General features: G+C 45.7%; 1 protein-coding gene and 1 long non-coding RNA gene across 3 annotated transcripts; both read right to left on the bottom strand.

Moving 5' to 3' along the window:
• Nucleotides 1–26,832: 26,832 nt before the first annotated feature.
• LOC129387710 (uncharacterized) lies at nucleotides 26,833–34,254 on the bottom strand. Its single transcript, XR_008614891.2, has 3 exons — nucleotides 34,102–34,254; nucleotides 27,757–27,801; nucleotides 26,833–26,886 (listed from the first exon to the last, which is right to left on the bottom strand). It is a non-coding gene; the product is annotated as an uncharacterized lncRNA (long non-coding RNA).
• A 13,889-nt stretch (nucleotides 34,255–48,143) lies between these two features.
• LOC126545049 (cytochrome P450 3A41-like) lies at nucleotides 48,144–135,371 on the bottom strand. 2 transcript variants are annotated; one of them, XM_072287213.1, is made up of 16 exons: nucleotides 135,150–135,371; nucleotides 85,971–86,068; nucleotides 83,947–84,082; nucleotides 82,434–82,530; nucleotides 81,843–81,895; nucleotides 81,259–81,355; nucleotides 79,185–79,304; nucleotides 78,981–79,069; nucleotides 77,310–77,455; nucleotides 76,484–76,599; nucleotides 71,837–71,912; nucleotides 70,386–70,534; nucleotides 69,340–69,428; nucleotides 68,066–68,203; nucleotides 55,850–56,012; nucleotides 48,144–50,249 (listed from the first exon to the last, which is right to left on the bottom strand). In XM_072287213.1, exons 3-16 carry the CDS (start codon nucleotides 83,997–83,999, stop codon nucleotides 50,163–50,165), a joined length of 1,473 nt encoding a protein of 490 aa, XP_072143314.1. In that variant the 5' UTR covers nucleotides 84,000–84,082; nucleotides 85,971–86,068; nucleotides 135,150–135,371; the 3' UTR covers nucleotides 48,144–50,162. The 2 variants fall into 2 exon arrangements, with proteins under 2 accessions (XP_072143314.1, XP_072143313.1); XM_072287212.1 differs by lacking the exon at nucleotides 135,150–135,371 and having other exon boundaries at nucleotides 85,971–86,597.
• Between the last annotated feature and the right edge of the window lie 8,808 nt (nucleotides 135,372–144,179).

The raw sequence follows: 144,179 nt of genomic DNA, 5'->3' as shown, positions 1-144,179 counted from the left end.
GATGCTAACATTGTAGTAGGGCACTACCAGAAGGCTGTGAATTGGTCAACGCATGCAGAGTCCTCTTTGCCCAGCCCTCCATAAAAATGGTTCGTTTTGCACGCCGCTGTGTGCACTTCAGCTCTCCAAGCACGACGAAGCCACGTCTCCTGATGCCTATCACAAAACTGTGTCTAAAAAAATCCGTCAAAGAAGACAGTAGATAAGATACAAGTAAACATTAGCTACAACTACCAAGTGACGATGAAGAGCACACTGCGTTGCTCTGGCATACGGTATAAATTGTGACTTTAAGCAGGACGTTATCAACGGTAAAGTGTTTGTGAATGCGTCATTGTATCGGTCATTGCACCGGGTCATGAAGGGGGTAGATTAGGACAAGTTCTGTCGTTGGTACGACATTTCGTCTAACTTTGTGCCCTTGTTGCAAAACATAGAACGAGTAATTAGGTAGGGTTCAGCGTATCCTTAAGCTTCTAGGCCTCGCTGTCGACTAGGTTTCGCACTTTTAGGCAGTACCGAACTGTGGTTTGGCGTTAAATAAAGTTGTTCTTTATATATAAAGTGGAACACATATAACTCTGTCCCAGGCGCTTTTAGAGTAAAGCTGTTTATCGTTGGGTTCTGGCGGATCTCGTCTTCGTGGGCATAGACCAACAATCTTTCATACAGGGACCGATCCCGAAGATAATGCTATGCCGAGCCGACACGCGTTTGAGGTGAAGAAGGCGTTATATAATCGCCATACGTGGACCGATCCCGAAGGTAGTGAAATACCGGTCCGACACGCGGCGTTGGTGCAGTTCGCCATTAAGGGGCCCACGTTCACAGCTTCGCTTGTCACCCTACTTCACAAAGTGAACGGGCACTGATATTTTGTATGTACTTCGCTTTTTGCAGGGCAAAAAGCACCATTTGAAGGATGAAGACATTTGTCAGTCTTTAAACCATAACCGTAGACAAGGAAGCTTCAAGCGTATAAGATCGAACTGCATGTAATTTAACAGGTACTTAAAACGAATAACACGAGGGGCTAAGTCATCCCTTCGGACCACGAAGGATGTGAGTAGTATTTCCGCAGTGAGTTGTTTATGTCAATCTTCAATGATGGATGTAGCTAGGTGTGCGCGGGGCGCATCCGTGGATTCACCAAAGCAACTCTTCGGTAGCTCTGCCACTCGTTTCAGCCCTTCGCAACGACTAATTGCTGCCTGTGCTCGAACTACGCTCGTGACGTCATGGACCGAAGCAGGCTTTAAATATTTTCACAGGCGCTGGGTAAGATTCAGCAGCAGAAGCATTTCTTACGAAAATTGTTGACTGACACACTTTGCGGAAGCGTCGGACTTCAAATTCCTCTTGGGAATCTGAAGCTATCCACAGTGCGCACGATAATGTTTTCGCATCCTGTGAAAATATTGTCCAACGGATTCAATGTCAACAATGAACTTTTTATTGTAATCTTTGGCATCAAGGAATACCCTTCATTAAGCAGGACAGTAAGCCGCATGGCAGGACCTTAAGTTAGACGCAAATGTCGCTGTGAACCTATTGGCTTAAAATGCAGTTCTCATAGTACCTACAGTCGCTCGAAGCATAAGCACGGCAAGCAGGACCGCAATAACTAAAGTACTTGTTGGCATGGAGGCACAATGCATGCTTTTGCTAAGCCTACACCGTGCAGGCAGCATGCCTTTAAAAAAAAATTAAATTATGGGGTTTTACGTGCCAAAACCACTTTCTGATTATGAGGCACGCCGTAGTGGAGGACTCCGTAAATTTCGACCACCTGGGGTTCTTTAACGTGCAGCTAAATCTAAGTACACGGGTGTTTTCGCATTTCGCCCCCATCGAAATGCGGCCGCCGCGGCCGGGATTCGATCCCGCGACCTCGTGCTCAGCAGCCTAACACCATAGCCACTGAGCAACCACGGCGGGTCAGCATGCCTTTGCTATAGCTTGAGTATTTAGCCATGATGCATATGATACTGCCTAGTATATAAAGTAGTTTAAGACTAAGAAAATATTTATCTCTCATGGGCCTTATGTGCTCCTCCGCCAGTCATGCCTTCGATCCATCAGGCAAGCGCTGACAAGCGACATCAGTGGCGCTTTACAAGCGACAAGTAGAAGGTACGCAACCACTCCTTAGGATACTTGAAGATAATTTTTCGCTTGCACCTGTTTCCTTAGAACTGCTGTTGTACACAACTTACGTCTGCCCCCAATTAGAATATGCCTCATCCGTTTGGTATCCTGATCAGATCACATTAATTAACGAAATCGAATCAGTACAATATCTCTGTTCGTTTCATCCTAGCTAATTACAATCCCACTGCTAGTGTTACATTAATGAAGAGTACTTCCAATGCCATTCTTCAAATGCCATTATTATCTCTTCGCAGAAAGGAATCACGCATTTCCCTTTTTCATAAAATCTACTACCACAACGCATCTCTTCGCCCCTTTTGGAACGATCCTGCGCCTTATTATTCAGCTTGTCGTGATCACATACATAAGTTAACGTACCCCGTCGTAATACCGTCGCGTGCTCACAACCCTTCCTTCCTAGGACTTCAATCGACTGGAATACTGTACCTACATTATTAGTAAGCATCAGCCACCCCACTCTTTTTAAGAATGCATTAACCAACATGAAATAATGTATGGTGGCAAATGGCATAATTTCGTACTTATTCGTGAACATTGTCTGCTTGGTAAAGCGTATGCTTTCCCTATTTTCATATTCTGAAAGTGTCTTTTTTGGTTGTTGTGAATACATTACTAGATTTTCATATCTTTTTTGTTCCCTGTACTGTGAATTCATTGAACTAATCTTGTATTTTTCAAGTTTGGAATGTATTCTCGCCCCTCCCCTCTGCAGTGTACAACCATGTACCTTGAGGGTCTCACAAATAAATAAATAAATAAATATATAAACAAACAAGCAAACAAATAAATAAATAAATAAATAAATAGTGCAGTCCCGAGAAAGTGTACACAATACCCGTATGGTATCGTTCTTTAAATGGCCACTAACGGAATAAAAGCCAGGGAGCCGCTTCCCAGAACAGTGGTAATGACTCTATAATGACAACCAAAAGCTAGGGCACAAGCATTACCTGACTGTCCATATAAGAATCCTAGCCAAAATAGGTATGGGAGCAGCATCTGCGCGGTGTCCTGAAAAAATTTCACAGTGATAAGAGAGAGAAAGAGGGATGTAGGTAAGGCCGGGATGTTAACCAGTCAGGAGTCTTGTTGGCTTCCCTACGTTGGGGGAAGGGAGAAGTGGAAGATAGAGAAGGTAGAGAGAGAGGGCATAGATACGTGCACAGACAATCATCGAGTTCAAGCCACTCGTGCAAGCCAGACCTTCTCAGAAAGCACAAAAGTGCCTTCGCTGCCTTCTGACCCGATGATCGGTGGGGACGGTGCTCTAGTACTGTCTGTTCCCTCAGAGGACGGATATCTAGTTTCCTCAATGCGCTGGACAAAGATTGTCTTTGGCTTGAAATTGAGGACAGTGGCACAATAAGTGGTCAGTGTCCTCCTCGCATCCGCAAACATCACATGCAGGGCTATAAGCCATTCCAATTAGTGCTGAGTAAGCTTTCGTGAAGGCAACTCCCAGCCACAACCGACACAGAAGAGACGCTTCGCGTCGGTGAAGTCTGGCCGGACGTCTGAGTGGCAGTGAAGGGTGTAATCTGTGCAGTCTAGTGCGCCCTGTATGTGCGATATTCCACTCTGCTAAGGAGATTATGTGTGCCTGATTGCGAAGTTGTCTCACAGCGTCGGTCCTGAGAGAGAAATAGGGACGCAACGGTCTTCTTTGTTTGACGTCCGAGCTGCCTTATCTGCGTCAACACTTCCCATGATACCGCAATGACCTGATATCCATTGAAATAAGATATCATGGCCTTTTTCTCTCAATAGTTGGACAACGTCCACGATTTCACACGTGAGCTGATCGCGAATTCCATGTCGGAGAAACGACTGCACACATTGCAAGGCCGGCATTGAATTGCAGAAGACTGCACAGTTTCGAGGACTTTCAGCGTTTATCACATGAAGCGCGTCGCGGAGAGCAGCGAGCTCTGCAGCTGTAGACGTAGGGATATGGGAAGCCTTGAACTGCTGGGGTATTCCCCATGTTGTTATAACGCAATGATAAGGTACTCAACACATTGAAACCCAGCGATGCTTTATGTAAAGCTGCGCACAAAATTTGTATGGGAAAACATGTTTTTCATAATAGCTACGACGCTGTACAGATTTTCTTGTATTCGTGTGCTGACAAGTATAGCTTGTAAAATGCGTCAGTGCTATCACTGACACGGTACTCATGTTCAGCAAAAGCCCATTCTTTAGTAATTACTTCTGAGTCAAAAACATGGCATCGAAACAAATATAGCTTAAAGTAACACACAATTAGTCACGGAAGTCGTTAATAGTCAGGCTGTCCTCCGTGGTTGTGGTCGAGTCAGTAACACGGTTCTGAGAACGCAGTGGCGTCTCGGAAGTTGTCGGCAATGAAGTCAGCGATAACTTTAGCGATGACTTGAGCACTGGCTCGGTCGACGGTGTGGACAGTGATGTGGGCGCTGGCGGGGGCGTAGACGTTAGCGTGGGTGAGGGCGAAGACGATGGCGTAAGCAAAGGCTCCGGCGACTGTGTTTGCGATGTCCTGTTGTGTTCGGTCGTCTCATCCAGCGTTCTGGGTTTTATGGACCAGGCCTTAAGAGTGCGCTTTGATGATACCGCTGAAGCCAGGGGCGGTGTAGACGGGTTGTTTGTGCTGGAGCGAGGCCCCAGCGTCCCTTTAGTGAGAGCAGAGGTCGAGCTATCTGTAGTGACAGTTCCTTTGTCGTCGTCGTTCTGGGGTACCACACGCCGCACCCACGCAGTCGTCGTTGTCGTGCGGCTGGCTTTTGTGACAGTTGACAACATTTCTTCCTCGGACGGTGTCGCGGTACTTTCGCATTTTGTTTCGGTTCTCGTAATGACAGCGGTCACCGAGGTATTGGTAGTGGTCATCATCGTGGTAGTGGGAACATTGGCAGTGCTTGTCGTAGTACGATTGCGTTTATTACTGGCCTTCGGAGTTGGCTTTCCCTTCGTTCTTTTCTCTTTCTTGGCCGCGTGAGTCGGGCGCCGTCTAGTAGTAATAGTCGCCGTCCTCGCTTCAGACGACTCCTCGCCCTTGTTTTCCACCGAACGCCTGGCGCTGGCCAACTCCGGCGGAGCCTCTGTCTCCGCAGGCCCATTTGCCGTCACGACTGCAATGACAAGAGCAATGGCGAACACTGCCTTTATATGGACAGTAATACAATGCAATATAGCTCAATATGTAAGACAAGAGTTATTTTTTCCCTTTCATGCGGTCAACTGAACCACCAAGTGGCTAGGATATGCAAAAATACCAGCCCCTCAATATAGGGAAGGCGGATAGGGTGCAGACACATGTATACATATAGGGGCGTGTTTCTTTAGGGGAGCCAAAAGTGAAACACGTTGAAAATGCCCGACAGTGCAGAAGGCTTGGCACCCTTTATAGTTATGCTCGTTTGCTCTGTCCTTGATGTCAAATGCACTCATTCGCCAATGCGCGTTCATGGCGCCCTTCGGCGCACCACACCGTGGTCCTATTTGAACGTTTTAGCATATCATGCCACGATATGCTAAAAACGCTGTACCTTTGTCAATGACTAATGCTCACGCCCTAATTGGTATATATTTCCTTTGTTCCGAGGTTCCAAGCGTCTGGTAGCGTGTAATGTTCGCAACCACACTCTAATCATTCAAATAAGCCTATTCCGAAAGTGCTTCCATCCACGTCATCATCAACCTATTTTATGTCCACTGCAGTACGAAGGCCTCTCCCTGCGATCTCCAATTACCCCTATCCTGCGCCAACCGATTCCAACTAGCGCCTGTGAATTTCTTATGGTCATCACCCCACCTAGTCTTCTCCCGTCCTCTAATGCGCTTCCCTTCGCTTGGCATTCATTCTGAAACCGTAATCGTAGACCAGTTATCTAACCTACGCGTTGCATGGAGTGCCCAGCTCCATTTTTCCTCTTAATGTCAATTAGACTATCAGCTATCCCCGTTTGCTCTCTGATCCACACCGCTCTCTTCCTGTCCCTGAACGTTACACCTAACATTCTTCGTTCCATCGCTCTTTGTGTGGTCCTGAACTCGTTTCTAGGTTCTTTGTCAATCTACAAGTTTCAGACCCATATTTTAGCCCCTGTAGAATGCACTGATGTGTACCTTTTTTTATGATAATGCTAAGCTTCCAGTCGGGTTCCGACAATGTCTGCCGTGTGCGCTCCAACCCACTTTCATTCTTCTGTAGATTTCCTTCTCATGATCGGGATCCCCTGTGAGTAAATTCACCTATGTAAACTTACTCTTTCAAAGACTCTAGAGGCTGACTGGCGGTCCTGAACTCTTGTTCCCTTGCCCTGCTATTGATAACCATCTTTGTCTTCTGCACCCCCCCCCCCCTCTATTGCACTGTTACACTTCTTACGCAATCTTACACTCTATCTGTTAAGGGTTTTAATCATATATTGTAACTCGTCCCCTGTGTTACTGAGCAGGAATATGCCGCTTGTAAATCGAAGGTTGCTGAGATATGCTCCGTTGACTCTCCCTCCTACGCCTTCTCAGTTTAATAGCTTGAATACTTCTTCCAAGCACGCAGTGAATAGCATTGAAGAGATTGTGTCTCCTCGTCTGACCCCTTTCTTTATAGGTATCTTCCTACTTTTCTTCTGGAGAATTAATGTAGCTGTAGAATCTCTGTAGATATTTTCCAAGCTATTTACATAAGTAGCCTGTACTCCTTGATTACGCAATGCCTCTGCGACTGCTGGTATCTCTACTGAATCAAATACCGTTTCGTTTTCCATGAAACCAATATAGAAAGGCTGATTGTACTCTGCGGATTTCTCGATTACCTGATTGATGGCATGAATGTGCTTCATTGTAATTTATTCCTTCCTAAAGCCAGCCTGTACCCTTGGTTAACGGAAGTCCAGTGCTACCTTTATTCTATTGGAGATTATCTTTGCCAGGTCCAGTTTTTTGTTCCTACACTTATTGAAGAAGGTGTTCATTATTCGCAGATTATACCTATCCACGAATTATACATACATCTCTTCTAGCGTGTTCCTAGAATCGACGCCGTATAGTTGCCAGTTGCTTTTTCACCAGCCTGCGTTTTCTCTACTTTTGCATTTAATTCGCCCATTACTACAGTATACAGAGTTAGCACTTTTCTCATTGGTAATTGAATATCTTCTTAAAACTTATCTATTTCATCATCATCATGACTGGAGGTTGGAGAGTAGGTTTGTACTGCCTTAATCTATACCTCCGATTAAGTTTCATTAAGGCTACTGTTGCCCTCTCATTAATGATGTGGAATTCGTCAATGTGGCCCGCTATGTGCTTATGGATTACGAATCCTACTCCGTACTGTTTCTTATCTGATAGTCCTCTATAGCAGAGGACCTAGCCATTAGGGAGCACTGCATAAGCCTCACCAGTTCTTCTAACCTCAATAAGGCCAATGATATCTCAAGCAATACTTGATAGTGCCTGGAAGGGTCCTGCTTGGCTAGCTTTACTCGAGAGAGTTCAGGTGTTAAATGTTGCCAGGGTCAGTTTTCATTGACGGCGGAAAGTGCTCTGTTGCAGACTACTTCGTTCGTACAGAACAGGTAACTTATGGTATAACTTCAATAAGAAGGGCCGAAAGAGAGATACAGAAAAGTAATTGCGCTCGTTGGTATAATTTGCGCAGTACAATGCTTGTGCTATTACATTACTTCGTTGGCTGTGAATGACGTCATTCGGTCACAAGCCTTGGAATAGAAGTGTGGTGCGCATTTGAATACCCACGTTGCAGAAGTTGTTAACAGCATACCTGTGTATATTTTCGTTGATGTTAGACAAGGAGTACCGACACCATTTCCAGGCACTTGGACTTTCCTAAACAGCCTCATCCAGTAGACCGAATAAATTTAAGTAGCCGGCGCTTGACATTGAAATTTTACAGAGCGCCCCCTTTAACCCGCTCTCCTACTCTATTAATCTCATATGAAATGCGACCTTTAAGATAGCTGTTATAGAAGGCAGCTACAGGTACAAAAAAGAGATTGTGACAGCGCTCTCACACAAAAGACAGTCTATGCGATGGGAATGTACAGTCAGTATCTACCAAAATTAAGAACTCCTATTATATACAGTAATATACGCAACCTTAAGGTTAACTGTGCGTGAACAGCAAGGAGACACAATCTGTGCAGTGCTTTTCACTGCATGCTTAGAAGGCGTATTTAAGTTATTAGATTGGGGAGGTTAGGAATGAGGTGCAATGGCGAATATCTTAGCAACTATCGGTTTGCGGATCACATGTCCTGTTCAGCAACACTTGGGACGAATAACGAAGAATGTTTGAGGGCCTTAGCCAAGTAAGTGCAAGAGTGGGCTTGAAGATTAATACACAGAAGACAAAGATAATGTTCAATAGCCCGGCAAGGGAACAAGAATTAAGGGTTGCCAGTCAGCCCCTCAAATCATTGCAGGAGTGCATCTACCCACTGTAGGGCGATTTCTCACATGGGACCCTCATCAGAAGAAGAAAATTTACAGAAGAATAAAATGGGTTCTAGTGCATACGGCAGGCATTACTAAATAATGACGGCATACTACCACTGTCGTTTAAATAAAAAGTGTACAATCATTGCATTTTAACGGTACTAACATATGAAGCAGAGACTCTGAGGTTGAAAAAGCTCAAGAACAACTTAAAGACCACGCACAAAGCGAGAGAACGAAATAAAGTCACAATTTTGCCCGAAAGGCGAAGCATCTACTGCGATAGCAAATTAGTAGACATCTGTACGAAGTAAGGATAGTAGCTTTATCGGCCGTACAGACTCGTAAACATTCGCTTACTAACTGAATTATCAAGCTCGGTGTCACGCGCGCACAAGCAAACATGAACACATCGCAATCGATGACCGCGTGCACTCGTTGTCAAAACGATGGATGAGAAAGCGCGGCAGCAGCAGCGAGCGAATTCACCTTCGTGCTGCCTGTCGCTTCGACGCGAACTAAGTGGCGAAACCACAGCGCATACGAAGCTATCAGCTCTCGGCACACTCTGTCCTCATGGCAGTTCACTTTCAAGATAGGGCGTGCGCGGCCGCGCCATGCGCAGCCGCCGCCGGAGTAGAACGCTTCCGTCTGCCTCATCTCCCCCCGGTGCCTTGCGCGCGACGCAAGAAGGTGCGCTTCGTCCCCGCTTTCCTCCCTTGCGTGCGCGAGATTGAGCCGCCATCGTCGGGAAACCTTCGCACGTTTTCACTTGCACATACAGCATACGGTAGACGGTGACGATGTTATCGCCCTTAAACTTCACAGGGAACACTACGGCGACGACGACAGCAACGACGATGGCAGAAATGCGCCTTGAGTGTCCATATAAATTCTATCGCAATAAAATGTTAGGCTTAACTTTAAGAGACAAGAGAGCGGTGTGTATAAGAGAGCAAACGGGGACAGCCGATAGTGTAGTTGACATTAAAGGGGCCTTGAAGCAGTTTTCATCAAAGTGGAGGAATGCATTTATATGTAAAACAGGCTATTTCAGAAATATTTGGCGCCAAAAGCACTTATAATCGTTCAGCAGAAGCGGAATTATTGGCAATAAAACACGCCCTTTGCGGTGCTTCCGCTCCTTCTTCGGTGCCTTGAACTGCAAAGGCTACGACGGAGAGGGGCGTGCCCACAATACTCCGCCTACTGAAAGTCAATGTGGAACGCAGTTCAAATTTGCTTTTGGATGCTAACGTAAATGCCACTACTTCAGATTTCGGCGTCTACAACGCGCTAAACGCAAGGCAACTGTGGTTGTCCTCGGCGAGCCGTGGTTCACTTAGCCAGTCGCTACGTAGCAGACCCGAACTACATGCAACTGTAGTACGTATGCGGTGTGTTTGTGCATGACAGGTCTTGAGTGCGTGCTCGCGCTCAAGTTATCCAGTCTGACCGTGCTACGTGGTGTGGACTGGCTTTCTTCTTCATCAGCTCGACCCACGGATAGTAGTTACATCCAGCTTGCGCATTTGGAAGCGCTATCAATAAGTCTACCACCGCGTCCAACCAGGCGCTGCCAGGAGTCAGCGCGTGCTGGCAAGCGTGCGTGTGGTTTGGCCTTAAGTTTAGGGCATTCGAGGCTAATTGAGCGTTCAGAACTAGCCGAAATCAATGAGACCCAACGGCTAGGACACCGGTAAGCAAGGTGGCCAAAGCTTAATTTCTTCGCGGGCGGACGCGGTCGAGCGTGAGCAGACGATAATGGACTTCTTTCGGAAGTACGTAATTATTATCGAAATTAGAAAGCAGATTTTCGCTTACCTCAGCTTGTTTATTAACCTTCGTCTAAAAATATACACAGTAACAGTGGGAAGAAGCGCACTGATCCAAGCACCCTTCTGGATTGACGTCAGCTGTTGGCCAATAGCAGCCGCATATGCCAATCGCCTATATTACGAAACAAAGCGTCCAGAAAAGAGTGAGTAGCTGGCTTCTGTTTAAGAGAGAGCGTTTGAAAGAATGGTGATTCTGCGCTCCGCTTGCGAGCTCCGCGAGCAGCGCACGACTGGGAAACTTGGCTGAGATGTTCACAGCAGCGTAAGCTATCGCCGGTCTATGTCTTGTCACCAAGCCCGAGGAGTGGTTCAGGCCCGGTATAAGAGAACAAAAAAATAATAAAAAATAATAAAAAAATTAAGACCCACGCACTTTGCGAATCGACGTAAGCGAAGCTTTCTGTGCTGTTTGCGTTGATTGACGGTATTCGGCGGTGATATTTACGGCACACGACAGTCGGGATGTCATGTGAAATGTTAACTTCCCTGCACCACTTTTTGTCAAAGTAGTACATAGGATACAGAGAGACGTGTCATTCGTTCGCTCATTCTTTTACTGAAGAGAGCCTGGAGGAGCAATGCTTCCTGATGACGCATTTTCTTTCTTGCGTTTCATGTTAGGTGAACTGCCACGCGGGCAGAGGAGTAAGTTTATTTAGCCGTTTCATGACTGCGTCTGTACTGGATCAGGTTGTAATTATCCCCTGCCTCCTCTGTTTCTAATCCCTCTCTAACATTCTAACATTATCCCTGTCTCCCCCATGGGCCGTCGGGGCTGTTGCGCAGGAGAACGGCAGCAAGCGCGGCAGATCTTGCCATACTTTTGCGGGGGTGTGACGCCTCGCTCTACTTAGACGTCGTTGACGTCGCCGATCTCGACTCTCGCTTCTATCTACATACCCTTTGGACTCGCACGTTAGTCGATAGGTAAGCGCTGCAGTTTGTCCGATGCTTTTACGGGGGGTCAAGCATAATTACAGCGGTCAAGACGCTAATGTGGCGTCACCCAGGAATCTTCAAAGGGCACTGTGCACATTCCGCGCCATGGAAAGGTCCAAACATGGTTTTCGCGTCGACTTTCCTCTCTGTCACGCTCCTGCCACTTACATACTCGCTCTCAGCGATCCCCCAACGTGACGGGCAAGGCGGGGGGGGGGGGGGGGGAGCAGCATATGCAGCGCAAAAGTCGAAGGTACAGACAGAAAGCTTCGCTTTAAATGGAGCTGGGCAGGCTACGTAATGCGTATCGCGGATAACCTGAGGACCATTGGAATTACAGAATTCGTGTCAAGAGAAGGAAAGCGCAGTCGAGGGCGGCAGAAAACTAGGCGGGTGGAGGAAATTCCGGAAAAATGAGGAAATTTTCGGGTGCAAGTTGCAGTCAGCTAGCGCAAGGCAAGGGTAATTGGAGATCGCAGGGAGGCCTTCGTCCTGCAGTGAACATAAAGATATGTTGTTGTTGTTATTATTGTTATTATTATTATTATTATTATTATTATTATTATTATTATTATTATTGTTATTATTATTATTATTATGTTGGCAGTGGTGGTGAACTGAAGTGAAGGCAGTTGATAAGAGCCAAAAACTCTATCTGGCGCACTTTATGAGAGCCTTACTTTAGACAGCCTTCTTGCCCAATGACGGCCTGCAAAAAATTAACATTTTAGACTTGCTGTACTTCCCAGCTGCCGCTTAAAGTAAATGATTTTATTTGTGCAAACTATCCATACGGCACTTCTAACCTATATTTAGCCATTAAAAATGAACCTCAGATATCCTTGACACATTTAGTAGACATAGCTCACTAAATTGTGAGCGCACACGTAATATTACGTTTGCGTTTATTCATATGCGTGACCGGATTCGTGAATTCCGTCCGCAGGTGTTGAACTGTGCTGATATGTAGGAATAGGCCCATTTCTTTTTCCGCAGCGAACTTGCGTACTTGAATAGATAAGCAATGCGACAATATGTAACATAAGTTATTAAACTGCTTTCAGTTAATTTCGTTTCATGCCATGAAGCACGAATTTTCTTTCTCCCCGATATATTCAAAAAGAGATGGAGTCTGGCTACCATGACTTCTATTCGCATTGTAGAATATTTCAACCACTTTTTCTGATATCAGATCGTTATTAATATTCTCACTTCAATTTCGGCAAAGAACACATGACATGAGCAATACCATTGTGATGAAGAAGAGATGGGCGAAGATGCACCATTTACTTTGGCCACGTATAATAAGAAGCGAGCAGAAGGCATTCCGGTTGTCTTTCGCCCAACAAGTGAAGGTACTACTTTTTGGTAAGTAAATCCAAACCGAGTTTCTGCCGAAAGAGTTTCCGCTGCCAAAGGAAAAGTACAGTCTTCAGGACGAACAGAGATGTTAGTTTCAGTGTCAGCGTTGCTTCTTTAGCATCCGCAAAACGTCTTTTCATGCTCTCAAGTGTAGGCGACCTGGAAGTCAAGCCCTTCACCCCAGAGTCATACACACGAAACGTTGGGAAAGTAAGACATGTGCCTCTGCAGTATACAGACGAACAACTCCTAGACTTCTTGAAAGACGCAGGAGTTATATCGGCACGCAGACAGATAAGGTATTCCCGCCAAGAAGATGAGCGACACCAATTGATTACTAACATTGTGCCTTTATTCGCATTTGCCGCAGATGTGTCGCCTGTTTTTAAAGCTTTGTTGAAGTTATCTGGGACGCTGAGGCTATCCCGTGTTATGAACCCGCTCCTCAAAAATTGCAGTGGGCAGCAAGCGTAGGTTGGCTTTTTGTGCTTTGTCATTGTGATTATAAATGACAATTCGATTTGTTATCTTAATGCCCCAGGGCTGCATTGACGCTTTTTGATTCGTCGTCGTCATTGCTTCGCTTTCATATTCAACATTAAATGAAGTAACATTTACGAAAAGTAATTGCGCCTCGTGGGACTTGTGCGTTAACTTCACAATACCGCGCTTTTTTTTTTTCATTAAGAAGCTGTGCTCACAGAAGAAGCAAACTGATTCGCCATCCGGGCCCTGCGAAAGTCGATATAAAGCGAAGCGGTTGAAAACCGTCACTACAACTGCTGATGGGAGTAGTCAATGATTTATTGCTCAATGTCTCCTCAGGCGTATTATTCAGTCAAGCGGCTTGCTGTCGCTGATCGTTTTGCCGTTTCTTTTCTCTTTGGCGTGCCTCGAATTTGCGCTGCTCGTCGGGAATCGTAACTATGTGTTGCCTACCTATAGCGGTGCTGCAACAACAACGATAACAGTTTCTAGAGTGGTTATTTTATTTATCACAGGCTAGTGACGTCACTATCCACGTCTAAAACTGCCGTTACCCCCCGCAGCAGCTTGTGCAACATTAATCTTTACCCGGGAAGAAGAAGTGTATCTGTTCGGTCGCTGACTGTGTGTGGTGCTAACATTTTTTTGGTTTTTGGGACATTTACGGTTACCATTGACGACGATTGACTAACAATAAGCTGGGCGAAGATTCAGCGAGCCAGGCGCCTTACACTTACGGCGTTTCTTTTTTGAGGGCCTGGCTATTACCCTTTCACTACGGTGGTCGGAAGCCGAGAACATCGCCACGAGCCTTATGCTCGTCCAAGTGTAGCAAGCTATATGAATGATGCTACAGGCCGTAATGAAAAGCCTCGGGCCTTGCAAGCGTCACAAAGCTTCACAAAGCCGGCCCGTTTGGTTCTCCACAACTCGGAATCAACTTCGGCGAATTCAGGAATAATGGCTGACGGCGAAGCCAAGACCAAGAAACCTCGCCTAGAAGACAGCAAATATGATACAACATCGAATTATGAGCTAAGTGATGAAGAAGAGATGGGCGAAGATGCACCATTTACTTTGGCCACGTATAATAAGAAGCGAGCAGAAGGCATTCCGGTTGTCTTTCGCCCAACAAGTGAAGGTACTACTTTTTGGTAAGTAAATCCAAACCGAGTTTCTGCCGAAAGAGTTTCCGCTGCCAAAGGAAAAGTACAGTCTTCAGGACGAACAGAGATGTTAGTTTCAGTGTCAGCGTTGCTTCTTTAGCATCCGCAAAACGTCTTTTCATGCTCTCAAGTGTAGGCGACCTGGAAGTCAAGCCCTTCACCCCAGAGTCATACACACGAAACGTTGGGAAAGTAAGACATGTGCCTCTGCAGTATACAGACGAACAACTCCTAGACTTCTTGAAAGACGCAGGAGTTATATCGGCACGCAGACAGATAAGGTATTCCCGCCAAGAAGATGGAGCAGTAAAGTCACATCCACTTCACGCGGTAATTCTAACTTTCAGAGACGATCACCCTATTCCAGGAAGAATTTACCTGAGCTTCACCAGTCATCCTCTCGAGAAATACCTAGGACTAGCACTTCGCTGCTATAATTGCCAGAGATTTGGGCACATGTCGAAAACCTGCCGCAGCACACGTCGATGCAAAATCTGCTCAGAAGATCATGACCACAAAGAGTGCAAGTCACTCCTTCAACCTAAATGTACGAACTGTGCGGAGAACCATGCCGCCTCCCTCTCAGGCTGCCCTCAGAACAAGGTAGCGGCACAAATGCGCCTACATGAATTTATCCATGGAAGACAACCGCGACGCAATGAACTCGCCCCAAATCTTGAGATTGTTCATCCAGTGCAGGATCACCCACAACAGCGGGAACCGCAACCACCACAGCCAAGAACATGTTGTCAAACAAGGAGTACCACAGGGAAGCATACTCAGCCCCTTTCTTTTTAACTGCGTCATGGCTGATTTAGCAAGAAGTCTGTCATCACAGTTAAAGTTTTCATTGTATGCAGATGATGTGTGTATTTGGACATCTGAGTCTAATGCCCAACTACTTCAGATGGCATTGCAAGACGGCATAAATATCAATGACCAATTTTTGAGACAGAGAGGAATGGTTCTATCACGCGCGAAAACAGCTGTATTGCCCTTCACTCGGAGGCAGTTAAAAATTTCACCCTTAATCTGGAAAGACACCCTCTAATGATTGTCACACAGCATCGATTTCTTGGCATAATACTTGATACGCAGCTATCCTGGACACCCCACATAAAGAAACTCGAAAACGAGGTCAATGCCATAGTGACTGTACTTTGCAGACTCGCAGGCACATCATGTGGCGGATCAGTATCGTCCATGCTGACTGTTTACAGTCCATTAATACGACAAAAATTGCGTATTCCGCGCCCATCTTACACGGACTTTCCCACGCGTCAGAAGAGCGACTTCAAAGACTTTTAGCTAGAGGAGTATACGCATATGTCTAGGAGTTCCACGAGCGACTTCTAGCTCTCTTGTAATAGCTGAGGCTCGCCAATCACCATTTCCAGTTATGCGAACTACAGAAACATGCCGACATTATTTTCGTCTTCAAAAACAGCATAAAAGTCACCCATTGGCTCTAGACATAATGAAACGAGATAAAAGTTATGTTCATGTAAAAATTCGAGGAAATCTTCACATATTTCCAAGAAGTGAATTTTGGAACTCAGACGTCGAATATCCTCCATGGCAGCTTACACTTCCAAAAATCGAATTATCAGTGGACGGGATATTCAGGAAAAGAGACATGTTCATTCAAGCTGCACAACAGCTAGTACTTTACTAGATATATCTGCGGTATTCAGGATACACACACATCTATACAGATGGCTCCAGTACATCAACCTCTCCAACTTCATCATTCATTATACCGCACCTCAACAAACAAGAATAATTTAAGTTATCTCGTGCGACTTCGTCCACAACGGCTGAACTGTTCGCAATCCTATGTGCGATAAAATTTATATTGTCTATAAGAGATGCGCAAAAATGAGTAATTTTCAGCGATTCACAGGCAGCTCTAACATCACTCTGCGGCCCAAAAGGGAAAACATTCAGTTATAGCATAATATACGGGACACTTAAAAACCTCACAAAGGCAAACGCAGCGAAACATGCAATAGCATTTCAGTGGATACCAGGGCATTGTAACATTTCTGGCAACACAGCAGCCGATGAAGCAGCACGACAAGCACACTTCAAGGATGATGTGGTTCCGCTCCCAATATCAAAGAATGAGTTACGTTGCATTATAAGGACAATGTATTTTAAAATGTGTAGGAACACTTGGTTTGACCAGAATTCCAAGAGCTCGGACTTATAACATATTGATCCGTTTATTGAATTCAAATTTTCATTATCATTAGACAGAACTATAGAAACTATAGAAAAGTACATTGAATTCAAATTTTCATTATAATTAGACAGAACTATAGAAACAGTGTCGTTTGTATTTTTGAGACTTTTATCTACGTAACTGTGGAGACATTTACCTTGTATGTTGTATGTACCATGTGTTTATTACGTCATAGTCTTTCTGTGAAAACGTTGCGTGATAAGTCCTGGTGCGTCTGTGAAAAGATTATTTCATATGTAATCTTGAACCCTGTATGTTGTATGATGGAACAATTGAAGAGGTAAGGAGTAGCCGGCGCTTAACTTGTGCGTCAACATGTTCTTATATCATATCAATAAAAAAAATCTTTACCCTGAAACGTATACGGGTAGAGCTTCGTGCTTCGCATTGTTATCAGGACGCCTTATCATCAATGATAAGGTTTGGATGCTTGTTTTGTGCTTGTTCTTTATTGAAACGAATGCGGTGCTCTGTGTTCTATGCTTGATACCAACGAACATATGCACTTTTGGCTTGAATCGTTGAAGGTTGTTTTAATCGCTGAAGTTATTTTTTTTACCCTGAGAATCTCTTCGCAAAAGGAATCACGCATTTCCCTTTTTCTTAATATCTACTACCACAACGCATCTTTTCGCCCTCTTTGGATCCACCCTGCGCCTTATTATTCGGCTCGTCGTGATCACGTACATAAAGTTAACGCCCCGCCACAACACCGTCGCGTGCCCACAATAATTCCTTCCTAGGACTTCAGTCGACTGGAATAATCTACCTACATCATTAGTAAGCATCAGTGATCCCACTCTTTCTAAGAATGCACTAATTAGCATAATATGTTGTATGGTGGCAAATGGCATAATTACGTACTTATTCGTGAACCCTGTCTGCTTGCTAAAGTGTACTCTTTCTGTACTTTCATATTGTATGTAAGCCTCTGTTTTGGTTGTTATGAATGCATTACTAGTTTTTTCATATCGTTTTTGTACCCTGCACTGTGAATTTTTAAACTAGTCCTCTATTTTTTACTCTTGGAATGTATTTCCCTCCTCTCTGCAATGTACAACTATGTACCTTGAGGGTATGAAAAATAAATGTAACGGATCCATTCCAGTAATTTTCCTTTTCCTTTTTTTTCGCCAATAACCTCGTGGTGTCGTCGTGGTGTCGTCGTGGTGTCGCTCAGAGCTCGTGGTGTCGTCTTCTCGTCTCGTGTCCCCGTCTACGTTTTGCGCTGTTAACCCCAGTATGGAAAACCAACAAGCCCAAGCTGGCTTTCAATCTAAGCATCGCTTGCTTAGCTCGAGTGCTGTTCAGTTAATGCTTCCATCCGCTTTAAATCCCATCGCTTTTGGAAAGTGGACGTTACCTGTCAGTGTCGCTGGGTGAATACTGTGAAATAAGCTCGTTCAATAACGTTCAACGAAATCTATCTGTTTCATTTGGCAAAATTACAGCCGCAGTTTTTCACTAACACAGGTTCAAAAATTCTGGAACATGGGGTCATTACGTTCACGTTGTCACATTGAAGCCTTAAAACATTTATATGCACTTGATAACTCCACCTCTGCTCTTTCTGATTGTAACTACACCACATTTACTGACGCAAGTTGTACCCGTAGCTCCCACGCCTTGAACATAGCACCTATTTATGCCCGTACTAACACATTTAAGTACAGTTTTTTCCCACGTACAATAGAGCTTTGGAATTCTCTACCCGGTAACATTCGCTCACTAACCCTAAGATATTTTATAGCAATCACTGGTAAGCACTTCGCTAACATGTAAAGCGCTTCTTTTGATCATTCATCTTTTCTTGTATATCTGTGTTTTTAAAGTATCATAAGAAGCCAACAAACGCCGACATCAAGGACTCTTCAATCCTCGTCCTTGGTGGCAGTATTTGTTGGCTTCTTATGATATGACTAATAAAAATCGGGCTCCTCGGTTAACCCCCTTTATTCTGTGTTTTTAAAGTATAATATGTAGTGTAAGAATTTATGCGGACTTCATCTTCATCTGTACAAAGTCATCATCAATCATCGGCTCGTGTTCGTTTTTGCATCGGCGCCATTTTTCCTTGTTGGAATAAAGCGTCGTCTCGACCGTGGTATTTCAAGTGGTGGAGGTGCTTTAAGATCCCTTCGACCTCAATCCACGTCAAGATCTCTCCTGGAGCTACGTTCGGGACGCCGCTTACGCCAAGAGGCCGCCATGTCGCAAGACCAGACCGCAGCGTCCGCCATCTCGGTTCAAGTGCCAGCCACCCCCAATCCCTACGCTGAAACAGCCTCAATACGCTCAGGAGCTGCCTCAGAAGTAGCGGCCTTCTTCCTGCAGGCTGTCTACTTACGTCACGGGGCGCCTCACGTTCTTTTGAGCGACCGAGGCAAGGCATTTCTTTCAAGCACTCTTAATCAAGTTCTGCACGCGTCCAACACCGTGCACAAGACAACGTCTAGCTACCGCCCTCAAACCAACGGCCTAACAGAGCGATTTCATCGCACGTTGTGTGACATGCTATCCATGTATATTCAACCTGATCATCGTAACTGGGATGCGATGCTCCCCTTTGTAACATTTGCGTACAACACGTCTGTTCAACGGACCACCGGATACTCTCCGTTTTTCTTAGTATACGGCCGCCACCCAACCTCATCACTCGACGTTTCTTTCTTCTCTGGCCCCGTCAACGCTTCACCATTCATTTGCGACCAGTTTGTGTCTCGTCTTGCCCAATGTCGTCGTCGCGCCCGTATGAACACTGCAGCCAGCCAAGACGATCGCAAACATCGGTACGATGCCTCTCATCGCGTCGTTTCCTACCGCCCTGGTGACGATGTGCTCCTATGGACCCCTGCACGAACACCCGGTTTATGTGAGAAGCTTGAGTCTCGATATCTTGGCCCCTACAAAGTCACAGAGCAGACCTCGCCGGTGAACTATCGCGTTACACCTGTTGAGGTCCCAACCGACCGACGCTGCCGCGGAACAGAAATCGGGCACGTTTCTCGCCTGAAGCCCTTTCATCTCCGTTCCACTGTCTAATGTGCGGCCAGGCTGGCCGCTTTCGTCCACGGGGGAAATTAGTGTAAGAATTTATGCGGACTTCATCTTCATCTGTACAAAGTCATCATCAATCATCGGCTCGTGTTCGTTTTTGCATCGGCGCCATTTTTCCTTGTTGGAATAAAGCGTCGTCTCGACCGTGGTATTTCAATAGTAATGTATAATGGTCGCACTCTTCCTATAGCTCCATATTGGGCTGAATTAAATATATATAAGTAAATAAGTAAACTTCTGTAGTATTCTTTTGATTTCGACTACAATCAGTAAACATACAATCTGCTTCTTTGCAAGAGTGATAAAGTCTTGCATCACGGAAGTTACGTGACAACGACGTGTTTTTTTTTTTTTTTTTTGCTAGCGGTGATAAAGGCGATAACAGCGCGCCATTTGAGGGGAGCAGCAGCTGCATATTTGCATTCATAGTGCATGCCGGCCCTTACGTAATCTAAACAGAAACCAGTATGAAATCTTTTTTTCTGCATGACCGCCGGTCTCATAATAGATTGGTGATGACACGAATAAAACAGCAGTTGTTTCAAACAGAGTTACAGCATAAAGCGAAAGTCTGCTGATGTTCCCAAGGACGTGCGCCGTGACCTCACTAATTTGAGATCACTGTTGCCACCAGTCGCTAAAATGAGTTATGGGTACGCGGTAAAAACAGCTACGCAGGTACCACTACACAGGTCGAAGCACGTCCTAAGTTTCTGTTAAGGCACATAGATTAGGTACGAAAACACGCGCAAATAAGTAAACCTATGCATTTAATTCTGACTCAGTGACGTATATACTGAATGTCCACAAATGCAAGGAAATCGTTTACATTTCTTGTGGATTTAGTATTACGAAATGTAACATCACTTAAGACGTACTGCCGTATAAAATCGCATTGTTTAATAGCCGCTACCATGACACTGACACTTACTGTAGCAAATTTTGGTCCGTATTAAAGAAACAAAATATCTGGCGAACTTCGAACACAGCATGCACGTGCGGATAGCGCCACGCGGGCAGCAGTGGACACGTGCGTATGGTTCTACAACAAGCGATTAGTCAGTGATTGACAGTCACTTAATTGTCCTTACGTGATTTGAATGTGAAAACGTCCTGGCTTCCCTAATTAATTGGTTACGTCCGTGATACGTGACGTCGTGGAGTGTCATTGGCCCTTCGCAACAGTTCCTTAATCCACCTTGCTCCGATTTGCACCAACCTTAGTCCACCTTTATCGAATTTTATCCACCTTAGTCCACGTTATTTTACCTTAATCCACGTTGCTATAACTTATACCAGCCTTAATACACGTTAATCCACTTACACTCCTAAATTCTTTTCACCCAACAATAACATGCACATCGGAATCTTTAAACAGCGCATAAACTTTCTGGACAATAGAACAGTAGGGACAATGCTGTATGGGAAACATTTTGACGAACAACAGTACCTATAATATACAAGCCACCATCCCAGACACTGCAAACAAGGCATCTTTAAAGGGGCCATGAACCACTTTTTATCGAAGTGTAGAAATGCATTTGAAGTAAAAATAGGCTAGGTCAGAAATACTTTGCCGCAAGAAGTACTTCAATGCGTTTGGCAGAAGCGGAGTTATTGGCCATCGAACACGGCTTCTGCTGTGCTCCCGTTCCTTCTTCCACGCCTTGCACTGCGAAGACTACGGCGCTGGGGGGCGTGCCCACAACGCTTCGCCTACTATCTCACCGTCTCACCGCCTACTATCTCAGACAAGGCCACCTTTGACGAAGGTAGGTCCTTCTACCGAAATGTTCGTTAGCCTTTCTGAGGCACCTTATCCCTGTTTATAACTTTTAATATCACAGTGTGCTTCTCCATATGTCAGCCCCATTCTTGATTTTGGAAACGGTCGACTAGTGAGCTCGGCTTAGAAGCGAGTAAATTTGATGCTATTCGCTGTGGTCTTGGAAGAAGCACACCTGCCTATGGAGACGTAAGGAGTTGTAGTCCTCTACAAGGTAGGGGTGTTCTATGAAAACACGTTTCAATCTCAAAAACAAAGCTGCATATTACTGCATCGTCAGATATCCTGCACCAATAATGATACAAGCAAGGTGATAGCTGAAGAATAAATAAAAGCTTATATCAAATAAATTGAGATAGCAAATGTACGGGCACAGTAATACCGAGGCATTCAATGGTACACGATTGCAAGTAATATGCAAAACTTATTCGCTATTCCCTTCCCCCCCCTTTATGCTTTTGAAGACCCCGGCATTTGCTGTTTCACAATGCCTATTGCGGTAAAGCGATTCAAAAGAAGTATGTTTTAAACAGCCGCCACTTGTACAGGTTGTTCTAACTAGACCTGTCAGTGGCAGCCTCGTTTGATTATAAGGGTTTAAGAAATACTAGCCAATATTGCAAATTTCTTACTAGCTAGTTCCCAAGTTGAGTACAAAATGAATACTGAGTACCAGACAATTAGTATTGAAATTTGGGTTTTCGCACTCCCATATTCAAATTGCAAACACGCGCACCTTAACTGCAACCCCGCCACCTGCTGCCACTGGCAGCATTCACGGCCCTGCAAAAGTGCGTCCTATAACCCATAGATGTCGCGAGCAGTCCGGCACGTCCACGCTTCCTCTTAAGGTGACGCTAGGGTACGCTTTAGAGCGCGCGTACTGGAAAGCCACAACTAAAAGTGCGCGAATAATAAAAAATTTGAACAGGGATGGTTATCTTCCTCATCCATTCGAAAAAACTGGACTTGACAATGCTATTCTCTTGCTAATGTTTGTTCTTTCAGGGGATCTGTATGGTGAATGCAAATCCTTCAACGTGCTTTACCATAACGGGACCGCACTGAGTGCACAGCCTTCGAAGGGGTGACAAATTCAAATGCCTCATGCATTTTGCAAAACAAACGAGAAAGACTTTGTTATGGCATGTTCTTGTTTCTTTTGTTTCTTTTTCAGAATCAAAAGTTATCGTTGTGCCGAGACTTCCTTGCAAGGATGTAACAGGAAATTTTTGTCGCTGGACATGTGAAAATTTATTTGTTTTTCTCGTCGTTCTCTTTTTTTTTTTTCAAATTGTATTGCTGCCTGTTGAGACAACGCTGAGCAGGCTTTAAATCTGATTTCATTGACCAGAGGGTTTCGGTCACATTGAGCAACCGAGAGAGTGGTCACGGCCAGCAACCCATTCTTCCTCGGCGTTGGTCAAAGTCGTGTGTCCCTGGCCTCGGCCAGTCTGCAACTCCGCTCAGGACAGTGGCGCAGCTCATGATGAGGGATTTAGATAGATAGATAGATAGATAGATAGATAGATAGATAGATAGATAGATAGATAGATAGATAGATAGATAGATAGATAGATAGATAGATAGATAGATAGATAGATAGATAGATAGATAGATAGATAGATAGATAGATAGATGGCGCCAGGAAGGAAAGGCTTAAATACGGACTTTGTCTACTTTGCTAACCAAAACTTGGAGAGGCGATGGAAAAGTGAACGAGACAGTTAAAGATAGGACTTGAGTTCCAACTGTTTACACGGCGACTATGCGATGTGTAACGTATCTACAGCCCGGCACACAATTATGTCGCCTTCTTACGAAAGCTCTAGACGAGGGGCCTAGCACTTTAATGACGCATGTGGTCTATTTTTCCATATTTAACAGCATCGAAAGAGAAGTTCCCCAAAGCACTAAAGAATGATTGTTGACATACTGCCATTTAATTAAAACGAAATTAAATTGTAGTGGCTTTCTTTCGTAACTTTCTTGCGGGCGCAACGCTGAGCAGACAGTTAAGCCGATCCAGCCCGAAGCAGCCACCACAGGTGGAGCAAAGTTGCTGCGCTATGCAACAGAGAAACGCGGGCTAGCTGGTGGTCGATATTAGAATGCATAATGTAACCGTGTTTCCTTCTTCGTTCGTTGTCGTTTGTGCGGTTACATTATGCATTCTAATATTGCCGCGCTAGCTGCTGAAACCACGCCAAGCCCAGAGCGCGGAATTCGCAATCTCGCATTCACAAGTGCACAAACACAAAATATAGCTTCACTGTCCCCCTGTACTTCACATCTGCGCCTTTGACTTGCTATAGCGCTTAAACTCAAAGCTGCGATCTCACCGTACTACAGCTGTTAGATATCCTGAATGAGGCAAAGGTTGGCTGTTGCAGATTACCGCATTGACGTCCCGAAGATGATTGCAGTGTTGCATTATATTTTGCTGAACGATACAAAGAGCCACTCCGTTTCAATTTTCTCGCGTAAAGGTATGTAGGAATACGATCGTTCGGTGATCTCCCTCCCTCTCTTTTTGTATTCTCATTGTCGTAATATCGTAGATATTTCCTACTGCCTTTGTTTCCTGGTATGCACGACGCGGTAAGCAGATGAAAGGATTTGCTAAGAGCTTACATGGATAGGAAAGACGGATTTACATTTGCCTGATTGGAACGTTCCTTGTGCTGCCTTTCGTAATAGTGGTACATATTAAGTGCTACCATTGAGATTAGATTATCGTAATATCGGAACGCTTGTATTATATCCGATTAAGAGCAAAGGTATAATCTAAGCGATACCTGCGCCACCACGTGCAGCACTCCCCCTCCCCATAATCTTTTTTTTTTTTTTTACAGACAACTTAGGTGAAGTGGCCCAATGTGAATACTGCAGCTTGAAAACGTTCATTTTTTAAAATCAATTTTCAACACATGTCATGCAATTTAACGAACCAGAAGGCATATTGAAATTAAAAAGATATGTGGATGAGACGGCGCCGCTGAATCAGTATTTTTTAAGCGCATCCGGCTGAAAACTTTGTGCTGTGTCTCGCTATTTTTCTAGAGTGTCCGAGTTGTTTGCAGAATAAATACATACATCAGATTAATGCATTGTACTTGATTTAGCTATTGAGCATTGACAAATGAAATAAATCTGAATAATGAAAGTACCCAAGAATTGTGGACGTTGCCGCTTTGGCATTCTGTTCAACCGTCACCGCAACACACTAGCGTAACTCAACAAGCAGTACTTTTAAAAATTATATTTCGAGAGATTGACCTAGTTTATACAACTTTTCGAAAGGAACGTCTAGAGGGTACTTTCTTTTAATAAAATACGTATTGATGACACTTAATGGGCCCTTCGTGCTACGTTATTGAAATGATTTGGTGCTTACTAAAGGATGGCCGTAACGCCACACAATTGCCGAATAAGTACCGTAAGTGCAGATGCTATTAGAACGAGGTACCTTCTCGACGTTCCTTTTTTGAAAGTTCCTGAAACCCGGCCAATCGTTTGAAATGTAATGTTTTCAAAATTTGCCAATTAAGTTCCACCGGTGCAATGCTTTGAAGTTTAACGGCTAGTGCTGAAGCGTGGACGGTTGCTGAAAGCATAGAAGTGGAAACCTCGCAACACATACAGGCGTAAGAAGTCATCAAGCCTACCCGATCATTACACATTTAACAAGCCGCAGGATAGCTCTAAAAACTTCTTCGCCCAGTGAACAAGTCTATACCGTACAATTATACTCACGCGCGCTAATGACCAAGAGAAAGCCGATTATGCCAAGAACGGCCACGACTCCGATGACAGCCAGCTTGCTCCGTGTCGTCCACCTTCGAGAAACAGAAATTAAAAAAGTAAAAAAAAAATTATGGGGTTTTACGTGCCAAAACCACTATCTGATTATGAGGAATGCCGTAGTGGAGGACTCCGGAAATTTGGACCACCTGGGGTTCTTCAACGTGCACCTAAATCTAAGCACACGGGTGTTTTCGCATTTCGCCCCCATCGAAATTCGGCCGCCATGGCCGGGATTCTATCCCGCGACCTTGTGCTCAGCAGCCCGACACCATAGCCACTGGGCAACCACGGCAGGTAAATAAAAAAAAAAGTAATAATAATAATAAGAAACGAAACAAACACATATACCTGTTTTGTGTCCACCGTTGAATAAGTAAACATCCGCGGGCACCTAAGCACTTCTTATGAGTTGTGAATGCAGAAAGCATTAATGTCCAATTGAACGTTGGTGAACGGTCCTTCGAGTTTTGCGCTGCGAATAATGTACGACAGCGGCATGTGCTGCCCGAGCCAGCAAATAGCAGCAGCAGCAGCAGCAGCCTACGGTGCCAACGCCGCCTGCTGACAACGTTCCGTGCGGCGAGAGACCAAGCGAACAGCAGCGGCCACCAATGCCGGCAGGAGCGCGCACCAGCTAAGCCTAGATAAAGCGCCTAAATAAGCCCAGTGTGATTGACAGAGAAATACGGACAGTGCGCAAGCTTGCGAGAGCGAGGGCGAAGGTGACGAGGCCTCGCGTTGGTGCCCTCTTCCCTCACGGAACACCTGGCGCGCTATCGAATGCCTTCGCCTGCTGCCGCGGTAGTGCCCTTTCGCCCGCTCTGTCCCGGCGAGGCGCGCTCGTGAATTGGCGCCGCAGCCAATGGGAATTCAAATGCCGTTTCCCCGCTACAGGCGCCGCCGGTTTTTTTCTCGCCTTATGGGCCATTTGATGCTTTAGCATAAAGAATTAGCGTAATTTTGCTACATGTACCAACGAACTGCATCTCTGACAGCAATTTCTTCCGTTATTTCAGAGAAGAAATATCCCGTGAATCTTTTTTTGTTCTCATTGTTGTTATTAATTAACTCTACATATTGCTCGTGGAACTTGCAATCCGGAAGCACACAATAAACTGACCATGGGCGACTATATATATATATATATATATATATATATATATATATATATATATATATATATATATATATATATATATATATATATATACGATGGTTGTACGTTGTCGCCTGACAGATAATGATCGGCGATTAGCCTTACGCTTACATTTGTAGTAAAAAGCACACGTGGTCAATACAAGACATGCCGCACTAAATTTCTAAGCAACAGCTTTGTTAAAAAATCAAAAGGTACGCGCAAACGCGTAAAAGACGTTTGATCTGATCGGCATGTATATTTACTCTCGTCTAGAGAGGAAAATATACTTACGCGTTCTCTACAAATGAATAAACACAATTTCTTAAGGTATAACGTTAAGCCGCACAATAAATCGCTAATGTTTGAGGGAAAATAAAATATTAAACGGGACGCACTCTTTTGATCCGTGCCTTCCAACACAGACGCCTCAGACGTGGTAGATGTTGCTGCAGAAAAATAAATATTCGTATATTTACGCAACGGTCAGGGCTCTATTGACGAAGTCGAAAGCATGCAGTCATGAATAATGAATTAAGGCGCCCTTTGGCCCTCCCTGGCCCTTGCGCGAAAAAAACCCGTATGTTATCGTCATCAACAATGAATTAAGCAGTTAAGCAGATAATGAAAAAGAGAGTAGAAACATCAGCGATAACGAGAGAAAGCAACGAGGTGTTGTTAACAGCAACGGGGCGAAATGGTTACTGCAATGATTATTTTGGTCAGCGGGATTTATGTATTTCCAATGGTGGAAATGACGAAATCGAATTGTTACCCTTCCGTCACGGGTACACGGAAGTGTACTGATTCATTTGTGGAGAATACTACGGCAAACGGCGCAGACGACACGATGCGAAAGAAAGGAAACGCAGGTGTTCCATGTTTCTTTATTGACCCGTCTGAGCCGTTAGCCGCGCACCTATGACGCGCAAGTTATATGCGCCCATTGATATCGTGTGCGAAACTCGGTTAGCATACTTCAAGTACAAGCGAATGAACGGACGTTATACGTCTAATGAAAGTGAGAATGAATTGCAGAGATACAACGAAGTTGCTTGGATTCGCCCCCTATTCCGGGTGGCTGTACGCAGTGGCCTAGCAACAGGGGGGGACGGGTCAAGCGGCCAGTGGAGGGGGGGGGGGGGGTGTCATATACGTCTGAAGACACCCCTTTTTCCGCCGGCTACACCTGGGGGGGGGGGGTGACAGAAGACCTATGGGCCCCGGGTGCCAGACGACCTAGCTACGCCACTGGCTGTACGCATTCTTCTCATCACTGTTCTTCGTAGCCAAATCTGTTGAGCCAAAACAATACTTACACTCATTTACGGTTTCGCTGCCTCCGTCGAAGTCCTCGTCTTCAGCTGTGTGAATAGGCAAACATTGATAAAATTAAAGCACTTGCGTTATAGAGCGCTAAGGCAACCGCAGCGTTTATTTTGAAGCTGTGGTGTATCTGGAATGCGCTAGACCATCAGGGAAGACTTGCTCGCCAATGGTGTCTTCGAAGGTGACTTAAGACAACAATCGGATCTTTTCTACCATTATAAGTGTCCTGCAGAGGAGATAAAAAATCGTGATTATCGGTGTAACGCCAGTTTAGGCGCCTAATAATTGTAATAGTGCTCTGGAATACAGCTGCCAGCGACAACGCCGCCAATTGACAGCTCATGTCGTACTGAGTCATATGTTACGAGGATGTTGCGAATAAATAAAACTATATTTAGAATATACATACAGAATGAGTCAGAATAGTTAAGATGGCTGACCACGAACAGCACGCAGCAGCCAGCGTCTCCGATCATCTTCTTCCTCTCTCTTCTCTCATCCTTCCGTAACAGGACCCCCGGGTGGCGAAGCGCCGTCTCGGCGCATGGCGGGCGAAGAATTGCGAGCGAAGTATGGCTTCAGGCGTGAAACGTGCACGATGTCGACAGGCAATTGACTTGAGGTTGCATCAAAGTGTAGCGGCGAAATCTCGTAACTGACGTCGTTAACTTGGCGTAGGACTTCATAAGGCCCTGTGTAGCAAAAGAGAAGCTTCTGGGAGAGGCCAACCCGACGATATCGTGACCAAGGGAGCACCCAAGCACCTGGTGCGAACTTAACATCGCGATGGCAGCGGTTGTAACGCTCTTTCTGTATATGCTGTGAGGCTAATAAATGAGATTGGGCGACTTCACGTGCCATGCGAGCGCGATCGATGACTTCACGCGCGTACTCAGTTGCAACACGTGGCACAGAAGGGAGGATGGTGTCAAACGGCAGTGTGGGGTTGCGACCATACAAAAGATAAACGGGTGAATATGCTGCGGTGTCATGTCGGGACGAGTTATACGCGAACGTCACGTAAGCCAGCGTGGCGTCTCAGTCGCGGTGATGGTTGGAGACGTACATCGACAGCATCTGTGAATGTTCGGTTGAGACCTTGCGTAAGTCCGTTCGTTTGTGGGTGGTAGGCGGTGGACAGCTTGTGCTCTGTGGCACAAGAGCGGAGGAGGTCGTCCACCACTCGAGACAAGAACGAGCGGCCGCGGTCTGTAAGTAAATGTCGAGGTGCACCGCGCTGGAGAATGACGTCGTGAAGGAGAAAATCGGTGACGTGAGTTGCGCAACTAGTCGGCAACGCCTTTATTGTCGCGTAGCGTGTCGCGTAGCGTGTCGCGTAATCAGTAGCGACGGTGATGCACTTGTTCCCTGTTGTCGTTGTCGGAAAAGGGCCAAGCAGGTGAAGGCCTACGCAAAAGAACGGTTGGAAGGGAACTTTAATGGGATGGAGTCGTCCGACAGGTGCCAGGGAAGATCTCTTGCGGCGCTGACACAATTCGTAAGTTGCGACACAACGACGCCAGAGCGGTAGAGACCCGGCCAGAAGAGCCAGTGTCGTACGCGGTCGTATTTACGCAAAACTCCTAGGTGTACCGCCGTCGGTGCATCATGAAATTGTGCGAGAACGACGGGTCGCAGATGACGAGGAAGGACAAGCAGCAACTCAGGGCAGCCAGGGTTGATATTTCGGCGGTAGAGGACGCCGTTATGCAGCACGAACATGAGGCACGTGCCGTCGGTGCTGCCACATTGCTCTCCGCCGATGATGGACTGCAAGGATGCGTCATGTTGTTGCTCGGCGCGCATGATGGTCACGTCAGTCAAAGCCATCACGCAGGTCACCGAATCATTCGCAACAGAATCGGGAGGATCCACGGGGTGACGCGAGAGGCAGTCAGCGTCCTTGTGGAGGCGTACAGTCTTGTAATGGACACTAAATGAAAATTACTGGAGCCGCAAAGCCCAGCGCCTAAGCCATCCAGTCGGGTCCTGCAAGGAAGACAGCCATCAGAGTGCTTGGTGGTCTGTGACGACTGAAAACGTGCGGCCGTACAAATATGTCCGGAACATGGCGACAGCCCAAACTAAAGCCAAGCACTCCCGCTCGGTGATGAAGTAATTTCTCTCCCCAGGTGACAGCAGGCGGCTGGTGTAAGCTATCACGCACTCGGTACAATTCTGGCGTTGGCGAGAACAGCGCCGATTCCATAGCCGCTTGGCTCAGTGTAGACTTCGGTTGGTGCAGACGGATAAAGGTGGGCAAGCAGGGAAGGGGTGGTCAGAAACCCGATGATAGCGGCGAACGCGTGAGCCTGCTCAGGGTCCCATGAGAATGGCGTATTTTTTTTTTTTTTGGAAGATCTGTCAAAGGCCGAGCAGCGTTGGCGAAGCTTTTGACGAAAGGGCGAAAGTAAGAACACAGGCCGGCGAAGCAGCGCACGTCAGAGGCAGAGCGTGGCACAGGGGAACTGCGTACTGTGCGAACGTTTTCCGGATCTGGTTGGACACCGGACGCGTCAATGAGGTGTCCCTACGCGGTGATCTGACGGCGCCTGAATTGACACACTTGAAGTTCAGTTGGAGGCTGGCTTTTCGAAAGACCGCAAGAACTGCAGCGAGTCGGGCAAGGTGGCTGCCGAACGTGGCAGAAAAAACAATAAAGTCGTCAAAGGTACAAAGACAGGTCGTCCATTTGTAGCCCCGCAGAAGAGAGTCCATCATGCGTTCAAATGTCGCAGGAGCATTGCATAGGCCAAAGGGCATGACTTGAACTGATATAAGCCATCCGGCGTGATGAAGGCCATCTTCTCGCGGTCCAATTCATCAACTCAAATCTGCCAGTAGCCGGATCGAAGATCGATGGACGATAAGTATTTAGCTCCGTGCAAGCAGTCCAAGGCGCCATCGATGCGTAGTAGTGGGTAGACGTCTTTTCGCGTGGTCTTGTTTAAGTGGCGATAATCGACGGAACAACGCCAGGTACCATCTTTCTTTTTCACAAGCGTGACAGGCGAACCCCAGGGCTGGCTGATGTCTCGATGACCCCTTTGCGGATAATTTTGTCCACTTCAAATTGGATGACTCGACGTTCAGCATGCGATACACAATAGGGAGGCAGACGAATAGGATTCGTATCTCCAATGTTTATACGGTGGTGAAGAACAGATGTTTGGCCTAATGGCCTGTCGCCAAAGTCAAAGTCAAAGTGACGCAAGTAACTGCCTCGGGTGACAGACGCGCACCTTGAAGCAAGCACAGGTGCGGTAGGGCGGTACTCGGAGCGTCGGCGAGTTGAGGCAGTTCTAACTGAAGAACGCCGGTCGCGCAGTCGATGAGAGCAGAATGAGTGGATAAAAAGTCCAATCCAAAGATAACGTCGTGAGGGCATTTGTCGATCACAGCAAAGAGAACAGAAATGGGGTGGCCGGCTATAATTAAACGCGAAGTGCACATTCCAAGAACAACCAGCGCGCCGCCATCGGCTACACGAAGCACTCGGGCAGCTGCTGGGGTGAGAACTTTCTTTAAACAGCTACGTAGGCTAGCAATAATCGCAGATACGTGGGCTCCAAGTGTCCACGAGTGCTTGTACAGGTACGCCTTCTATTTTGTCAACAGTTACACTTCTCCTAGTGGGCACAGAGAGATTATTTGCTGCAGTAGTCGGCAATGTAGCACCACCTCCGAGGGCTGCATTTCCTAGTTTTCCGAAAGGGTGAGGCGAAAAGCCACAGGGGACAAAAGACGACGTGGCTGCGGTGAACGTGAAGACGGGCGACGTGTTTGCGGTGAACGAGACTGGTGTCCGCGCGGCAATGGTGAGCGGCTGTACCATGTGTTCCGAGCAGAGTCAGCGGCGCTGTTAGGCTTGGCGGTGGGTGAAACATTGCGGGTATTTCCATCAAAACTGCTAAGGTTGGTCGGCGTGCGAGGTGTTGAGGGCCACGAGTTGCGATAGCATAGGGCGACATGGCCAATGCGGTGACAGGTGAAACATATCGGTTGGTCGTCCGTAGTTCTCCACTTTGTCGGGTTGCGATAACGTGGAGAGAAGCGTCGGGGTGGATCGAAAATAGTAGAAGGGCGTTCGTTAGCTCTGGGATTGGCGACAGCAAACACAGACTATAAACCAATGTTTTCGAGTTCCTGGTGAACGATGGCTTGTACGAGGGGAACTGAAAATGTGTTAGCATCAGAGCTACGCGAACAGAAAGCTGCGGGCGCCATCTCATACAGTTCGTCTAACGATTCGCAACACGTCCTCTGATGGTGACGCATGCTGCTGTGCGGGTTGATCTTCACACGTCGACGTCGCGGCAGTATTGGAAAGACGGGCGAATGGTTGCAGGACGCGCCGGCTTTTGGCCTGCTTGAATTGTCGGCACTCTTTAACGATTGCTTCAACTGTAGAACAACTCTTGCACATGAGCAGATTAAACGCGTCTTCAGAAATGCCCTTAAGCACGTGCACGACCCTCTCAGCTTCTGTCATGCCGTGATCGGCTTTGCGACAAAGTGCCAGCACGTCCTGGATGTAGGAGACATGGGACACCGTGGGGGATTGGGCACAGGAGGCCAGTTCTTGCTTTGCGGCAATTTTACGGCCGGCTGGTTTGCGAAACAACTCTGTGAATTTTTCTTTGCATTGGTCCCAGCTGGTTAGCTCCTCTTTGTGGTTTTCGTACCACACCTTTGCTGTGCCTCGTACGTAGAACAACAGGTTAGCTAGCATAAGTGGAGGGTCCCATCTGCTGATTCCACTCACGCGTTTGTACATGGCCACCCACTCTTCAACGTCGGCGCCATCGGTCCCACAGAAAGTCCCAGGATCCTTAGGTTGCACAACGACAACCGTCCGCACCGTCATTCACGGTGGGGACGGTGATGCGACGTCCCTTGCGGAGCTCCATTTCCAGCAGTGGTACCCCGCACCTCTCACCAATATGTTACGGGGATGTTTGCGAGTATATCAAAACTATATTTACAATATATATACAGGATGAGTCAGAATAGTTAAGATGGCTGACCAACAACAACACGCAGCAGCCAGCGTCTCGGATCTTCTTTTTCCTCTCTTTTCTCTCATCCTTCTGTAACAATATATAGGCTGACTACGTCTGCACATGTCTGCATTGAGTGAAGCCACGTGATGTTTACCATAAGACAGCAGCTGCGTCTATGTTAAAAAAAATCGGCAAAGGCACTTAAGACTGCTTATGTGCGGGAATGCGAAAGCGTTATACCGTTTGTAGGACTCGGGAACGCCATGAATGCGCTCATGGATACGCTGATGACGCTGCGCTACCTCCTCCCCACTGACACGTGCATGAAAATGACGCGTGTCAATGACACGTGCACTCGTGTCATGGCCAATGACACGTTCGCTAGGCCATACATTTAGTGAACCAGTTGGCTGCGGCGTGATGAGTGAAATGACCCACACACTAGGCACATCTTTAGTCAGCCAGAACCAGTGTCGCTGTGGCGTCGGAGAACCGTGCTCGCGTCGCCCTCCCCCACCGCAGTGCGGGTAGATTTCCTACCAAGACCAAAAGTTACCATTTTTTTTTCAGAGCCATTAATTTACTTTATTTGCAGGAACCTCCATGAGAAATTTGACGTCAATTAGAGCATTTTCAGGTGTTCTTTTCACTCTTTTCGCCGTCAGCCTGTTTCGTTGGCAACTTTCAGTCACACCGACGACGCCGATGGATTTTCGTTCAATATAGCATATAATGCTTTCGCATTAAAAAGTGACCCTGACAAGAAATCGAGAAGCGAAGCGACAAAATTAGCGTACATGGAAAACGAAGTTGCCTAAAACAGGTCTACACAAACATGCAATTTCTCGCTGCGCACATATTGCTCAGGAAGCGGTTACGCTGGCTGCAGTATTGGTGGAATAAACGAAATCTAACCAGTGGATATAGAAAAAAAAATATTTATTGGTTCCGATGGCCGGCTGCCTTTAAAGAGAGGCGAGCTGAAACAGGCATGGTCCTTAGATTGTTTATTCTTGCCAACAAATCAGTGTAAATAGTCCACAATAAGTGCTCAAAGACGTTGCATTCCGAATGGACTCCTGTTTCCAAATTCGCACGCGAGTGCGACCTCACAAAGTGAATGACACCGTGCTGGATCACGGTATCTTTGTTTGTTTATACGACAGGTCAACGTCCATCTGGCCATGTGATATCCTGGTTGTAGCTTCCGAATGGTAAGCACCATTCAGTGTTAAGAAGAGGTACTGCAGCTCTATAAGAGTACTTCATAACTGACTGTCGTTATCCACTATTCCGCTAGATAAAAGAAATGGCGTTTGGGCAAATACTTACACATTCCTGAGCCGGCCTGAGATATCTGTTACTTTGGAGAGAGCGCTGCGACCCGACGAACACAGGCAAGTTAACTTCTTTGTCCTTTTCATTGGCGAAAAGTACACAGTAGGCTGAGTGATGCACGATATATAACCAGCGTACCTTTTCAAGCTTTATGAATTCCATTCTTTAAACAGTAGAACAGGGTTGTAGTACATGCAGGATTTTCAAGCTGTGGATTAATGGCAGTCATGAATATTGAGCCACCCACTATGTAGTTTATTTCTGTTAAAGAAAGAAAACAAAACTGGGTGCTCTGCCTGACCAAACCACGATCTGTCTCCGGAATATTCTGTATATATATATATATATATATATATATATATATATATATATATATATATATATGGAACTTGTTAACAAGGTATTTCGTTATTCTTTTTTCACCCGAGCTGTTCGCGGGGCACAAGGTCCCATAGAGCGGGCTACTCCCACGTTGGGACCGGGAGTTGTAACTCCCTGGCCGTATCGTGGGCTCGCTGGACAGCCCAGAGCTGCTCCGCCAGGTCCGTGCTGCGTAATGCTTCTTGTAGCCTGGCGGAGTCTTGATTCTTGTTTGCGTGGGTCCGACCACACGGCCAGAGCAACTGATATACGTCTAGTGTGCTATGGCAACTTTCGCAATATGACGTTGTGTATAGGTCAGGCATGTAGGGATGTAAAGCTTTGTTCAACTCGCAGGGGAGTCGGTGCCGTCTACAAGGTAAACTTCCTACCCTCTTTAAGTTCGCCTTAACGGCCATTTCGTTCTATTTTTTGATGTTAAGCCAATAGCTAAGCTTCTTTATTATATCTTCGTTTTACACTTATTTTTAAAAAGAAAATTACATTGATTCTTTCTGATGTGCACGCCAATGCAGGTGTTTGCAATTTGTTTTCATTGTATGCCTCATTGTACGTTTGTTCTTCCCTGGAGAATATATCTGTTCGAACTAAATTATATACACTAGTATGTGAGTCCACTCTTGTAACAGTCCTCAAGTGGGATTGGCAGTATGTGCTAAATAAATAAATAAGATATAGAACATCCTTTACAACCGAGCCCGCATAAAGCGCTTTCGAGAACATTTATTTTTATTTGCTTAGCTTGCCACGCGATAACGTCATGAATTTAAATATAAGTACGTAGGCCTGTTTCCTGCACATATGGCCGCAGTGACTTATACAATGTGTTGTCCATGAGCCACACTTTGTCGTCTCCGGCTTGGTCGTTTCTCAACTTCACACCTTGAAGTAGACCTCCGCAGACGGTGTCTGGGCACGTCTACTACTTTGGGTACGTCCAAATTAGGTGGCGGGCATCCGCTGTAGGCGCAGGAGCAGTACAATTCAAGTACAAGTGTGGGCTGGTGTAAGGACCGCCCCGGCTTGAAGTCTCCAAAGAGGCACTTTTTCACCCAATGAAGTTGCTACTACTACTACTACTACTACTACTACTACTACTACTACTACTACTACTACTACTACTACTACTACTACTACTGCTGCTGCTGCTGCTGCTGCTGCTGCTGCTGGTGCTACTACTACTACTACTACTACACCCAAGAAAGATTGTGGGGAAGGGAGCATATAGGCGGAGGGAGGAGGGCACACGTACCCTCTCGGTAGGTACATTTTCGGGCAATGATATTAGAGCGGGTGTCAGAAGGAAGGAGGAGGATTGCAGGTGTTGAGAAACAGTGAGAATTCCGGTCTGCAAGGTTATTGTTGTTGTAATGACTGAACCTTGGCCCAATAGACAGTGATGTTACATGGCAGTGATGATGGACAGTAATGACACATGACAATAATGGCCAGTAATGAAACATGACGCCCTGTGAAGTTTGTGAGTCGGGTCACAAATACGGCAGTGTTCCTTTTTTTTTTCTTGGTTGATCTCTCTAACTGCCCTGACGCTCTCGGTTTATACATGGGCTTCGTTGACATTAAGGGAAGTTGACGAGGGTTTCCATGACATCGTGTATTTCCTGTAGCTCAAATAATAAGGCATATGAAAAATTCGTTGCATAGCAGTGGATAGCTCGGATCTCAGAATGTGTCGGACCTAAGAAAGTTATTTGTAGTAGTAGTATGCGACTTTTAAAGAAGAGAAGCTGATAAAAAAAGTGCAGCGCCATATCTGTCGCTTGCTGTAAGTACACCCCAGCAGCATTACACAGGGGAAGGGTGAGGGAGTAAAAAGAGAGAAGAGGAAGGAAGCCTCCCCAGTCGAGCGGCAAGGCCGACCACCCAAAGAACCTATTTGTCCTCTTCTTAGTTTAATAGCTGCATCCATATAGACCACACAGGATTCGGTGGTCACGGTTGTTTGAATTGGAAATGGTTGAACATGGCGACGGAGCTTTGTCGTCTTAGTAGCCGTTACAGTTGTGAAATTCCACGGTAGAAGATTGTTCAAGGTCATAGCCATGGCAAATTTTCGAGCGCTTGTTAAGCCATATTTTTACAAAGACGCACAATATGCTTCGCGAGAACACTGGCCATTATGATCTCCCACTTATACCCGTCATTATGACTAAATTTGATCTTTGTGACATTTACGGTTCCTTCAGGGCAGCGGGTTAATTTCTGCGCCATTTCTAAAACACACATTTAACGCTCCGGAGTGTATGCATACGTAATTTATTGGATCGTACGTATGCATCCGTATTATTTATTGCATACGTAATTTATTGGATCGCACACATTGGCCATAAAGTGGCACTTATTTTCGCCACATGTAAATGAGATACGTTGTTCAGTATACACTGATGACAACATGAAATCTAAGTACAAATTTCGTATAACGCCTGGAAATCGAGAGAAAGTAAGAGTTCAGTGATTATTTGGCAACACGTTTCATTAGGTCATAACCTAAAGGTTTCGCAACACATTGCAGTTAACGTGCTGCCCATTTCTGCTGAATGAGTAGCTGGTGTCATGTACAGTCATTCAAGGTTTCTGGGAAACATTGCGGATAACGGCAGTATTGCATTTTAGAACGCTTGAACAAGTACTTTTTTGCAAACGCTGTAATTAACACAAGCTAATGAAACATTTGTCGCACGTCACCCATAACATGGTTTATACTTAAACGAAATATAAACACTGCGCCTCGTATAGTTAACCGAGGAAAATGCTCAAACCAACTACATGCCTCATATGATGCATATAAATTGCGAGAGAACAGGTATTAGGTAATTGTTCTCGAAGTACATAATTGCCGTGCACACCAGAGTTTCGAAACGCGCCATCCACAGCGTGGCACCTTTTTCTTTGTATATGATATAGCTGCCACTTTGTTCTTTCCACGGCAGCAGAGCAACATTGTAAGCGTTTCCTATATAACGCCCATGAACAGGCCCAAAACGAGAGTTCATCAATTTTCATTTGGCACGTAGGTAACCCACACACTTGAAAATTTGCCTCATGTCACCCCTACAATTTCTCACTTCCCTCACAATGTGCGCGATCCATGAGCGATCTAGTTATTACTATTTTTTTAGGAAACGGTGACAACAGGCATATAACGTTTTTCAGCGTTTCGGCTCACACTAACGGCTTTACTGTAAAATTCGCGTCGTCTAGCATAGTTAAAAAATTATGGGGTGCTACGTGTCAAAAGCACTATTTGGTTATGCGGCACGACGTAGTGGTGGACTCCGGAATAATTTGGACCGCCTGGGGTTCTTTAACATGCCTAGCAGACTTGAACTTCCATTGAATCCCTCATGGGACCTTCACGGCCTCAGCTTGTCGTTAGAAAATGTCACATTTTGGCTTATGAAGAACCCATTTCATCAAGGTAATTGTCGCACTCCCTCAATATTGCGGCTATAGCAGCATCAGGGGAAATGATCGCACATATAGAGAGTCCCACCAAGAAGACCGCAGCGTTTCCATTCCTGTTTGCAATGCAGACGCTGCAAGGCAGCTTCACCACCTGGCACACATGCTCACGTTATCAGAGCGCTTGCGCACCAATATTAAATATTGGGTGCAACAGGCTCATGAACTAAGCTCTTCGTTGAAGCTCCAACCCCCGCTCGGGCTTCATCGACGGGAGGCATCACTTCTTTGCAGGCTGTGATTGGGAGTGGCCTTTGCTAAGGTTTACATTACATTAATTTGAATGAACGACAGTGCTGCGTGCGAGAGTCTGCGGCAGCAAAGAGAGTGGTGTGGTATGGTATGGCAAAACTTTAATGAAGTCCTGCAGATCGTGAGTCTTCACGAAGCGGGCCGCTCCCACGTGGGAACCGGAAGGTCGAGCCTGTCGGCCGCGTCGTGCTGTTGGACAGCCCATAGTTGTTCAGCCAGAAGAGGGCTGCGGAGAACCGCCTCCCGTCTGGCAGAGCTGTTATCGATGATAGAGCGGGACCGGGCATACCGCCAGAGCATGTGGTCTAACGTGGCTATTTCTCGACAATCGCGGCAGGTAGCATTGGTGTAAGTATCCGGATAGGTTTTATGCAAGAGCGACGGATTGGGGTAGCTATTCATTTGTTGTAGACGGAGCGTTAGTGCTTGAGCTCTATTGAGCCACGGATGAGGAACAAAGTAGATTTTACGGCTGAAATAATAGTGTTTAGTAATCTCGTTGTAGGTGGAGGGCGTGCCCTGTTCTCTGGGGAGTCGGCTTCCGATTGGTCGAGGGTAGCGCGGTGGGCAAGTTCATTCGCAGCCCCGTGAGCCAACTCGTTGAGTTTAGGAGGAGCACCCTTTATCTGACCCTGATGTGTGGGAAAACAATAAATGAAGTGGTGCGTGATTTCCTTGCCCCCAAGAAGTCTGAGGGACTGATTGGAAACGGTGCCTTTTTCAAATGCTCTGACTGCAGATCTTGAATCACTATAGGTGACATCCCGTGAGATATCCAACAGGGCTTGTGCAATAGCCATTTGTTCAAATATTTCGGAGTCCCTCGTCCGAACCGAGGCAGCATTGGTGATTCCTTGCCGACCATCGACAGTGACGATGGTGAACGCCCGACGCCCCTTACAAGAAGTGGCCTCCACAAAGCTGACCTGTCGCTGACCACTGTGTATTTGCCTAAGGAGGTTGGCCGCCCTTGCCCTCCTTCTACCGCGATTATGATCGGGGTGCATGGTCCTAGGTATGGGTGTGACCGTAATGTTCTCACAAATCGACGGAGGGACGTCAGAAAACTCCTCCACTACTCTATCGGCCTGATATCCGAGTTCCTGCAAGGTGGATCTCCCTGCCTTCGTTTTAGTGAGGCGAGTTAGCTGTGCCTGCTCCTGGGCCTCTGCAATTTCTTCGAGAGTATTATGAATGCCAAGCTGCATTAAGCGCTCTGTACAAGTGTGTACGGGTAAGCCGAAAACCCGCTTAGTAATCTTCCTAAGCTGTGCATTCAATTTATACCGCTCTGCCCGTTTCCATCGATGCATGGCTGCCTCGTATGTAAAGTGGCACAGAACGAAGGCATGCATTAGTCGAATTAGGTTATCCTCCAAAGAGAATATCGAACATTTATTGTGCCGCTGTCGTCGATTTCAGTTGTAAAGACAAGCACTCTCTATCGCATTACGACGAATAGACGATCGGCCGTTGTCCACGCAGGCGCTACTCGACGAATACCAGCCGTGTTTGCATGGATACGGTAGAAGTATGTATCATTAGTTTATCGCATTGACACGGTGCAATCCGTTGCACCGTGTACATGAACACGCATATTCCCCGTAAGCAAACTAACACCACCTAGTAGCACTTATTGTCATAACGCCACCTGGTGTCCATAAGCCTGATTTTGCTGAAGCGTTGTCAAACGCAGTGGATGTAGGATGTAAGAGTGTCGGATACATTACGTCAGGTTCTGCTTCGTTTGTACTCGTGGAGAAATTTATGCGACGTTTATGTTGCGCTAACGACGTGTATAATTGCGACAGAAAGTATATGGATACTCCAGGCACATTTCTGTCGTCTGCGGCAGCGTTGCCTTGATGTTCTGTATAAAGTCCAAGGGCGATAAAAAACCGTCGCCGCGCGCCGTATGCTGTATGTGCGAGTGAAAATGTTTGAGAGTTAGCCGGCGAACGCGGGTAAACCTTGCGCGCGCGAGCGAGGAACGTGGCCCGGAGCTGCATAGTATTCCCCGTTGATGGTTCGAACTTTTGGGAGAAATTTCAGGAGAATGACGTCCTTGCGATCCCAGAACACTGATGTCATAACCGTGCCAACGCGGGAAACCACCTTTGCCTTTTTGGGGCGGAATGTTTCCACTGTTTCGAGGCTTCTTTTGACTCAGGACGAAAGGGGTGCACCCAAGTTTAATCTATTGTAAGGAATCTCTGCAGAAAAAGTTTAATATCAGCTTCAAGCAGTTGGAGGTCTTCTGCAGAGTGAAGTTCTCTCAGGCATTTGTTCTCTAATGTTAAAAGTCTGGACACCCATTGGGCCGAAACTTTGTGCATGTTCAGGGACTGTTAGGACATGACCAAACCTCTCCACTGATATGCCCACACATCTGCAATGTGCCGCTGTGTGACGCGTCGATCAGCCATTACAACGTCTTGCGCTTTTCGGACATTTTCATCTGTGCATGCTGTTGGGCGACAACCACTGCGTGCAGTATCTTTAATTGGTATATGGCCTCGCTTGATATCGGCAACCCACTTTTTCACCATAGTATAAGAAGGAGCATTGTTCCCTAATGTCTCCAGCATATCCTTGTGTATTTCTTGTGGTGTCAGTGTTTTTTAATGGTATTGAATGACTGCTCGCTTTGCAAATTTCTTCATTTCCATATTTCAGTTTCGTGATCTCGTTTTCAATCGCTGTACCGGAAAGCAAAAATGTCAAAATAAATCCAGCTTGCTCATGATACCATTCAAATAACTGAATAACACATTGCATTGCAAAACAAGACCACGCAAGAAAGATGTCGTGGGTGGGCTGCAAGCTTTTCAGGCACCCCTCGTAGCTTGGGCCACTAGGTTGGGCTCGTTGTCTATGCATCGTCATCATTTTAGCTTTGTCATCCGAATCTCGTGATGCCGCCGTCTTCACGCCGCCATCTTCATACAGTCGTAATGGATTCCTTGTCACACCGCAGTCGTGATCGTTCAATCGTCGTCATTGAAGCTTCGGAATTTGACGCTGCTCGTACTGTCTTCGTCACGCCTTCAACTCAGTCTCAGCGGTCCTCGTTATATAATAACATGGGCCACTAGGCATGTGTTCGTAGTCGCGACTCCACCGTTGTTCTGTATCGTCATCCTTACAGATTTGTCATCCCACTCTGTTCAAGCCGTGCTCATCTCACTATCGTCTGCGCGCAGTCGTCGTCATGCCGTCGTCGTGATGCTGTTGTTTTATCTTTGTCATCAGTTCGGTAACGTAATCCCATTTTCGTCATGCCATCATCGTCATAGTGTATTCTTCATTCGATCGACGTCAATATTTCTTCGTCGTTAATTTGTAACCATACTGTCATCAATAAATTTAGATTATACTGCCCTTGTCACGCCGTCATCATAAGACAGTCGCTATCATGAATACTTTGTCAGACCATCGTCTTCATGACGTCGTCGTCGTGCCATCGTCATCACACCAGATGTGTCATTCGACTCTCGTCATGCCACCGTCGTGATGCCATTGTCACCATGCAGGTTACATGATACAGTCCTCGTTACTCCATTGTGATCATACACTCGTCATACCATTGTCTTCATGCCGTTGCCACGCCATCATCTTCATTGTTTCATTATCATCGTCATAGGCATGATGTTTTCGTCGTTATACCATCTCCTTAATTTAAAAATTGACATTTGATCATCCTCGTGCTGTCGTCGCCATGCTGTCGTCGTCCTCATGCCATAGAGGTCATACAGTTGTCGTCATTTAATTGTCATCTCGTCGTCGTCACTTTGTCGCCGTTATACCATCGTCATAACTCTGGAATTGACATCTCATTATCGTCATGCCGTCGTATTTATATGCGATTGTCGTTCCATGGATATCATTCCTTCGTTGTTCTATCGTCACTGTGTCGGCTTTATACTGTCGGGGTCACGACTCTGTGGGAGGCGGCGTAACGAGGTAGCCGCCGTAGCCATGATTTATTTACGCATCCGCGAGATTCCACAGCACAAGCAGAAGAATGGTATTGACTTTAGAGTCGCCTGGGTGCCAGGACATGTCGCGGCCCCCGGGGTGAGGGGGCAGGTAACGAGGGGCGCGCATGGTCTTGCCACCCCACAATCTGGGGTTCTACCTTATCGTCTTCGACCTCTCTTACGCGGGTCTACCGATCTTGGTGATTACCCCTATGGAAATTTACTGCCGAACTCTCATTTCGAAATGGCACGAATACACCACTTCCTCATGTAGACTAACAGGGAGAGACTCGAATATCTCACTCCTGCTCACATCTTTAAGGACCTCGTTCTCAGTCGATCCCAGGAAATATTCATAAATAAAGTACTTACCAGCACAGCCACTACCCCTGACATAATTCACTAACGGCGGACGTTGGCTGACCGAAACAAGGGCATCGACGCCTCTGCCCCCCGAATATGCAGCGTGCTTCTGCCACTCCGTATGCGAAGCCAACTTGCAGAATCTCATTTTCATTGTCCCACATTCAATAATTATCGAGACGACAGCAATACTTTTCTACATGGCCTTATTGAAGCTTTAAATAACCATATTCTCGAAAACCCCAAACACCTGGTAAAGTTAGCCCACTTCGGCGTTGAGAGGCCTGGCTCGCGCGATTAAGTGCGTGTCTACCTCTCCTTCGTATGTCCCTCCTCCCCCACCAGCGACCTTCGGTCCTCCCTTTTCTTAATAAAAAAGAATTCATTCATTCATTAAAGCCGACCAGCCATGGTACCGCGGGATCTCTGGAGCGCGCGATACCACGGCCGCTCAGGTCGAGCTCGCGAGTGCGTTATATTCTCGCGCTACCTGCACGTGAGCCGTCTTCTTCACCGGATCTGTACGCGATAGTCGCGACGGTACAGGGCAAACCTCCTAGGGCAGAGCGCGACTGAAACATATGCAAAAGGTGCGCTTATAGAAAGAAGAGCCTGTAAGCCTATATACATGGAGTGGCAATTCGTTGCGTCCGTTAAAGAGGCCAGGTAAAATTTGTGTTGCGACGAAGGGCACAAACAGCTCTCTGGTGGTCGTGGCTGAGAGTGTCTGGACACACGATACGTTGTGTTGTGCGTTGAAGACGTCGTCTAGCGTTGTCGGCGTCTGCGCACCCGGTGCGGTGCAACTCGGCAAGCAGGATTGAGGCGTATTGCCTGGTTCTTGGCACTTGCCGAGGCCGTTAGGGGAACAACGCAGAAGACGGCGCCGTCGAATGGCTTGCAACGGTGGTAGTTGCGGAGAACTGTGAGTGGCGCTGTGGCTTGTCCCCCTCGCTGATCATGCTGCGTCACCATTTCAGGTGCAGGTACGATTGTGTCGCGCGGCGTATTCTGGCGACCAGCAAGACCTTGGACTCGAGATGACGTGGTCAGTCCAGTCGCTACTTGTTTGGTGCGTAATTTGCCAGGGCTTTCTTCAGAGGGGTACGGAAAGCACATGCTGTCGTCGTTGGTAGTGTCGGGTTGACGCAGTCCGCGAGAGGTGTACCAGGGAGCACCGGCAGCGTAGGTTGCGAGCGAGGCGGAGCAATAGTGATGCCGTAATGCGAAATAACAACCTGCCGCAGGTTCTCGCATGATGCCCGCGCCTGGTAGCAGTCGCAGCTCCGAAAGAAGACCACCCGACTGCTCGCGGCTTCCGTAGAGATAGTGCAACTGTTGGTCACTCACGTTGGTGACGTAGAAGTGATCCTGAAACTGGAAAAACCAGATGGTAAAGCTGCTACTGCGAAATTTCGATACGTCATGCATCTTCGGGAAGTGCGAGCATAGAACATCGGAAGGCTCGCATGCTGCTGCTTGCGGCCCAAGGTCAATATCATCAGTGTTCCCGTGGTCGCTGAAAGCATTGCCAAGGTTGTGCTTGTGGCGTCGCCGTGCCTGCGAGAGTAAAATTTATGCCTAGTGGAGCCGGTAGCAGAGCCTCTGAATCGCTGATGAGTGAGGTTCCCCCAAACGGAAAGCGAATAGCTCACGGAAACGTCCGTGGACGGAAGGTGGTGGGCCGTAGTGTAGCCGAAAGTGCTTGTGTTTGGCCCCGTAAATTCATTGGAAAGAGCGTCGCGCAGCTGCCTTTGAAATGGGGAGCAGGCTCACAGACCGAGTAGAGGTTTGATGCTGGTGCGGGCCCGTTCTGACGATCGGAACCGGTGGGCGCATTCGATGTAGGACGACAAGAGCCGGAATGACGTGACTGAGCCGTCGAGGTGGCGTGGGGAGCAAAGATGGCTGCCCTAAAGTCCTCGTAGAAGTCGCAGCCGGAGCCTGGAACCTTGTTGATACGAAAGCGGCTGTCCAGCTGGATGAACCAGGTGTCCGGCATATCGATGTCGAACGCCCTACAATCACAGGACGTCTACCGGACCGCGTGAAGCCACGTCACTCTCGCCTTGGTAGAGTCGGTGCGTTGATGCTGTCATAGCTAGGCTTGGTTGTCCGATGTCACCAGTTTATGGCCGTATCCACGGTTTATTTAGGTCGAGCAGTCAAGGTGCCGTGGTGTCTCTGAGGTCTCTGACGCGCTCAGGTCGAGCGGGTCAGCGTGTTATATTTTCGCCCTACCTGCACGTGAGCTGTCTTCTTCTTCACCGGTTTTGGAGAGAATAGTCGCGCTGCTACACCTCCATGCTCAATGATGACCTTGGCAAGCGAGGGCTATATCAAAGTGGAACGATATCTGACTACGTGACATACAGCCGACGCAATGAAGGTCTCAAAATTAACGATACACGTGTTAAATAGACCTGATTTCAGGAATGTGTCCTGGCACTACATCACTTGGTTGCTCTTTGTATTACCGTCGACAATAATCCTGAGATGATTTGTGCCGTAATTTATTTTGGTCGGCTTAGATTGGACTATTTTTTCTTTCTGCCATTTCAATTTTCAGGTGTCCATTTGAAATCGGCGCCGGCTTAGATGCGTGTAAATAGCGTACGTCATTCAGGCACATAATGAAAGACAGCAGCGTTATAGTATTTTCTGCTGCAAAATAAGGCAATTGCTCTTTTCTTATTTTTGCGGGGTGGTACATATCGTGCGCCGGTTCGTAAATTTATCGAGGGCCCAACAACAACATAAACGAGAGACAGATTCTTGCTGCGGTAAATTAAATGTCAAAAGCGTGATGGCGGGCGCAGTTCCTAAGGCTCTCGCTCCACGAATTTCGAGAAGCGTGCGATGATGTTGTTTATGGGATTTTTGTTGTGAACAGTTTTGGTGCATTAATGTCATCTCGCTGTCTGACATATTCTTTCTTGTACCTTTGTTTTGTTCAGTGACGGTTGATCATGTTTATTTAGCATTGTTTTTGTTCTATGTGAATAGGCGCTGACGGCACAGCTTAAAGGCGCAAGCATCTTTTAAATGTCACGTAATAATAAATGTAAATGTCCATGAACTCTCATGTCGTGCATACGCCATTGTTAAACGACTTCTAAGCAGGTAAAATTAAAAAACAAGAATTATTGAAGTGAACTCGAGTGGGCGCCCGCGAGTAGGCGGGACTATGTGCGCGATTTTCAGTGCTGTGCACACACTGCAATAAATTTTAGCTTTATCAACACTGTCAGTATGAGCTACGGAAAAGGAAACCTGATGAGGGTATCATGTGGTTGCCAATAACTTTAGCTGCTTCTAGTCAACCACTTTTTACCCCACCAAAGATTAACAAAAATCGTATTCCTCAGCGCCTCTCACACAAAACAAGGGAACTTTGTGCAGTGTAATAAAACCGTTGTGATTTCGCATTAGCGCCAGGAAAAGAATTGCAGGCCTGAGCGCCGTGTGTTTATTGGGCTCTCATAAGCGAACACGTAGTTGTTCGCGCTTGCTTGACAAGTACCCAGACATTCTGACAACACTAAGACATTCTTGGATGGTTGATAACTACACTAGCGTTGATGAACTGAGGCACATTTTTTCCGTTTCCGCTTGATGTTGTTTCTTTGCCTAAAAAAGGAAGTCACAAGCTTTATGCAAAAAAGAAATAACTGTCAGCTCAAGCACTCTGAACAGATCGTTGACCGACGAAGCTGAAACGTGTGGCCCTGGTGTTTATCACTGGGTAAATCCCGACGGTTCATTACAGCCTTTCTCAATTATTGGTTAGGTCTTTGTGTTCGTCAATTAGTTATTGAGGACGACGAACGCGGTAGAAGTGGCACGAGTGCAATCGCGTGGTAGCGCCGAGGGGCCCAACGAGGCAGCTGTGGAAGAAGACTACGACCTCGAGCCATTGCTCTCTGATGATAGTATTTTTCTACACACGGACACAATAGTGTTGAAAGTAGCCCTTAATAGCTTCGCTGTAAAAATCAGATCCAACCCACTTGTTGGAATATATGTGAAGTGAATCTTCTTGAAATGCTAAATAAACGCTTGAAAACTAAATGCGACGCGTGCAATTGTCTTTACTGACATCCTATGCAACCTTAATCGCAAACGATGCCTATCCGCAGTACACGTCCCAACTTTATTACCATGTTATGTTTGTTGCTTGTGAACTACACCGTTTATGGGCTATTCAGAAATGTGAACAGCAGTTCGTACGAAGGTACACGTTAAGAGAACGTCGGCACAGTAGGCACATGGGATCGAAGGCGATGTTTCATTTTTGTCGAGGGAATACTGGTGAGGAGAGGTGCACGCAGAGAGAAACACGACGCGAAAGACAGTGATATAACTGATTAATTATCCCGCATTTCATTCCAGCGTCTGTGGCCAAATGGAAACTGACACGCACACATATTGCGCTTTTGCGCGCTCGTGCTCCTGGGCACACGTTGCTGCGCGATGCCATGCACACTTGGCGTTTACTTACTAGAGAAGTGCGTGTGCTATTGCGGCCGGTTAGAACGTCTGGCCCTTGTGCTGCGAGACTAAAGTTCCATCCCACCATCAGGAACGCACTATTTTTTGTAAGATAATTGGCAAGCTCGAGCAACCATGGTCAGCAATGCCTGGGAGTGTTCACTAAGAACGGAAGCTTCACTTCATGCAAATTCCCTTGGCGCTGCTGAAACCAAAGGAAAGTAACCTCAATGCTTAGAGTTAGTGAAAGTTCGTACAATGATATAAAACTGTACAGTTACATCTGCATCGGGTGCTATTATTGCGATAACATTATAGGCGGGCATCACCCGCTTTGGAGGCATCACGTTTTTTTTTTCACGATTCCAGGCACAACAAAGTCCAATACAGCGTCTCAAAGCGCTAGCTGTTAGAAGGTAACAATGCCAGGCACTGGCACGAGAACGCACGCGCCAGATGTTTCAGAGAGCAAGTTTGGCACGAGAGAAACTTGCGTGCGACCATTACCTAATGGTTGGAGCATTGGGTAGCTGTGATGGAAAACACAGATCCGATCCGACGATGGGTCACGCATTTCTCTGCAATATTTAGGCCGACTTCACCCACTTTTCAGGCATGTAGCGAAAAAATGCGAGGCGTGCTGGTAGTAGTCGAGCGTGTGACAGTGAGCACGAAAATATAGAAACGTCGCTTTCATAACTAAGTGTGCATGGTGGTCCGTGACGCACGCGCGCGCAGCTGTCGTTACAACATAATCGTCATATTCTGAGTATGCGATCGCATACTTAGAAAGTTAGTGTAGTTAAGTAGTTGCTGGATATTCCCTTCAGGAATAATCGCTTACCAGCAAGTTACATCGTATGTTGTGCTAGTATTAAACTTTCATGCAGTGAGCTCCTTTTTACCCGAAAGCATATGAGCCCAACAATGTAAAGGCACGCGCTTTCAGGATGCCATTATACTTCGCTATACCAATTCGCTAGCGGTGCTTTGCGGTGAGCTGCTACATAGAAGTATTGCGACAAACAACAAAACATATAGTTTACGAGAAGTCATCACACTAAATCAACGTTCAGTAGACGAATCCAATTTTTAGCAACATTTTATTGAAAAATAACCGTTCGTATTCCTAGAGATTAACCGATGTATTGCTATTAGTCATGATGGCACATAATTTGCGATGACCTGGCGCCCTTTTTGTAGGGTAAGCGAAGTTGGTACCAACAAAAGATTTAAACAGGGCCGTAAACCGTACTAAAACACAATGATGATGACAACAGACAACCTCTTTCAAAGCGGGCAGGTCATGACGAAGTTGTGCTGACTGGAGGACCTCAAGACTTGGTAAAGAAATACATTGAGCACATTGAGTAGAACTAAAACGCAAGTGCAGTAGAAACATCACATGGCTTCGGAAGCGACACAAAAGCACACACAAATACAAATTATTTGTCAATAAAAGTGTTGCACAGAACACTACAACATTCCGGACTGGTCAATAAATAACCTATATATTCATGGATAGAGGAACATTGTTTCACTTTCCACAAGACATTCCCGCATTGGGCGACACAACTTAAAAGCAGCACAATTTGTTATCTGAAGCGAAGCAGTATGTAGCCACCTATTTTTATCAGCCGCAATAAAATATCATGTCTGAAACAGATCCCATCGCATTGAATTGACCGTAATGCCACGCAACCGTAGAACCATTTAGCTGGACCATATTTCTGGTTGAAGTCAATTGTACCGGTAAAATCAAAGTGATTGTGGCAAGTATGAAACAACGCCTTCTGACTTGTACCAAGCTACATTAACTCGCGAGCTTCACACGGCATTTGTTAATTTAGGCGTGGATTGAATTTTTAATTTGTGATGCCATGTGCAAAAAAATCTTCCTATTGGTGTCATAAATAAATATAATTTCCTGTTCTGATGGGTGCAACAGTGGTTTTATTACCTTGACCTTGCTACTTAAAACATCCTTATGGGTATTTACATTGGTGTATACTTAAATTACTGGAGTTCACGGTTTTATAGACTTGGAGCACTCCCAGTCCTTTTGGGAACGTGATCTGCTTCTCGGATCCATACTGCGAAGGGAAAGTGTTAGAGAGCGCCCGAAATTGAACACCATGAGCAGTGTATAAGAAGCTCATTTGTGGAATGATTTGCCTGGTCAATTGATTATTTCGCGTTTATTATTTCTTGTTAATCCTATCTTATGATCAATAATAAGATGCTGCAGCCTTGTGCTCTGATGAACTAGAAACATAAAACATGCATGGCTCTGTCTTTCGTGCTTGCTTGAAAGCGTTTCATGTAGTTATACTTTCACACCAGTTACATGAATGCATTAGACGTCCGCATGTCCTTACTTCACTGACTACGCCTCATGTTGGAGCTCCTGCCCTCCAGTGCTGTTTACAGAAACAACTAAAAAGGAAACTTTTGTTCTTGTTTTCGGACGACCGTACTATACAGTTCATTGTGATTCCAATTGTTCCTACCCGATGTCACAGCATACTAGCTGCTGTTCACGAAGCAATATTTTTTTTCTGTGTGCTTAGTGCACTTTATTTTTCAATCATCGAAGCTATACAAGTTTACCCTAAGTCTTTTATTTTACCGAGAGATTTGCCGTTGTACTTGTACCCTTTTCAATATTGCACGTTTGCTTTGCTAAACAAATTTCACTCTCCTTCTCTGATATGTACATCATACAAAGGATGAAGAAATGATTGTGAAAAATTGACAACAAAATATAATGAAATGCATTATTCACAACAGATACCATTAAAACTATATATATGGTCTCAATATGAGATGCCGGCGAAGTGCAGTAGCATTATCTGCTAGCAAGAATTTCATTTAGGAAAAACCAAGATACTTCATCTACGCAGGCAAATATATCTAAAGGCAAGCTTAAGCACCACTACAATAATTTACATGACGAGCATTCACTCCTTGGAAACATTCGAACGTAAAATGCAACGAAACTATACACGTGTTTCGACACTTTGCAAAACAACGAGTCCATAGATTGTCACGGAGGCATCCTACACTGCGGCGCTGTCCTGTAGCGGAGTTTGACGGGTCTGTGAACTAGCACTTGACTCGAGGAACAATTTTCAGTTGAATCGGCGGGTCGGGCTCCAGGAGGACCTTGCCTTTGGCGAAAGAAAGGGGTACCTGTGAGAAATAGGTGCATTCTTTACACGGATGAAAAGAAGCTCTCTGTCTCGTTCGATATGGGGCGCGAGCGAAAGTACGAATGTGAAAGTTGCTGGGAGGAATGAAATTTATCAAGCATTTTTTTTTGTTATCTAATCGAAACCTCAGAAGTTCTCCACAAATGAGGGATCTTTAGTTTCGAAATACATTCGAGTTAACTGACAACTAAGTGCTTTGCGGCGCCATACAAAAGAGGATGAATTGTATTTGTATAGAAACAGAGAGGCCGGTCTGAGCTTATACGCTCTGACTTACTACTCTACGCTGAGAACAGAAGAAAGGGAAAGAAATGGGAATGGAAGATGATGATGACAAGAATAGGAGTTCGATGAATGCTGGTCAACAGAGCGGCGTAGTCCAAGTTGTCTTGCGTGCGGTCCTATGTCTTCAGTAAATTACATCGCGGCTGGTACTTTTAGTTTATCACATCCCAGGTGAGGCCAAGTACACGGGAAGTCATCCGATAATGGCCTTACCAAGACACATGTCAGAGACGAAGCTAACACTGTCGCTTGATCGTGTATGCTGGGCAGATGTAGACTGTGAGCACTAGTGTCTCTCGTACACGACACTGGTCTCAATTTGGGCCGCTCTCATTGCCCATTAATTGCGCGTAGAGTCGTTTGAATGCGACAAGCCTCATTTTGTGCACCAAAGTTACGTCATAAAGTTCGAGATTAGCGGCATGCAAAACTTCATTTTGGTGTCGAACTTGTGCAAACGCCGGTGCTGATGGTCTTGTTGGGCTCAGTGAGTGGAAGAAAGACTCTGTTCAAATGAGCGAGCAGAGCTTGTGTCGGGTTTTGAAAAAGCAATGTTGTACTATGTTGCATCGCGCACGGCCGATAGTCTCCATGCCTTGCAGATCACGGCGCCCAGGTTAGCAGCGGAGTTAAGCTGAATTAACACAGCAAGCTGGGCGAGTTGGTGACTGAACATATTCCTGGGGTGGGCAGCGCAACCCGGACGAAGGGCAAAAGGAAGTGCACAATACGATATGATACGATACTGGAATTAAATTTTGTGTTCTCTTCATGGTGCAATGCCCATATGTTTAGGAATATCGTGAGCCAAAATGTTATAAGGGTCTCTTCTGAGAGAGCATGTAATGATTTTCAACGCGAGCATACAATTGCAAATTATTGTACAGACACGAGGCAGCTCGTAGCAAACGAATCTGACCGCCCCCAGGATAGCAACAAGTGCGGCAGCAGCTGACGTAGGTCTATGGTCTAACTTGAACGGCCACGTAGTAAATAGTTAGGACAGGGCGTAAGCTGCTGCTGCGGCAGATGATTTAATTGAGCTGCAGTATAGACGTTAACAGCGCCACCGTGCATTGTCACTGTGTGGCACCAAGTGAGCTGACGTAGGCCGGATGATGTAACACGCAATTTCTTCGTAATCATGGGTATTTGTGGGTGTACATGATGCCTCAGCAGAATCCATAGATCCATGGCTCTTGGCCGGGGCAGCGCTTAAGGGTGTGAGCCTCTCATGACATATAATAGCTGATAACTGCTCTTTACTATATTTTCATCAAAAACTGACGCAGAGTGGAGTTTAAGCTAGGTAGAATATTATGTGACATCCCACAAGTAGCATATATCTGGTTTCACTGAACATCGTTTCCACTCGCTCGACCCTGCTTTGCAATTGTGCCTATTACCCGGTCTTCCTCAGAGTGAACAAACACTGCTATGTCGTTTATGCTTGAGTTGTGCGTTCTTCCGGGCTAGTTGGTTTATACTTCAAGGAAGGTTAAAACTCACGAGGCCAAGCGGGAGGAATACACAGTACACCACGAGCGCAGCGATGTATTGTGTGTTCCTTCCGTTTGCCCTTTTTTTTCGTGCACTTTTAACCTATGTTAATCTTGGACATTGCATTCACGAATCCATGATAAGTCTAAATAAGAATGAACGATGGCACCTTGTGCTCGTGAATAGCCTGCCCTCCACACTGCTCTAAATCAGCTAGACGAGAGCTCTGTCTTTTTGGATAAGATCTTGAGACCATAGTCACAGGTATCATAGATGCAGAAGGCCACAAGTGCACTGCTCTGAGTCCTGAAGGCAATTGAAGCGAGCGATAGTCGGTGGCAACGCTCGGTGAATTGAAATACTTCGGCGGCTCCAGCGTACGTTAACTGGTGGCTCACTTGCTTTCAATAATTTCTACCCTCCCCTTTTTCTTCACACATTGCAATGCAGCCGAACAGACTCAGTGCGGGATACCCTGCGTTTCATTTATTATTCCCCCACCTCCTATCTAATGCACTGTTGTACCGCTGTCCAGATCTTTTACTGACTTCATATTCCAAGGATGAAATGAATAAAGGGATAATCAGATATCCACCCGTTCGTAGCAATTGCTACAAAGGAAACCCATACGGGTTCCTCGAAAGAAAAGCCTCATAGTTGAAGAAAAATTCGTCCTGGTCCGGGACTCGAACGCGGGACCACCGCCTTTCCGGGGCAGTGGTCCTACTACTACGTCAAACTCTTGCCTTTGCTTCGTGTTGTCGATAAATTCGACTTTCGCCCTGCCATCTGCTAGCCGCCTGGTTAGCTCAGATGGTAGAGCGGCTGCCCCGGAAAGGCGGTGCCCCCGGTTTCCAGTCCCGGACCAGGACGAATGTTTCTTCAACTATGAGGCTTTTCTTTCGAGGAACCCGTGTGGGTTTCCTTTGTAGCAATTGCTACGAACGGGTAGATGTCTCATTATCCCTTTATTCATTACTTCCCTCCACCCTGCGGGTTTCCGCAGAACTACTACGTCAAATTCCTAAGATGTATTTCACGCACTTTCCAGGAGATTATCTATCTATCTATCTATCTATCTATCTATCTATCTATCTATCTATCTATCTATCTATCTATCTATCTATCTATCTATCTATCTATCTATCTATCTATCTATCTATCTATCTATCTATCTATCCATCTATCTATCTATCTATCTATCTATATTTCTGTCTGTCTGTCTGTGTTTCTATATGCTCGTATGGAACCGTTCTACTGTCTACTTGTATCACTGTGCATTCACTGGTCGAACGAGTTGCTGTGCTGAGGTAACAGGGTTCGAAAGCAGCCATCGGACAATCTTGAGTCAGTGATTATGTGACAGTGTGCACAAACGTACCACCCTTCACCGAACCTCTTGCACGCCGACATGGGTCACTGTAGACGCGGGGCTGGGTAGGTACGGCTTTTCAATGAAACTCTCTGACGCTAACTTAGAGCACTGCGTATGTGCCACTCAGTCTGTGCTGGTCATCAATGAACCTCTTTGATGCCACCTTGAGTCACTGCGTATGTGTGGGCCACTTTTCAATGAATGCCTTTGAAGCGAACTTGCTTGACTAGGCACGTGCCACTCTAGAAAGACGACAAATATCCCATAAATCTATCCCATGTTGAGCGGAACCGAACCCACGTCACAAGGCTTCTTCAGGGTAACAACAAGACGCGTAAGCAGGCTGCGCCACAAATGTACTGGGGATCTGCCACTCTTCAATGAACCTTCTGCCAACTTGGGTCACTGAGTGTGGGCCCCTGGGTGTACGCCAAGCCAGGAAACAATTCTTAGCGTTCGAACTGCCCGGTGTGCCGCGTTTTTCGTCGCGGAGGCCGCGTGCAGTCTTCTCGACAGTTCCACCAGATGGCGCAGCGTCTCCAGAAAGAAGCGCGTGAGTAGAGCTCGGTTGCTGCATGACGCGTTTCTCAGCGTTCGCATGCACAGGCGCGCCATTCATTTCGGAGTCTACTCGCAGGCTTCGTGGTGGCAGCGCTAGATTGCAGCGAGTGCTGTTAGGGAGACGCGAAAGACAGTCCCGCTTCAGCACGCGTCCCATACAAGGGCGAATCAGTCCTTGCCCCTATTTTTTCCCACCAAATTACGGCTGTAAATGCGAAGTTAAGATATCCATTCCTTGTTCGACTGGCCCGCACTTAGCTGCCGGTAGTTCTACAGCAGGGCGCTGCTGTCAGTTGTTGAAGACGACGGTTGTGCTTCACACGTCCACGGCGTACGAGCAACGAAGTCTGATTCGTTTTCTATGGAGCAAGGGACGATCACTTATAGAAATCGACGGGGAAATTTCGTCCATATAACGGGAAAGGCGTCTCGCCTTCAGAAGTGTGACGTGGGGGTGATGTTCATTCGCAAAAGGCCGTGAGGACTTGCATACAATGAGCGTTCGGGGAGGCCATGTGCCTCGCTGACTGACGACAGGGGCATCTCAAATTTCGTGCTGCAATGGGGCAAACGTCTGAACCGGTGTGGGGACTAAGGGGAAAATAGTATAAGGTACGTAGACTATAGTACGCATCTATGTAATTACCTGTATGTACCTTATTTTGGCTAATAAAAAATAGGGGCAAATACTTTCTGATTCGCCCTCGTACATAGCTCATTTTTGATTCTGGCAATGCGTTGTGTTGCAATATCGATTCAATGCTAGCGCATTACCGTAGACCGTCATCATGTGATGGGTGCTGCCGCAATTTTTCTCTTAGAAAACACTGATAAAGGACGAGCAATTCACTCCGTACTTTCATAAAAAGCTTAATTTTTGTTACAACTGCAACCGAGGTGCTCGAAAAGAGTTTGCATGAATGAACAAATATTGGGACCGTAGGGCTTTCAAGTGGCATACCGACGCACAGATTTTTGCAAACGCTGGCTTGGGCTCCTTTCGGCAGATTCTGTTATGGCTAACAAAGCACGTCATTAATGGCACCCTGATTCCGCAGAGATACCATTGGAAACAATGTGATGAGCCCAAACACGAAAGGACGCACACGAAAGTCGGAGTTCGTACGGCCGACACAATGAAATGGTCTGCGAGCCGGCGTCTTCCTTGGTATGTAAAAATGACAGTTAATATCACATCGCTGACATTACGTGCACTCTAGAAATCGTTCAATTATGGAAAGATGCGTGTGCCTAATAATTAGCGTGCAGGCGCCCCTATGTCCATCCATGATTCAGTCTCGGTAAATTGGCACGTAGAGCTTGAGTTCACAACGCCACTGAAGTTATGCCTAGGCAGTCAACACTAAATAACACTTGGCATAACATCGCTCGCCTACCTCTCTGCCCCCGATGTTTTCTCCGCATGCTTCGCGCCTTCCGGCTCCCTGGTTCCCTGTATAGTACACGTGGTGGAGGCGGTGTCGTAGTTACGCAGTATAATGCAGTACGTCGGTGCGCTCCGCAGAACACGTGCAGGGCTTCCCCGTCGCTTGAATGCGCCTCCATTCTCGATGCTGCACCCAGTTATGTGGCGAACTTATTCGCTCAGTTTCCCCGCATGTTGGGTCAAACTTTCTCGTTTCCTTAGCGTGTTTCATTTCTTCTCTAAAGTTCCGATAGCTGGCATTTTTGTGTGAAGGTGCTAAATGTGAAGGGCTAAAATGCACTAGCGCATGTACTGCGTCAGCGGTTCGAATGAGTTTTCAAGATCCACAATCTGCAACTGCGTCGTTAAGGGAGGTGGGGAATAAAGGTTTCTTATGTCAACTGCTTCGGCAAATCATGCTCGCTGAACTTGCCTGAGTTTCTGCACAAGGCTCGAAGGTGACGTTCTGCAGGAGGCGGTATAGAATGTACTTCACTTGCACCATGCCCATGCGCATGCCAATGCAGCTCCTTGGGCCCACTCCGAAAGGGAGATACGTGTAAGTGTTGATGGAATCCTTGTGCTCCGGCAGGAACCTAGGGATAGAATTTGCAGGTAGTGACTTGAGGTGCTGCCTTAGTTCTGCTAAGCGGCTACCGCTCTCAATTGTGCGCTTATCTACACAGCAAAGTAAGTGGAACAAGATCATTTAAAATATTTTTCTGGTTATTTATAGCTTAACTATAGGATATTTTACCACAGAATCTTATTATTTACACATTAGGCCACTTTAGATTACGAGGATATTAAGGAACATTAATAGGTAGTTGAATATCCTGGATATATTCTGCAAATACTAGCGCGCTACACAGTTCACAAATGAATGCGTGATGTCATAAATGCATCCAAAAACTGCAAACGCATTTTTTGAAGATTAACTATGGCAAGTATAATGAACAGATTTCTGTCGCTGGGTTATATTTTTGCTATACAGCGTATCTTGTTGCATATGGCCAATTGCGTAGAAGCTCCAGATTGGGGAGACGCTAACTCGTGGATGCGTTTACGATAAGTGACCCTTCATCCTAGGCACATGACTGCATTTGGGAGCTGGTGCATGTGCCTGTTGTTATTTAAAACATGCATTCTTCGCTATGCTAAACATAATATATATTGTATGCATTCTATTTAGTTTATTTAAACATTCGCTAAGTAGGAAAGTGTCATAACATGAATGCATGTGGCATTGTTGCCATAAAAAAAAAGCTGACAAAGCCATTTTCAAAATTGGCGGCCAGCGCAGGTTAGCGTATGGTGAGTTAAGCAAGTGCAGAGATATTCGATCAATTCTGGCGAATGAATGGTGCTAACTGTCGTTTGACGGGTGTGTGAAAAAGCATTCACGCCTATTAAACTTGTCGTTCGATCATGTGCTTCACGAAGAGAGATGTTTGCAGGCGCTGCTCGCACTTGCGTACTGTGCATGTGCCGTAATCCTAATTTTGCCAAAGTACTGACTACGAAGCATGGTGAAACAGCATTCTGATACCCCTTATGTCGTCACACATGTTCCTGCTCTTGAAATAATGCTTAGTTTGCACGTTTTGTATACATTTTGCAATGTAATGGCTTGCCTTCAATTGACTTTATGTTATAGGGGCCCTAAACCACTTTTTATATAAGTGGAGAAAGACATTTGAACTGAAAACAGGCTATTTGAGAAATACTTCGCCGCAAGAAGTACTTCAATGCGTTCAACAGAAGCGGAGTTATTGGCATGCAAACACGGCTTCCGCTGTGCTCCCGTTCGTTCTTCAATGCCTTGCACTGCAAAATCTACGGGGCAGAGGGGCGTGCGCACAACGCTCCGCCTTACAAATTTCACCGTGGCGGGCAGTTCAGATTTGATTTTGGATGTTAACATAGAGGCCAAGACAACCGCCTTTGGTGCCTACGACGCGCTAAACACAAGTCAAACGTGGTTGTCCTCAGTGAGCCGCAGTGCGCTTAGCCAGTGGACTCGTGGCGGCATCCCACGGCGGCCGCGGTATTTACGCCATGTAGCCGACCGCAGCTGGCTGTCAGCTATCGGCCAATAGCAGCTGTCTAAGGGAATGACGAAACAAAGTCTCCGATGACGAGAAAAAGCGTCCAAAAGAGAATGAGGACAGTGCCTAATGTTCAAAAGAGAGCGTTTGAGAGAAATGTGACTTCGCGATGCGCTTTTGCAAGCTCTTCGCACCGCGTATGACAGAAATACTTGGCTGAGAAGTTTACAGTAGCGTATGATTCCCGCAGACTATGTTATTTCACCAAGCCCGAGGGGTGGTTCAGGGCCCCTGTACTATGCAATAAAATAACACGCATGGCTGTGCGATGGTTGCCCACATGTGTACTACAAGTATTGTTCACTGTTGGTATGCTTCCATACACGTGATAACATGTCAATAGTTTGGTTCGCATGCGGATTCTTCTGGAATTTCTACACTGAAATGCCTCTAACTTTACTTTGTCAGTAGCTACTGAGTATGTATATATTGAACATGCTGCTATTGAATAAATTTGGTCTTACCGTTTCACGTATGAAACGACTCTTGGACTCTTGGACTCTTGCGCAGTAAATACTACAACATTCACTCGATGTGTGAACCATCTTAGTGTTTGACCAAGTGTTTTCCAGTAATGAACATTTTGCGTGCCACGAGTTTATCGCATCAAACTGAGCAAACTTGTAAACGTGCTTTCGCAGAAAGCGTGTTTGAAGGGTAATAATGTTGCTGACCGGAGGCGCGTTGAACCAGAATCGCATGGTTCACAAAAACAGCCGTTAATTAATTGCAATTGCAAACCTACTGTCAGAGAAAGCAGATGGCCATGGTCATATTAGATGTTTTTTTTTTATATAGTAGCACCAAATTCGGAGAAAATTGCCTGTGGCAGAACATATAATTCCACCACTTCACCTAAATTACTCGATGAGGTGACCATTACTTCTAAGAGAAACCAAAATGCTTAATTGCATAAGTAACATAATTGTACTAATTAACTTCTTATTGTATCAACTTGCGGCACATATTTCAATCTACGAATTATAGCCGGTGACTTCGCAACGCGTATCCAACTGAAACGAATTCTCGGAGCTGCATCAGTATCGGCATAATAATTTTCAGTTTCCGGGACGATGAAGTGTCTTCTTGACAGAACGCTTGTTTCTGTGCTCTCTGCATTCTTGGTGAACTCTTTGCCTCTCGGGGTGCCTCACCTCCCCGTCTTGCGACCATGGACGCGGAGCATGCCACAGGCCCGCCTGGCCAGAAGTCATCACGGCTGTCAACCGCAAGGAAGCGAGTTGGCTCCCCCAGCGACACCGAGGACACCGAGCTGTACTCTATGTCGGAAGACGACTCATCTGACGACGGCTTCATACCCGTCCGGAGTAAGAGGGCGAAGAGAAAGATCGCCAACACAGCGCCGTCACCTCCTGCGAGCACTACGACTATGAAGTCAAGGCCTGCGCGCTGGCCACACGTCATCATCTTTATGCCGGAAGAACCGTCAAGCAACCTACGGTTGCTGAACAGGCAAGCCCTATCCATTTTTCTGGAACGTGCGGTGCCGGATCAAATTAAAGACATCAGAATAAACCCACGCAAGAATATACTCGCCATAGACGTGCACAACGCGAGTGCGCTTGGAACACTTCAAGAAATCACGGAGCTTGGCGGAATCAAAATGCGCCCCTTCATCCCGATCGACGACACATCGATAGCCGGTGTAATTTACGACATTGACATTGCCATTCCCAATGAAGATTTACCTAGCCTCATCAAGCCGGCAAACGAGGGCACGATCATTACGCAAGTGCGCCGTCTTGGGAATACGCGCTGCGTAAAAGTAATCTTCAAGGGGAATTGCATACCCTCCCACGTTAAAGTCGGTCATTTTCGACATCCAGTTCGACCATTCATCCAGAAGCCGCTTCAATGCCATCAGTGCTTCAGGCTAGGACACGTAAAAGGCGTGTGTCCCAACTCGCTTCTGTGTCCCCGTTGCGCTGAACCTCATGCAGAAGTGACCTGCGGTGCCACAGTTCTGAAGTGCGCCAACTGTAGCGGCCCTCACGCAGCCTCGTCGAAAGACTGTCCCCGCATCAAGAGGGAGCGCGCGGTTCTGAAACAAATGGCCAGAGACAATTCGGCCCACAGGGAGGCAGCCGAAGTAGTCCGGCGTCGGCGTCGACGTCGGCACCGTCGTACGTCTTCAAAGAAGGCGCATGAGCGAAACGATAGTACCCGCTCCACTACGGTACCACCTAGTCGCGACGCGAAAGGGCCCACCACTTCCACGAGGGCATCAGATAAGACTCTTTCTTTAGAGGAATGGCCTACGCTACCGAGCCGCTCCCTTGCTAAGGAACCTCAGAAGGTCACGGCGCCACCGGAGCCTTCTCCGGCCATTGATGATTCACCTAAAACAGATCAAGTCATCTCGGTGCTACGTTCCCTCATGGAGGCCATCCGAACGATTTTAGTTGAGATGGGGACACCGTCTGCTCGAAGCGCACTTAAAGTGCTGGACGCCTTAAGCCCAGTGCTTGAATCCCTCAACTAGAAAGATGGTTACCCATACCCCATCCTTCCGAAAAGAAGTCAAGGCAGCGTCCGTCATGCAGTGGAACGCCAGAGGGCTAAAATCACGAATTTCAGATTTCCGTCAGTATGTGTACACCAATGTGTTTCCACTCATCGTCATTTGTGAGCCCAACTTGTCGAAACCAATCAGACTGTCAGGGTACGAATGTTTCATGTCATCAACAAATAGTGCATGCAGCATAATCATCATTTTTGTTCGTCGGGAACTCACCTATGTTTTGCAACCGATTGCGCCCCACGACGACAATCAGTATATATGCGTCACAGTTAAAAAGAACAAACTCTTGCTTACTCTCGTAGGCGTGTATATATCGCCTTCCAACAATTTCGACACTAAAAGACTAGCGGATATCTTGAGTGTTTGCCCCGCCCCATGGGTCATCATAGGAGATTTCAATGCACACCATCCAGCATGGGGAAGTACAAAGACAAGTGCAAGAGGACGAAGATTATCAGGCATCGCCTACAACTATGGCCTTACTCTCTTGAACGATGGTAGCCCCACCTTTCTTCGAGGCGTGACATACGGCAGCTGCCTCGACCTTGCTTTTGTCTCCAACTCTCTCGCCAGATATGTGAAGTGGTTTCCAGATATTCAGACACATGGGAGTGATCACATTCCCACCTATCTGAGCATCAAAGGCTTGTCGTCTAGATCTGGCCCACGGAATACCATTCGGACGATTCAGTGGGCCAACTTCAAATCTGATATGGAAGATGCCTGCAGCGAGGGCCTACCCTCTGGGTTAGAACAAACAATTAAAAATACGATGCGGAACGCCACCCGCATACTGACGATCTCTCACACGCGAAACGACTTCGACATAGAATTAGAGCGACTTCGCGCACTTCGTCGCCGGGTGGAACGTCGATATCGGCGTACAAGATCAATCCATGACCTTAGGGCAGCAAGGAGGATACAAAAGAAGATTCAGCGTCGAATGGATAGATTAGCGTCGGAACGTTGGGCAACGTTTTGCCAGACACTCGACCCCCGCAAGCCGCTGTTTCACATTTGGAAAACGGTGCAAGGTCTGCGTTGCCTTCCGGAACAGCGTTTTCCATTCAAGGCGCTCGCGCTTTTCCAAGGGCGGCAAGACATCGATGTCGCAGAAGACTTTTGTGCGCGAAAGGCAGACCAAGCGACACGTCCAGATCCTCCAGCCCGAGATGATGTCCCCCATTCCCGAGATTGCCGCATGGACCTTCCTTTTACAATGGAGGAGCTCGAGGCGGCACTAGCTCTCTGCAGGCGCTCATCATCTCCGGGTCCAGATGGTATATCATACCGAGCCTTGTGCTATCTCGGAGAATCCGCACGGATAGCACTATTGAGTCTCTACAACACCTCATGGCAGGAGGGAAATGTTCCTGACGAATGGAAAGTGAGCCGCCTGGTGCCAATCTTGAAGCAGGGCAAATCCCCGCTAGAGCTCACCTCTTACCGCCCGATAGCGTTGGCAAGCTGTGTAGGAAAGATAATGGAACGGATGATCCTTGGCCGCCTGGAATGGTACCTTGAACACTACAAGATTTATCCGAGTTCCATGGCTGGTTTCCGACGTGACCGCTGTTCCATCGACAATGTAGTTGATCTCGTTTCATATGTCCAGCACGAAAGGTCCCGTAAACGTTTATCTGCCGCTTTATTCTTAGATGTGAAAGGGGCATACGATAACGTATTACATGAGGCTATCCTCGACGCTCTTGTGACGGTTGGCCTAGGTGGTCGAGTATTTTTATGGATTGCAAGTTACCTATCTGCAAGATCATTCTATGTATTAACTGACGATGGCCCAACTACGCGACGCTATACCAGCAAGGGCGTTCCTCAAGGCGGTGCTCTCAGCCCGGCGCTATTCAACCTCGCTCTTATTGGGCTTGCTGAACACTTGCCAACTACCACCAAAATTTCAGTATACGCAGACGACATCTGTCTCTGGACTTCGGCAGTCACACGTCCTCAGATACGTGCACGGCTTCAGAGAGCGGCTACTTTGACAGCGAGCTACTTGTGTGAACAAGGTCTTAGCTTATCGCCAGAAAAATGCGCCCTAGAGGCGTTTACTCGCAAACCAATGACGCCTTATGTCATCTCAATCAATGGGCGGAGCATTTCCTATGCCAGAACCCACAGATTTCTTGGCGTAATTATCGACCGAGACCTTTGTTGGAGCCCGCACGTGGCTTACATGAAACGACGCCTAACAGCAACCTCCCAGTTGTTTAAATACCTGACAGGAAAGACGTGGGGGATGTCAGTAGACGCAATGCTGAGACTCTACAGAGCTCTCTTTCTCGGTTTTTTAAGATACAGTCTACCTGTACTGAACAACACCTGCAAGACAAATATTCGTGTTCTGCAAGCAGCGCAAGCTCAAGCACTCAGAGTTTGTCTTGGTTTGCCGAGATGCACGTCAACTGAGGCAACTATTGCGATTGCTCGGGACCATCCAATGCAGACTCACATCACGGTGGAAACCCTGAGAACGCATATCAGACATTTGGCACGGGCCCCCTATCACCACCTTGCAACACTACCTTCAGACAGGCACCAAGCATCATTCTCAAAAACTATCGTCAAGTACAACGACAAGCTTCCCTCGGGCTTCACCGCTGCATCTAAACCTTCCTTCAAAGCCAGGAAAGGTGCCCGGGATTATTGTACGGTTTTCAAAGCTCTTAACTCGTGACATGTGGTTTCAAAAGCGGACAGCCTTAAGAGATGCTCAATCGGATGTTTCAGTCACTGAAAACATGACGCGTCAATGCCGTGAGCTGTTGCGCTATGCAAAGGCTTGGGCAGGTGAAAATGAGTACCAGTATGCTTGGCACCGGAATGGAAAAGTGTTCATTAGAAGGAAACAATACGATCCTGCGGTTGTCATTCGTTGTGCAGCAGATTTAGACCAGTTGTGAGGCCAGTAATGTGCGGTAGTACGCGGCACTCTTTCTTCAATGTCTATTTTTACTGAATTAGTTCCTCTTTCTGACCTCCATAGTTCCATTAAGCTTGATAATCCTCATTGCTGCTCTTGTATTCACGTTAATCTCAGATCTGGCCGAAATAAGCAAGAAGAACTTGACTGTTTTTTCGGCGAAGTGGAAACTCGTTTCAATGTTGTTATGTTTTCGGAAACGTGGTTTACTTGTGAAGGTGACGTTTATGTTGTACCGACGTATAAGTGTTTCTATATGAACCGATCCATAAGAAGGGGAGGTGGTGTTGCAATGTTAGTTTCGAATCTTATGGAATCGGAAATGCTGCCTGAATTTTCTTGTATCACGCCCCATTACGAAGTCTTGGCAGTCAAGTCTGGCACAAGGATACTTTGTGTCTGCTATCGTCCACCGGGTAGCAGTTCTGCTGAGCTTTTTTTATTTCTTGATTCATTCCTAGAATTTGTTAACATGAACCAATATCAGTTAATTTTAGGTGGCGATTTTAACATTGACATGCTGGCCAATAATAACACAACAATCGAGTTCAATACTTTACTTAACGTTCACTCCTGTGAAAATGTCATCATGTCACCTACACGGATTACGACAGAATCAGAAACACTTTTAGATCTCTTCATAACAAACTTCAAAACAGATAGCTTGAAATCTGGCACCATCGCTTATGCTCTGAGTGATCACATGCCAATTTTCATATCTGTCAATCTCACTCCGAATTCCCAACGACAACCAGACCAAACGTCATTTTATCGAGTTATAAATGATCAGACGTTATGCGAGTTCAAGGAACGCTTATCTATTCTTAACTGGGAACATGTTTTTGAGGAAACCGACCCTGATGAAGCATACGAAAAATTTTTAGAGATATTTACTGACATTTATAATGCTTCCTTTCGACTGAAGAAATTCTCCCAATCAAAGAAAAGTAGAAAACCATGGGTCGACAAAGATATGTTGCAATTGATAAGAAAACGAGATAAACTTTACGGACTGTTTTTAAAAAGTAGGTGTCCTGAAGCGCTGAAAACGTTCAAAAAATTTAGGAACTTCGTTACAAAGCAACTTCGCATCGCTAAAAAGCAATATATTTATAACCGATTCAATTCAACTGGTGGACAGTCCGAAAAAGTTTGGAAGGTTTTAAAATCTATCTTTGGTAATTCTTCCGAACCGACCACAAAAATTATTCATGAAGGGATTGAATTAAAAGGTGCTGACCTAGCAGATGCCTTTAATGACTACTTTCTTTCTTTTGCGGACACATCAAACAGCGATGTAAATCTGTCTAATATGAGTGCCCGAAATAGCGAAACAATATTTCTAATGCCGGTTACAGTAAATGAAGTAATTACAGAATTTTTATCACTCAATAATAGTAAAGCTACAGATGCGTCAGGTTTCCAGATACAGCCCATAAAATTTACTATCGACATTCTTGCACCTTGCCTTGCCCATATCTTCAACTTATCTTTAGTTTCCGGCGTTTTCCCGCGTCTTATGCAAAGGGCAAAAGTTATAGTAATATATAAAAAAGGGAACAAAAATGTAGTGGGAAACTATCGCCCGATATCCATCTTACCTGTGTTTTCTAAAGGCCTCGAAAAAGTTGTTCTTAAACGGCTATCTTGTTTTAGTGAAAGATACAACATTATCACTACAGCTCAATATGGCTTTCGTAAAAACAGATCTACTGAGTTAGCTCTCCTTGCTCAAAAAGAATTCATACTAAAAAATTTTGAATAAAAAAACATGGTACTAGGATTATTTCTAGATTTTTCAAAGGCGTTCGACCTTGTTAATCACTCTGTGCTGCTTAAAAAATTGGATCATTACGGTATTAGAGGCATAGCCCATATGCTGATTGCCTCATACTTGCGACATAGGTCTCAGTTTGTTAGTATTGCCGGTGAATGCTCCCAGTTGAAAGCGGTAGCTTCCGGCGTTCCGCAAGGGAGCATTTTGGGTCCGTTTCTTTTTGTTCTTTATGTTAATGATATTGTCCACATCGACAGCACTGCTAAGTACATAATTTACGCAGATGACACCAGCTTGTTTTTTTCGGGTACTTCAACTGCTGATCTCGCAAATCGAGCTAATAAAACCTTAAAAGAAATAAATACTTGGGCGGCTGATAATCACTTAAGAATGAACGTTAGCAAAACTGCAGCAGTAATGTTTCACCCACGTCACAAACACTTTGAACCTCCTCTAATTGAATTAAACAATACCAGAATAGAATTTGTGCCGTCTGTGAAAACTCTGGGCGTTTCCTTTGCAGCAGATATGTCGTGGAATGATCATATTAATTACATAGTTCAGAAACTTTCCAGAACAGTTGGTATCATGCGCCGTAATTGCTTTAATTTTCCTACATCAGTTAACTTGTTACTTTACCACTCTTTGTTCTCTTCCATAGCCAACTACGGATGTATGGTGTGGGCAACAACAACAGCTGGAAACATCAACAAACTCACTGTCTTACAAAAACGTATTATACGCATTGCATGTAAAGTGCCGTATTTCTTCCACACTGCTGGCCTTTTCCATCAACACAACATTATACAGATGAAGTCCATGTATAACTACAGACTGTGCTATAAATATAAACTCGCCATGATGAAAAATGATGACTCCTTGCTTAGACTTGCTGGGTTAGAGCAGAGCAGAACTGTGTATGATACCCGCACAACAGAACCTTGGAATGTTAAGAAATGCCGCACAAACTATGGCAAACAAATGTTGCAGCATACCTTACCGACACTTCTGAACCATTTGTACTGCTACGAGAATATTGATTCATCTAATATTTCTCTGAAAGAATTGCCCCAAATGTTCGTGTAGTTTTGTACTGTACAAGTACAATGTACTGCGTACTGAAAGTGTATGTCTCATTCTCTGTACCGAACGCACGTGTTTTTTTTGCTTTTTTGTTTTTCTCCTCACGTTTTGTCTGTTGTTGTACTCCGCCGCCGTCAATGCTGCACTGTAAGAGGAAGCCAGGACCTCTCAAGCTGTCTATACAGCTTTTTCTCTGGCTGTCCTCGCAACACCAGTTGCGGAAATAAACCTTCAAACCTTCAAACCTTCAAACCCCCTTGGTGCCTTGTCAGCCCCACAGTCCATCTCAGCGTACCAGGAATCGGGAAAAAGTCTGAGCTGTCGTCGCCTGTGCTGAAACAACTGTCTCTGCTTCTTCTGCACGAGAGGTACGCAGACAGTGCACATATTTATACTGACGGTTCCACAAACATCCAGTGTTCGTCCGGTGCTGTAGTCGTCCCAGAAAGAGGTATTACCATCAGCTTTACGACTGACCACCCAACGACATCTACGTCTGCGGAACTAGCTGCTCTTCGAGCTGCACTTTGTTTTGTCAATCGGGAACCACCTCGACAATGGTCAATTTTCAGCGACTCAAAGGCAGCCCTACAATCTGTACTATCAGCTCTTCGTCGCGGGCTATTCGAACAGCTCGTATTTGATATTAGAAGCCTACTCCATACATCACATGAGAAAGGACATCACGTGACGTTTCAGTGGCTGCCAAGTCACTGCGGCGTCATCGGAAATGAAGACGCCGATAAAGCCGCTCGGACAGCTCTTGAAGACACACAGGAAGAGGCCATACCACTTTCACGGTCCGACGCAGCCAGCAGACTTCAAGTGCTTGCACGGGAGATCACGCTCTCTCTATGGTGCACACCAAGCAGCCAGACCAACCGCAGCAATCATCAACACGTCCTGCCCTCCTTGATGCATCTGTGAATGCCAACTGGACTCCGCCGAAGTGAGGCCACCCTGCTTTATCGCTTATGGCTAGGGGTGGCATTCACGAAATCTTACACATTTCGCATTGAAATGGCCGACAACGCTCTCTACACTACCTGTTTTTGCGAGGAGACGCTAGAACCCATTCTGTGCGACTGTCCTGAATATAATGTTCAGAGACAGTCCCTGGCGTCCATTCCAGCTCATCTTGACAATAGACCATTGTCAGTTGAAACGATTTTCAGATATCGCCGACTGAAGACATCGCAGCTGAAGGCGACGAAAGGACTACTTCGATTTATGAAGGATACGGGCTTGGACAAGCGGCTGAGACAGTGCTGTCACGTACCGCACAAGAGTGACAGACTGTTACCAACGATGTGTGTGCCGTGTTATGTTCCCTCTATCTCTTCTCCCCATCTTTCATCCCCCCATCCCGCTCCCATGTGTAGGGTAGCAAACCGGTTAGGCTAAACTGGTTAACCTCCCTGCCTTCCTTCTCCACTTTTTCCTTCCTTCCTTCCTTCAGTTTCCGACTAAATGCACAGGTGTTCCACTTACTTCTTTTAAAGAAAATACTGTTTTATGCATTGAAACATAAAAGCAACTGTAACACCAACGAATTTAGGACGACACATCGAAAATTAATGTCTCGATACTGGTGCAGTCCTGAGAATTCGCTCTTAGTGGATGCGCCTTGCCATCCTACTAGCTACAATTCGTAGAATAAGATATGTGCAGTAAAATAATTGTTTAAAGGTTAACTAGTGTAACTATGTTAATTATTTAATCACGCACTTTGGTTTCTCCTAGAAGTAGTGGCCGCCCCATCGAGTAATTTCGATCAAGGGTTAGAATTGTGCTACCTTCCACAGGTAATTTTTAAAAATGTGCTACCTCTAGAAAAACACCCTGTACAGTCTTCACAAACAGCTGTGACGTGAAAATGAGCCCTGCTGGGAAATGTTTATTGAATTCTCGCAGTTTGTCTTCTATTGGTTTAGCGCAGCGGAAAGTGTAGAAATATTTAGATGAGTACTTGGTCCCACTTATGGGCTTTCGGATTCGTCATAGAAATACAAAGAAAAAGATGTTAGAAAACATGGCCAGGCCTTCGAGTTCGCACATTCATCTGTGAAAAGTTATGCACCGTAGCCATAAGTGCAATTTCATGAAACGGTGTCGCCGCTAACAACGCTGGCGGGTGGACTTCTCGGTCTTTGTTTTCCAACCCATCTTGCATCACTCTAGACCACAACACTCCTTACCTCTCTGGTTTGAAGATTTCTGGTTCGGGAAAGAACTCGGGGTCGTAGTGCATGGCGTGGGCTGGAATCTCGACGCGCATTCCCGGCGTAAAGCGGACGCCAGCAACTGTTGTGCTTTGCGAACATATCCTGGTAAGCCTGAAATTTCAAAAATTAATGGCGTTGGCTGATGCTGCGGCCGCACAGAGACAACGTTGGCAGACATTTGTATGTTCACACTTTGAGATCACTCTGTGCCACATCATACGTGAGGCACATTATTCTGCCCACGAATAATTCCAAATGTCTGCAGTTTTTGGAGTTTAGGCGAATAAATGCAGGAACCTGGTGATAATCTTATGTTTAGTAATTGTGTGCTAACCAGAAAATGGAGGCGCGCAAGGATCGTATGGCTTAAGAAAGCAATAGCCCTCACTATTTATGTCCCGTCACTTCATCACTGTAGAGCTGACTATTCGCTTCATTACGAGAGAAAGGAGCAGCGATAAAGGCGGCTTTGTGAAATTCATGCAAACTTCTACAACTCGCCGCAGACACTCCTTGCCAATGACGCACCGGTACAGTATAAGAACACACGCCACATGTGTGGGCGGGTAGGTGCGTGTATGGGCATTTACGTGTGTGTGCGTGTTTTGCCTGCTGCCAAAAACAACGACAAAGCCGAAGAAGTGTTGTTCAGTTGAACGTACTGCTCCTTACAATGACACCCTTTTTCCGTAAATAAACTGAATGATTTATAATCTCTTAATTGGGACTACGACCACTACGTTACCCTCCGCGGCACTGCCCATTTCTGAACAGTGTGTGGCTAAAACTTTCAACAAAAACTCAATAGTAACACTCTGAAAAAACTGCATGGGGATATTGGAGGCATTTTGAAATTAATGCAAAATACGTTTTTCGCATCGACATAGGGCATCGGTGGACAGCAATATTTTCTAACCACATCTAACTTTTTCGCAGTGTGGTAAACTTTGCATATGATAGGTAAGGCTTTTCTATGGGTTGATTTTAGTGTTTACAGCTAAAGCTATTCTTACGCTGAGCTGAAAACAGCGTCAATGTCAACACAAATTAGTCCCCATTCATGCAATAATTGCGCTCATTTACGTATCCAACTTAACATTTAGCGCTTGAGCTTCACGCATAACTATAGAATAGGAGCACATATGCCAACTAAAGCGGCATAAAATGCCCCCTAGCGATGACAACGCGTAGCTGTACACACGCCTCATCTCGGCTTTAATTTAAACTCATGCACGCAGATAACTTACACTGACGTCGGTGAGTACATCCGCAGCGTTTCACTGACGACGGCATCAAGAAGCACCATCGACCGCAGAGATTCGTAGTTGGCCTCGTCCTGTTAGACAAAATGCACAAAGAAGTGGTAAGGAAGCAGTGTCGATATGGAAAATGAAGTCACGCAAGTTGGTGAGTTAACGCTAGTCTGAAATAGGCGTTGTTCAAATTTTACAGGCATTCACGTACATCCTAGTTCGTCACTATGTTGGCCACATGGGCTAGGCCCGATCGCAGCACTAGTCCCAATTGAAAGGTGCGGGCCCAGTTCGCAAAAATATTCAGCTTCTTCCGAGATCTCGTGCCCCTTAACTCTTAGCGCCCACAGTAGTACATTGAACAGATGGCTGCCATCAGGCTTAACACGGTCATGCCTTACGCACTTTCCCGTTTCTCCTATACTCAAAAGAGCTTCGCCATGATAATACCGCTTGAAGTTTTTGACTTAGCAGTTCTACTAGACCAAGCTACCGGTATTTTCACGGTAGAGCCTTCATATTCGAAATATAGCGAAAAAAGGGCATGTCTGTTCTTTGTAAGTCTGACTGCTACTGCAAATTGAGAAAGTTCGCATTCGAGCTTTGCAAATCTTGCCCAGCCGAAGCTATGCCGATGGTATTACACCCTCTATGAATGAAACAAGCAGTCCCCAATTTCTACGCGCGTAGATATGGACTAGCACAGGGGCATGCGAAAGCATTCATATTGAATGCTCCGCAATTTCACTTTCTTTCACTTTCTTTAAGGTCTATATACTTAAAAAATTTTCGGATCCTAATTACTGGAGATACTCGTTGCTATCTGCATACGTCGTGGGCTGCCTTGACGAAACTTAACTGCAACGTTTTCATTCGTGCTGTTTGTCGTCGTCTGGCTGCAAAAGGCCTTTTGTCCTCGCTTGCGTGTGGCCGGCTTCAGATAAACACGTCACGACAAATGGTGTAGATAAGGGCAACGGCTACGGGCCCTTGCTATCGCCTACTGTCAAAAGTACTAGCTCCCTCGTGTGTATACTCACCGCGGCATCAACTTCTTTTATCACCGCTTCCTGAATCTCGGGGTGGAGGGCCAACGAGTACGCCGCGCACGTCACAGTCAGAGCTATTGAGTCACTCCCAGCGATAAATAAACACATGCACTGGGCAGAGATGTCGTTGAGTGCAGATTCTACAAACAAAAAATCGCAGTGTGTCAGACATGGATAAGGGACACTCTTGAAGGTATTCAGATGAAGTGGAATGCATGGCCATGTCTTTATTTTTTGTCACTTGGGCAAGGCAGGCGTACGGTGATGAGATTCATAAGAGAAAACAAAAGTGTGTCATTGGATCTTCGTCCAGTGCTTATTTCGTATTAATTGCTTATTAAAATAAATATGGGCTGCTAAAATTTGGAAAGGGAAAGTCGGACATTCTAACGCACTCTTCAAGTGCATGCGAAGTGCACAATGCAATGCCTAACAGAGATGCGTGGTCCTTTTAGTTTTCTTTGTGAACAGAAAATAGATCTAGGTGCCAGCTGATTATACCCTAAATGACCCTTCTGTTCTCACCAGTTGTGCATAAAGAAGCTCTGTTAGATGCGAATACCATCAAAAAATCATTGATGGAAACGCTCACTAAAGGACTAGAGCCAGATAAACCGAAGTACAAAAAATACAGTTTCACATTTTTTTTAACATAGAAATATAAGATAGCCTTGAGTTACTTCTGTGCGAAAAAAGCCGACACAACAACTAAAAAATGTATATAAATCAACATTTTGTTAATCTTCACTGATCCTTGCTCTCCAACTCATCACGGGTAGTGCCACGCGAATAATCTGAAACGGCTCGTTTCAACTGATCACGTCGCACACTGCTTTAAGCACATTACAAAAATGCAGGCAACACAGACAGTCATATGAAGAAAGAAAATTTCCTTTAGAATAATTTCATTTCATAAATGTTCTCCCAGGAAGATATCAGTTAACTTTGACAAATAACGACGGATTGCTTCTATGAAAACAAAGACATTGCTCCGATAACTTCCATAAGAAGAACGATAAATGCTCACGATGGTCTCTATCTCTCCAGCAAGCATTTCAGGTGCCGCGCAAGTTAGTTGCTAATCGATAAGTGTGTTTTTGGTAGGTCAATGCCACTCGACTTTGTGGCACTTGCGCCATGGACACCGCGTATCGCCACAATCAGCCAATGCCGCCACGCCAAAACACAAGTGTCTCGTAGAAACTTGCGAAATGACTCCTCACGTTGATTGGCTATTGTTTATACGATAACTTGGCGAACAATGCAATTTAGGTACAGCTATGGTTCTCTCCGTTTTTACAGCACTTATATTGAAGCTCGGAAGACTATGTATGAATCAGTTTATTATCAAAATGGGGAAATGCTGCCAAGTAGAGATTCATGTATATTCTGGTAGTTCATAGAAACGACACACGGGGGGTTCTAGGAAAATTGCGAATTACCTGAAAGTCGGACGCCTCCTTTCCCATTTTGCTGCATTTTGGTGTCCATGTACATTTGGAGTGCATCGTCATGCCTCTGCACAATAAGAAAGCACGCGGTTGAACTCTTGATGAATCTTTAGTGCAGAAGACACAAGTAAAATGTTTGGCAACAGGAGCTCTTTCTTTGAATTATTCAATAATACAAGCAACTGAATGTGTTCCGGAGAAGTCACTGAAGCCGTAAAAGGAATCCCCATAGTGCAAAGTAAATATTTATGAGGCACCGCTACTTCATTCGTCGAAGTGCAATATGCAAATGCACAGACATTAGAGCTCTTATTTATACAGAAAGGAAGAACTCGGATACTAAATACAACAGTAGTCATTACTTGGCAAGATAATACAAGGGCATGAAAAACAAATTGCTGTAGCGAAATAAAGCTACGACATTAACTTCTCACGGCGATTCATTATTCGTGTTCCCTTCGCCCCAACTCTATGACTGCAAGAAATATACCAGATATTTTAGTTCACCCACAAAGAACACTCCGTTTCTTTTTATCACCCTAAAAAGCCCGTAAAAATTGTATTCATACGATGCGGGTCTGAAATTAATAATCAGCACCACAAATCTTTTCGTAGAGAGATCATCAGTTTTAGAGATTGAAAACATCACTGAGCAGGTGTTGGTTGTAATGTAATGTTGAAGACGGTACCAATAGATATAAATTTAGAGCGTAGTCCCTCCCTGGCCCCCCCCCCCCCCCCCCCCCCAGACATCTCGGACGAAGAACAAAGTTGAAGTTGGCTTTCTGCCACGTGGAAGAGCCACTTAAGGGAGAGTGATCAATTCATCTTGATACGCCTAAGGGCTCTAGAATAAAGTTCGTTATTAAAACAATAATGGGGAGAAATCGACGCGCCCAACGTATACGTGGGAATCGGTTCGCTGTGCCTTCTTCGCTTCTATCTAGATCAGCGCTCCTCGCTCAATGCACGCGTTCGTTATATTTCGTTCACTTCTATCGCAATACACGGCTGCTTCTGTTGCCAGCGTGTTTACTTTTGTATAGCCAACTTCAATTTTCTTTTGCCCACTTTTCTGCTTATCTGTACCTAAATGTCCTTCGTTCTTGTCATTCTGTTCAGTTCGCTTCCCTTTCAGCAATTAGCTACTTTTGATGCTGACTTTCTCATTATTCTTTAGTGGGCTCCTAGAAACTTCTGTTGTGCACCGCTTCAGTTCGTTCCTCTTGTTCTGCTTATGTACACTGGAACTTACTGAAGCCGTAATAGGAATCCACATAGTGCAAAGTCAATATTCATGAGGCACCGCTACTTCATTCGTCGAAGTGAAACATGCAAATGCACAGGCATTAGAGCTCTTATATATACAGAAGGGAGGACTCGGATAGTAAAAAAAACAGTAATTATTACTTAGCAAGATAATAGAAGGCCATGCCCTTCTATTATCTATTATCTATATCTATTATATTATGTTATCTATATCTATTAGAATGACATGCCCTTTCTGGCGAATTGATGAATAATGTTTACATGCACAGTGGCCCATTGCCAGTTCCACATATCCAGTGACCCAACTTGTCCATTTGCACATGCACCCAATGGCGCATGCGCAGTGACTCAAGTTGTGTAATCAGCAATACAGCAGCGCCAACCACAACGCGAGGGGAAATGCAAGAACATCTTCGCTTTGAAAAATATTGTTCAATAATCACAGGACGGCGATATGATGAGGCGAAAGAGATTATAGATTGAGTTGAGCTTTCAGGTTTGGACCGCTTATGTCATATGGGATTATGAAAAACCAATAAATCTAGCAGAACGACTTTGGACTGCTTAAAGCTTATTACCAAGTCAACCTTGGTAGAGGTGCAAAGTAGCGGATGCATACGAAAGTTTTGTTTCCACAATCACACGATTTCGTTCCCTCACTTTGCCTAAAGAACCACCTGTCTTTTCTTGAAATGGCATCACTAATACTTTCATTATCTACTTTTCGTTGAACCTAAAGCCTCTGTGAGTTCTAAATATCCGCTTTTGTTTGGCAGAGAACCATGGTATTTTGTTTTTTATGCCACTAATCCTGACGAGGTAGAATGTGTAACTCCTGGTTTAAAATGAAATGGCTGAGCTTTAGATAACACTACTGCACAGCATATGAAAATAAGTTAGCTTTCACTGTCACTCATGCTAATTTTATGATTTAATTTTACCTTCAGAACAGTTTTCATCGCCAATTATAATTTTTGAAAGGGATGCATTTATGGAAGAAAGGCAGTACATCATCAATCGAAAGCTACCGCACATTGTTGGTGCTCCCTATTATTGCCGTACTCGCGCATAGAGAAATTTATCTAATTAGGTTAATAAAATATTACAAAACGTTTAGCACCATGACTGCTTCTCAGTTTGGATTTCAATAGCGGTTTTCTGCAGATGCTGTCATCACGTGTTTAATTGACATAACTATACCTTGCAGTGAGTATAAGGTCTGGCGCTACCAGTGCGTTCATAACTTGAAATCGCTTGACGCGCTTAACAAAATTATTTTACAGCGTAAGATATTATGGGCTTATTCGAACAGCCGTTCCGGTTGGCGAGGGTGTCCGTCGCCGCCGCCACCAGTGTAGGGTATCTGTCGCAGTTATCGCGTAGCGCGCGAGAAGCCACGCGATCACAACCGCGCCGCGTAGCGCCGATACGCGCTCACTTTGCATTGCAGACACATATTGTGGGGCGTATAACGTCATACTTATCCAAGCGATTCTCGTTTTAATGTTTCGTGCATGCACACCCTTAACTTTCACACTGGGACGATGGATCCTTTGAAAGGGGGAGGGGGGGGAGTGGCGCGTCTGTAGAGCGGAAAGGACAATGACGAAAATGAGACGTATCGCCATTATTCAGAAAAATAACGAATAAGAGGAACAATTGACTAGCATGCAGTATTAAACAGTCCGTTCTTGTTACTGCTCCTGCAGAGTGAGTAGTGCTTTGGACCCTCGAGTTTCCACAAAGATGGCATCGTATCCTGACACGTATCACGAGATGTGACACGTGTGCCACGTAGTCTCGCTGCCTGTGTTACCCCTTCGCAACGCGTTATAGCGCCTACTCGAAAGGTGCGAACCGCTGCTGGAGAAGCGACTCGTAGAGCTACGCGCACGGCTACTACCAGGCAACGTGGGGCTCCACAGACCACTGTGAAGACAGCAGCACAAACAGCAAGCGGTCATCGACGCCGGGGGGACGGTTCAGTTCGTTCTCAAGAAAAAGACACAAAAAAGACTCCGCTGCGAACACCCTCTTGACACAATCATGCACAGTTGCTTTTCGCTGCTCCATCAGCCTCACCGATTTGCCGTTTGCTCTCTCAAGGTACGTTATCTGGCTGCACACAGGCTTGACGTCATGCACGACTACATCTTAATGCGAGTGTCTCTATATGTTTCCCCAAGACTTGGCTCCGCCCCATCATATCAACGCCTACAGCTGCGTCGTGTCAGAAAAGACAGCTGAGCACCCGGCCTCGTGTGCGGTACTATACGAACGAGGAAATGAGCGTGTGCCAATCAAGGAGCCCCAGACGCAGACTTTGCCAACGTTTGTGCATTGCGTAATTCCGAGGGTATTGTGGTTGTCTAAGTGTAGGCGTAGCCAGGTGCTCAACATGGCAAGATTGCGTACTTCCTGACAGATACATTCTTTCCTCAAGACGATGTGCTCCTAATGGTTACGGGCAATTTCAAAGTAAACACGAGGGATTCCCCAATTGCCTGGTTCGTACAGTGTGTGCAAGAAAACCTCGCCATGGAATCTGTTCCAAATACACAGTGTAGCTCTTCGCGCACAGGTTCTTGTTTCGACTTTGTATTTAGAGATATCGAAGTACCCTCACTATGCCCCGCTGCATGGCCTTCTAGGCCTACTTTCCCGAAAATAAACACCCTTGGGTGTGTTTCACTAAATGTTTTCAAATAAAAACACGACTTTCAATACACTTACTACCTTGCATTTGACGCCTTCAATCAGCCTACGCTGTGACTGTGCTGCGTTTGCCGCGCAGCCCTTTGGCTTTTGTTTATGAACCTTCTGTGCCACGGCATTGCTTTGTCAGCCTTTTCTTGTCGAATAATTTTCATTCGAATATACGTAAGCTTGTGTTTATTAATCGTTATAGCTCTGTTTTATTGGAGACTGTCAAAGTTATTTATTGGTGCGGCCTATAGTTACCGGTAGGGAATAAATAATACACAACTGGCCGTTAATAAAAAAGACCGGGACCGCACTTTGAGCAGTAATTTTATACAGTTTAATGTATTCGGCTGTGAGTAAAGTTGAGAGACATTTCGCATAAGGTGTTGGTATAGAACCTTGTGGGAAGCATTTTTGTAATTTATAAAGATAACATTGGCTTGAATATTTGTATTAATGTTACAGAGCAAATAACAGACCAATATGACCAGTATAGTTTTGCCATTTGCTTTTGTTATTGTTATTTTGCTATTTCCACCAATGTCATTTTTTTTGCATGTAATAACTTATTTGGGCAGATATTTTCTTTCAGTTCTGTGAGCTGGAGAGTTTTATTAAATACACTTAAGTTCAGGAGCTGTAACAAGCCCCTTTATCGAAACTTACTTCACTGTCGCGCAGTCGTTGTCCGATCAAGTGCTTTGTGAAGTCCAGCGCATACTGCGAGTCACCTTTGTTCGGAAATTCCACTCTGAAAACCTTGAAAAGCCTTGGGAGAGTGGCTGGATCATGCAAAATCAGAAAAAGTAAGAAAAAAATGTATGCGCAAAGAATAAGATCTGCTGTACTTGGGTTCCACACAGCAAGCACTAAAATAGAACAATGCTAAAGCTCCGCAAAGGCACTCTAAAGACAAAACAGGTTACTAATGTTGTTAGACTTATTAATCAGACGACGAAGGATTTCAGCTGAATGAATGCTTGCAATAAATGCCTCCAGCAGAAGTGCTGCTTTAGCGACATGCATAGGAATTCAAAGGTAAATGCTCCTTATCAACTAGAACTTGCATAGGGCCGTCAATGACTGCTTCTGCATTAAGTGCTATTCGTCGTGGTGCAGCTATACATACGTAGACCTATGTATATATAGACAAGGTCAACGGCTACTTCTGAGTCAAGTGGTGTTCCTTTTGGCCAAGGAATCATAAAATCGTTTAGGGCTGTGCATGTCTGTTATCGGATATGAAGTTTATTACGCATCTAAATGGGCAATCACAAGGTGATGTAGCGTTATTATTTTGTGATAACAAGTACCAGTACCTTTACAGAAACACTAATGAACAGGAAACAAGAAGATATGGCAGTAATCGATTTTTCATTACGGTACCTTTTCAGCGACGTCACCGCTTCAAGGTCTAGAGTATGATAATGCATGACTTAGCTTTTACCCACGAAAGAAAATGCCCGAGTACATTTAGGAGGTGAGTACTCACTCATCATGAGTAGCCTCCAGCCACCAGGGGCACTGAGGAAGCCGCTATAGCATTTGAGCATTGGGTGCTCAGTGTCAACGTGACTATCAATGTCCAGGTCAAAGATGAGTAATGTGTACAAGTCCATGGCCGATTTTTCCAACAATCTGGGGAGTGAGAAATATGCACAATAGAGGCCCGACTTTGCCAATGTGCATACTTAAAATGCGCGCATACTAATAGGGGCACCGTATGCGATATTAGCGTCAGTATTTTAATGGACTACGTCTGGTTTACATATTGAAAACATAAAACTTGTGGACACGGAAGAGAGAAACAGTATGCGTTGAGTTCACTAATTTGAGGAGGCAAAGAAGGCCGACTGCTTAAGGGTGGCGTTAAACGAATCGAACTCTTCTGTGTCGTTCCGAAAAAAGCAGACCAGTGTAAAGTCACCGGGTAGTTGTTTTTTAAAATCAATTTCAGCTTTCGATCTAGCGCTTTACGCATTCAAATGCCCAGGGGCAAGAACGCTTTGCATGCGCCATTTAAGAAATTCGTCTGGCGACGGTGAGCCCCTAGTTTTCCTCAGGAGATGCGCCAGTACCTTACTTTTATTTACTGGTCCCACGTACTCTCGCATGTTGCTTAAGCTGAACACTGTGCGGTATATGCACGCCAGGGTGGAGCTAGATAGGCTTTCGTAACATGTGACTCGTCAGCTATGTAGTCAGTTATATAGGTAATATGGCACACTTTCTACAGAAGCTCTACTAAAGGCGGCTATTTTGAACAAATATGCCTTAAGGTTTGAAAATAGTACCCGGAAGTAGCATGTGCACGTCATCGTTAAACTGCCAGCGATTTACTCCCATGTATTATTTCGCACTGCGAGAAGAATGAACAACGCCATGACCACCCTAATGTTCTTTTTCAATACATTTGTTTAACATAGATAGTGTGTACTGCACGCATAATGAAGATTTCTCTGCGGTTCCCGAAGTGGTGATGGTTTCAAAGCTTACATTAGGCTTCCCTTCGCAAGGAATTACTTAATGACAGGAGGAATAGCAAGTTACCAACTGCCCGCTTTCGACAGGCAGGCAGGCAGGCAGACAATGAACTCAAACCCCCTTACGAGGGACAGCTGTCAAAAAAGAAGCATAGCAGCATAAGATATCGCCCACCTTGACTAATTAAGGAGTTGCTTAGCGATTAAAAAGACTTGAAAGCGCCGATTGAGAGTTGCACATTTTAGCGGTTAATCAAGTTGCTAGTTTGAATATTGATTCATTGTGATTAGCGAGTTCATTGCTGTTCTGTAAACTGAAGGAAACCTAATACGCGAACTTAACGAAACCTGACGAGAGACATTCACCGTCATTCGCTTGCGGTAATCAACTAAAAGAAGGTTCTATTTAGTTTTCTAGAACGATAAATCCAAGGAGAACAAATATTAAGAAAGAAAACATCACCAAGTTATGTTTGCCCCGTTATTATCCCTGAATCACAGAAAAATTATGCTTCTCTTGATCTGCAAGAGGCTCGCGGATATTTTTTAAACAGATATATTCCTTTGCAAACTAGCCCACTGAACATTGACGTATAATGCGGGTGGAGTTTTCGAAAGAATGTATTATCGTAAAGGCTTATCCTTGCCTCAAAGAAAAGCAAGAAAGGTATTATACTCACTGGCAGAGATTCGTGGGCTGCCCTTTATTGAGCTTCGCCAGCAGCAACTTCGTAAACCTGTCCATAGTCTTAGTCATTTTTGGTACCATCTGAAGAGCAAAAAAAAAAAAAAAAGGATAGTCTGTTTACGTTTCTTTGGCCGAAGGGATTACGAACGTTCGTAATTCGTTTACTCACTATTCGAACCATTCGAACCACACCTACCGATTTTAATTTAGCCGTTGTGAACATTGGCGACAGCGAACTGCGTGTATGCTTCCATTCGTCATTTTGCTGGTGCAGCACCATTTGGTCCCAAAGAGTATTTCCTGATACCTTGTCATCCTGGTGTTGTGAAAAAATGAGAAGGAGTACCGAGGGAATTATCTTATTTATTTGCAATCAGTGGAAGCCAACCGACAATGAGAGAGATGGGAATTTTACTGTGGTTATTGAAAGGCAATGGAGCATATGGCTATTGACTGTGGACTCGATATGTGCAAACCATAAGAAAAATGGAAAATAGAAGAGGCAACTTGGCCGCCGATAAGACCTGAATCCCCATTATCCGCATTATGCGTGCGATGTTTTGTTAATTCAGCTACGTCAGCAACTGTTCGTCTACGGTAGCGCATATTTGTTTCAGGTAAGGAGAGTAAGATGAGCTTAAACGTAATTTCAATATGAAAAAAATTTACGAGCTAGTGTCATCGCACGTTTTAGCCGGATAGAGCCAGAACGGTAGACCACAGTAACTATTCGATGCTTAAGAATTTATAGCAATATGTATCTTGCTAAATAAAGGGATAACTATTCCAAAGTGATTGCTTATCTACAGTGTGATGCAGTGTCCCTTTTTAAGTACAATTGCTTGCCGCTGTTCTTTCTGTTCTCGGTGTTTCTATACGTTTACATGGTTAGTAATAATGCAAAATGCTTGTTTGTAAAAAAATTTATTTTTAAGGTTCTGCCTCTCCGGCGGAGGTTTTCAGACAAAAATATGCAGAACACGTGAAAAATCGACATAAACTATAAAAAAATATTTGGTACAGAGAGAGAGACATAGAGAAAGAAATGAGAGAAAGCCATGGAGGTCAACCAGAGCTAAAGCCTCCGGTTTGCTACCCTGCACAAGGGGAAGGGAAACGGGAAGCAAAGACTGAAACAAGAGCGGTAACAAAAATAAAAGCGTGAAAAATAAAGAAAGAAAGGGGATGGATATGCGATCATTATAGTCTTTCTAGTAGGCCAATGCCACGTAAAAAGGTCAAGAAAGCCTTGACCGACTTTCGCTGCGACGACGATATTTGGTACAGGAAAGCGAGGTTGTATAAGCGTTACACTATGAACCCTTTCCTGCCGTTAGGAAGCAGTAAGGGTTAGAGGGCGGGCGTGCCGTAAACGCCTCCGGCACCACCGGCATAACTGAAATTAAAGAGAACACTGAGGGAAATGCAATATTTAAGGAAAGCAGTGCCTTTTTTGTAGCATTATAGGAACTGTTGTCATCTCACCAGTAATAATTCTATTGCGTCGTCCCCACACACGAGAGCCGTACGCGGCTCTTGCGTTTCGGGCATTTCATGTTCGTGTCTTTACGTGGTACCATTACAAAGAAATGATCCCTTACGAGCTCGCTCAATGCTTTCAGTTCTATAAACATCAGAGTTTAACTAAATAGTACAATCCGCATACTTTGTGTGCAGGTCTCCTTTTGCAATTATATTACGATTCGTTGTGCCCTGCCCGCCTTCAGCTTACCTAAATAGTATAATCCATAAATCTGGTATATGCACCCTTGTTTTCAAAAATTTCATTACTCTTTATTAACCAAATGCCTAGCACATATTTTTATGCCTTTCTTCCCCCTGATTACATAGGCTTTGACGATACATAGTCCGTCTGCTTCAATATTCCATACACGACTTATGAAAGCGTACCCCAAAGGCACGCAAAAACTTAGCCCAGCCTTCCAATATGTCGTGAGGAAATTATGGGACCTCGTTTCCTCATGCGGGACTACAGAATCGGTGGGCACGTGCTTTATTATTTCCCAAGTTTGTATTCTGCGGACATCCATTGGTTAAAATTCTTATCCAGCATAATTCTCATGTGACAAACAGCCATGAAAGGCCGTTTTAATGTCATTCAACGTAGACTGCATTGCAGGAATGCTCATAATTGCACGTTAGCGTTCGTTATGAGGCACTTATTGTCACTTTGATGCGGTAATATAGTTACTGTATAACAAACTTGGATCACAGGGAGAAACGAACGGGACGGGACGTTCATTACTCACCGATTTGTTGACGAACGACTTGAAGTCCTTGACACAAATTTCTCTCAGCACATCTGGGTCAGAGACAACAAGGCTTGGTACGAGCCCCTGGTATGACCTGAAATGTTGTAGCGTTCAAATTAGCACTTCATCTTTTTACCTACAAAGGGAAATACTAATGTTTCGTCGCGAGAAAAGCGCATTATTGTCAGTGAAGTAAGACTGTTTAGAAACTTTCAATTTGTAGTTTTCAATTTTGTGCTCTTTGTTTACTTCCTAAGGAGATGCTCTGGATTGGTGCAAAACCCGATTAGATCACAAGCTCTTAATTTGCGCCAGTGTCATGATGCGAAAACCCCACGAGCCTCAATTACTAACAAAAACACACGCTTAGTAGACCTAGTACGACAGGCGAGGAAAACTGATAAACGTGAAAAACGAAACGTGCGCGATTTTTTATTTTTTTTTTGCATACAAGCGGGACAATCAAAGTGTGCAGTTTTATGGCTCCACGGGTAAGAAGGCGTGCGTTCCGCGTTAAACCAGAAAACGCAGAAATGACGTTCTCCCAACCTAGAGGCTCATTGAGTTAAAATTGTACAAACCCGTATATCCGGCCATAGCGCTTGTAATTCCGGATAGCAACTTTATTGAGCTCCTGGAAAGAGAGAGAGAAGAAAAAAACTCAGTCTGTAACTTTAAAGACTGCACGCTCTTTTGTTAAAAACCTTAAAATAGCAGTAATAGAAGGTACTTACTATGGAGAAACTGTCTACTGCATCAGCATAATGCCAACTGTAAGTCAGCTTTCTTTTCGGGGAAAACAGCCACTATGCTAAGCAGATGCTCTAGATATGCTAGTCTTTTTAAAGAACCTACTGTTATTTCATACTTTTCTTTCAATAAAATGGTATTTAATTTCAACATAGAAACTATATTATTCGAGAGGATTGGAGATGTCAGAGAATCTCGAGCAAAAATCAGAGGGAATCCCGTTGCGGTGAGCTTCTAAACAACTTTGCGCCTTTTGAGCATCGTCGTCCCTAGAGACTAGAAAAATGCTGCGCGGAGTAATTTAGTCACGTTAGTCACAACGTAGGCACCTTGAACAGGGTTAGTTTTTTCCTTACTGTAGCAACGAATGACTGCAGATTCAGCGATAATTTCGGCTAATCCGCTGCTCGAGATGTACTTACTCCTGTGAAGTTGTCTCGAACCACACGGAGGTACTCAAAGAAAGACAAATATGGGATGCCTTTCCCTTTCCAAAATGTAAAGGTCTTTGTGAAAATTCTGGAAAAGAACAATAAATAAAGCATAATGGTTGTCGGAGCGCAGATGAACACAGCCTTGTAGCTAGGAGTGATTACAAAATCCGCCTATTTGTTCATTCAAGCTAACCAGAATATTTTAGGTCGACAAGTTACTTCCTGATTGATAAGACAGTGTAACTCGGAAGGCTGAGCCTACTTTGAAACAAAATAACTTTCTAGCGGTTGCTTTTCATACGCGGCTTTGAGGTAAAAAACAAGCTCCATATCCTTCTAGCACCGTCTACCATGGAAATCTGCGATCCACTGAAAATGCTGTCATGAAAACACGCAGCTTCGAAAGTCGCCCGTTACAAATGTATGGGCATTTTCGAATATTGCTTTGCTCCCTCTCCTTAGCGCTGCGACGAAAATATTGCTGAAGTTATATATTAATGGACAGCTTGGGCCCGATTCCGTGCCAAACTCTCTTATGCAATTGCCAGAAATTAATTGCGGCCTTTCAATCGCGCCTTAAACGGCCTTTCTTAAGTAATACGAAATAACGCCTAATCTGAGCGCATTTTATGCACATGGGCGCTATGTACTTCTGTACACAGGTAGCTTTGATATTCATCTTTAGAGTATTGGCTCCCATGTAGACTCTTTTCATAAATCTTAACATAGCGGTCCGGCTGTATAGCCGGTACGACTATACCAGAGACATTCCGTGCGCTCAGTAAAGATGCAATGTCTTGTGTAATTATGTCCTGCATTTTGGCGTTGAATCTTTCGAATATAAGGCAACCTAAGCGTGGTACTGAGTGAATACGCCTCCCACTGTATTTCTTTATGACATCAATAATTCATCGAACGGTTACTCCAGCTGGTGTAATATCGAAAACGGAATGTAATATTTTTGTATGTTCCAGTCGCGAAGAAAGAACCTAGTCATATATATTTCTTAGATGTATGCCGTAATTTAACATTTTAGCAATAAAGTTAACTCGAGGAGGCAAAAGTCTGTCAGGAATATGCCATACTCCTGTCCTGACCTAAATGACGGCAACCTACACCCGCCCATGTTCGATGCTTATATTGGCACTTAACTGTCTGTATCCGCAATTTTTGATTTGGGTGGTTGGGCCAATGCGGTGTATTTTGCCGTCTAGTACATTGCAGGTGCTCACATACATGTCCATCTGATGTGCCGGTATCGCGCGGAGTGGTTTTTTACTTTCAACAGCGTGTGCAGTTCAAGAAAATCTCGCGTCTTCCCCGAATTAAAGTTTTATCGACAGCATCAAAGCATAGCGTTGACTTTGGTCTTCCTTTTTTTTTTTGTTATCCCTTATTTCTAACTACCGTGAGACCTGCGAATACGGGTCGGAGAGGGGCTGCAAATCTGTGATGCAAATCTGTGCTTCCAATCGCGTGCGTTTCGATGCTCGAGGCTTACCCGACCACGAGAAAGACGATGCTTAGGAGGACGAGCATGATGGCGTGCAACATCGTGGCTCCCGGGGCCGCACTCTCGGCACGGCGAGTTTCGCAGCTCTGCGCCGCCGAAGCGGGGGGATGTCCCCTGAAAGCCCCTTGGTGAGGGAAACAAAATAGAAGATTACGCGGGAGATGTTTTGTTGCGCCTTTTGCATTATCCTCGATAAACGAGCCGGTCATCGCGATAAGGAACCGGCGGGGGAACCCAAGCCAAGTCGATAAGGCAAGCCCTGAGCGTCCTTGCGGCACGTGCGGTGCATGATGCGGCAAAACCTTCTCCCGTACAAGCGCAGCATCTGTGAGCTCTTGGCCAACCTGTTGTGATGAGACGTCGTGGACCGAGAAGGGTTCGCCTTGTTTTCACCTCACCTCCTAACATGTCACGTGCCGTCTTGTGAGCGTGCAGAGATACATGCTCGCGAGGCCTTATTTGCCTGCGAACCCTCACGTCTCGAGAAGATCACAATATATAACTAGTTGCCGATAATCTTTGGATGTCAGTGCGGGGAAACACATGAGAATGTGGGGAGAACAGAGACCGTGGCATTAAGTACGCGACACTTTCTGGTTTTTTTCCTGGTGTTCTTGTTTTAACGAGCATATTCGCGTAGGATCAGCGAGGACGACCGATGCTGTAACGCATGCAAAACACTTTCTTGTATCGTACCGACACTGCTTGTGCTTCACGGCGAGTTTATATCGAATGGAACACTGCGTATATTCAGAATGAGGTGATAATAAATAGATTCATTGCCTATGTGCCAGCAGATGTTCTGCTGACCTCGAATTTTGTTGTAGAGAAGTACAGACACAAAGAACAGCGAGCGCACACATTGAATTGGAGCATGATGACCTGCGTGGAGAAAGAACAGCTGGGTGAGCATTGAAACTGAAAATAGCAATGAAGTGTCCCGCACGCACGGCACATTCCTTACGGCGCGGCAAACAGCCGTAGTGCAAATTTCTCTATAAAATTCCGCTTTTGATTCCTGATCGCCCGATAAAGATTTCTTTAAAGTATGTCGCTACCTTCAAGAAGGAAGTTTACAATTTTAGCCGAACAGTCACAAGTGTATTTTTGGTTTCTAAAGCCTAGGTAGTTGGAACCATTAAAACAAAAAAGTGACACTGAAAAAAAAATTTCTGTACATCAAAATTTGCTGAAACATGGGTGTTGCACCCGCAGTCATACCTACGAAATGGTAGGTGTGATTTAAAAGCGATTTACCAGGTACATAACCAGGATTATGACCTGTGCTTTTAACCACCATATTCGCTGCATATCTATACTAAGGAGAGATATTGTAAAAAAACACTGAAAAATTTACACCCGGCCGATGTGAAGCGTGAAGCGTGAGTGAAGCGTGAAGACGCCTGCAAATACCTGCAGAGGTCCATTTTATAGCTTGATGATACTTCGTGGTCTTGGCACGTAAAACCCCAGAATGCAATACCTTAATTGTGATAGTAAATTTTCCTACACAGAATGTTCTGTCGCTTCCCAGTTTCCTGCGATACTAAGTCGCGTATCATGAATTAGAAATAAACAGAACTCTCAGTAGGCTTCACCCAAATAGAAGTTTATAAAGAATGTTACGTACATGCAGCCGGTGCAGCATAGAACCCTGCCACTTCATTCTCAGCGGCCGAATGCCGTAGCCACTATGTTAACGCGGTGGGGCAAATCAAACAATTCGTTTGAACTGCAGCCTTAGCGACACAGTCATATATTGGGGTGCATTATGTTCAGCTCACTTGTTCAGCGATCTGTCAGAGTGCCTTGCTGTCTACCTCGCACACTAGGTTAAGAAAAAGAAATAATGGTTGGTCTAGTTTGACTTACACTGGGGATGATAAAAATTATAGAAAAAAAATGACAACGCACACAGGGAGGAAACACAAAGGCAAGTGCTAATCAGAATTACCTGTTTAATAGCGGGAAGGGTTTCAACTTAACTGTGTTAAGGATGAGCTAAGATGTACCTGTTCTCACTGAAATTGTCCCAGCGCTGATCTTGGCCAATGTCGTCGATGCGACCAGTCTTCTTGATGTACTAGGGCACCGAGCGAAAAGAGTGAACCTGGAAAGATGAGCGGCAGCTGCTTCCTTATTCCACGTTGCCTTTATTTAGAGAGCCCACATAGCTACATGCCACCGTACTCCTTATGTCTCAAAAGCATGAATATGTTACGGGCTGGGTGGAAACCACGCCTGAACGAGTTACAATGTTTTTTTTTTTTTTTTTTGCTATTTCATGCTCCACTAAAGGAAGCAGCATTTCTAAACGCTAACGATGACCACGTGTTGTTGGTGACCGACAGCCTTGAACGCTGTCACATCCCTTTCGCCGGAGAGAGATGAGTGCAAGCATCCTTCTCTGGCTAATTTGATGAGCTCATACGAGAGTTTTCCGGCTCAACTCCTTGGCCTCGCGAGAAAAGATTGCAGTCTCCATTGAAACTTGCGAGACGTGCATTAGTTCGCTAAGCGACTGTGTACGCCGGCAAGATGTCTAATAAAGCTAAACGCGAACAGCTTTAGTCTGAGGAAAGCCCATATATTGGTGCATCATTACGAGGTAAATCAGCGTTTATCACGAAAGCGCCGGCACGTTAGCCAGAAATCCGCATATGAAAGCACTCATATTATAATATGACTGGGAGGCATGTAAATGAGCCTGTGCAGATTCTTTTGATTTGCGCACAATCGATATGGGGGAAATACCAGGAAAAATGGAATTAAAAGCATTTAGAGGTTCGTTTGTGATTTCTGTCTTGTGACCTAGAATTAAAAAGTAGTTTTCTATTGAAAAGGATTGAATAACCTACGACAGTGCACAATTTGACATCATTTTCCTTTTCACTAAAAAATTGTTTTCCGCGTGTTCATTATGAATAAGCTCATCAAAGATGACGGAATGTTTGAATGAAGAAAAGAAAACTTTCGGGCGTTCAAATGATTGTGTATGAGTGAAATTTGCAGTGTCCTGTTGCGACTAGATCTTTTTTCGTTAGCACAGTACGTAAACTGAGCACAAGAACTACAACTAGCAGCACTTCATGCACAGTTTATAATATTATTAAAATTGCGATTCGTTCTATAGTTTTCCACAGAGGTCCATCTGAGCTTTAAAGACGACCTATCGCAGGATGCCCTTTTGATGAACAGACCTACCTCTTTAATGGTGAAATTTGTCTAGACGTCCGCACTACTTTTCATTCGCGAATTGGGGCTTTTGACATCGCCACGGATCATTGCCATGGCTTCGAGCTCCGCAAAAAAACGCGCAGCAACTTGCATTGGTATAGCAAGATCTTTGTAAACGAAGTACACGCCCATTTGCTTGTGCGTGGCTGTTTTATCTCAAGATTTCCGCTAGTTCATCGTAGCTGATTTTTTTCTAACTGAAGAATATTCGCGCTGATTATTTGGAGGCATTCGCAATAATCTCTAATGAACTTTCCATTGTGTCAAGCAATGTCTCTCATTTTCACTCTATCGTGAACACATTAGCTCGTTTTCTCACATGCGCTGCCCGCTTGGTAAGCATTACTAGCTCTTAGATGCATTAGAATGGCGTCGTATTGCTATCTTCTTTCTTGGTAGAAGACAAATCTCGTAATGACATGATTAAGATTGTAGCATCGGGCTCTGGCAGCCACGGCAAGATTAAAATGCCTCTGTTCTATATTAGGTTGTGATCTGTTGAAGTTTAGTGCTCGATACCCGTATGGACATTTATGCGCAGTGGTTTCTTTAATTTGTCACCTGGCTACCGCTTATGAACCACGCTTTGCTAGCTGTACAAAATATTGTGAGAGTATTGAGACTGCTAAAAAGTCACAACAATATTTCTGACAGAGAGAGACAGCTTTGCTAAAGATTAGGCATGGATGAGTGTAAAGCTTATTTTTCTCGATATTATGCAACTATAGTAATTGAAAAAGCCGCCCACAAGCCGTAAGCGACGGGCAGCTGTCGGTACTGTTTCCTTCCAGGCGTCTATCATTTACGATATGGCGCTTCGTGCACGCTTTGTGATCTGTGCATAAATTTGTTTTCTATATGGTACATGATTTCAAAGTCATCTCTGTAGAGTGAATCGGCTTTCATTTGTGGTGACCAAAGGGTGCATTTTGGTTCATTACTGAGTTTTAGGATTCCAGGGAAGCCACGTTGTTTTTAGTTCCATCGCACAATAGTTTACCAAAATTGTGCATTTCCGAATCATGGTGCTTCTCTATGCGTGTTGCGCTAATCCACATGGCGGAGGAAGGTTCGTGAATGAAAACGTTAGAATCCGCCTGAAGTTACTACCAAGCTGCTTGAAAAATACCTTAGGCGATCTTCCGCGTGGAATATTTGAAGGCTTCGCATTGGAAATTTGTCCTAGAACGCCGGCCACGCCATGTGCCATCACTGTTCACGGGCAGCCACTGTAGTCATTGAGCAAACGAGTGACTAGCAGATCGCAGGTGAGGTCGTATTTGTTGACAACACAAAATGCGGGAAGACTGATTAACCGAATGACAAGCAAGCTTGAGAAAAATTTGCGTTTTATCCACGCTTTCTGATAAATTAAGTTATATCTTGAGTTTATAATTTTAGTTGTTGGTTTCATTATCCTTATAAACTCATTCTTCTTGTTCGACATCCAGTAGTGAGTAAGTGTCATCCCTTGGGAGCAAGAACAAGGCACGAAAGAAGATTTTAAAAAATTGAGTGCCCTGCCACTCAGTGAAGAAAGATAACCAGCGAAGCTTTATTTGGAGGACTATATTGACAATCATATTGATTTACATGATTATTGCTATATTGATTGAATAAAGACACATACACGTAACTTGGCGGTTGTTGTCGCCTTTATTTTGTATTATTCGTTACCACAGTGACCGTAGCTTTGTGGTCGCTGCGATACGTTGTACTGCTATGCTAGACACGTTCTTGCAAAAGGTTAAAATTATGCACGACCGGTGACGCGTGGTCGGCACATTGACGTCCATGTAGCACTCAATTCCAAACCGTTCCCACAATAAGGATACAATCCACTTGCCGTCGGGGGGCGCTAGATCGACGGTAAGTTCGACGATTGGTGGGTATACTATTGCGTTTTGTTATACTTTTCGACCCTCCAATGGGAGCGAAGGAGTGCCGCCACCCTACGCTTTATATATGACCATGAAAGTCATGCGTCATACATGGTCGATAAGATGATAACATTCAGAGCGACCATCGCTCTGAATGGTCGGTGAACTACGGTCACTGTGATAACATAACGCGGAAGCAGTTGGACGACTGCATATTTTTGCCTTATGCAGCGCTCTTGCCCACGGACACATTATTTATGAGAACCTAGTAATTTACAGCTTCGCTGTAAGAAGACTTGTATCTTCCTGGTACGTCGTGCAGTATCCAGTGAATGGCTAATTTCCTTTAAGTTTTGCCACCACACTTAAGGAAGATCTACAAGGTCAGCTAGCCGAGCGGTTGTTTCACAGTGCTGATTCCCTAAGCATACGCAGTAGAATGTTCTTAAAAAATCCAGGAGTTGGTATACTTTATTGGTAAATGGAGGGACCTTAAGCCCTCCGTTTGCGTAGGCCCCACCTATATATTTCTCCAAGAATACTTCGCTAATTTTCTCATTAGCACAATACTGCATGCCCAGACATCGCGACCATGACCGATTCGAGACATGTTCCTTCATGTTTAGCATCTCGTAAGCGTTGTTTTATGCATCAACTATTTCTTGGCGTAGAGTCAAGCAACATGCGCGATGTTAGTCGCTGAACATTCCCGAACTCCTAATTATCTGTTTGTTTGTGTATTCAAAATACCAGTTTACTACAGCCATGAAACTATTTAGCCAGAAACTTAAGGCACCCTGTCGCATATTACTAAGTTCTTAATTCACCTCCTAGATTATTTACACGAAAGAAAACTAAGAAGTTATATGGATAGAAAACGGTCTTGCGTGAGGTATTACGTATCAAAAGCAAGATTTTTAATCCAGCGTCAACTAAGAACAAAGCAATAGGTTTATCAGAACTCTGAGGCTCCGATGCCTAAAGAATAAAAAAGAATGCTGATGAGTTAAATACAATCACAGCTAAGCAAAACACAATCACCAGTGCAGGAGAAACCAACGAAGACTCAACCATTAGAACCTGTAGCCTTCATGAGTTTCGCATAATGCGGTGTGACTGACAAGCTTTGCATGGAGTAGCGCTTAATGCTGAAGCTTTGCACTTATCAACAGCATAAAAATTCTCCCCCTTGTTGCTATACGTTCACTTAGCTCTGCTCTTTACTCACTGATGTAGACAAAATTACAATTTTCTGTAATTTTGTTGCATTTATTAAACAAGAGGCTTCTTAATTGGCTCTGAGCTAAAGCTTCAAAGAAAAGCTTCACGGCACCTAGAAGAGCGATTTCAGAGAGAAGATGACCAGCAGATATTTACTAATGAATAAGACATGTAATTATCATACATCGTGTGTGGACGGCCGATATGCCTGAGCGTTCTTGACCGTTTCACCATATCTTATACTCTGCTAAAATTTCTCGTAAGTAAAAAAGTGCAGTGGGGCCATGACATAGAACTGAGGCTCCAATGCATGGCGCTGTCTGCTGTCACCTTGTATTCCGACACTCTGTCCCGTGACCGTGACCATCTGCGATACTCCTGCTATGGACGCACGCCATCCTGTGTAGTGTTCTTTTCGGCCAGCACTGTCGACTGTGTCATTCGCTTACGGGCAGTAGTTGACGCATCTTTTTCTAGAGGGCGCTCTAAAATAGCACTCTAGATGCTGCGCTGTTTGCGTATCAACGTGCATTACTTGTGACGGCAGTGCGTTAAACATGCCTTACAGAGAAGTGGAACATTGTGGTCGACTTGCCTGGGACACTGGCGCTTGATAAATTCCAGAGTGCTTGCACCATGCTCAAGAACCGCCTTGGCAGCAGAGCCCAACAGCGCATCAGTATCATTTCGCCACCATCTGAGCATGATTACAATAGTGCTGTTGCAAATAAGCGAGTTTTCTCATAGCAGTTATCGCCTCTAGTAACGTTGACCTTACACGAGCACATGTCTGTTTTCTGTAAGAACAGTTAAGAGTTTCCTTGACAATAGCCCATAGCTGGGCCGAGTGCTCGAACTAACTATGTAGCTTTGCGTGTGAAGTTTGCTTGGGGAACAGCAGTTATCCCGGTCTTCATTCCCCTTACCCGCTTTCCCGATTAGGCCTCCAGCCATCATTGAAGTAGCCTATTTCCCAGCAAAGAGAAGAAAGGCGACAATGAGCAGCGAATGTGTGCATCGGTCGGCTTTCTGGTGTCAACCTGAGCTCAGAAGTGGCCACTCTGCAGAGAAATGCTACCAAAAGGCCGGGATTATTGAAGAGGCCCAGTATGTCACCGGGGTGTTGAATGTGTTGATTCTAAGTGTGTTTATTGAAAATAAAAGACAGATACCGCCATGAATTTCATTTTTTCCCGATATTTTGTTCCTTTAATAAATTTCATACTCAATGCTTTTTTTCTTATTTTTAACATTCGTGTGTTTGCTTTTTTTCGATTTATTATTTCATCTCCACGGCGACTATAACTTTGTTATCACTATGATGTACCTCCAGTGGCTCTGTGGCGACACCAGAAAGGTTCTTTTTTAATGGGAGGTCTATTCAGGACTGATGACGCGTCATGGGAGCCGTGATGCTTGTGTAACATTGAATGCCGGACCTTACAAACAGTAAGAAAGCTTTCCAAAAAAAACTTAAAAATGCACCAATTAGTACAAACCTTCTAGCTTACAATGCTTGCATACGGTCACAACTGGAGTATGCTACCCTCGTATGGGATCCGCATTACAAAAAAGAAATTATGCAACTTGAAAAAATTCAAAGGAAAGCAGTTAGGTTTATTTTTGGAAAGTACAAACGCCTAGATTTCCCTTCAGATTTAGTAAAACTCAATAATATACCGACGTTGGAAGCCCGTAGAAAAGTTAGTCGCCTATCATTTATTCACACTGCCTTTCCGGAAAAATTAAGCTAGCTCTCCCAAAATTTGTTAGGCGTCTTAGTAGGAGGACAACGCACATGGCCGTGAACATTCTTTAGCACCAATCTTCGCTCGCACAAACGCATTTTCATATTGTTACTAACCGCGCACTATCGCGGAATGGAATTCTTTGCCACCTAGCGCATTTACAACTGATGAATTGTTAGTGAAATGCAGCGTCATGTTCTGAATTCCTAGCCTTACTAGTTATTTTAAGCATCTGGTGAATTTGTTAAGCATTACTACTACATGTGTTTTGTGCTTTTCTCTTTTAATGACCACATTTCTTAATATTTCATGGCACGTGTTTTTTTTTTCGTTTATAATATGTATTTGCTTCCTGTGTTCATCCCTTGCATTGTTTGATTATGTACTTTTGTATTGTGCATGAAACCCCTCCTGCTCGAGCCAAATCACTGGCTTGCAGTATTTCAAGATCAACAAAGTAAACGCCACGAACCACTTTCCGTCTGGCCGGGACACGTCTCTGTTGAAAGCACCCACGATTACAACGGGAGTGGAGTCGGTAGGGATACGCTTGGCTTTGGCGGCACGACCTTCGTCCCTATTACGTGATGCCCACCGTCGCCGCGCACACTCCCGCTTCTGTCCATAACGGTGTTCATGTTGTTTCAAGGGGCGCTATTCTTCCGCAGTTCTCGCCGCACGCGGCTTACCCATTGCACGGGTGGAATGAAACTCAGATAAGGTTACGTGGTTTGCCTATAGCACCCGTGACGGCCAACCCGCAATCCACACTAAACAGTGTCTATTACGGTTTTACTCTTTTTATTACAATATTTTTTTATCACAAAATGTTTTTACGCTTCTCGCGATGAAACGCAGCTGGGGCATACGAGGCCATACGCTTTCGTTTTGTGCTTTAGCTGTTTTAGCACTGGTGTGGCCGCCATCTTTTTTGACTACGCACACAAACTGCCAGAACCTAGCATATAACAGCTCCGCCGTAAAACGAAGATTAATTACACGCCTGATGGTAAGGTCGAACCTTCGTTCTATAGCACAGTGGTCCGAAGCTCTGACCATTAGGTCACAATCGCCAGCATACATTTATCGGGCGCGCCACCTATCTCTTTGAGATCATCGCGTAGCGCGGGTGCGTGAGAGCATACGGTAGCGTGACACTTGCCTTTACGCCAATGACAGAGGAATAAAATTGGAAATTTGAAAGCAGTTAAATAACCACTTCACGATAGCTTCGCTTCACAGTGATTAGAAGATGTGCATCGGATCTGCATATATATTTAAAAATAATTAGGCGTGCAGGAGCATTCGTTAACTAAATTATGAGGCCTTACGTGCCAAAACCACTTTCTGATTATGAGGCACGCCGTAATGGGGTACTCCGGAAATTTGGGCCACCTGGGGTTCTTTAACGTGCACCTAAACCTAAGAACATGGGTGTTTTCGCCCCCATCGAAATGCGGTCACCGTGGCCGGGATTTGATCCCGCGGCCTCGTGCTCAGCAGTCCAACGCCATAGCGAGTAAGCAACCACGGTGGGTTCAGTTTCAGTTTCACTTTATTGATGCGCTTGAAATGGATTACAGACAAAGTAACTCTAGGAGGTCCCATAGTCAAATATTGGGGGGGGGGGGGGGGGAACCTAGGGAGCGGTTGTCATCATTGGTGATGCAGGCTGCTCCTTCTCGCTTAGGCAAACACTACATAGTGAATATAGACCGGGTCAGACAAAGTAGCAAACAAGATTGAATATTAAAGCTCACTGTAAAATTCGCAACGTGCTAGCGCTCAGCTGAGAGAAAGTTCAAATTTGTACGTGCTACGTCATAACACACACAATTCTCCGAGCAGCTAATGACAGATCGTAGAGAAAAATTAAGAAAATGTACTACACTCTCTTGCAGTTCACATCTTATTCAAGGAAGAACAGTAATGCGAGAATTCGGCAGCATGTTACACTCCTTTAGCATGTGAGGGCAAAAGCCTGTTGCACGCGTGGTAATCGATTTGTACGGTCGGAGGAGTCAGACTTCTTGCAAGACATAACGAGCCACAGTGTGAAGTAAATTTATCGCGCTCTAGGTCGACCTCTTCAACGACACATGCGAGCACCTAATGCACTACCTGAATGTTCTTTCTTTCGTTCTGTCTTTCTGTCCTTCTTCCTTTCTTTCTTGCTTTCTTTCTTTGGTTCTCTTTTTCTTTGTTCTTTCATTTTTGTTTCCTTCGTACGTTTTTTGTTTCATTCTTTTGTCCTTTCTTTCGGTCCTTCTTTGTTTCCTTAGTTCTATCTTTATTTAGTTGCTTAATGCATATTCAGGCATTGCATCTTTGCTTGCTTACGGGGGTAGATCAATTCCTGATTATGATATTTTTGACATCATATTTTGCATCACTTGCCTAGACGCCGTATTTTTTGGGTATGAGCCACTGCAACGAGCCCCTTAAGGCTTTCGCCATACGGATTTGGGGTGCAACAAGGTTGCACCACAAGTCGTAGCTAGATCAAGGTCAAAGCATCCGCCACAGAAATCTGTTAAGCAGCATAGGAAGAGATAAAAGCCCCGTTTACTGATGTAACGAATGCTTAAAAGAGAAAACAACTCCTTCTGCTTATAGTAAAACATATATTCTGCGCACCACGAAAAGAGATCAAGAAAATTGAAGACGTTGGTTAGAAGGTCACCGTCGTTGGCGAAGTTGATTGCACTGATAACAGAAACATTACCAGCAAAGATGTGCGTTCATGTATGAACTTCTTGAAGAAACTGGGATTTCTCATGATTATTTGGACCTTTATGATATTTGAGATTACTCGTCTCATTTAAAGAACGCTTAGTTGAATGTGCACATCAGTTTTCACTCCTCTAAATATAACTTAATAATTGCAAGGTTACAGTGAGTGTATTCACAGTGATGCTCATGGAGTGAGTGTGCTTATGAATGCCCACCTTTAGCGCTTTTTTATAAACCACTTTGGCTGTAGTTATCTTCTAGAACGGTAATTGCATCCTAACTCGTTTGTTCAACGTGAACATTATTTGAACTGATACCACGTGCTAGCTCTTTGACAAAGGCTATTTTAAGTCAGTGCAAGTTTCTTTTTCATTGAGTGTTTTATTTCTTTAAAACAGATCAGTGAAGAAGCGTAGTCAAAGCATATCAAAGGTACTAATCTCTCCGTTCCTTTAACAAAGCTAGCGCGTCAACAATTATATAAAACAGATGTGTTTTTCTATCATGCAGCGTTCTCATTTTTTAAATTGCGCAGATTTTATATCTCTCTTACAATCATGCTGCAAGGAAAACCTTTTTGTTTCCCCCTTTGATGTGTGCTAGTTGGCTTATCGTGAGTTACCGAAAGGTGGTAATGAGAAGACGATGACAAATGCTAGGTGCAGATAATTAGGAAGTCTTGGCAGATTGAGACTACACTGGCTACAATGAGTTTTTAATTCCCACCCACAAATTTTTGGAACGACTTACTTAGTTTGGCGACCTATTCCTTTGGTAACTTTCGCAATAAATTATAATCAATCGATTACGTATGTGCTAGGCCATACCGACAGGGGTATATGAATCGCCATTCAGATATTTTTTGCAATACCCACCAACTTAATTGTCATTCTTACTGCTCATTTGTTATTTCTTGACTCCTCTTTTCTTTTTAGATACCTTTCGTTCACTTAGGCTGAGTGCTTAAGCAAAATAAACCTCTACTCGAGCTGCTTGCTTTCATTAGTTATGTCCAACTGACAATTCCAGGACTCAGAAAGAAAGCTGGAGCGCCATTGCAAGCTTTAAAACAAGCAACTTTGGAGCACATTCACAACGTGCATGGATTCCGGCAACATGTATACACAGATGGTTCAGTAAAACTCAACAGCTCTGCTGCTGCAGTCATCATTCCGGCAAAATCTGAGGAAATCAAATTTAGAACTTCATGTGTGACCACATCGACGGGTGCAGAACTCGCCGCGCTCCGTGCTGCACTGGATTTCATTAAGCAGAAGCCACCGCAACAATGGACAGTCTTTAGTGACTCCAAGGCAGCCCTTCAGTGCATACGAAGCCCAATGCGCCACGGAGCCAATGAACAAGTGGCCTCAGAAATTCGGCACATATATCATCAAAGCCATGACGAGGGACACAACATAATCTTTCAGTGGCTTCCAGGACATTGTAACATCAGCGGGAATGACCACGCAGACGAAGCCGCCCGATCTGCACATGAAAGTGGTCAACAAGTCTTCATTCCGCCTTCGCGAACAGACGCTCCGGCTAGGCTGCGATTGATGTCCCGTGAGTGTACTTTGCCCCTGTGGGACTCAAATGTTTTCACCATGTGTCGGTTGCGTTCGTTGTCTCCGGACATACGGATGCACCTCCCGCCTGGGTTACCCCGACGTGAACAGACCCTGCTCTACCGACTGTGGCTAGGCGTTGCCTTTACGAACTCATATGCTTTCCTCATTGGAATGGCCAACAGGCCCACGTGCGACATATGCAACATCGACGAGACGCTCTCACATATTATCTGTGTCTGCCCGCAATATAGTGCTCAGAGGTAAGTGATGTGCAGAGTATTGGACCAGTTGGACAATCGTCCACTATCAGAACTAAAATCTTTAGGCCAATGCTCCGAAAGAACATCCGCGTTGAAGGCCTTACTCGCGTTATTAAGGTTCCTGCGGTCTACGGGGCTTCACGACAGACTCAAAGAATGCCGCCCCCTACCGCTCTCTAGTGTACGCAATTTGTTCGTGCTTGTCTCCCTTTCTTTCTATCTCCCCCTTCCACTCTGTTTCTCTCTTTATCCCCCTTAACCCATCCCCCTGCGCAGGGTAGCCAACCGGAACTACCTCTGGTTAACCTCCCTGCCTTTCTCTGCATTATTTTCTCTCTCTCTCTCTCTCCAACAACTTTTTTTAACTAATTCCTATAGTTGCTGGCACTCATACCTGTAGGGAAAAGTTGAAGAAACGCATACAGTTTTGCGATGCGAATATGAATGCGAGCCATAGCAACCGACTAGCCTGTCTTTTACAGAGAAGACCGACTCATTGGCCACGACTCTTGGCCAATGACAATTAGTTTGCAGGCACTGCACCATTGGTAGTTATCATCCTTAGTATCATCGTCATCACCGTCGTCATCACCGGCATCATAGTAGTCGTCGTCATCAGTTAAGTGCCTGCGCTATTGCGTAATCTCAACAAAAATAAAAGGAAAAGAAAAGAGATGCACATGCTGTTGGAGTTCACTGCACGTAGGTAGGTCTCACGAGACATATCTCCAATGGTTGTTCAGGCTACTGAAGTGGCATAAGCTGCAAATTATCTGCCCCTTTCCAAACTGACCTGTAAGTGTAAAACAGCGTGCGTATAAACACCACGCTTGGCGAGGAATCTTGATGATGCACTACGTCGGCGTCTTTCTTCCGTACACGTGCCTTCAACGTTTATCGTCGTGTTTTGCGGTCGCGCGATAAGACGCGTCTGTTTCTGTGGCGTGATCTGACAGCGCTCCCGTTGCCCCACAAAGAGTCTGAACAACGAGCCCGAGGACTGACATAGCGCGAAAAGAACGGGTTCCTGCCAGTTGAAAAGGAGCAGAACCGCTGCTTGTGCTGGGCGTCGCTTCGCGTCCACCCCACACGCCACGACGAGTGCTGTTTCTTTTGTCTGGATGTGGGGTCGAATACCTCTTGCAACGCTTGTCGCGTGGCTGACCTTCTTGCTGTTCGCCTCCTGTTCTCGGGCATTCGCATCTGCCCTTGAACTTGGTCGCCACTGGAGGCGAGAGTTGTGGACAAAGGGCATTAGCCTAGGTGCTTGCACTTTATTTGCACCCGTACTGCGAGGTTCCTTTACCCCGTACACATTGCTGGCCTCGGCGCTATGTTGACGATTCGGGCTACGCCCAAATGGGTTCAATATGTAGGCCCCATTTAAAGCTGTTGCACCGTAACCCGTAACCTACATTGACAGTCTTATACAGGATGACGTTCTCGGACACTTATAGATGAACAGAATGCACAGCTCAGTGGGCGTTATGGCTGCTCACGCGGGCGCTTTTCTTTAACTGACTGGCGGCAAAACTTTTAGGAGCCATCATTTTTTTTTTTTTTTGGTTTGGCTTCATGATCACAGTACCAAATAATGATTTCGCCTGTAATAAGTGTATGAAAGCCGCCCGTTGCGAGAACACACAAGTATTTAAAGACTGATTATGTTCTCGGGTTCGGGTACCATGACCGGCACTATGACAGCTTGAAATTATAGGACAGCTTCATACTTACTATCCCAGTGTTTGTGTTTGGAGAGAAATGAAGTGCTACTTAGTACCATCTTCGTGATCCATACGCATTCACAGTAAGCCGTAGGCTGCGTACAGACGGTGCAAGCGCCATAGCTCCTTTTTTGAGGCCCGAAGTGAGAAAATGGCGTTTGGATATCGTAACGGGCACTATTGTACTGTGGATATGCGCATACTCTGCAGCTTTATTTACTCCTCCTTTTTTGCGGCAATCAGTTAATAATGACTTAATTTGGCTGCGCATAAATTTTAGTTAGCTTTTTGTAAGAGGATGCGCTGAAATATATTTACTGTAAAACACGCTTCTGTTGAATTAACACCCACTTACTTTTAACATACGCTTTCAAAATTAATTTATGGCGTTTTACTTGCCAAAACCACGATTTGATTATGAGGCACGCCGTGGTAGGTGACTGCGGAAGAACTTGTACCACCTGGGGGTTCTTTAATGTACGTGCATCGAAATCTTAGTACACAGGTGTTTTCACACCCACTTTTATCTAAATAAGCTTTCCACGCTATTTGCAGCCAAATTCTCTTGTTCTAACTGTGTCAATAAAGCATATCACGCCAAAAAATCTGCCGTTTTGTAGTGCTTTAGCAAATACACTTTGCCCTAAGTATAGTGGCTCTGTTTATACGTGCTTCTCGACTTAACTTGGTATCTTGCCTGGCATATCTCGACAACCTTATCCATTGTAAGCTATATCAGTGCAGATTTTCAATGGAGCAAGTTCCCAGTATATATGCTGCGGCAAGAATTGTGCGCACATCAGCTAACTTATGGCTTGAATGCTGTCGGTATTTGTACCATGCCCTTGCTACATGCACCGTTAAGACAGCGGGCACTGTGCAACCAGCGCACTTGCGAGGATCATTGCGCGATATTCTCTCGACACGGCTACGAAAGTGACCAGCGTGGTGCGCTGGCCAATGGAGCTCAACGGTGCTCAATGGAGGTGGAGCCGAATGAAGGATTGTTCTTGTTGGGGAGCCCAAGCCCCTGTTTCACTCGCCAATAGTAGCAGCAACGCATGGCAGCTAAAACCCCAAGGAAACACGATCTTGGCTTCTAGCGCGAAGTGAAGACGGACACAGAAAGGAGCAGACAGGACGAGCGCTCGTCCTGTCTGCTCCTTTCTGTGTCCGTGTTCACTTCGCGCTAGAAGCCAAGATCATGTTACCGTTCCAACTCGCCCAACTGTCTATCCTTTTGCCCCAAGGAAAGTTGTGAGTGATCACTGTCACGCTGCTGCCAACTCAGGGGGCTCAGAACCCCTGTCGGAAGTGCCGGAGTGGTCCACCCTCGAAATACACTCCCTCTTCCTTTCCAAGTACACCCTTTTTCTTATGTATGACCTGAATAGATGAAAATCGCATGAAATGATCTAACCGAAAACAGAACAGAAGAACAACGGCAAAAAGAAAGAACGAATTCTTGTTTCGTCTCGGTTTTCCTTCGTTTGTTTTGCTTCCGCTTTAAGCGATGGATAGCTAAAAACTGGTGAAGGTTTTTACTCTCCTTCATAATTGTACCGATACGTGAGGCGTGCCTGCCAGTGAAGGCTTTTATTGAGCTAGATCACAGCAGTGGCGGGTTCTGTAACGGTGTGCCAATCTAGTAAACAACAACACAGATAAAAAGAAGGGCAAACACTTCATTGCTGCCAAAATTGGGAAAATGCGCTAAGGTAAAATGCGCGGTGCATTAAAGTAGTAGCTTGTGGTGCGAGGAAGGATAGCGAACTATTCTGCCTTGAGGTCTTCGGTTGTGGTTGGAATATCTTCTGGAAAACACATGAAATCCTCAATGTTGATCCAGCTGGGTGTCATACTGTTTGTGGTTGCTTTAGCACTGCACTTATGTGTAGCTGATACAGTTGTAACTCTCGCGAGTGCACCTCAAGTGTTCTTGGAACACCTTGAGCAGATGTAAATTGACATACTCGGGCTTCTTGACGTCAAAAATTCGGTGGTAGACTCGCTTATTTTCTTGGACCTACGCTACCCTTTCATTCTTTCTTCGAATCTTGCTATACCAGCCGCTCTTTTGAAATGAAGCGATGCCTTTTACTGTGCTAAGCACTCATGACCTAGGTATCCGGGTATTCCTGTAACGTAACGCTTTCCTCTTTACACCACCGTTGCTGTGCGCCAATACAGATAAGTGTTAGCATCCAACAGATAGCTGTCAATACCGCTGATGTTGAAGACATATTGTGAACGATCTTTAAAAGTCGTTTCAAACCACTTGTAATCATCACAACTGCTGCCGTTGCAAAAGTTTGTGTTGTGGAGCCACCTACAAATACAGGGCAAGTGTCAGGGTATTTCTCGCAGACGCATGACAGCGTTATTTCTAGATTCTAAGTCGGCTCTGCAAGAAGTAGGATATTCAATGAACAAAGTAACGAACCAGCCCCTTATCAAAAACGTGACTCTGTGGCATGAGAAACCACACAATGAGGGCCACCTAACTGTGCTACAGTGGATACCCAGCCATTGAGAAATATTAGGCAATAATTCAGCAAATATGGAAGCAAAGCTTTCGCATACCGACAGCAACTGAGCCACCTCGCCCAGTAACCTCGACAAGACGTTACAGTACTGCATTCCTGGTCAATACGGGCAACGTACAGTTCACACTGGGTCAATCCCAACTTAGCACGATCGTCTCTTCACGCTAGACCTGGATTTCCCATTGCAGGGTTTCCATCCAAACCAACAAACGTCATACAACTTTACTACTCAGACTGAGACTGAAAGTGGCGTTCACTGGACATTATCTTCATATGATAAGCTGCGAAAACGACCAGAGCAGTCAGGCATATGATACTCCGCAGACAATCTCAAACATGCTCCGCGACTGGCCTGATTACAGCACAGAACATCAGACGCTCAAGAGTACATTTTTTGTTGTGCATGACAAAACCCCTTCGAAGTAAAAGATTACGGGCCCTGAAACAAGTGTGAAAGTTTACTGTTAGCAAAAAGAGTGCTCTTGATATTTTTTAACGGAGAGCGGTCCCATGTGCAAGCACTAGAACGGCATGACAGGCGCCTGTACTTTGGGACGTGGGTGAGGTGTGCGCGCAGAACATCTATGTATGTTGCATGCGTGCATAGTTCACTGTACATTATCGTCGTCATCTACACTCAGTCTCTCTCTCAAATTCCATCCATTTCTCCCTTTCCTATATGCAAAGTAGTAGGCCAGACACAAAGCTCTTCCGGCCAACCTCTCTGCATTTCTGAGAGTAAAATGTTTTCCCTTGTCAAACTGCGCTCAAAACAGTGCAAGAAATTACGTAGATTTGAACCACGAACCCCCATACTCTTATGCGGCGGCTATATTGTCACTCAATGACCTCTTGTTGTTTTACTTTTCGAGTTGACAAAATGATCTTAACGGGTCAAATTAAGGATAGCAACTGAAAACACGAATCTCTTTCGTTGCTGAAACGAAACATTAACACCACCCGTGGGTCAACTGAGTGAGCGACACCCTTCCTCGGGTTCCATATCACCAAGAAAATTAAATAATTCCCTTTATAATCCCATAGACTGTACAAGATGCTTTGTACGGGTCACTTAAAGGTAGCAAAAAAGTTAACTTTATGCATTATTTATATATACCTTAACATACACAAGGGAAGAATAAACGATGAGCGCAGTCATACTTGTCTCAAGGTTGTATGACTCCCAAGTCGGTCATAGCAATAAGAAAGCAGCACCCCACATAAAATTGAACCCGTAGAAATATTTCTGAGTGTAGTCAAAATTATTTTATTCCTCCAACTATACAGAAATAATCCTCAGGATTGTTCTTCGCTTCTGGCTTCACATTTGTTGGGTTCCAAGCAATAAATGCGCGGCTGTGATAGCCCGCCACCGCAATGCATTGGCCTCGGAGAAAAGGAGATGAGCTGTAATTTTACTTTACTAGATCACACAATGGTTGCAACAGGTCACATTTATGGTAGACCCACAAGTATAAAATCGATTTTACGAATAAAATTAAACATGGAAAATGCCGCAATATGACGAAAAGTTATAGACCACGTAGCACAGAGTGTAGAAAAATAATAGCCAACTGCGTAGCCCACAAGTTATACACCTCTATGTTGGTTGTTTCGATGCTAAACCTGGAGCTCCGTGTACCTGCAGCGTACACAAACTACACCTCTGTTCCAGCCGGAGTGCACTCCGGAAAATCTGTGGCCCCCATAATCTGACGGCATGTTGCGTTGTTAAGTTGTGCATCTCATTTGTTCCTTACTTGTGCATCTCACAAATTTCACCGTATTACTGATAACCTGAACCACTGTGCACAATGGCGTTCAAGTGGAGAGAAACAGAGTATTGCGTATGTAAGCGTTTGTTAGGATTTATTACTGGGGTGGCTAATTTATGTGAAGGCGTACACAGTTGAACTGTTTAGCACAGTCATTGACTTGAAGCAGCTGAGTCTGTGTTTTTTTGGTGCAGGCGTCTTCAACAAAAACGTGGTCATTAACATCGCGCAATAGTTATCGCTTGTTCATTCGCACCTGTTTATAAAGCCAACAGCCAGAACTATATAGCGGCAACTGCCCAAACTAAACCGCCTGTCTTCTTCCGTGGACAAGTGAAAGGGTGGTATAAGCATTCGTGGGGAAACCCAAACTGCTGTTAGCAGCACCCGCGATCGCAAACCACGTTGTTCGTAAAGTGGCGAGAGCGCATTTCTTTTTTCTCCTCTGCAAGGTCCTTTAACAGCTCACAGCAACTGCAACTCCTGTGGAGTCGGCTGTGCCGTACGCTTGTCGCGGATAGCCCCGCGCGGTTCTCTGCGCCTCGGCGGCTGTGTGTTCACTCGAGGCACTCGAGAGAGCAGATAAGGCGTCGTATGACGTGCCTCTCGAGTGTCAGGTCGACCCTTTGTGGAAGACCTCGGCTCAAGTGCCGCGAAACAAAAGATCCACTAGCCGCGTTACTGCTGCGGCCCTCGGCGACGCCAAGGACCGCGGCAAACTGCCCCTTGCCTGTGTTCGTGTAAAGCGCCTGCTGCTGGTGGGAAGCGAACAACCGTTTTGCACGCGGTCCTCTGCGCGCTCCGTGTCGACGATAGCTAGTGGTGCGGTCGTTTCGCATTGTTGACACTTCGTAGCTGTTAGTTCGCCCTTCGGATGCTATCGACAAGTACGTGCGATGAGATTAGCGTATACGTTTATACGCCAATCTCATCGCACCCTTAAGGGTCCGGCATTATTTTATACTAGATCTGACCATCAGCCTGCCTCATGCGCACTTTTTGATCGCATCCGTTCCCACTTGCTTGAGGCGTCATATAGCCGTCTGCTAGCGAATCATGGTTCTCGCTCTTTGCGGGTGTTTAAGTATCGGTGATACAAAAATTCAATTATGGGGTTTTACGTGCCAGAACCACGATCTGATTCTGAGGTGATACCGAAGTGCGGGACTCCGGAAATCCGGACCACCTGGGGTTCTTTAACATGCACCTAAATCGAAGTATACGGGTGCTTTCGCACTGCGCCTCCAAAGAAATGAAGCCGCCGTGGCCGAGATTCGATCCCGCTAACTCGTGCTTAGCAGCCCAGCATCATAGCCACTAAGCAAGCACGGCAGTTAGTATCGGTGATATCCTAGCGATGGCCTTACACAGTGCTCCTAATAATATAATGACTGATTCAAGACGCAGGTTTTAAAAAAAAGTTTGACTTTCACGCAGTTATGTTTTCACCCCCGCTTTTCTTGTTAAATAAATCCGTATTCATTTTTTTCTGTTTGTGCAGATTTCCGGCGCAGGGTTCGCAAGTGTAAACCGGACTTTGAATGGTAATCGGGAATATAAGTACATAGAGTATAGAACTGCCCTGTGCACGAAAATGATTCAAACCGAATATTCCGTCGCTATTTAGCGATAATTAAGCGCAAGAGAAATGCGCTAGCTTTATGTCACTATTCGTTGAGGTGCTCGAACCATAATTGAAGCACGTTCACCAGAATGCAAACCAGTATAAATATATATATATATATATATATATATATATATATATATATATATATATATATATATATATATATATATATATATATATATATATATAACATCCATCTACACGTACACACCTACACGTTCTTCTAAGCACTCTCATCGCCTACTACCTCCACCACGTGATCGGCTTCCCACACTTCACACACATACTTTTTTTTTCATTTGGCAATCACCTCAGTGGGCATGCGAGAGATGTTTGGTGGGCAGATTTGGAAATTGGTGAAGCAGTGCCGGTGAGTTCCTCCGCGCGCGGCTGCGGCAAAACTGTTGAGAAGGTGTGCAAGAGAAGTCAGGTGGAGTCAGGCAAGTTAACTTGTGTATCACATTTAAGAAACTCCATAATTATTATTATTATCATCATCAGCAGCAGCATCATAATCGTGATCATAATCATCATCACCCTCATCATCAATAGTGCTTGCCTATATCCATGTGCACTGCACGTTCTTTTTGTTCTCTAAAGAATATTAAGTTCTCTGAAATATCTGTGCTATGCTGAATGAACGCAATACCCGGCCGCGAATTTTCTTATTACACAGCTCCAGGAAGTGAAAGCACAACTAGATTTTTTTTCAATGTTTATTTAAAGAAGTTCACCACATACGACATGTTCTGTAAGGAGCAATGACGGGGCTAAGATTCCTGCAGGCATACGCGCACTAGGCCGTTAAACATAAAGAGGGGCGAATTCAAAGGCAAAAGTGAATTTAAAGTTTGTTGTCGAAGAGCGGCTTGTTATATTGGGCGCTTTATATTACCTCTTCGCTTAGGACAATGTCAGTTTGGCAAACAGAGTGCATGTGAGAGGCGTTCCAGTTTTCTGGTTCGCTTAAGTGGAGGAGCGTGCTAAACCTGTGTACAAGCAAGATGTCGTCTTTCTTCTTGTACTGTAATGTGCGGCACCAGCAGCCCTGTGATGATGATTAGGATTACGACAGGTAGACAAGGCACAGACAATATTAAAGCGGATAGCTTCCTTTTGATCTTTCGGTGGTTTTGATGGTAGCGCGGCTGCAAGCACGTCGCTGGTCGGGCAACGGTGGTTGGCCTCCGAATGGAAAACGTTCGTTCCATCTCTCTTTCTGTCTACCACACACTTTTACGCTCTCTCTCTCGCCCTTTCGTTCGCTTGTTTGTGCGTTCTGGCAATTCACTGACACTGGCAACCATCGATGGTTCCTGCAGAACTCATTAACATTTTGCGGGATTGGGCGTGACAGTCGAGCCTTCAGCTGCAGATGATATTTGGATTACAGTAGCACGCTGCATACGTCCATTGTGGGAAGCACTGTGGGGTCAAAAAAGAGGTAAAGTTTAATGAGAGAAAAATTGAGAAGACAGCCTGCGTGCTGCGACTTTATCCTGGTACTCCACGTTGAGAAAATGACTCAATCCCTCACGACTTCAAGTATACCAGAGGGCTGGAAGAATGTCAACATTTACTCATTTATAAGAAGTGAGGTGTTAAATAATGGAAGAATTAGAGGCTCTTTTCCATGCTTTCAATGTTGCATAACATATTTACAAAGATGGCAGTAATATATACGAACACGAGCAAAAGAGATAACTGAAGACGGTTGTTGGCGCTCGCGCTCACTCTGCTTGGCCGTTGATCAGAGCGCCAAACTTAAAGCTTACACGACTGCATCGATTGAACCCCGCACTGCAACTCCGACCTCCACTGGGACTTCCTCAACGTGAGGCTACGCTTCTCTGCCGCCCTTGGTTAGGAGTTGCCATCACAAAGGCATACTCTACATTACCTAGAGTGACCGACAGCGCAGCATGCGAGGTCTGCGGCACCGAAGAAAATATCGAGCACCTGCTGTGCCACTGTCCACGATGTGCCTCAGAAAGACAAGAACTTGCTAACGCTCTCCAAAAACTGGACCATCGGCCGCTTTCTGTGTAGGTGCTGCTTGAACACCGCCCCCATCGGTCATCGGTCCATAAGAGGTGAAGGCGCTATTGTGCTTCTTGAGGACTACCGGCTCGGGTGAACGTCTGGGAGTATTAATGCAATTTCTATTCGACCACACGCGTCAGCGAACTCACCACTAATTTCGTTCTTTCCTTCCCTGTTCTCTCTCCCTGTCAACTTTGTTTTCCCCTTTCCAATTTCCCCGGTGTAGGGTAGCCAACCGGACGTTATTCTGGCTAACCTCCCTGCCTTCTGCTTTTCTCTTTCCCTTTTGCCTTAGAGATACTGGGCTGCAGCTTAGTATAAAGAAGTGCTACTTTGCTACGCGCCGGCTCACCATCTTAAGCCACGTTGTGTCCAAGGATGGTGCTTTTTCCGACCCTGCAAAGCTTCGAGTCGTCACCGAGCTTCCCAGGCCGACTACAATGAAGAAACTTCGCCGCTTTATCGGCCTTTGTTTTTTATTTTCGCCGATTCGCCCGCTACTTCTCCTGAATAACCGCCTTTTTAAGGCAGCTTCTCGCTAACAACCAAGATGATTCGGCTTGATGTTCCGCTTGCGACGACGAATTCGCACTTCACGCCATCTCCTAACCTCTCTTCTTATCCTGCGCCATTTTGACCCGGACGCGATCACATAAATCCACACGAACGGTATCGGTGTCAGCCTCGCCGCTACTCTTGCCCAACACAAGTCTGGCTTCGACAAGTACATCAACTCTTACGCCAGCCGCACCCTCACCAAAGCGGAAACAAACTATTCTGCTACGGAGAAAGAATGTCTCGCCATCGTTTGGGCGATCGCAAAATTTCGACCTTATCTTTACGGCCGACGATTCGACGTCGTGACTGATTACGATGCCCTATTCTGCTTGACTTCCCTTAAGGATCCATCTGGTCACGTGGCTCGTTGGGCACTACATCTCCAAGAGTATGATATTTGTGCAGTCCAGGTGCGGACGCAAACATGCCGATGCCAACGCCCTTTCCCGCTCTCCTTCCCTATGAGTCTGGAGTTGCGTCTGTCGTCAGCTACTGTTATTTGTCCTTTACCTATGCTAATATGCCATCCAAACACCGCCAGGGATTTTGGATAGCCTCTCCACTAGAGTTGCTGTCGGACCCGTCACCGCGAACTACCAACCGCACGCTTCGACGCACTGTTTGGCACTTTACGATCCGCGATCGGCTTCTGTACCACCGTAATTACTTATCTGTTCATCGTAAATGTTTGCTGGTCATTCCTCGTCATCTACGTTCCGACATCTGTGCTTTCTTTCATGCGGACCCACAATGCGCCTATGCGGTAGTATTGAAGACATACGCACGCCTGCGGGTTCAGTACTACTAGCGGGGAATACAAGGCATCGTTACGGCAGTACGTGCGCTCGTGCTCCGAGTGTCAACACCGCAAGAGCCCACCATATGTTATACCACAGGGCCGCCCCAACCCTTGCCCTGTCCCACTCTGCCTCTCGACCGCATACGAGTCGATTTATATTGACCTCTTCCGAATGCTCCAAATGGCAACCACTGGGTCATCGTCGCCGGGGACCACCTCACCAGCTAGGCCGAAACTTCAGCGCTTCCGTCTGCCACGTACATTACTTGAAGTCGCCTTGTTCATCCTCCATAACCTCGTTATGTGGCACGGTGCGCCTCGTGAGCGATAGAGTGATCACGGACGTTCCTTTGTGTCCGAAGTCGTACAGGCTCTTCTGCGTGAAAGCAACATTGTCCATTGCACTACTAGTGCATATCATCCCCAAACCAACGGAATGACCGAGCGTTTTAATCGCACACTAGGCGACATGCTTCAATGTGCATTTCCGCTGACCATACTAATTGGGACTAGAAACTGTCCTTCATTACCTGCACTTACAACAGCGCCACCCAGTCTACCACAGGATTTTCCCCGTCCTTCCTTCTTTACAGCCGTCAAGCTTCCTACTTCATGGTCACTATCTTCCCATATTGCCCGGATTTCTCCAAAACCACTACACTTTCTTAAGTAGCAATATGCTGAGGAATGCCACTAGCTCACGCGCTCAATCACCTCGCAAGTCCAGGCCAGCCAGAAAGACTGTCACCACCATAGCTCCTCTTCGCCGTCACATTCGCCTGGTACATCAATGTGGCTCCGCGTTTCCTTGTCCGCTCCCGGCCTTTCCACAACGCTGCTGCCTAAGTATAAAGTCATTGAGCCCCTCCAGCCATTTACGGACCAACGGCGCCGCGACCGCGAAACAATTCACGTCGAACGGCTGAAAGCGCACTACGACCGGACACAATCGACGTTTCCTTAGGTCACCAGGGTCGCTTCTCTTTCACTGGGTGATTATTGTAGTGATATATACGAACACCAGAAACGGACGGAAAAGAGGACTGATGTTGATGCTCACGCTCGCCCTGCTTGGCCACTGATCAGAGCGCTTTCGTTTCCCTTGATATCTGCGATAAATCACGACTACATCTATGCGTGTGCTTGCAAAAATACTTTCCAATAAGATCAGGGCCATGCTTGACTCCACTCAACCAATAGGCTGGCTTCAGGAAAGGATATGCTACAATGGATCACGTCCATGTCATCAATCAGGCAATTGAGAAATCTGCGGAGTAAAAGCAACCTCTTTATATCTCTTTCGTGGATTATGAAAATGCATTTGATTCAGTGGAAATAGCAGTACTCATGGAGACATTGCGTTATCAAGGAGTACAGGATGCATACTTGAATATTGTCACGTGGTGGTGACGTAGAAGAACACAGTAGCAATACTGTGGACGAGAAAACTAACTTTTATTGGGCGAACTTGTGCCCGCAAAACAGGCTACACTTATAGCACAACGAAAGCGGCGAACACAGTCGGCGATCGTCGGAAATCTGATCAGCGGGTCAAGCGCGTCGGCTTTTATAGAGCAGTCATCGAATGTTCCAGACTAATCGTTGGGACCCGCGTGCCTTCCACAGAGTTCTACATCATTCGCGTCAGGCGATGAAATCAGATAACACAAGGTTCGGCGACAATAGAGCGCGGATAGAAGCATCGATAACTTTCCAGAAACTTCGGATACATGCAGGCGCGTCCCACGCTGTGTGATAGCATTTGTTAGGCGGCGAAGCGTGGTCGCCCGATAAAGATAAGTACACGTGTCAATACCCCCCTCTTAAAAAAAAAAGCATCGACCCGATGCTGCAACCAAACGAAAGTAATAAACAAAAGCACTCGTAGCAAAGAAAACAACAAAAATAACGAAGCTCGTCAGCGTCCGTAAAAGGGTTTAAGGCGCACCACGTGGACCACTTCCGATCGTGCGCGGCGCCGCTGTGAATGCGAAATGCCGTCTGGCGCGACCTCATAGTCCAGAGCCCCAATACGTCGGAGGACCTTGTAGGGTCCGAAATAGCGTCGCAGTAGCTTCTCACTGAGTCCTCGTCGGCGTATCGGGGTCCATACCCAAACACGGTCGCCGGGCTTGTACTCGACGAAGCGTCGTCGGAGGTTGTAGTGTCGGCTGTCGGTCCTGTGCTGGTTCTTGATCCGCAAGCGGGCGAGCTGGCGGGCTTCTTCGGCGCGCTGGAGATAGATAGCGACGTCAAGATTGTCCTCGTCAGTGACGTGGGGCAGCATGGCGTCGAGCGTCGTCGTCGGGTTTCTGCCGTAGACCAGCTTAAATGGCGTGATCTGTGTTGTTTCTTGCACCGCCGTGTTGTAAGCGAATGTTACATACGGCAGGACCGCGTCCCACGTCTTGTGCTCAACGTCGACGTACATCGCTAGCATGTCGGCGAGGGTCTTATTCAGGCGCTCCGTGAGACCATTCGTTTGCGGATGGTAGGCAGTTGTCCTCCTGTGGCTTGTCTGGCTATATTGCAGAATGGCTTGGGTGAGCTGTGCTGTAAAAGCCGTTCCTCTGTCGGTGATGAGGACTTCTGGGGCGCCATGTCGCAGCAGGATGTTCTCGACGGTAGAGCTTTTGTTTCAGCGAAGCGGGTGAGATAGTCCGTCGCCACGACGATCCACTTATTCCCGGATGTTGACGTCGGAAACGGCCCCAACAAATCCATCCCAATCTGCTCGAATGGTCGACGAGGAGGTTCGATCGGCTGTAGTAACCCTGCTGGCCTTGTCGGTGGTGTCTTGCGTCGTTGACAGTCTCGGCATGTCTTGACGTAACGGGCGACGTCGGCTGTCAGACGCGGCCAGTAATACCTTTCATGTATCCTCGACAGCGTCCGGGAGAATCCGAGGTGCCCAGCAGTTGGATCGTCGTGTAAGGCGTGCAGTACTTCTGGACGCAGCGCCGACGGAACAACAAGAAGGTAGTTGGCGCGGACTGGTGAGAAGTTTTTCTTCACGAGTAGGTTGTTTTGAAGCGTGAACGAAGATAATCCACGCTTAAATGCCCTAGGGACAACGTCGGTGTGCCCTTCCAAATACTCGACAAGGGCTTTTAGCTCCGGGTCCCCTCGTTGTTGATCGGCGAAGTCTTCCGCGCTTATTATTCCAAGGAAGGCGTCGTCATCCTCGTTATCTTGCGGCGGCGGCTCAATGGGGGCGCGTGATAGGCAATCGGCATCTGAGTGTTTTCGTCCGGACTTGTATGTTACAGTGATGTCGTATTCTTGTAGTCTCAGGCTCCACCGCGCCAGCCGTCCTGAAGGGTCCTTTAAGTTAGCTAGCCAACACAACGCGTGATGGTCGCTAACCACTCTGAATGGCCTGCCATATAGGTAGGGGCGAAATTTCGCTGTAGCCCAAACGATGGCGAGGCATTCCTTTTCCGTTGTGGAATAATTGCCTTCCGCTTTTGACAACGACCGGCTAGCGTAAGCTATCACGTGTTCATGTCCATCTTTTCTCTGGACTAGGACGGCACCGAGGCCTAGGCTACTGGCGTCAGTGTGGATTTCGGTATCGGCGTGCTCGTCGAAGTGGGCAAGTACGGGCGGCGACTGCATGCGTCGTTTGAGTTCTTCAAATGCGTCGGCCTGCGGCGTTTCCCACTTGAACTCGACGTCACATTTAGTTAGCTGTGTCAGCGGCTCAGCAATGCGTGAAAAGTCCTTGACAAATCGCCTGTAGTAGGCACACATGCCAAGAAATCTACGCACTGCCTTCTTGTCGGTGGGCTGCGGGAACTTTGCGATGGCAGCTGTCTTCTGCGGGTCGGGGCGGACTCCAGACTTGCTGATGACGTGGCCTAGGAACAGAAGCTCATCGTAGGCGAAGCGGCACTTTTCTGGCTTCAGAGTGAGGCCTGATGACTTGATGGCCTCGAGTACTGTTGCAAGCCGCCTAAGGTGATCGTCGAAATTTCCGGCGAAGACAACGACGTCATCCAAGTAAACGAGACAGGTCTGCCACTTCAATCCTGCTAAAACCGTGTCCATCACGCGCTGGAACGTTGCAGGCGCCGAGCACAGTCCAAATGGCATAACCTTGAACTCGTAGAGGCCGTCTGGGGTGATGAAGGCGGTCTTTTCGCGATCTCTTTCGTCGACTTCTATTTGCCAATAGCCAGACTTGAGGTCCATCGACGAGAAGTATTTAGCGTTGCAGAGCCGATCCAATGCGTCGTCTATTCGTGGGAGGGGGTATACGTCCTTCTTCGTGATCTTGTTCAGACGACGATAGTCGACGCAGAAACGTAGGGTTCCGTCCTTTTTCTTTACCAGGACAACAGGGGATGCCCACGGGCTTTTCGACGGCTGGATGATGTCGTCGCGCAGCATTTCGTCGACTTGTTCTCTTATAGCTTCACGTTCCCGCGTCGAAACTCGGTAAGGGCTCTGGCGTAGTGGTCGAGCGCACTCCTCGGTTATTATGCGATGCTTTGCGACTGGTGTTTGTCGAATCCTCGATGACGTCGAAAAACAGCCTTTGTATCGTCGAAGCAGACTTCTGAGCTGTTGCTGCTTAATCGCGGGGAGACTTGGATTTATGTCGAAGTCTGGCTCGGGAACTACGGTCGTCGGGGTAGATGCGACAGAATCCGAGAGGACAAACGCATCGCTGGTTTCCTGAATTTCCTCGATGTATGCGATCGTCGTGCCCTTGTTGATGTGCTTGAACTCCTGGCTGAAGTTTGTCAGCAACACCTTTGTGTTTCCTCCGTGCAGTCGAGCGATCCCTCTTGCGACGCAAATTTCACGGTCTAGCAGTAGACGTTGGTCGCCTTCGATGACGCCTTCTACGTCAGCGGGTGTTTCGGTGCTGACCAAAATAACAATGCTGGAGCGAGGCGGGATGCTCACTTGATCTTCGAGCACACTCAAGGCGTGGTGACTACGAGGGCACTCCGGCGGTATCGCTTTATCTTCCGACAGCGTTATTGACTGTGACTTCAGGTCGATGATTGCGCTGTGTTGGTTCAGGAAGTCCATACCGAGAATGACGTCTCGTGAACACTGTTGGAGGATAACGAAAGTGGCAGGGTAAGTCCGGTCATGAATGGTTATTCTTGCCGTGCAGATTCCAGTCGGCGTGATGAGGTGTCCCCCAGCGGTGCGAATTTGAGGGCCTTCCCATGCAGTCTTAACCTTCTTCAACTGGGCGGCGATGTGTCCACTCATGACGGAGTAATCAGCCCCTGTGTCCACTAAGGCGGTAACTGCGTGGCCGTCGAGAAGCACGTCGAGGTCGGTGGTTCTTTGTCTGGCGTTGCAGTTGGGTCTTGGCGTCGGATCACGGCTGCGTCGTGTTGAACTGAAGCTTGAACGTCGCGTCGTCAAGTCGTCTTTCGTCGGTGTAGTCTTGGCTTCCTGACTTCGTCGGGGCGGCGGGGTGTCGTCATTAGTTCGTCGAGATGGTTGCTTTGTCGTCTTCGTCGGCGGCGGAGGATCTTCGTCAGTTCGACGAACAGCAACCGCACCTCCATCGGTTGCTGCTTTTAGTTTTCCGGATATGGGCTGACGGACCGGCCGCGGGCTGGGCCAGTGTATGGTCGGCGCTGCGGCGACAGGTAGCGGCCTGGTGACGGCGAACGGGAAGCTCGTCGAGGGCTCCACTGAGTGGTGGCGAGGTAGTCGGCGATATCGCGAGGTCGTTCGCCAATCTGTGGCCGCGGCGCGTTAACGGCGAAACCTCGCAGTCCCATCTCCCGGTATGGGCATCGGCGGTACACATGGCCGGCTTCCCCGCAGTGGTAGCAGAGCGGGCGGTGGTCAGGAGCGCGCCAAACGTCTGTCTTCCTCGGGTAGCTGCGCTGGGCGACGGGTGGTCGTGCGGGTGGCGGCGGCGGCGGACGACGGAATTGCGGCCTGACAGGGCCCTGGCGCGGTCGCGGAGGGGGACCTTGACGGCGTGCGACGGCGGCGTAGGTCATCGCTTGCGGCTCAGGCTGCGGCGATTCAGGGGCTACTCCAAGTTGTTGGAGTTCCTCACGCACGGCGTCGGCAATGGAAGCCACTTGAGGCTGTGATGGTGGGAACAGCTTTTGTAGCTCCTCCCGCACGACAGCTCGGATAGTCTCGCGTAGGTCGTCGGTGGCCAGTGACTGAACTCCGGCGTAGTTTGTCGCGTTCGTGCGGCGGTCGAATTGCCGGTTTCGCATCTCGAGTGTCTTCTCGATGCTAGTGGCCTCGCGAAGAAACTCGTCGACGGTCTTCGGTGGGCTTCGTACCATACCGGCGAAAAGTTCCTCCTTTACACCACGCATTAGTAGCCGGACTTTCTTTTCCTCGGACATTTCCGGGTCGGCGTGGCGGAATAGGCGGCTCATTTCTTCTGTAAAAATCGCGGTGGTCTCGTTAGGCAGCTGCACTCGGGTTTCTAGGAGTGCTTGGGCTCGTTCTCGGCGTACGACGCTTGTGAATGTCTGCAGGAAGCCGCTTCGGAAAAGGTCCCAGGTCGTTAAGGTGGCTTCTCTGTTCTCGTACCACGTCCTGGCAGCGTCTTCCAATGCGAAGAAGACATGTCGCAGTTTGTCGTCGCTGTTCCAGCTGTTAAATGCAGCGACCCTCTCGTACGTCTCGAGCCAGGTTTCCGGGTCCTCGAATGTTGAACCGCGGAACGTGGGGGGCTCCCTGGGCTGCTGCAGCACGACGGGGGATGCTGGGGCTGCCATTGGGGTGGACTTGGTGGTAATCTTCCTGTTCGTCTCAGGTAGAAGTCCGTGCTCTGGGGGCAGTCCTTGCAGTCGGCGGCTAGCACGCTGGTCTTGGGCGACGTTGGTTTTGTCCTCGGGTTTCGGGCTTGGATCGCGGCTTTGCGGGGGCGTTCTGTACATGAACGCACAAGCACCTCCACCAGATGTCACGTGGTGGTGACGTAGAAGAACACAATAGCAATACTGTGAACGAGAGAGAGAGAGAGTAAACTTTAATGAACACCAGCAGTTCTGTCGGCTGGGCCTAGGCCTCCCACGATGGGATACTGTGAACGAGAAAACTAACTTTTATTGGGCGAACTTGTGCCCGCAAAACAGGCTACACTTATAGCACAACGAAAGCGGCGAACACAGTCGGCGATCGTCGGAAATCTGATCAGCGGGTCAAGCGCGTCGGCTTTTATAGAGCAGTCATCGAATGTTCCAGACTAATCGTTGGGACCCGCGTGCCTTCCACAGAGTTCTACACCATTCGCGTCAGGCGATGAAATCAGATAACACAAGGTTCGGCGACAATAGAGCGCGGATAGAAGCATCGATAACTTTCCAGAAACTTCGGATACATGCAGGCGCGTCCCGCGCTGTGTGATAGCATTTGTTAGGCGGCGAAGCGTGGTCGCCCGATAAAGATAAGTACACGTGTCAATATCTTGAGAAATATCTACAAAGATTCCACAGCTACCTTGCTTCTCCACAGGAAAAGTAGAAAATAACTTGTCAAAGAGTATTCAAGCTATTAGACTGGGAAGGGTTACGAGTAAGGATCAACGGTGAATATCTCAACAACCTTCGGTTTGCAGATGACTATTCAGCAACACTGGGTATGAATTCCAACAAGTCATAAAGGAACTTAACCGAGAAAGTGTAAGAGTAGGGTTGAATAATAATATGCAGAAGACAAAGGTAATGTTCAATAGCCCGGCAGGAAAACAAAAACTTATGATCGCCAGTCAGCCTCTACAGTCTGAGGAGGAGTACGTTTAGTTTATCTTGGTCAATAACTCGCAGGGCACCCTGATCACGACAAGGAAATTTACAGAAGAATAAAAAGAGAGTGTAATGCACATTGCAGCCGTTACCAAATCCTCGCTTTGAGCTTCCTACTGTTGTTGAAAAGAAAAATGCACAGTGATTGCAATCTACTGGTGCTAACGCCTGCGGCATAAAGGATGTTCCCCATCCGCCGCCAAGATTGGTGAGGGGTGGCGCTGGCTAGCACTCCCAAGGTTAGTTCTAGTACTAAAAACATAAATACCCAAGAAAACGTATGGCAAGACGACGTCGCGGTATCTTCATTGGTAAGAGTATCACACGCACGCGTAATGCGAAGAAGTAGGACCGTTCCCCACCTGCGGCAGGTTGTTTTTTTTTTTATCCACATTCATTTCCCTTCACTTATAATTTCTTTAATTCACTTAGCAAGTACATGTATTTCCCCTATGTTGTCCTTGGTGTCTCTTTGTTGGCTTCTTATGATATGAATAATAAAAATCGGGCCCCTTGGTCAACCCCCTATTTTCTCGTTCATTGCATAACGAAGTTCTCGAATCCGGCAAAATTGATGCCGTCGGGTAGCAGGTGTGGGTTTATCGACCAGTTGCCTTCACGAAAGAAAAAAAGATCACGTACTCGTGACGCCTGCGGCAGAAAGGATGTTCCACATCTGCCGCCAAGGTTTATGAGTGGTGGCGCTGACTAACACTCCCAAGGTTTTTTTATAGTAGTAAACACACCAATACCCAAGAAAGCGAATGGCAAAACGAAGTCGCGGTACCTCCATTGGTAAGAGTATCGCACGCGTAATGCGAAGACTTGGGATCGTTCCCCGCCTGCGGCAAATTGTTTTTCAACCACTTTAATTGCCATTAATTTATCATTTCTTTAATTCAATTAGTAAGTACATCTAATTTCCCCTATGTTGTTCTTGGTGTCTTTGTTTGTTGGATTCTTATGATATGATTAACCAAAATCGGGCACCTCGCTAAACCCCCTTCTTTGCCGTTCAGTACATATATATATATATATATATATGGTGGTTCTTCGTTTTTGGGTCAAAGCAGACAACTCGAATTTATTGCACCTCGAAGAAATCTCAAGAAAACGGGGCTGAACCCTATTTGTCTACGCATGTGCATCCTTCGGGGAAGGGCAAGGCAAGGTACAGATGTTCAGAGGCCGTGTCTCGTCCCCGTGCCACTATTCTGCATTGGAAACAGACGAGGGCATTTCACTCGACCTGGAGCTGTTCCCATAGCTTATCCATGTTAAGTAAAGATAAATAAAGAAGTCGTTGCTAACTCTTTCAGTGGAATCGGTCGTCCCACGAAGGTAAAACGTGTATACAAATAACCATAATCTTTAATTTAAAGCGCGAAAGTTAACAGTGCCTGGACAAATGACAACGACAAGCTCGCACGACCAACTGATGTTTTATTGTCAGTTGACGGAATTTATATTTGGAATTGAATTGGCTATCAGAAAACAACGAGAACTAGTGAAGACGGAAGCAAGAAAAACAACACAAGTGATTACCGCAGAAGCCCCCTAGTGATACTTGTCAGATAATGCGTGAACATTCTTTATAGTCTTTCATCTTGCACTCATGCAACGAATGATTGACTTAGTGGCCGAGTTACGCACACCGTGGCTCACTGTGTCAAGGATAATTAATTAATATATGGTGTTTTACGTGCCAAAACCACATTCTGATTATGAGGCACGCCGTAGTGGAGGACTCCGGAAATTTAGACCACCCGGGTATCTTTAACGTGCACCTAAATCTAAGTACACGGGTGTTTTCGCATTTCGCCCCCATCGAAATGCGGCCGCCGTGGCCAGGATTCGATCCCGCGACCTCGTGCTCAGCAGCCCAACACCATAGCCACTGCGCAACCACGGCGGGTAATGTGTCAAGGATGACGCCGTGTGCTGCAAGTATTGCAACGACCTGTTGCAATTACCTCACTGGCGAACCTATTTAGTAGGAGTTATTGCTATTGGGCGAAACTAACGTAATACTTAAAAATCCGTAATGTAATCCAATATGAAATAATTGTTGTTACCATTACTAATTTGACTGGGCTTAAGTACTGCAATCATAACTATTCTTAATTAGGCTTAAGTCCTCTTACCCGCAGTTAATCGGCATTAGAGTTCATCTATCTAAAGGTAAACAATAGAAGTTCTTAATTATTTACGTAATTACTCTTGATTAAATAATTAATTATATATCTCGTATAAATTATAAAATTTATATCTCGTATAAAGAATTAATTTATAATAATTTGTCTAGCGAATAGGGAATGAATTAAATGGTTCTTTAACGAATTAACCTCTATTAGGCTTCCTTACCCTTGATTTGTCTTACAGTCATATTTAGGCTTAAATAATCTCGTGGGAATAATTCTTATTAGTCTTTTATTAACCTTAAGAACTTTTAATAGTGCTTCAGTACTTACTATACATCTAGTCATAATCATAAATCTCAGTTTTCACGCATGGCAAAAAGGAATTATCCTGTATGCCGCCTAAGGACACCATGTATACCTATATAGAACGCATCGTGTCACGCGTTTTAGAAGGACGGAGGGTGGATTCCCGAGATAAAGAGCTCTATAGAACGCCTACGCATGCCACACGACGGCGAGTACGTACGGGGCGAAAATGGGTCGTTGCAGCTGCGGTGGCATGTCGCGCATGCCTCCACGCACATGTTCGATAGTGAGCAGTCGCGCAAATGGCGCGAGCTGCTGCGGCACTACGAAGCGGTGGCTGTTGTCGAGAGTCGGCTTCATAAAAGCACCAGGAATGTGCCAGAAACGCCATCGCCCGTAGACGCCCACTGAGGTAGGCAGCAAAGGGTACTTTTAAGCAGTACCATCTTTACTACCCTTATAGGCGCGCAGAGCGCCGACATTGTTTTCTACCGAACTGTAGTGTGCTAAAACAAAACAAAAAATGCAGCAGAACCCATCTCACGATGACTGCTGACGGCAATGCGTCAGGATTAAATCAAGATAACGACTAAACGGAATTGCCAGCGTCGATACGAGTTGTGTATGACGCGTGTACTGCAGCGGGACGTCCCTTTCGTGATTCGTTAAAAAAACTTGGCAACATCCAGCAGCACCACCGCGAAACCTGCGCGAGAACATCGAAATGCATGGCGCGCCGGTGCGTTCGAACGTTGAGAAACGCGTCGTGCAACAACCGGGCTCCTCTTTCGCGCTCCTCTCTCGCACAATTTATGTCAATCGGTCAGGTTGGTTTGAGCGGATCTTTCACGCGTTGCCTTTGCCAGGGGTGCAACCCTGAGAAGGCAGTGATCGCTGCCTACATAATCACTCAAGTTGTCCCAGGCAGCATCCCTATCATTTTTTACGAGGGCACGCTCCGGACAGAAATCACGGGTTGCCGAGTTCCCCACATGGGTTCAGTACGCCAGGGCCGTGAACAACGTGAGGCGAAGGGTGGAGATGAGCTCCGCCAGCTTACGCCATCTGGCCATCTCAAAGTGATAGCCACAGTGAAGGCTGGGAGCACTGAAGTCTCCTAGGATCTGCCAATTTGATCGCGCGAAGGAAGATTCACTGAAAGTTACGTGCGGCTTATGCGGGGGGCATGCAGTATATGTTAAGGATATGTATTGACGGGTCGTGGCGTCTCAGAGGCAGTACCCGGACCATTGTGTATTCTTGCTCAGTGCTCAAGTCTAGGTCGACCTGAACCGCGTTGTAAGCCTTATTCACCAGCGTGCACGTCCAGAGGGATCCGGAAGGTGCTGCATCTTGAGAATTTAGCGGGCTCCTGCAGGGCAAGGATGGCCGACATGTCACCGACCGACTGCAGGTAGAGATAGAGGTGTGACCGCTTTTTCCAAGCTCTGAAATCCTCAAAGTTCTCACAGTTTGTCAAGATGAGTCAACTTTCGACCATTTTTTTCAGCAATTTCAAGCTTTCGCCACGCCGCCGCGGAGCTAAGCCTAACGGCGGCGAGGCCCGCGCTGCCCTCGGTCGGGGATTCCCCGGCTATACCGGTTAGAAATCAAGTCACCGGATACGACTCGGAGTCCCTAAGGATCGTACACATGGATACGGATCAAACCGGGGCACCTCTACCAACCGAGGAAGAATACCTTCAGGATATGATCCGCGCCTTCCGCGGAAGGAAGAACATCACGGCGGCCTCGAGCGACATCGGCATGGGTGCCACCCCGATGAATTATTGTCGCAGAAGCTGAACAACAAATGAAATAAATGGAGGCAGACCGATTCCTACGAATATGCAGTAAGGGGTTTAAAACCAATAAAATATATATGAATAGCGGTTATGAAGTAATACCCAAACGCATATTCTTGAGGTAACATACCAGTCGAAAAATAAAGCATGGGCACGGTAACTCCTGGTTTCCTAAGGTCTGGTCAGCGAGGGCAGAAGTTTCTCGCGAAGCGTGTTTATCTGGTCGTTTTCTGAGTTGTTTTTCTTTTTGTTTTGGCACATAACAAGCGGCGGCTCACTCTGGGCATATGCAGGGCGGGATCAAGCTGCGTCTGGCCCCGAAGCGGGCCAAGCAACTGCGGCGGCGTCCGCAGAAAACGCTGCGAATCGAAAAAGACAACATCATCGTGATGCCGATACCACAAAAGACCGTCAACTTCAATATAACTTTTGGTCTTGGACAAGCTGGTGCTGCAATCCACTGCATCCTCGGGGACGACGCAAGTGCTGGACTTGCGGTATTGCCCAACGTAAATATACCTGGTAGCGAAGCTTCCATAGGAGCCCATACGTTCAAAACATGGCAGTTCATCGTTGGTTCATGCCGCTTGCGCCATCTGTATGAGGAGGGAACACTTCTGGCGGAAGAAAAAACAATGTGCCGCCATATCCGGTAAAAACAGAAGTGCCGTCATTTGGTTTTCGCATGTGCGAAATTTGTTTTGGTGGCTTGCCTTTGGAGCTATACATTCAAATGCCCCGCCATTCGCTTTGATTGGCGTTTCGAGCATTCAGCGCGGAAAGCCATGCAGGAAAAGGCCAGCCGTACGGTTGTGGAAATCGCACCGATGCACGGAACATACTTTCTTTAGAGGCCGACGAAAGCTTTAGGTGTAGAGTGCTGATCCTACCGTCAGATGCCAAGCCCGTCGGGCAGCGCAGTCACACGAAAACAACTGAACAGTTATCTGGCGGTCGCAACTCACTACTCTTGACTATACAGGTCAAGAAGCGATGAAGCTACCCGCGTCACCAAATTCAGACAAACGTCGATATGCAAAACAGCACAACGCGTGAGGGGGCGTATTTCAAAAGGCGAACTTAACGAGCGCGCCTTTCTGCGCATTTCAAGAGCTGCATTGCACGGCGTCAACCCCCCCTTGTAACAATGGGCACTGAAAAAGAAATAATAAAATGAAATAAACTTGTATTTTCTTCACTCGTCACGTAAATATAAAATTGACCAGGAATTTTATTTTCGTTGAGTGAATATAACTGTGTATATCTTGAATGAAAAAAAACACTTTTTTTCTTTCCCAATGTTTGTTCACTCCAAACTTAGTCGCGCTTCAATCGCTGCTCCCATAGCCGCCCTTGCTAATGTCGGTGACAATTTGTACTGAACTGCTTTTCGCCCGAAGCTTCGTGACCTATTTGGGTCGACCTTGTATTGACCGTCTGGGACCAATACGTGCTAGTGCGTGCTCAAATCAGTGGACGTCGCGGAGAAGCTACTCCGGGATGTTATTTTTCCGCTCGGGGGCCGCCAACTACCGTTCCGGGGACACCCCAAACTCTCCGGTGAGTTCTGTCGGGGTGTCGTAACTGTCTCCCAGGATGAAACCTCCAAATCCGTGAAACGCAAACTCAGTGCGGAAGCAATTGTATTGTCTGTGCGGAAGCTGGAAGGAACCCCGGTTATGGGATCACCTTAGCGGGGACCAAGGTGCCACGGACGGTGTTTACAGCCACGAACGGCTCGCTGTTCGCCTGTACAAGAAGGCGGTGCCTGCATGCCACCGCTGTTGCAAAGTGGGCCATCGCGCCAATGCCTGCCCGCGACTGCAGGCCGGGCGCTACGGAAGCAGCAGGGTCCAGGTTTCTGCTGCCAATCTTGATGGACCGGCAGAACACAAGTGTACTCCGAGCTGCCTCATCTGCGGAGGCGGCCACCCAACCGGAGCTCCCAGCTATGCCGGGCGGTTCCGGAAACCCATCTAGTCGGCTTCCCTACCCGGATCCAAGCTGAAGAAAGTGACGGGGCCGAAGCAGGCTCCTGCGCCCAAAGCTGGCCTCAATCTAGAGCCGCCAAGCCGGAGCCCAAGAAGGCCCAAACTGGGCCACCGATAAATGTAAACTTCGGGACCCAGGCGAGGCCCCCGGTCTCAAGGCCAAGGATTTCCCGCCCTTCCAACCCATTCAGCCACAGGTGAGCAGTTTAAGTGGGGCAGTCTCCAGGCCCTCCCCCTTCCCTCCCCTACCAAAAGCGCCCTACAGCAGCTCAGGCACCAGAACCAAGTTGTAGCGCGCAAAATTGATTAATTAGAGACCAAGCAGGCCGGGCCATCCGAGCCAATGCTTGAAGCCGAGCTAGAGGACGTAAAATTTTAACATCGTATCATCTGTAACATCTTGCCCGCTAGCGTCTCGCGGCCGACCACGGACACGGTAGTTAGACCAGTTTCCACTGCCGGTCACATCGGCCGCCTTGAGGCCCTGGAGCGCAAAACCGAGCAACGGAGGCAGCGAGAGGCAGTCCTCCCGAATCAAATCACGTCGGCATTCCGTGAGATTCTTCCAGGGCATGATTACGGCGGCCTTAACGCAAGCACTTCCCGAAATTGTGGCCCAGGTCACTGATTCGGTAGCCCTAGGTCAGCACCCAAATTTAAAACACCACTCGCTACGACTCCCCGCAGCTCAAACGCAAGACAGCCTCCAGCCAGGTAGCGGAGGAAAGCGGTTCAGGGCCAGCTCCCGATGAGTCGGTGCATCCCCTGACAGGCGTTGCGCCGGCTCCTGGCTCGAGCCGGTCCCCCGCCTCGTAAAATAAATACAAAAAGATGGCTAGCTGAACGTGGACGCGCGAAGGCTGGCTGCAGCCAGTCACCTCTCGTCCACGGACCGCAGCTGGGCCGGTGCGCACCAGTAGCGCGAGCCGGCACGACTCCCGCTGTCACGGGTGACGCCGGACACCAGAGTCGTCTGATTACGACCGGGTTCCGACGACAGACCACAGACCGAGTGGCGCATACCTCCACGGCAGGACATAATTGTTACTGTAAGTTCCCTGACACTAGCGTATAAACGATCGCCCCATAGACTTAGCTTAACACTGGGGGTGTGAACACAAAGCCCAGTTAGGGAGGGCGCATTCTGTGTACAATAAGTGTTGTATTTTAATATGTGTGCAATTTAAATTCCTCATTCAATGAATATTGTCGTGGCATCGCACCTTGCGTTCATGTGTTCATTCTGCCTGCCCAAGGGAACCTACCAGGCCCTGACGTACGCGTGACAAACACATTTGTGTGATCACTACTAGAATATGCTAACGTTCTTTTATTTCTTTTTCCCAAAGAACTGATTAACAAACTAGAAGCAGTCCAAAGGAAGACACCAAGATGTATTCGAAATAAATATAGGCTAACAGACTTACCCACACAATTACTAAAACAAGCCGGTATCCTCAACTTGCCAAACCGAGCCAAGTTTCCACGATGAAATTGATGTATCAACTTCTTCATACCGAATCAAAAATAGACATCTCCAAATACTTAACTATAACGCAAACACGACCCACTAGACCACACGACCCACTCACCATCATTAAACCAACACCCAGTTCATACGGAAAGCCATAAGCATTCGCTTTTTCCTTTAATGACGCTTGAATGAAACAAGCTGGACCCTACTATCACAAACAGCAGAACTTTATCTGCTTTCTTAACATTAGTCGAAAACGAATTATCTGCTTCAGTCATGACCTACCTGTGTTACCATTTATTTCTGTGCCATTCTATTTTATTTCATTTCATTGTATACATAGTCCCAGTTAACTTACTGATACCTGAAGCGTATCTTATAGATTATTACCTCATGTGTAAACCAAACTTTAACAACATTTATAAATTTGTGATTACTGAGTACCATTATTTATTTATGCTAATTGTTTGCCCCTTTTCCTCTTGTTTATTCTGAAGTATTGTATTATTTGTAAAACTACCTACCATCATTGCTAATTGTCAGTCTGTTTCATTAACTCTTTATTTACTGCCCTGTATTATGCTACAATTAATGCCTGTCATTTTGTTTACCTTTCCAAATTGTCTACATTTTGATTACCTCATGTTTTTCGTAACGGTATCAAGATGTATTACTCTATTATTTCTGCCTACCATATTGATTCTCTTTGCTAATTGCCTATGTATTGTGTGTAATCTAAATCTTGTGCTAATTGCTATCATTATCTTGTGAAATAACTATGTACATGCCCTTGTTATGATCCCTGATGGGATTGACAGTATCAATAAAAAATGACATTCCTGCCACTCTGAAGGTGAAATGTCAGCGAAAGCTGACGACAGTCGAAGCTCTCAAATGAACAAAGTGCTTTCGCTGCCGTTCCATCTTCACAGAGTGTAATGGTTGCCGGAGATCGCGATTCTCGTTTTCGTTCCGCGTCGCGGGAACGTTCTTCGGTGGTGGTCGTTTCGCGCAAGCGCCGTTTACATTCTCGTTGCTGTTCCCTCGGGCACTCCTCGTACGCATGTTGTTATTCAGGTGTACAACTATACGTGTCCGACCCATCGATAACGCAGCTGTCTTTAGCGTCAATACCTCTCCTGCTTATATACGGCGATAACCTTGACGTCATGTTATTTTTCATGGCGAGTGTTCTGATCTGTTCTGCATTTTGACATCTGCGCCACCGCACAGCACCCGTATGCGGTCACACACAAAGCAAACACTGAAAGCCATGGGTTTGTTAGAAATCGCTATGTCCGTTTCTGTTGCCGGACGCCGAAAAAGATGCGGAAAGTTAGTCATAGGCAGCTTTTGCTGTAAAAGATAAAATAAATGCAAACTTACACCATCACGGGCGTCCTGCTCGTTTGACTCACTGAATTACAATTGCAACCAGTTATATCACATGAAGCCAACATAGACACAAATCTTATCAAATCAAATCATTTCGTTATTATTACATCGGAGATTAATTGCAGCATATAAAATATAGAGACGTGGATCCCATCGTGAAGATTACAGAAAAATAATACTAGGATTAGCTGCAGTACGAACAATGGAACAGATATATCAAGAAATAACAGTACGCATAACGGAATAGAAAAAAAAAACCACGAAAGAAAAAAAAAAACGGGGAAATCGGGAAGTAAACACTACATAGAAACACAAATCTATTACAACTAAACAAGCACGAACATCAAAAACTTAACGAACAATATTTTAATGAATTCTTCAATGAAATTAAAGAATCTCGATTTTGGAGACAGGGGTAAATGATTCCACAATCTGAGCGCAGAGAAGGATGACGATGATTACCATAAATAGTAGAAACCTCAGGTAGCAAAACGTTATTGTTAGAGGCAAACGTGGTACAGTTGGTATTTAGTAAAAGCTCAATCAATGAAACAGATAGAAATTTAAGCTGATTTGTTATTTGTTCATACAACAACAAAGTTAGTCTAAACCAAAACAAGTTATTCATATATATAGTTAACATATTGTTGCAGCGCAGAAGAGCAGAGGTGCTGCGGTCACGTGGACAGTGAAAAATAATCCGAATACGCGATTTTGCAAATGCCGAAGGGATGAAAGATGATACAGATAACTTTTTCCCCATGACACGATGGCATAACTGATATAACTACGAATGGAAGCGAAGTAAAGACGAAGAAGCATCTGATGAGAAAAATGTGAGCATTCTTTAAGCAATGCACGAATGCCGAATGCTGTGATCTCTGTAATGTGAGTAATATGGTTAGAGAACTTAAGGTTAGTATGCCTGGTCATCCATGCCTGGTCATCCGGTTAACTTAGGCTGAGGTTATTTAAAAACCAGAAATTTGGACTTGTTTCCATTAATAAGTAAATAATTTTCATGGCACCACTTGGACACGTTAAAAAGGACCAGCCTTTAATTTGGTAGTGACAGCCTTAATAAATGCATCAGCAAAGGAAATAGTCGCATCGTCGGCATATAGAACGCAGTGAGCCATGTGTAAACTGTCAACACGATCATTGTTGTAAAATAATGCTAATTGAGCAAGTAATGAGCCTTGAAGCACTTATTCGTTAACGGTCTTAGTAGCGGAAAAGAGTCTGAAATTTACCATGTGTGCTTTCTGCTCAGCAAGTCACTTTTCAAGAACTTGAGGGCTGGACCTAAAATACCGCATGCTTCGTATTTGTTAGACAAGACCAGATGATTAATGATGACAAGTGGTTTCCTTAAGTACAAAAAATAAACAGAAATACCGAGCCGGCTACGTATCCTGAATCAATAGAGCGTTTGATATAGTTAGAAAAAGCACGGCAAGGTTCGTGTAATTTCCCGCTAGAAAATCAAATTCGCATGACTTCAGTAAATTAGAATTTTCCGGGTATTTGTTTAGGTGAATTATGAAGAATTTTCAATAATTTTACTAAGGGAAGAACGAATGCAGATAGTTGTGAACTGACCATCTATTGCGCTTTTTATATGTCGGAAGAACTTTAGCTACATTTAGAGAATTAGGGAGAACGTCATCCTCGAAAGCACCATTCATAATTAGACAAAGTGATTCACAAATGACATCGACTACAAGTTTTAAGTGCCATGCTAAAATTTTATCTATATGTGGGCTAGCCTCTAAGGTGTTTTATTGCTGTAGACACATCAACAGCGGTCACGGGAAAAAGAAACAGGAGTGGTTAGAAAGAATTAGGTTACAATGCGAAGTGCTGGGTTATTCACTGAAAATTTCTAAGAAAGTAGTCGGTAAAAGCATTAACACCCTCAGGGCTGTCATGTGTTATGCCATTATATATAATTGTCTGCAAAGGTGAACCTTGTGGTGATCGATTTAAGAAATCGTTCAAGCGCTGCCATTGCGCCTTAGAACTTCTTGAGTCGTTAGATAATTGATTTTCGTAATGTTTTTTCTTAGCATATTTTAGCAAACAGGAAAGAGAGTTAAGTATTTTTCATAGAGCGAAGTAATGCAGTGTTAAATGGTTGCTTTTTAATTTTTCTGTAAAGGTTATCTTTCTTCCTCGTATTTTTTAGCAATCTCTGCGATAACCACTGATTCTGGAGATATTTGTATTTTTTTAACATCCTATTGTTGCTGTACACTGGTCCACGGCTTTGAGAAAAAAGTGAAGAAGACATGTTGCAGGCCTGATCTCCATCGCACAACGGTGTCACGCTAGACCACTCAGTTGTAGTGATGGAATTAAATAATGATTCCTAGTCAAATATAGAAGTCACATGAGTGAGAGTTCTAAAGGGGTTCACCAGGTTGAATGAAGAAATATGGGATAACCATCACCAATGTTAACTTCAATTACTCCAGCGTAGGGAGAAGGCGACAAATTAAAAATTGCGTGATCCAGCAATGAAAAACAAGCAGAACGGTGAAATCTAGTGGGCGACGAGATATTGAAAAACATAGTGACTGAAACAATCATAATTATCTGTGTACACTGTATTTTCAATATTAAGCAATTTAATGTTGGTGTCTCCAGCTTATGGCATATGCTTGCTTAGCAGACGTAGACTTGTGCAAAATAGTATCCAGGCTAGAATTGAAATTCCTCAAGTTCGAGGAAGTAGAGCGGTGAATGCACCTTAGCATAACGTTGCTATTATCCATAAAAAATTAGTGCCCTTCCACTCTGTGAAGCAGGATAACTCGCGAAGCTGTATTGAGATGACTGTGTTGATAAATATATTGATTTATGTGGTTATTGCTATATTGATTAAATAATGACACATAGGCGCAGCCAAGGCTGGGAAAAGATACTTCGCAATTATGTCGAGACACGATGCAAGATATTCGGGCAACATATATTTGAGATACAGATAGATGTATACTACCACTATTATTGTATCCGATATGATACTTTCTATTTGTACCTTAAGATACTTCGATAAGTTTGCTAATTTCTTACTATAGGTCTACGTAATGTAGCAGGAAAAGCGCATGCACACGAATGTTTCCTTGGAAATTTCCTTAACTGCTATCAACCTTGTTTCATTTGAATGAAATATGTGTTAGTCTGTTTCGGAATGAAAATATTAGTTTGACCAAAAAGGACAAACATTTTGAAATACAGATTATTGGGTTCCTTTAGGCGCTTAACATGAAAGACCTTTATATTGCTCGCGGCTTTTGTAGCCGATGGGAGTCGTTGCTCTGCTTGCCGACCATCTAGCGGATTGCCATCTAATTACAAGAACGTCAATAGGAAGCCTCAGCAGACGGAGCAAATACCGCTATGCAAGGAAGGAAGGAAAAAGTGGAGAAGGAAGGCAGGGAGGTTAACCAGTTTAGCTTAACCGGTTTGCTGCCCTACACGTGGGAGCGGGATGGGGGAATGAAAGATGGGGAGAAGAGATAGGGAGCACATAACATGGCACACACATAGTTAGTTAGTCTGTCACTCTTGCGCGGTACGTCACATCACTGTCACAGCCGCTTGTCCAAGCCTGTCTCCTTCATAAACCGAAGTAGTCCCTTCGTCGCCTTCAGCTGCGATGTCTTCTGTCGGAGATATGTGAAAATAGTTGCAACTGACAATGGTCTACAGTCAAGGTGCGCTACAACGGACGCCAGGGACTGTCTCTGAACATTATATTCAGGACAGTCGCACAGAATGTGTTCCAGCGTCTCCTCGCAAAGACAGGCATTGCAGAGAGCGTTGTCAGCCATTCCAATGCGAAACGAGTAAGATATCGTGAAGGCCGCCCCTAGCCATAAGCGATAAAGCAGAGTCGCCTCACTTCGGCGGAGTCCAGTTGGCATACAGAGATGCATCAATGAGGGCAGGTCGTGTTGACGATTGCTCCGGTTGGTCTGGCTGCTTGGTGTGCACCATAGAGAGAGCGTGATCTCCCGTGCAAGCACTCGAAGTCTGCTGGTTGCGTCGGATGGTGAAAGTGGTATGGCTTCTTCCTGTGTCTTCAAGAGCTGTCCGAGTGGCTTTATAGGCGTCTTAATTTCCTATGGCGCCGCAGTGACTTGGTAGCCACTGAAACGTCACGTGATGTCCTTTCTCATGTGATGTATGGAGTAGGCATCTAATATCGAGCACGAGCTGTTCGAATGGCTCGCGACGCAGAGCTGATAGCACAGATTGTCGGGCTGCCTTTGAGTCACTGAAAATTGACCACTGTCGAGGTGGTTCCCGATTGACGAAACAAAGTGCAGCGCGAAGAGCAGCTAGTTCCGCAGATGTCGATGTCGTTGGGTGGTCAGTCCTAAAGCTGATGGTAATACCTCTTGCTGGGACGACCACAGCACCGGACGAACACTGGATGTTTGTGGAACCATCAGTATAAATATGTGCACTGTCCGTGTACCTCTCGTGCAGAAGAAGCAGAGACAGTTGTCTGAGCACCGGCGACGGCAGCTCAGACTTTTTCCCGATTCCTGGTACGCTGAGATGGACTATGGGGCTGACAAGACACCAAAGGGGTATCGATGGTTTAGATGCAGCGGTGAAGCCTGAGGGAAGTTTGTCGTTGTACTTGACGATAGTTTTAGAGAATGATGATTGGTGCCTGTCTGAAGTTAGTGTTGCAAGGTGGTGATAGGGGGCACGTGCAAAATGTCTGACGTGCGTTCTCAGGGCTTCCACCGTGATGTGAGTTTGCATTGGATGGTCCCGAGCAATCGCAATAGTTGCTTCTATTGACGTGCATCTGGGCAAACCAAGACAAACTCTGAGTGCTTGAGCTTGTGCTGCCTGCAGAACACAAATATTTGTCTTGGAGGTGTTGTTCAGTACAGGTAGACTATATCTTAAAAAACCGAGAAAGAGAGCTCTGTAGAGTCTCAGCATTGCATCTACGAACATCCCCCACGTCTTTTCTGTAAAGTATTTAAACAACTGGGAGGTTGCTCTCAGGCGCCCTTTCATGTAGGCCACGTGCGGGCTCCAACAGAGGTCTCGGTCGATAATTACGCGAAGAAATGTGTGGGTTCTGACGTAGGAAATGGTCCGCCCATTGATCGAGATGACATAAGGCGTCATTGGCTTGCGAGCAAATGCCCCTAGGGCGCATTTTTCTGGTGATATGCTGTGACCTTGCTCACACAAGTAGCTCGCTGTCAATGTAGCCGCTCTTTGAAGCCGTGCACGTATCTGAGGACGTGTGACTGCCGAAGTCCAGACACAGATGTCGTCTGCGTCTATTGAAATTTTGGTGGTAGTTGGCAAGTATTCAGCAAGTCCAATAAGAGCGAGGTTGAATAGCGTCGGGCTGAGAGCACCGCCTTGAGGAACGCCCCTGCTGGTATAGCGTCGCGTCGTTGGGTCATCGTCAGTTAACACATAGAATGATCTTGCAGATAGGTAACTCGCAATCCACAAAAAGACTTGACCACGTAGGCCAACCGTCGCAAGAGCGTCGAGAATGGCCTCATGTAATACGTTATCGTATGCCCCTTTCACATCTAAGAATAAAGCTGCAGATAAACGCTTACGGGACCTTTCGTGCTGGACATATGAAACGAGATAAACTACATTGTCGATGGAAGAGCGGTCACGTCCGAAACCAGCCATGGAATTCGGATAAATCTTGTAGCGTTCAAGGTACCATTCCAGGCGGCCAAGGGTCATCTGTTCCATTATCTTTCCTACACAGCTGGCGAACGCTACTGGGCGGTAAGAGGTGAGCTCTAGCGAGGATTTGCCCTGCTTCAAGATTGGCACCAGGCGGCTCACTTTCCATTCGTCAGGAACATTTCCCTCCTGCCATGAGGTGTTGTACAGACTCAACAATGCTGTCCGTGCGGATTCTCCGAGATAGCACAAGGCTCGGTATGATATACCATCTGGACCCGGAGATGATGAGCGCCTGCAGAGAGCTAGTGCCGCCTCGAGCTCCTCCATTCTAAAAGGAAGGTCCATGCGGCAATCACGGGAATGGGGGACGTCATCTCGGGCTGGAGGATCTGGACGTGTCGCTTGGTCTGCCATCCGCGCACAAAAGTCTTCTGCGACATCGATGTCTTGCCGCCCTTGGAAAAGCGCGAGCGCCTTGAATGGAAAACGCTGTTCCGAAAGGCAACGCAGAGCTTGCACCGTTTTCCAGATGTGAGACAGTGGCTTGCGGGGTCGAGTGTCTGGCAAAACGTTGCCCAACGTTCCGACGCTAATCTATGCATTCGACGCTGAATCTTCTTTTGCATCCTCCTGGCTGCCCTAAGGTCATGGATTGATTTTGTGCGCCGATATCGGCGTTTCGCCCGGCGGCGAAGTGCTCGAAGTCGCTCTAATTCTATGTCGAAGTCGTTTCGCGTGTAAGAGATCGTCAGCATGCGAGTGGCGTTTTGCACCGTATTTTTATTTGTTTGCTCTAACCCAGATGGTAGGCCCTCGCGGCAGGCATCTTCCATATCAGATTTGAAGTTGGCCCATTGAATCGTCCGAATGGTATTCCGTGGGCCAGATCTAGACGACAAGCCTTTGATGTTCAGATAGGTGGGAATGTGATCACTCCCGTGTGTCTCAATATCTGGAAACCACTTCACACATCTGGCGAGAGAGTTGGAGGCGAAAGCAGGTCGAGGCAGCTGCCGTATGTCACGCCTCGAAGAAAGGTGGGGCTACCATTGTTCAAGAGAGTAAGGCCATAGTTGTACCGCTATGGAGTTTTACCTTGTCTGTATACAGCAGCAGCGGCGCATTTAGCGACATTTTTTTGCGACGCATCTTATATACAGAGAGCACATAAAACTGCAATGAACTTTCATATTCTACTTATCTGCTGGCCTAAAGCGTTCGTTCGCGACATATTCGGGCCGCACGCATTGGTGATCATTGCATGAAGGCAACTAAAAGCGAAAAAAGCAAGAAAACAAAAGATCGGCTGTGCGCAGACGTTCGCGCATGTTTTTGTGAAGACGGCGCGAGCGTCACCACATGGCTCTGCTCCACCAATAGGAATGCGCAGACCTCGCTGGAGGGCTCTGACGCAAAGATAACAGAATGTGGCTGCCTTTAGTTCTATTCAGGTGACTTAGTGACAGCAGTATCAGCTTGAGAAACGAAGGTCAGACAACGTTTATAATTTCGCAGGGTGTTGTTGCTATAGCAGCATCTTGTATCTTAAGATACACGGTACAATCTTTAATGCATCGGAAATACAGATACTGATGCAAGTCTGGCGATGATAGATCTTGCCAGACGTATCGTGATACAGTTACAAGATACCCAACGAGTATCTAAGATAGTATCTAAGATACATGTATCCCCAGCACTGCACGTAACTTCCTGGTTCTTATCGTCTTCATTTTGTCTCATTCGTTACCACAGTCACCATATCTTCGTGGTCGCTGTGGTACAGCACCATTGGTTGTACTGCTATGCAAGACATTGTTCTTGCCGAAGGTTAAATCTATGCACGACCGGTGACGCGTGATCGGCACGTGGACGTCCGTTAGGCCTCAATTCTAAACCGTTCCAACAGGAAGGATACAATCCATTTGCCATCGGGGCGCGCTAGGTCGACTTTATGGTCGACGATTGGTGGGTACGCTATGACGGTTCATTATACTTTTCGACCCTCCAATGAAAGTGAAGGAGCACCGCCATCCCACGTTTCTTAAATGGCCATGAAGGTCATGCGTCACAACGTGGTCGATAAGATAACATTCAGAGCGAGCGCAAACACTAAAAACATCACGCGGAAACAGTTGGACGCCTACATATTTTTTTCATTCTACACGGCTCCTAACCAAGGCCACATTTTTCATCAGAACCTAGCCATATACAGCTTCGCTGTAAAGAAAGGAATAATCTAATTCAATCCACACAGATTCACAATGTATTACGTCAAAATAAAGATCTTGTCGGCGAGTGTAGGGTAGATGTGAGGCGATAAATATTGCTGAGCCACCATAGCTACCTGATGAATGGTGGCAGTATTCAACTTCGTAGGATAGCAGGCAGAAAATGATCCCGTCTTACGTGCAGAGCCAAGTTTTGTAGATGCAAACGATTGAGAAGAAATGAGCAAGTGAACGACTTATAAAGTTATTGATCTTATCTGAATTTTTGCGTAGGCTTCCTGCTTTGAAATTAGCGAGGGAATGGTTACTGTCAGCTAGCATGTGCTTCGCCTCATCAGAAGTTAGCAGGGCTATGATGAAAGGATAGAAGTAAAGAAAGTGTTCGGAACAAAAAAAATATCACTGTCCAAGCACTACGTATACAGATGGATAACCAGCGAATCTGAAACGTGTGGAACAGTTGTTTATCAGTTTAATCCCGATGGTTCATTAAATGACGGCTTGGTAGGCTTCCGGATTCTCAGTACGCAGTTGCTGCTTGCGCTTCGCTGCACGAGCCTGTTCTTGTGCCTGTGATTGAAAGCGGCCTGTTCCGAAGGACTTGGTATGAGCCGTGGCCTATCCGTTTCGGAGCCGCAGAAAAAATGCAGCGCGCCGCTCGGCTGCGATGGAGAGCAATGATGTCACTACTGGCGCAGCTAATCCAACACCACCTAGATACCACAAGGCCCTTTCATTCTGACCCATGATATCATGTTACCCGGCCCGACTGCCATTGGATGTAATGGGGATTGTTAAGAACGGCCCGCTGAGGTGCAAGTTTTGCCAGCCAGTTGAGAGAGCGGCGTCAACTTTCGCTGTTAAGAACGGCCCGCTGAGGTGCAAGTTTTGCCAGCCAGTTGCGACAGCGGCGTCAACTTTTCTTGGAAAGCCACCGTTGCGCTCTAGCCTCGGCGCCGTTGTGACTAAACGCGATTGGTGGACCAACTATGGTTACTGAACCCGCCACCGCCGACCTGATCTGCTATAAGCGGTGGAGTTGCCGAGGGAACGTCTCCGGAGGCCCCTTCCCACGCGCCGTTCAAGACGCAAGACAATGGACAACCGGCGGCCGCGCTGCGGGGGTCCGCTCGGGGAATCGGATGTGCCGTTCCTGACGTCAGCTCCGAGTTCTGCGAAGGCCGTCTGACATCAGTTGGGGACCGTGAACCTCGCGCAAAGAGGTGTGTGTGTACGCCCTCGTATACGGTGCCTGGTCGAACGTTTCCCTCACCTTGGGATCGAGGGAGGACCGAGTTTTTATAAACCGCTGTTGTGCGGCTGCTCAGTGTACTTTCTCTCGCAGTCATGCTAGGCTGATGAACTGCAACGTCCTTATGTAGATACTGTAAATAAATCCATATTCCTCGTTCTCGAGGAGAAGCAGTCCTTCCCTTCAGCAACGTGCTCAGCGTGGATAAGTTGGACGACGGCATGGGCCAGCTGCCACCTAATTCATTCCCGACTCCAATCTTGACAACTGGTTACGAACGGTGGGATTGAGCACCCCAATCCTAACAGGATGCTCCCGAGTAGAGTCAACAGTGATTTTGACGTCGCCGCTTTCATCACGCCAGCCTTGTCAATGAAACTTTCGTGCCAAGTAGCGCGACGGCATGGATACAAGTAAACAGGCCTTGTGCTATCTAGGTGATGTTGGCTAATCGTACGCCTATCCTTCTTCTTTTTTCGCGCATGTGCGTGGGGCTGCGCGGGAGTTGTTTTTGGCGTACTGGTGACCGATAGACGGACGGACGGATGGACTAATCGGCTAGCCATATAAAGTAAAAAGAAGAAAAAGCCTAGTGGCTGAGTAAAGATGCCTAGGTCACTTTCATTGATAATACGATGAGCCCTGCTGTCACTAGATTTGCGAGCCTTGATATCGCAATTGTCTGTCCACAGAAATTGCCAGTTGTGCTCTTTTTTCAGTGTAAGCGCCTTGGCAAACAATCTTTTGCTCTCGGGAGAAATATGATCACGCACATAAATGCCTCTCAGAGCTGCCGGAGAATCCAACATCAGAAGTGCTCGAGCAAGCCTTAGCCGCTTCATGGACAAAGTTTTTCTTGTCCCGGCAGCAAAACTGCGCGACGATTTACTTTTCGTCTTATTTAGTTGAAACGCGATGAATTGTATCAAAGCCACCGGTCGTGTAAGGACACTTAATAGCTCCACCTACCCACTTCACAATGACCACACAGTCCTCGCCCTGAGTGACTGGTACGCTCTTAATTACAACATTACTCAGCCGCAAATACTGCGGGAGCTTCGTAACTCTTCTGGTTGGTGCCTTAGTATGCGCAACCAGTTCCGTGTTAGCCACTGTCAATTCATCTTGTTTCACCTTAATAGAGTCAAAACTGTCGCACAGAAATTGCGCACTTTCACCTAAGGTCGTATGCTCCCCAAGGCATTCCCGAGCTAACTCCTCCTTCATTTTAGCTGTTACATCATTAGCGAAAGCATCAAGACTAGGGCGAAGCAACGACTTAAGTAATTAAATCTTTTCGCCAGCTCTGCGTTAGACGGCATGGTGAGCAAAGGTAGCAAATACACGCACAAAAAAAAAAAAACACGTTCTGGGAGGCAGCAGTCGCGGCAAAAAGGAATGCACAATTGCGTGTAGAAAATACACCAACCTGCAGAGCAAGTAGGAAGCAATCGCCACGGCTCTAGTTGTCGCAACCGCTGCCTCAAAAATGATGTGGGTGTCAAGGTAGCGTCCTTTTAAGTCCTCGTTGGTAACGTCAAGCTAGCAGGCGACCTTTTCGGGATACTAGTGTCACAGTCGTACCTACTGCTATGGCCGCCGGACTTGATAGTTGATGCGGCGCACACGTGCTTTGAGGACAGCTGCATCCAGATAACTGCAGAGAAAGTAGGAAGCAATCAACACATGCTCTAGTTGCCACAACTGGTGACTCAAAAACTGTGCCTGAAAGGATGTTCCAGATCCGCTCTCAAGGCCGTGAGTTGTGTCCCTGGCAGAACTCCCAGGTTTTTTTCTAGCAGAAAAACATATATACGCCAGAAAGTGCATGGGAAAATGGAGCCGCGGTAGCTCAAGTGGTAAGAGCATCGCACGTGTAAAGCGCAGATGTGGGTTCGTGCCTCACCTATTCATGCACTGAAATTTTCATTAATTTATCATTTCTTTTTTTCATTTAATAAGTACAAGTAATTTCCCGTATGTTGTCCTTGGTGTGTGTTTGTTGGCTTCCTAAGATATAAGTAATAAAAATCAGGCCGTCGGTTTCCTTTCTTCTCGTTGATTGCATCCAGTGGAGCTCAACACGCTAACGAGGCTGCTTGGTTCCCCTTCGCCGACTTTTTTTTAATGAAATTGGATATACCCAAATTGTTATACTTCTTTGCGTGGCGTTCGTTTCGCACGAGTCGTTGCTGAGTTTAATTTACACATACACGTGCAGCCCTGGCAGTAAAAATGTACAACTAACCACTGCAATGTAGTTACCAGAGTTCCTATTTGAATATTATTACCCTATATTTGAGAGAAGAATTAATAGGGCTAGTTATGTATTTTTGTTTACGCAAAACGTTTTGTCGAGACGCTCCCTAATGCTTCATGTTGAAAGAAAATTACCCACAGGAAATAACATTAAAAAAACGCCACAATGGCCACGCCCTTCCGTCCCTGTTTTATATTATAGCAAGAACAATTGTTGTCCTGTCCTTGTCAGTGAAGTACTAAGGCCACCCTTGTGGAAAAGCGCATGAAAGGTATTCACTCTTCACACACCAAGGTGTAGGCTGGAACTACTTGGTCGTAACATTCACTCAAATTGGAATTCTTTGGCATTGCCTACGAGATGTTTAGACACATAATGTCTTAGCCTTTAGCCTCGCTGAACCAGAAATAAAGCAGCCGATGAAGAGTTCCATGCAGTAGGACAGTGTTTTAGAACAAGCCACCCAAATAAGTCACTTCAAACAACACTCACCATGCATTTAAGCTCCGGAGATGCAGACACTACGTGCGAATAGGTGCAGTCGACATCACCGGGCACCGCAATATACACGACGCGCGACAAATTGCAGATCAGCGTAACGGAAACATACGCGTCCGGTTGATACTGCGCGAGTCGAATGGGCGGAACAGTAACGTGTAACGCAAGAACTCTCGTGGCGTGATCAAAACACGTTATGCTAAAGAAAGGGTTCGTTGCGCTAAAGCAAGTTTCTATTATTTGAGATGCATAACAGTTGTGTCCAAATGAGAAATCAAGCGAAGCAAGCCACAATATTTGTATCAAACTGAAAACAGTAAGTATACGGTGATCGGGGTTCACTAAGAAGATAATTTGTGCAGTAAGTACCATACCGCTGAATACAATGAGAACGTTTTGTTGAAGCAGCCCGATAGGGTGCCATTTAGAAAAAAAAGTTGTCATAATCATTCATTCCCGTATATGGGTTTCATTAGTGACGCTATTTCGAAACTTCTAATGTCCCTGTTCTCCACAACAAGGTGTATTTCATGGGTGTTCGTGAAGGGCCTGTCGCTATAATAAGCTCCTCGTTAGATAAACATAGGAGGTAGCACACTTCCGATTTCTTGCCGCCATTTCTCACATTTTGCATGATTTGTCAACCTATCGCTATATGAAATTACTATAACTTGAACGTCAACGTCCGTGGTAACTCTGCGTAGCATTCTTCTTGAAGGACCAATCACGTATAGTATAATTAATTTAGAGAAACACACGTGAAAATTTGCTGGGGCCTCAATGAGACTTGTAGACTATTATTTCAAAACGTTATATGAATTCTTTCGAGCATAAAGTTTGAATAATACCGCAGAAAAGGACATTTAAGTGCATACAAGAGTGACGCTGAGGTTCGGGTAGCATCTTCATAGTATTACAGATTATTTCCACTGTGCACAAAAATTGTTAAAAGTTACTGCACTGAGTCCTTCCATGGTATAAAATTCTTGAAAAGCTTCTTCAGTGAATTACGCCTAATTAGCCCGTAGCAAGTGCGGTCAAAATATATGGTGTCACGGCGTGCTGCTGCTGGGATATCAGTAGGGCATCGGTGTCCATATTAATTCTTCCCCGAATTACTAAACCTTACTTTCTAGCACATTAGAAATGTGACCCATCTCAATTTATAATCAGTGTACTCTTAAAAATCAAAGGGAAATAGGTTAACGGAACGAAGAAAATCAATGTTCTGTTAAGTTACGTAAGCTTGACGCCCAAGTTTACCAGTCTGTATGTTATGCTACATACCTTTATCCGCGTTTGACCAAGCTGCTTTAATGAAACCTCTTAAACTTCAGAGCTCCGTTTGCCTGAAAACGATAACGACGACAAGTATGTCCTAACGCGTACTGCAAGGCTTTGCAGAAATACGTAAGCAGAGCAGTCTGTATATGATGGTGAAGAGTTTCAACTGAAGTAGAAATGATCATGACGATATACTGCTGGTAACTTATAATCTATCATGCACGCTGAACTTTGCAAAATGTAAATTAGTCATATAAAAACTTTAGAGAAGTGCAATTGCCATCACTTGAACATAAAACTTTGTCTATCTTGTTTGGAATTCGTAGAGCGATAGGCCTAAAAGCATCCGCGCTTTGTTAATACTACGAATCAAAAGGAAAAGGATGTGGTTGCGATATATGGCGGTGCTGCAACAATCCTCGTGGCGACGGCTCTCTTACAGCGAATCCTACACGCCGCGTAACAGTCATTCACGTCTACGCTCCATGTTTACAGCCAATCAAATAAATAGATTACTCAATGGTATTGTTATTGTTGCTGGTATTATAAGTAATAATTTTATTATTAATAATATTATCATCATTTATCATTAAATGTTATCATTTAGAGCACTAACTACTTGTCTTTGGTGACTTCAACACACCTGGCATTCAGCGCAGCCAACTGCACCTATTCCAACTACAATAATTTCATAGCGAACAAATAGTGCACTATGCCAAATTTCCAAGCCTTTAACTCCCTTCAACAACAGAAGTTCACTGAGAAATGTCACAGTAATGTTTTAGAGACATGCTTTCAGTGAAATATTGAAGATTTTCCTAGTTCGTCCTGACAAGTTTCGCCCTCGCTTAGGATATGCGCGTCCTACCGGTTCAAAACGCGACATATATTTTCCCCGCTTTGCTTTCAAATCTGCTGACTGTGTTGGCCTATTCAAGTTTTATCTCCGTTTGATTGGTTTCTCGTGACTTGTATATGCGGCATTGACGAGCAGGTTCATCGCCTTACGAAAATAGTTCTAAATGGTACACACGACTACGCTCGGAAGTACAGCCAAAACGATATAAATTCTGTATTTTTTCTCTGCTTAACTTAGAAACTGCTCTAAAACGAAAAGACCGTGCCTACGGAACAGCCGAAAGTACCGAGCCTGACAAATGAATAGGAGAGCTCTGCCTCATGCGGTCCCTCCGTAATCATGCGTATAAGCAGACTCACAAGTATCACCTTGGTTATGGTGATGATGATGATGATTATGGTGATGATGATCATGGCGATGATGATTATTATTGACATATCCTTTGAAAAGGCCCGGTGATAAATAGTATCATTACCTACACTTGTAACGGATCCGATCCCATCCATCTCTTGTCCGATTTTTTTTTCCATGCTCTAAACATGCCTTCCTTACCTCGACTGTTGACTGCTTAATACTTCCGTCCGCTTGAAATCCCAGCGCTTCTGGAAGTTGTGTGATACCTATATATGGGTCTCCCTGTCGAATACCTTCGCATTCTATTAGGATGGGCTGAGTTCTCACCGGATGTTCGCTGTAGCAGACACATGCCTTATCTTGGTGCGAATATTTGCTCCGGTATGTTATTGTGCTTGGACAGAGCCTCAAATAGAAAAGCAGTGCACTCTGTGTTATCGTACATATTCTCCCTTCTAATTCCTTTCTTGCTATTCTTTGTACATCCCCGTTGTCTCCTTTAGTTTTTTTGTTTATATCCGATGCGTCCCATTTTCAGTTTCTGAGCCTCTTATTTTGTTTTTGATGACTTCTGGTTGTATATTTAGGCTTCCAATTACTCTGTACTTGGTTGCCAACTTTCTTGACCTCTTCCTGTATGCTGTGAGTAAACTTTTGAGGCACAGATATTTTGGGTACTTTAGCCCTATACATATATAATAATCTAGATTAAAGAGTCTTTTCTCAAAACTACTTTTTCTCTGCTGTTCTCTCATTTCAAAAGAGGCCCAACTCATGCCACCTGCACTACCTCATTTGGGGTTTTACCGTGGGCCTGTAAAGACAACCGGCCTACTGATCTATGGTTAACTTATAACCCCGACAAGATATCTGATTTGAAGCGCAAGAGAGCCTTCGCGAATGTTAGCGCTGGCGCCGTTACTCCCTTTGTAGATTCCACGCGCCACTTCATATTTATTAGCACCAAAGTGCTTTATGTTTCATTATTGCTGCATTGCGTTTCCCCTTCGTTTTGAAATTATGTTGGTGCATGCTTGAGCAAGTTTCTCATTGGTTTATGTATGCACCTAGGTATTTATATGGCTTAACAGTGAGTGTGACTTGTTAATGAATTGAAAAAATGCAATTACTCGTCTATTTAGTAAAGATAATTCCTGATTTCTCGGTGCTAAATCTAAAAGGCCTCTCACTAGTTCTGGCCATCTTGAGCTGACAAGCGCTGTACTTACAATGCGCGCTAACAATCATGTCTGCAAAGTATTACACCACGGCGCACCGCGAAAATGACTGAAATTTCAAACCAGATGCCACGCCCTTCTCGCGGGCGCCGCACTCCCAGCCGGAAAGTGCGACGTCAGTCGCGCAAGTGCGCCTATGTAAATTGCTGCGCTGTGATGCCACTCACAGTGACACGTGATTTCGAACATTATTCAGCGAAATCACTCAATGGCCCATTGAGCGAAAAAGCCGGCGGCGTCGGTAGCAACGAAAGGGCACGTAAATTCCCCTTGGCTGTGACGACAACGCACGGAGTGCACCTCGACGAAGCAGATCACGTGAATCGCCAGAGCCGCTGCTGTACAATAGCGCCAGGTGTCGCGTGAGGGGAGAGGGCAATAAGCTCCCTAGTTAAAAGGAGTTAACAAGGTGGCGACACTCCTCCGTTCCTGCCGGTTTCCTCCTCCCAGAACTGCACTGTAATGCCCCCACGAGGGGTAAAAAATTATGAGGGTGCGCATAAAAAAAGCGAATGTTTGGTGTGACTTATCACGCATGATTTGATAGAAGTAAATCACATATAGAATAAGCAATTGCTTAGTTCAAAGTAAAAGGTACCATATAGGAAAAAGCATAATGCGTGGTGTCCAACTAAGAAAGTTGTGTAGGTTTTATATTTTACACCACTAGCTATATGGCGCCTCACATGCTCCCTCGCATGCGCCCACGTCGATCGAAATTCACGCTTGTTACTTGCTTTCCACTCCGGCGGCAAGAAATAAAAGATGCAAACAGCCATCGCTTAGACTCACTTCATACTGAAGGCAGGGCATTAGGTATGATTTGTCGGTGTTACCGAGATCAGCCCTTTGTTTGGGCGCTCTCAGGCCTCCACAGATAATGCCAAGGTATAAAAGAGATTTGAATTTAACCTAGCAGATGGCACCACAGCCTTCGACCTGACGCGTTGGGGATGCGTAACACTTCAAAAGCCTAATGATCGTCCCTAACGCGTAAGGGGCGAGTAGCAGGTGCGGAGGTTTCGTGGTGGCGGCAGGGTTCACATAGTCACGGTACTTTCAAGTTATGAAGAGACTTTAGAATAACCCTTCCTGGAGCCAGCCTGTTCACTTGGTTGATTGAAGTCGTGTTGCCCTGATTTTATTGGGAATCATCTTGGTGAATATATTATGCAACACTGAAAGCATAGCGCATGTGAATAGCGCTGTTGGGAAGCCAGTAGTGCGTTATAAATTTTCTGCAGTATTGGTAGTAATCTCTGGCCTCTCCGCCACATAACGAAGGCTTTGCTAAGTTTATTTTGAAAGTAATCGGTGTGGTGGTCCCATAGCATCGGTTCATGCAAGATAACACCGAAAGTAATAGCTGTAGCGGAAAGCTCTATTCTCGTGTCATTAAGTGTGAGACACTGAGTTAGATCAGAAGGCGTGGACTTCCCTCTAAAGAGGGCTGCCTTCGTTTTGGAGCAATTTAACTGAAGTTAGTTAGTTACCGACCAGTTATATATATTGCTTAGTATTGATTTGCCGAATTTATGAGTTCATCTTCCTTAGTTCCTGAAAATAATAAAGTGGTATCATGTGCGTAAACAACATATTTATTCGAATTATCAATATTCAGGATATTCTATATATATATATATATATATATATATATATATATATATAAATGATTGATATACTACAATATGCCACCTTGAGGCACACACAGCTTCATAAGTTTCCGCGAAGATAACTTTCTATTTATTAATACGGATTGCTCACGGTTGGTTAGGTAACTTCTAATTAAGTCTGATACAATTCCGTGTATACCGAGATAATTCAATTTTTCTAATAGTTTTTCATAGCTAATTCTGTCCAAAGCTTTTGAGAAATCTAGGAATACTCCCAATATTAATTTCACTGCCTCCATGTTTTTCAAAATGATTTCTTTTTGTCTAAGAGCACTTTCAGTCGAACAGCCTGACCTGAACCCATTGAAGTGGTGCTAAATAGCACCCTTCACAAAGAAAGCAGTGATGCTAAGGAGAAAATTTTTTTCTAAACCTTTAGAGAACAATGAAAGAACATAGACTGGTCTGTAGTTGCTAGTTTCTATTGACGAAAAATGTCAGGGGTTAAAGATATGTTGTAAATTTGTGTGACGTAGAGGGTGAGCAAGTAAACAATTGAGAGTTGGTTGTGTTTTTGATCCGTTTACACCCTCACATTTGATTTGCATAAAGTTTTTGAACATATTAAGAAATCCCATGAAGATACAAGAAAATGCTAGAGGGCACTAGGGACTAGGGCAAATACATCAAGGCATCCCGATCGTGAGTGCTTTCAACAAGTAATAGAAAGTGGTCATTAACTTTGTTCACTAGGGCTTCCATACTTAGGAAACTCGCTACTCACCTTAAACTCCTTAGTAGTACAGACGGGTCGCTGTGATGATATAACGGAATTCAGCTTATTTCATATCTGCTTTGTATCAACGATCCCATCAAACATGAAGAAGTAATAGTCATGTTTAGCTTGCGGTTGCAATTTAGTATGATTATTGCGGTATTTTTAAAATCCATTAACGCGTCTGCATCACGGCTATTCACGAACGCTTGACACAACCTATTTTTTTCTTTTATCATTTTCATTGGCGTAGAGGAGATATATGGCTTGCGAGAACCCTTAGGTTTTTTTACATGGTTTTAAGGAAAACGATCTTGCTATACGGAGCGCAAGATGTTAAGGAAAGGATCGTACACCCTATAGGTGACGAATAGGAAAGTAGGTCACTCCATCCATCTCAATGAGCTTATTTCTTCTCGCAATAAAGAGAGAGATAGTGAATTTATGTCTACGATATAAGTGTCTGATTACACTGGGTGCTTCTGTTTAATTGATACAGCAGTATTGAGGTAAATCGACGAATGATCACTTACAGTGGTACTAATCGGCCATGGTGTAGTAGGCTAGTAGATTTTGTTATAAATAAACATATAAATGTTGCTGTATAGCAGTAATGCGAGTCGGCGTAGTTATCACATTTGAAACGCCATGTGAGAGAAGTAGATTGGACAGGTAAATTTGTTTGTATTTGTGAGCATGTCAACGTTCAGGTCGCCTCCGACTAATGATGTGTAACTGTTATCATTAAGAAACAAAAAAGAATTTATCTCAAAATTAAAAAAAGATATTTGATGCTCCCGTGAGGAGCTCTAAACACAAGAGTGAAAAGAAAATTTCGGAACATTATACAAAAAACTTCAAAGTCTTCACAACATCGAGACTATTCATCAATCTACTGATAGCAGATACTTGCTTCGACATAGATGCACGCATCACCATCTCTAGTTTCTCTGTTTATGAAGGCAACATCATATCCATCAATATGAGCAATAGTGGCATAATTGCTGTATCAAATTTCAGGCAGCATTGCGGCATTAATTTAAGGGTAAACTTGTCAAGAAAATTCCACAACCTGTCATCTTTAGGACGGGCTGACTGTATGTTCATACGAAGAAAACTCCGAGTCGATAGACGCTGATCCGCAGCAATATTATTTGATTTAGAGGGAGCGGTACACTTCAGACGTATTTTGACGCTAAAGCTTTAGCAACACAAAGTTTGACATTCCAGTGTAGAAGCACTGCTGTGGGTATAGGAACCAATAAAATGCTGTGCATACCATACCAAGTACTGAAAAGAATATTAAGGGCAATTTTAATTTGCACGTACATGACGTGATCGACATCAATACTGTAGCATGGATGAATAAACAAGTGCAACATTGGTCTACTATAGGCTGTAAGATATAAATATTAATCAAAAGGTTAAGGGTTCGTCGATGAAACTCCTGTATTCCACGGTTCTTTTAGGAAGCACATACATAGACGCTATCAGGTGCATTCGCTAAGTAAAAAAAAAAAAAAACCGCAGCAGTTCGAAAAATGTCGATGTTTGAATAAAGCCACCTTCAGCATTCCT

The sequence above is a fragment of the Dermacentor andersoni genome, chromosome 3 (assembly GCF_023375885.2).
Source record: "Dermacentor andersoni chromosome 3, qqDerAnde1_hic_scaffold, whole genome shotgun sequence".
In the NCBI taxonomy this organism is placed as follows: Eukaryota; Metazoa; Arthropoda; class Arachnida; order Ixodida; family Ixodidae; genus Dermacentor; species Dermacentor andersoni.
The sequence above is the reverse complement of the archived record's forward strand: the minus strand, read 5'-3'. Positions and strand labels throughout refer to the sequence as shown.

Coding starts and splice junctions, on each gene's coding strand:
- LOC126545049 (XM_072287213.1), bottom strand. CDS start 83,999: ATGTTGCACGCCATCATGCTCGTCCTCCTAAGCATCGTCTTTCTCGTG. Junction 71,913..76,483: donor AACGACTGCGCGACAGTGAA/GTAAGTTTCGAT, acceptor CTTATTGTGCAG/AGGCATGACGATGCACTCCA. Junction 50,250..55,849: donor AGCCTTGTGCAGAAACTCAG/GCAAGTTCAGCG, acceptor TATTTCTCACAG/GTACCCCTTTCTTTCGCCAA.